This window comes from Pezoporus occidentalis, unplaced genomic scaffold (assembly GCF_034315485.1).
Source record: "Pezoporus occidentalis ecotype Australia unplaced genomic scaffold, CSIRO_AGI_Poc_V1 ctg309, whole genome shotgun sequence".
In the NCBI taxonomy this organism is placed as follows: domain Eukaryota; kingdom Metazoa; phylum Chordata; class Aves; order Psittaciformes; family Psittacidae; genus Pezoporus; species Pezoporus occidentalis.
Genome location: NW_026915041.1, coordinates 590659 through 734837, shown reverse-complemented (window position 1 = coordinate 734837; position 144179 = coordinate 590659). Strand labels below are relative to the sequence as shown.

The 144179-nt window shown below is 39.9% G+C and overlaps 1 protein-coding gene across 3 annotated transcripts; it reads left to right on the top strand.

Annotated features, from left to right (window-relative positions):
• Window positions 1-42276: 42276 nt before the first annotated feature.
• On the top strand, window positions 42277-104934 carry KCNN2 (potassium calcium-activated channel subfamily N member 2). Of its 3 annotated transcripts, XM_062627850.1 has the most exons (10): window positions 42277-42321; window positions 42757-42837; window positions 43076-44181; window positions 44393-44488; window positions 64667-65085; window positions 87767-87908; window positions 93016-93126; window positions 95607-95734; window positions 100343-100412; window positions 102310-104934. In XM_062627850.1, the coding sequence occupies exons 2-10, from the start codon at window positions 42816-42818 to the stop codon at window positions 102595-102597; spliced, it is 2382 nt and encodes a 793-aa protein (XP_062483834.1). In that variant the 5' UTR covers window positions 42277-42321; window positions 42757-42815; the 3' UTR covers window positions 102598-104934. The 3 variants fall into 3 exon arrangements, with proteins under 3 accessions (XP_062483834.1, XP_062483835.1, XP_062483836.1); XM_062627851.1 differs by lacking the exons at window positions 42277-42321; window positions 102310-104934 and adding an exon at window positions 96806-96912 and having other exon boundaries at window positions 42603-42837; XM_062627852.1 differs by lacking the exons at window positions 42277-42321; window positions 100343-100412 and having other exon boundaries at window positions 42606-42837; window positions 102310-102481.
• The last annotated feature ends 39245 nt before the right edge of the window (window positions 104935-144179 follow it).

Genomic DNA, 144179 nt, shown 5'->3' with positions numbered 1-144179 from the left:
GCACGGAGACTGGGAGTGCAGTAGGAGCTGGGAATTTGCATTGTAATACATAACCCTACATAACTAAGCTCCACCAAAGATATAAATTACATCATTCATTTCTCTTTTTTACTTGCTGCTCCCACGTCCAACTGTGATTGTCCCAGCAAAACTGTATCAAGCTATTAATTCTTTAAGAACAGCAGGCCATCATCTCACTTGATATAATGATGTGCGCTGAGACATGAAATTGAACATGTTCTGAATGTCCAGTATACTTTCAAATGATACAATACTTTCAATTGGATACAATTAAGGAAGAAGCAAAGGAACATGCAAAGCCAGATGAGACTGCTCCAAAATCATCAGAGGCTGATTCTCTCTGGAATCACTACCCAGAGGGAACAAATGCAGTTTGCTTTTCTAAGATACAAAAAAAGGGATGGGAGTCAAAGACTAATGAATCTATGAATTGCTGTGGAAAATAAAACCCTTTATATTTAAAAGAAAAAAAAGGAAAAAAAAGCACTTGTGACTTACTGAAATACGCAGTCTTTAAGCAGTATTTTGTTAACAATTTTCTCTAGAAAGTTGACTGTTATCTTACCTGAAAAGTAATGGCTGTTGAACCTTACACAACATTGACAGGACTTGACGATTTTACTTCGTAGAGACCAGTTTCAAGTGAAAAGGGAAATTACAAAACTCAGTGAAAACTCAGTGAAATCAGAACAATCTCTATTTACTTGTTGAGGAAATCAAGAACTGATTTTTTAAAATTAATTAAGAAAAAATTAATTTATTTTCCTTGTCAATCCTGCCTACTTTTTAGCTGAGGATAATTAAAGCATCAGTTGAATTTTAGCTCTATGGCAGACTGGTCTTTGGACCTTAAGATAACATTTTCCTCTAGCTTTAAATAACTGCTTATGGCCAGACACTGCATAGCTCACAGGATCTGTCCACAGAGGATTTTCATCGATTAAAAATCCCCACTAAAATCATTGAGGACACAACAGAGGAAGAGTGACAATGAAAGATAAAACCCATCCCCTACTAAATGTCATTGATACTTCTGGTCACTAGTCAACCTTTTTCCAATGAAACAGAAATGCAGGCTTGCTCAAAGGCAACTATTTTTTTTTTTTAAAGAAAGAGGAAAAGTTTTGTAGTTAAATGAGGCGTTATTTTGTAAAACTGAAACAATTAAAACTCAGTATGCTTCATGACATGCAAAATACTAAACAGCAGGGAGAACAGCAAAACTACACCTAGAAATGCCTGCTTCTTGGAGCAAAGGCAAATAGCCTTAATCTTTTGAAGGCATCATTTCTGTACCCAGGTGTCCCTCTCATTGTTCAGAAGAAAGAAAAAGGATCAAAAGGAAAATGGCACTCCAGGCTGCCAATCATACTCTTTCCGTATCCAATCCTCACCTCTTAAATAAGCTGCTCTCCTGTCAGCTGCTCATCTCTCCAATAAGCACAGAAGTTCCTTTTTTTTTTTTTTTATTTGGAGGTTTTTTAGGGGTGTGGGAGGCTTGTTTTGTTTTGTTTTTTTTTTCCCCAGTTCCTCTCAGTAGAAGAAACTGAAGTGTTTACTCTCCTGAAAGTGGTCGTTTTATGTGTTGGAAAACTCCGCTAGGATTTATTTGTACAGATGACAATTTTCTCCTTCACTTGGTGCTTTATCCACCTTGAAGATTCACGACTTGACAGGACACTGCATCAACTAGAAACAGAAAGTAAGTGAAATAACTTCTCAGCTCTGGTCCCACTCACACAAGCAAGGAAGACTGTGAGTAGTAGTGGCGGTCACAGCCTACAGTTAGCACATCCTAGGACCAAAAGACCTTTGGGGACAGTCTCCAGCAGCTGGTGTCAGCAAAAGACTAAGTGACAGAACTGGACTCCTCTGAGCTGACAGAAACAGGTAAGCTGAGGAATGATTTTGTGGGAAACATGCTGTTTGCTAGTTAGGTGCTTTTAAGAGCCAGAATAATTTTCCAAGGCAAAAATATCAAACAAGTGAGAAATTTTATTGCGATTATATAATACGAGAACCAGATTATATAATTCTTTCTTTACTCTTTTTAGTATTGAGCAATATTCTTTTCTTTAAGCTTCTCCAGCTGTTCAGTTACCTGATAGTCATTTAATTTGAGCATGCAAGTTTTTCCATTTCCAGTTCTAAGTTTCTGCTCCACACTGACGTGGACAGGGCTACCTATATTGTGGGGTGTTATTCAATACAAATAAAAAAGGTTTTCTGGATCTTTACTTTTGATCAAATCACCTCTCAAACCTTAGAAATGTATGGCTTGACTTTAAATAATGAACATTGCATTTGTATTATATCTATATGCTGGCCTAACGTGACATCTGATTTGACAATATAATTTTATGAAATAAAAGTGGCAGAAGGAAAATGTCCTTTATATTGTATTTCCGCATGAGACTTCTGTTTTACTCAAAAGAGCAAAGACAGGAACTTCCAAAGCTCTCTGCAGTTTCTCTTGTGAAAAGCAACAAGGAAGTGTCACCTGTTACGAACTGTTATGAATAAAAAGAGCAACACGCATTTTCTTGCTAGAGATGTTTGGACAAGGAACACTGTTTCAAAATCAAAACCAGATGAAATTGTCATCCCTGGATTACTTGCAAAGTTCAATGTCTCTGCTTTTCCTGCCACTTCTACTGTGAAATCTTGATCAGTATTTCTTGGATATTTCCAGTTCATTAGCACGTATTCCAGGATTATCACCTCTAACTCTAAGCTATACACTCTGTCTTGTAGACTCAGCACAATCATGACCAAACATAACCAAATTTATTTTGATTGTGTTGCCACTTTTCCATGGCCTGATCTAATTCCAAGCTTTACATATGGATATAAAATCAACAACTTTCTGTACTGCGTTACTAACAATGTCAAACATTTTTTTTGTAAGCAGCCTTGAAAATATTGAAATACAGCTAAAGTTGCATGAGGCAAAAGTAGTTCATCGCTTTGCCTTTGTTTCATAAATATGCAGCCATTTGTGTACCTTGACAAAATCTGTGGAAATATAGGGCACAACACACATGCTAAAACAAAGAGATCCTGAAATTATGGGGCATTCATAATAAATGCCTGATAGCAGAATAACTGGGTTTGCCTGTGCTTGCGGGGATGCGTACACCATGACAAGATAATTGACATAGTGGCCATTTGCAGCTACATGCCAGCGTACATTCACACTTGCTCTGTTCTAATGAGTAGCTCATACAGATCAAAAAGCCCAGAATAATTCTACCCTGTAATTCCTGTCCATGCCAACGTGATTTTTATTCAGGTTTGTTTTTTTCTTTTTTTTTTTTGAAGCCCTGTGTGTGTACTTATTTTATCTAGCCTGTTGACTGAATCGAGTGTGAGACTTTGCGAAAAACTTGAAAGATACCTATGATACTTAAAAATCAGGTGTGAGTTTGCGGCTGTCGAAAGTGACACAATCTGGAGGCTTCTTGTCACACAAACACTGTGTTAACATTTTTACCTTAAGAACATTCTCCTTCTTAAAAAAAAGAGAATTCAAGGAAACAAAATATAGGGTGAACCCAAGTTACAGCTTTCATGGCTGGGGTTTACAGAATGAAAATGACAGAATGGTACAAGACGATCTTAACCATATTTTTTTAGGAGCTCTGTTCTGCTGTGGCAAATTTTTCCTATTGATCATAAGCTTGCAGCCTTTCATTCATGCAGCTGCAGCTCGTGTCCTCAACAACACAGGCCAAGCTGAGTTCCTGACACTGCTAAAGAAAACCTGTGATAAAGACTTGGTTTCAGGGAAACCAATTGCCATCTGCAGAGTAAAACACCACTAATCCTGTATTAAGTATGAAGCAGTATGTTCTTCTGATTTGACTCTGCATGGAAGAGTGTACAGTTTCCTTTTTGTGAAGTGTTTTTGAGCTCTCTGAATAAAGTGGGAAATTGTGAAATACCAAATAGCTTCATTCATCTTTGTAATCCTTCACCATTGACAGGTATATCTCTACATGCACAGGCTCAGCAATTAAATCCACATGTAATCCTGGATCTAATTCCATTAATTTAATTCCATTAAAGCATGGAAATAGTGTACACTTTCCTTTTTGTGAAGCGTTTTTGAACTCTCTGAATAAAGCGGGAAATTGTGAAATCCCAAATAGCTTCATTCATCTTTGTAATCCTTCAGCATTGACAGGTATATCTCTACATGCACAGGTTCAGAAGTTAAATCCAGATGTAATCCAATCACCACTCTGCAAATGTAGTCCTGATTATTGTTAGAAAAAAAAGATGTTTAAACTGGTGTTGCACTTTGCTGAGAACTACGTTTGATGTGTCAGGTGTATACCTCTTCAAAGGACTGGGGTTTGAAGGTGATTTGTTTATTTGCTTCCTTTTATGTTTAATGTGGAAGGCATGTGGGGAATTGGGGAAGTTTTGTTCCACTTTTCTCCTCTCCCACTTTTCTTTCCTCCACAGCGTCCATATCACCTCAGTTAACAACTTTCCTATACATTAAGATCTGTAAGCCTGGGATCTGGCTCTGAGGCAGCTTCACATCTCACTGTCAGGACTATGGATTTTGATCTGCAAGCCTGTTGCTCAGCTGACTCAGCTGGGAAGTCCTCTCCCACTTCATTGCTTTTACACTGTGACCTGATCAAACTCTCCATACTATTAATTACAGCTGAAAAAATGATCTAGCCAGGGTCCATATATCTCTTTCCTCCTGCAGGTAGTAAGTTCTCCTGAAGAACTAGCATCAGCTTTGGTGCCTATGCAAAGCCCACGCTTCCTGAGTCTCAGTCAGATTTTGCTGCAGCGTAAGTACAGTGCACTGGTACAATTGGAAGAATAAATTAAACTAGTCTAGACAAACATCAAAAAGTGCATAATCCCAAAAACAGAACTAACACCTCATTCTTCCCATCACTGAATCCGCTTCTCCGCAGTTATAATTTATAGGTATCTGAAACCTTAAAACCCAAACACAATCTGGAACATCACAAAACTAAATTACACTAGAAACAATTGAAACTTTAACTACATAAATTTTTATACCTCATACTTCAGAGAACAATGGCAGTTTATTTTTTTTACTGTTTACTGTAGAAGTCATGCTTGCTTTCTTTCAAATTTTCTTTCTTAATTTTTCAGGAATATACCATGTAAATTGCCAGTCTTAGTGTATGTATACATACTTAAAAGCACAGTAAGGGAAAGAAGATCTTTTGGACATGCTTTAGGAATAAAAATCTATTCTAGAGGCTTGTGTGAATCAGCATTTCAGAAACTATTTCCATGATGCATTAAAATATTCGACAAACCATCTGTTATCGCTGACAAGCTTTCATTAGTCAATTTCTGTTTCAAAGAGTTGCTGTAAATTTTTCAGCTTCCTCTTAACCTATCCTTTCTTCCTGAGCAGAAAAAATCAAGGGCATTTATTTTGAAACAAAAGATAATGTGACCCAGTGCCTCTTTTAGTAATTCACTTTATGATAATGTACCTCAGCATGGATACTCTTTCTTTTGAAAGACCATGATTTCACCCCATATCTCCCATGCTGCTTTACCTCTTAAGTTACAAAATATTCTCTTGAGGAGCTGTTATTACTCAATCCTATTGAAGCTGTTCCTTTCAATGCTGTCCTGGGTTCAGCAGTAGCTGCCTGCAAAAGAAGTTCCATGTGCTTTAGAATATCTTTGGCACAACTGTGGTGCAAGCAGTGTTGTGAAAGCGAATGCACACAGACTCACTGGGTTTGTACAGATCTCTGAGGTCCTTCTAAAGGGTGTGTTCAGCTTTTGTCTAATCGTTAGTATTCCTGCTTGCATTGTACATTATATTCCTTCTGTTTAGATCACTGCCATTTCAGCCTCTTCTACTCAAAATAGCATTTGTGACTTATTCTATATATTTTATCTTGGCTGGCTTTTACCTAGTGTAGTTATTTAGCAATAAAGTCCTTTCTTACTGCTGTTGTTGCTGTCAGACATGTCTGTAGACAATTGAGTGTGGAGCTCTTATGGTGGCTCTCAACAATAAGCAGTCTTCAAAAACTGAGAAGAGACAGCTTGCAATTGGTTTTTCTGTTGGCTGGTGGCAGTTTGGGTAACTTTTTTTGCGGTTTCTCTTGTATGGCTTTGCCATCTGGCATCTCCCTGCATTTCCTCTCCCCTGAGGTAGTCTGGGTGCTTGGACACTTGTGCCAGAAGGTATCATGTAATCTTGCTCTGACTGGGAGGGAGACCCATGCAGATATGTACTGTAGCTTACAACAGTGACCTTTAACATGTTCCTTCCAGGGCAGCTGTTGCTACTTCACCTGGTTCTCATTTCTCAACCACCAGACTGTAATGCTACTGCTTCACAAAAGGATGCACATTTATGCTTGAACATAGAAACATAAAATCAAAATGGTTTTGGGTTAGAAGGGACCTTAAAGCTCACGCAGTTCCAATCCCCCTGCTTTAGGAACACCATTCACTAAACCAGGTGGCTCAAAGCCCCAGCCAACCTGGGCTTGAACATTGCAAAGGGATGGGGCAGCCACAGATTCTTTGGGAAACCTATGCCAATACCTCACCACCCTCACAGTGAAGAGTCTTTCTAATATCTAAATCTCGTCTCAAAACCACAGAAAGTACCTAAGCAAACACAGTTCAAGTCGGCTTAACACACTCAGCTGATTTGATCAGCAATTTACAGAGAGTTTCCATTTTAAATAACTCAGAAATGTTTATTTTCTTTACTTAAAATGCACAAATGGAACAGGTGAAGCTTACAACAGCAATATATTATGATGCTGGGATGTATTTGCATACAGAGGTAGTTGCATACATAGGCTGTGTAGCAGAAAATGAGTACAGATTGAACTCTCCAGTGGTGAGTGTAGTGCAAATGCCGATCAAAGATGACATATTGGTGGTTTTTTGTTTGTGTGCTTTTAAGTAAATGAAGACTAATCAAGAGGAAGCAGCTGCTCTTCATTTCTGTATCACATCTTCAATGGCTTTGAAAAGTAGCAGTAAAAGAGAGATGAATAATAAACCAGTGACGCTTTAAAAAGTCATGGTTTGTTTTTTTCAGAATAATTTGCTTCAGGAAAATTTTTTAAAACAGAAAAGATGGATTTGTTTCTGCTGGTTGGAAACTGAACTATAGTGCTGTTGCCTGTTACTCATACCCTGCTTTCTGCGTAGAAAAAGGTTTGGGTTGCCTACAGTTAGGTAGTTAACAGCTTTCAGAGCAAGTCAGCATTAGTGACTTGAGAATTAGTGGACCTCTGTTACTTCTCAGAATACATCTGTGGTTCCTCAGTTCCTACCTGTTGCTTGTAGCACTGACAGGACTGTCAACAGTTTTCCTTGCTTTGCCCATGACCTTTCATTTTTATTTTTTCTTCTGAGGAAGGCTAAGTGGACAATCTATTTCTGCTGCTTCTTAGATACTTTCCTGAAATCCACCAAGTGAAGTGCACTTTTCTGTCTAGTGGGTGTTTTAACTGGGCAAATATTACAGTAATGAAACACTTGAAGTTACATCTCAAGTAACTGGAAATAGCACATCGCACTAAAAATTGATTAGTGTATAACTTCTGCTACCAGAAGACTTGAGTAGGGGCAGAGCCATTCTATGTTAGGCACCATCCACACACAACACAGAAACTATCCTTACATAGGAGAATTACTAAATACTAACCTGAAAAAAATGAGCAGATACAACAAAGCAGGAAAGAGGATACAAAACAAAAGTGAAATAAAATTGGCTGGTAAAATAACTGATGGTCAAAGCACACCATTTCCTCTTTTGCAGAGCCTACAAATCATTGAACTGGAGTCTGGAGTGAGTTTAAAAGCACCTAAGGAAATATAATTATTGTTGCTGTGGTTTCTGAGCATTTGGGAAAGAATGAATTCCACTTGTATCTGCATCTTTTTCCAGTAACTCACAAGGTACTAAAGTCCAAGCCTATTTTATTCAGCAGGGTTTATATTTTAAACCAAATTTCTGATGGCCAAAACAGCTGCTATGTTTACAATTCAGAGTCACAGGCTCTACTGTCAAAGCTCCAGGAAAACCATCTGCGTTGGAAACCTTTCTATGAGCCAATGGAAACTTTTTTCTTTTCTGAAGAAGCATGATTCAAAACTGCTGACTTGTGATTTTGTTTTTCTTTCTCAAAACACATGGAATAATTGCTGCCTTCAATCAGGGTGTCATACGTTGAATGGAAATAATGTCACCTAAACCCATAATAAAAATAAAAGTGAAAGGACATGGGCAAAGTAATAATGTCACTTAAAAACATATAATTGGAAATTTACCTACGAGAGAATAATGTGCCTCTGGTTCTTTGGGCAGCTTTGGAGGAAGTGGGATTTGAACCAGATAACGAATCAATGCTGCCCTTTGCTAATGGGAAAATGACGATTTTTTCACAAGAAGAGGTATGTGGCATATGAGGACACTTCCTGAATGTGTTAATGGTCCAGAATTTGGATTCGAAATAACACTCTATAATTCCTTGTCAGACTTCAGTGAAATTGTCACTGTGGTGACATCATCAGTTTGACACCAAAAGCTACTGCACATTCTATGTATTTGATATAATGTCTCTGAACTGTGAGCTTAATGGCAGGTAAAATTCTTTCCACTCCCTGATTTTTCTACCATAAAGAACAGAAAATTGCAGTTCGTCACTGTCACTTGAAGGCAAGGCATTTGTACAGGTCTTATGTTCTTAAGATTGTTTCTGATCACTAGTAAAATGCTTTTGTTGCATATGGCTCTAAGTTACAAACAGAAAAAATTAGAACTCGAAGTATGATTTCCTGTTCTTTCCTTCTGACACTCCATTTATAGGTACTGCTGAGCTTAACTGATTTTGTTCTTTTTCTAAACCCCTTCCCTCAAGCCTTCTTTGTATGAGCATTTCTCCAGTTATCAGGAAAAAAACACCCCTCATTTCTTTATGTTCTTGGCTTTTTTAAAATTAAAGATTACAATAATCGAATTACTTGCAAGTTCCAATATATTCTATGGAACATAATAACGCCAAAGGATCATTTTAATTCAGAGCAGGGGCTCAGGAAATATTTGGGTATTCAGCAAAGTTTTTTGGGTTTTCTTGATAATTTCATAGGTATTACTGTTGAATGAGATCCCAAGGGATCATTCTCTCACCACTTTCTCAGTAGTTATAAGGTGTAGTCTGCTGATGGTCTGCTGTTACGCCATGACCGTCATAAGAACCTCATATTTTGTTACTTCTGATGTAGTCTAATGAGACACAAGACACTTTGCTGTAAAAATGACTTATTACTCTTCAGACCGTGCTGTTTAAACAATTTTCTTACACACATATGCATCATAAGGGCCACATTACCACCCTTTACTAGCATCTTTACTGCAGTATACCTCAGATGATGATTTGAGAATGCAAGGGTAGTTAAATAGGTAATTTATATAGAAGATGTTACAGGCACTATGTTTTATAAATATTTTAAGCAACAAAAGGTGAGTAAAATTTCTAGAGTGTTTGTTTTCTTCTAAAACCAATCTCTGATATCTAAAACAAATCTATGACGTGTAAACATTGTAAATGTTGTTCTTGCTTTATATACAGGGAGTCTGAAACACTGGCTTGTATACATATATATGTAATATACATAGCCTTTGAGTGAGGAAAAGTGCGGAGGTGAAAAGGATGGCTTCTCGAAAAATATTGAACACTGGCAATCTCAGTGAATTGGAAAAATTAAAAAAATGCTGATGGAGTGGTAGCTCATCTTTTGCCTTGGTTCAACAGAGATTTAATGGAGTTATAAAAGAAGACTAAAACAGTTTTCTAAGTGAGCATTTTTTTTTTTTGTTCTCCAAAAGTGTGTAACAATTTATTCAATGAGCTCTTTGGAGAACCAAAATATTTTGTGCAGAGGAGTTTAGCTAGGGAAAAATTAAAGCCCTTTCATCACACACCCCTGTTCTACCCCAGTTAGGTGGCATGAATCAATAACTTAGATAGCATGACAGGAGAACTTATGAGAGAAACTCATAAATGTAACCCTGGTTCAAGTGTAGTCTCTCCAACTAGCAATAAATCCTGTACCTTTTTTACCATGTTGCATACAAATGCCAAAACTTCTTCAGATGAATATATATGTATTCTGAGATAAAATTCATCCTGGACTTGACAGAATTTCCACTGTTATTTTCTGACATAATTTGTGAAATTATTTTATTTTACTATGGAAAGGAAATCATGAGAGTTCTTGGTCAGCAAGGAAAAAAAACCTCTGTCATTTCTATAGGAAGTAATAGCCATAGGGAATTCTTTACACAGTTAGGCATCAGTCCAAGCACTATAGTTTCTGCAACTTTTGCAGGGACTGTCAGCATGTGGAAGTTTAAAAGCTTGGCCACTCCTTAAGCCTGTTGGAAGTGCCAATGCATCTAACTTTCATTAGAAATTATTGCAGCCTATATTAGCTTTCCAACCCAAACCATTTCCATAAGCAAATTTCTGAAAGCACTGCAGTCTAGGTGGTACTCTAGCTTCCTGTCATGGGTTCAGCAGTAGCAGTCATTTTTCTCCTTCTTGGTAGCTGGTGTAGTGCAGTGTTTTGACTTTCAGCTCGGGAACAGAGCTGATAACAAGCGATGTTTTGGTTTGGCCAAGGACTCTGTGAGGCTCATGCTCTGCCAGGGAGGAGGGGGAGCCAGGGGGAAGCAGAGACAGGACACCTGACCCAAACTGACCAAAGAGGTATTCCATACCACAGCACGTCATGCCCAGGATGTAACTGGGAGTTAGCCGGAAGGGCTGGGAGACTGCAGGGTTGGAGGAGGTATCGGTCGGAGCTTGGTCGGGCTGGGGGGGGCGAGTTATCGGTCGGCTGGTGGTGAGATGATGTATTCTCTTCCCTTGTTATTTCCTTTATCATTATTATCATTGGTGGTAGCAGTAGTGATTTGTGTTATACCTTAGTTACTAAACTGTTCTTATCTCAACCCGTGGGAGTTGCATTCTTTTCGATTCTCCTCTCCATCCCTCCGAGAGCAGGGGGAGGGCAAGAAAAGGGGGGGGGAAGTGAGCGAACGAGTTACCTGACTGGGTTTAAACCACGACAGTTCTTTTTGGCGCCCAGCGTGGGGCACGAAGGGTTGAGATAACGACAGATCTGACTGGATTAATAGTCACTCATCACAATGCTGATTTATTGGCTCTCAGAGTTGTTCTTGTTGATCTCACAGCTTCAGAATGTTGTAACTTACGTAGAGCCGGTATTTGCTGTGATAGTGTTTATCAAGTATGGGGCTTGGGCTAAGGTTCTTGTCTCACTGTGCTTTATGGCAATGGCTTGTAATACGGGTGGGCTCCAGCAGCAGGGCGGGACGGACGTGGCCTTGGACTTGTACCTGGCCGTCCGGCTGCTCTTCACCGTCCTGGCCCTCACCCTACTCTCCATCTTCGTGAGGCTGCGGGGACCCGAGGGGGGGCGGCCCCGGGAGCCGGCGGCAGCCGAAGCGGCCCGGGAGAGCGGCCCCGGGGACCAAGCGGCGGCGGGAGCGGGGCCGGAGGCCGCGAGGGGACGGCTGCCGGTGGAGGAGGTCGGGGCGGTCGACGAGCAGAAGGAAGCGGCTGCCGAGCAGCGGGAGAAGGCGGCGGAGGAGCCGAGCCCCGCGGCCGAGCCGAGCCCCGCGGAGGAGCCGAGCCCCGCGGCCGAGCCGAGCCCCGCGACGGCAGAGAGCGTTTCCCGGAAGCCGCCCGCCGAACCCCAGGAGGATGCAGGAGACCACGCAGCATTTCCCAGCAAGGCAGAGGAGGAAGAGCTGGACTCAGGACAAGAGAAGCTGGCGGTGGGAGAGCCGGCAAGCACAGCGGCTACACCAGCCCCAGTGACAAGTACAGCAGCTACACCAGCCCCAGTGACAAGTACAGCAGCTACACCAGCCCCAGTGACAAGCACAGCAGCATCAACTGAGAGTTCTGAAGGTTTTGAATGGCCTTTGGGTATCCTTGGGACCTGCCTGCTGATTGTGATGGGGATCAGCACGTTGGCACACACACAGGCTGTGTTCTACCCACAACCATTTTGTCTGATCTCAAAAGTTAAGCAGAGTCAGGTTTGGGTCTTGTCTGGGGTTAGACGAGGATATGGGGGGACCAAGAGGTTTTCCCCAAGGCTGGACAGCCAGGAGTGGCAGGGTGTGTGGGACAGTGTGGGCAAGTATCTAGTCCACTGGGCCCCTCCAGTGCTTTGGAAGCATCGGAGATGGAAGGCAGCTGTATGGAGTCCCCAGCAACAAGCTGCAGAAACTGCTTAAGGGGACAGTGAATTATTTTGAGCCTGGTGGGCCCATGGCACTTCAGGCCATCAGAGCAGAGATGCAACACAGACATGGACTCATGATCGAGGGGTGGACTTAACAATGGACACTATTGCCCAGGTTATTCACGAGTGTGAACACTGCACACAGTCTCTCCTGCTCTGGAAGACTGGTACAAGAGATGGAGACTAACACCATGGACCAGATGGACGCAGCAGCTTTATAGGGACTGGTCCATGCACTGAGATAAGAGTGATGGTATATTGAAAATGTGGGATCTGAGCATGACGTGAATGGTATGGAATAAGGGGTGGATAATGTCATGGGTTCAGCAGTAGCAGTCATTTTTCTCCTTCTTGGTAGCTGGTGTAGTGCAGTGTTTTGACTTTCAGCTCGGGAACAGAGCTGATAACAAGCGATGTTTTGGTTTGGCCAAGGACTCTGTGAGGCTCATGCTCTGCCAGGGAGGAGGGGGAGCCAGGGGGAAGCAGAGACAGGACACCTGACCCAAACTGACCAAAGAGGTATTCCATACCACAGCACGTCATGCCCAGGATGTAACTGGGAGTTAGCCGGAAGGGCTGGGAGACTGCAGGGTTGGAGGAGGTATCGGTCGGAGCTTGGTCGGGCTGGGGGGGGCGAGTTATCGGTCGGCTGGTGGTGAGATGATGTATTCTCTTCCCTTGTTATTTCCTTTATCATTATTATCATTGGTGGTAGCAGTAGTGATTTGTGTTATACCTTAGTTACTAAACTGTTCTTATCTCAACCCGTGGGAGTTGCATTCTTTTCGATTCTCCTCTCCGTCCCTCCGAGAGCAGGGGGAGGGCAAGAAAAGGGGGGGGGAAGTGAGCGAATGAGTTACCTGACTGGGTTTAAACCACGACACTTCCGTCATGCATACCTTTTTCTTTTCCCCTTCCGTGGTTATGGTCAGAAGAACTTCTACAGGCAAAATTCTGCAATGCAGGAAGAGTTATCTGCTCAAGAAATTCAACACCTGAGGGTCTTAAAGAGAAGTATTTTTTAATTTGTTTCTTGCTTCCTTCACCTGTGGGCGTTGCCTTGTTTCAGAAGAATGCTGTAGTCTTAAGAGGACTCCTGAAAAGGAATGTATAGCTGTAGTACCCAGATCTTAAAAAACCTGAATCAAACACAAACTAGAGCTTCACATGGAAAAACTGAGACATATTTTGCATATCACACAATAACCAAACTATTCTTACATTTTTATTCTTTGGTTTGTGCACTTTTCAGATGCAAAGTTTAACACAGCTCTGCATGGAGAAGGCATGTAGCAAGATCTCTGCAAACAGGTTCTCTTTGGAGAGTTTCTAGTGAGCTGGGTATATAAAGGCACAGTTTTGCCATTAGAACCACCCCATCATCTTGATTTAGTGATATGTTAAGTTTCATTCCTCTTTGGTAAATTAAGACAATCTGGGACATTAATGTCAGATAATGTTCCAGTCAGGATTTTGAGGTAATCTGCCATCTCCAGACATCTACATGCTGAAAACTAATTTTAAGATGCCTGCATTTAGTTTTCATTGAATCACAGAATTATAGAATCAATTAGATTGGAAAGACCTCTGGGGTCATCAAGTCCAACTATTATCACAGGACTGCCAAGACCACCACCAAATCATGTAAATGTTTTTCTGAAGTGAGGTAGAAGATTCAGCAGTAATTGGAGAAATTTCTGTATCTAGTATTGGTATGAAAATCAGAGAGGATGACAAGCTTGAGATTTGAGTAAAGTTTGCCAGCAATGGACATCGTCATTCCCTCAGCCAAAGTAAGGATCACTCTTGTAAATTAGGACACGAGCTTGTTCTTAGCAATGTTATGCAAATTGCTATGGAGGTCAGAAAGTGTTATTGAAGATAATTCTGTGAGGATAGCAGGAATAGCGGAGAATTAAATTTGGTTGTTTTTTTTTTATCAGACAGATTTCCTTTGCCATCTGAAGGGGGTTTTTCTGCAGCAATAACAGAGGAAAAGGTGAACCCACAACATTGTTTTAATTGTTTTCTGTGGTTATAAGTCGAACTCTATTACCAGCACTAACTATAGCTGAAATAAATAAAAATCATTTGTTCCTCTAAACTGGAAATAGGAAAAAAATAACCACACAATCCACTGTTCCGATACATTGATGCATTAAATTCAAGGGGTTATTTCCATCAATTATACCAGCACACAAAAGCTGATACATGGCATTGTGGTGCACCAAACGTTGCACTCCAGTAGGCATGCAAAGACAATGTTGCTCTGGCTTGCATCACATGGCATTGGCATAACACCAGAGTACTGAAACGCTGAGCAAGGAGAACCCTCTGTATTTGTGTGCCAGTAGGTGGAATTTCAATTGTGTCACCACTGCAGCGCTGGAGCTGAAGAAAACCCCAGAGGTCTACCTGTGGGGTTTGAGTGAAGGTTTTTAAAAACTAATCTTGATTAAAAAAACTAATCTTGATTAAAAAACATCTAGGAATGGATTTGGAAAAGGCATCTGCCCTCCAGAAATGTGTCAGGGATACAAATACGAGGTTGGTCAGGAAACAATAGTCTTTTGAGGGTGGTGCTGGAGAGGTCAGTGAGAGACAGCTGTACTGACTGTGGTAAGTACAGCATGAATTGTACTCATTGTTTCTGCAGTAGGGAAACATGATCTAAGCTGGTTAGTCATTATATACATTGGACCAAGAATGTATCACGAGCTTCTCTAAAACCAGCTAAGAGCAGGAGGTGAATTCTTAACACTTACAGACAGAATAAAGATTATCTAGTTCATTCTGCACCTCAGGAATTCTGCCTGAAAATTTCCAAATACATTTTTTTTTCTAGAAGATTCTATAATCTTTTCTAGATGGTGCATTCTTGCCCTTAACTGTCCACGCAATTAAAGACACCTAATATATATGCATGCAGCGCAGTATTATTGCCTCTTCTTCTACGTCCAGGATAAAGGAAAATATTTATTAATTTGCTCATTGCAGTGTAGTCCCTAGACCAAATGAATAGCCCTGCCATCTCCAGCTCACCCACCCACCCTGCCCTTTATGTTTCCATCTGTTAATCTCCTCTGGAAGCTTTCCACTAATACAACAGTTTTTAAACTGTGGTACTTAGAACAAAGGATTCTCATTAGTAAGGCTTTTACTCATGTGGGTTCCATAGTCTTGGCTGTGTCAGATGATGCCATATTGTGCAAGCATGAGCTGGTGAAACCTCTTTGGTCTGTGACTCATTCCATCTCCAGCTCTCTTCCTGTAAAGCTGGTGCTTTGATGTTCTTCAAGTTGAACTTCTACAGTTAGTTATTCCCACAGAAACTTAATATCATGCACAGGTTATTTCCTTGACTTGTCAAGATAATTTTAAATACTCTCTGCCAAAAGTGAGTGCAATCTTTTCTCTTTCATACCCACACAAAATGTCTTAAATGCACTGTCTAATCAAGGATTTGTATCTCTAATGTGAAAACACATTTGATATTTTTTTACAGTTTGATGGTGAAACATTAAGAACCACGCCTATGTTTGTTAGATCGTAGATCCCACCTGGACTGTATTTTTGCAGAATGCTTATGGAAAGAATATGAGAGATGGTTAACACCCTCCCTAAAGTAAGAGATTGCACCTATTGTCTTTTGTCTCTCTACAAAGCTTGCTAAGTTCTTTTTAGCCTTTGAGGAGATTGTCTGGGAGTGAAATGTATTTTCCCTTCTACATGGCTTTTAGATAAGACAAACTAATGTCAGGAATGGCAGAAGGAAACTGGCTAAGGGAATTGAATGTGTGACAACTCGAGGTCAATTTCACCCCAGCGTTGGTTAGATTGTTCTTTGGCACTCTGTTAGCTTTATATAAGCTTGATGAATACAGTCTGTGGAAACCTACCACACAAAATTCAATTACATGTGCTGCAGTAAAGTGCTGGAAAAAAGAGATATACTGGGTTGTTTGTGAAAAAAAGAAAAAATTGGGCATGTTATTCAGGAATACATCTCATCCTTAATTAAGATTTGATCCCATAGTTAAATCTTAGTAGAGTCTTTGCTTTCATATATTCTCCTCAGTTGTATATTTTAGGCTCTACCAATATAAATAACTTTTCCATTTGCACTGGACCCCCTTATTTTCTCTGTGCTCTGCTCTGCCACTAAAATTCAAGGGCTTTGACATTGATGTTTGCAAACCAACACAGTTTAAAGCTGGCCTTATGGAGCTAGAGGGGTCACTTGCACATCCTTGGCTCAGGCTTAGGTTTTGTGTCTACCTCTTTGCAGAGCTGGGGTGTGATGTAATCCTGCTTGTCATTTCTGAACGAACAATGGGTTCAAAGAGAGAGCTGTAGGCCATGTTTAAAGACAAGTGCTTCCAGATGTGTTTAAAAGGGATATAACTGCTGTTTCTGTTAATGGCTGTCAGGGTGAAGAAATGCTGGGAAAGGAGTATAGAGGGCATAAACAGGATTTTTTTTCCATTTTGTCAGATTTCTCTCCAGCCTCAGTCATGGTTTATACCCATCTAGCCCTATTGCAATTACTAACCTTTTTTCCATTTGGCAATGATGATAAGGTTCAATTCCTTTACCAATAGGAAAGCAGTTATTTCACCAGCTGATACTATACATCATATATATATGTATATGTATACATATATATGTATATGTATAGTCAATTTCAGTAGTTGCTAACTTGTGTATTCAAGCTGGTATTCTTAATTTATTGAAAATTTTAAATGCATTTACTGTAATTAATTGTAAAAGAAAAAACAAAGAAATATTAATTAATTCTGTTTCAGTGACTTTTGCTTTCTTTGCAAATAAGAGGAGGTTTGATTAAGACAGAAACCTCAGAAAGCAGTGAGACTTAAGGCATTTTTACACTAATGGGGTCAGAGAGACTTGGGCTTGTTTCTTTCTACTGCTTACCTTGAGACCATAAGTGCAGGGAACAAGTCTGTAGGATGCATCTGAGCTGGCTGGCTAAGTAATTCGTGCTTCCTATGTGAAGGTATTACCTTTTCAACAATTTTGTTTGTTCAATCTGTATCTATTGCATTAACAGATCTAAAACACTCATGAGAGAAAAAAAAAAAAGTGGTTAGAAGAATGAATATAGTCAAATACACATAATGACTGCTACTGCTGAACCCAGGACAACACTGAAAATGCAACCTTGAGTGTATTACACCAGCAAAGACAGAATTGATCTTGCTCAACATCTTTGTTAGCAACATGGCCAATGGTATTGAGCGCACCCTCAGCAAGTTTGCAGACAACACTAAGCTGTGTGGCTCGGTTGATACGCTGAAGGGAAGGCATGACTTTCAGAGGAACCTTGACATGCTTGAAAGGTGGGCCAATGCCAACCTCATGAAATTCAATAAAACAAAATGAAAGGTCCTGCGCCTGAGTGGGGCAATCACAGGAACAGCTACAGGTTGGGCAGAGGAGGGATTCAGAACAGCCCTGCAGAGAAGGGGTGTTGGTTGATGAGAAGCTCAACGTGAGCTGGCTTCAGTGTGTGCTTGCCACCCAGAAAGCCTACTGGATCCTGGGCTGCATCAATAGGAGTGTGACCAGCAGGTTCAAGGAAGTGATCCTGCCCTTCTGTTCTTGTAACATCACCCCTGGAGGACTGTGTACATCTCTGGTGTCCACAACATAAGGACATGGAGCTGTTCGAGTAAGTCCAGAAGAGGGCTACAAGGATGATCAGGGAGATGGAGCACCTCCCATACAAGGACAGGACTGCACAGAACCACAGAATTTGCTTTCTCCAGAACACAGCTGGAAGCAGACCTCAGGAATCCCTGCTTCACTGAATATTGGAGCCCATAAACTGTGTAATCCTGCCCCTTCTCTCTTTTTCTGCGTCAAAGAATTTATTAAATGATTTGGCAGGAGAGAGGTACACATAGTAAACTACTAGTCTTTGAGGGTTTCCAAAAGAAGGATTAGTTTCTAATCCCAAGACTATGATGTAGGGTGGAAGATGCTGTTCCTGTTTCTGGCTTGCTTTTATACTGATGTGTTGAGGAGAGGTTTCAGGCTCTGAATTTGAAGTGGAGAAAGGTATTCACCTTTGATTTGGACTAACCTGGGGAACAGGCCCTATATAAAGCACATTTTTTTACACTTGTGCTTACCTATTAGCCAATTCTTGTGGATCACGTTTGGAAACCCCTCCTTCCTCTGCACACGGAGTCTAGGAGCATAAGGCACCTGAAAGTCAGGTTTTTGCAGTGCTCAGCAATCCAGATACACAAAACCCTTTCTATGTACCAGAGTCGCTTCATGTAGCAAGCTAAATGTGATAGATACAGAGAAGGTAGAGGAAGATACAGATTCTTCAGCAAAGCCCTTGTCAGGAAGCAGACCAATGAATTAAGCAAATTAACATAAGGTATGCTTACAAATACGGGATAAAAACCTTGTGGTTTAAACTCAGCCACGCAGTCTTGCTCGCTCACTCCCCCCCCCCCTTTTTCCTCCCCCCCACTCCCGGAGGTATGGGAGGAGAATCGGAACGATGTAACTCCCGCAGGTTGAGATAAGAACAGTCCAGTAACTAAGCTATAACACAAACCACTGCTGCTACCACCAATAATAATGAGAAGGGAAATAACAAGGGAAGAGAATACAATACCACCCGCCGACCATTACCTATCTTGACCCAGCAAATAACTAGCCCAGGTAACTGTTTACATCCTGGGCATGACGTGTTGTGGTATGGAGTCGTTTTGGCTAGTTTGGGTGAGGTGTCCTGTCTCTGCTTCCTCCCGGCTTCCCCTCCTCCCTGGCAGAGCATGAGGCTCAGAAAGTCCTTGGTCAGACTAAATATTTGAGCAGTAACAAAAAACATCAGTGTTATCAGAGCTGTTCCCAGGTGGAAAGTAAAAAACACAGCACTGCACCAGCTACTAAGAAGGAGAAAAAATGACTGCTGCTTCTGAATCCAGGACAAACCTGTATTGTGTCATCAATACCTCAACTCAGTTTATGAAGAGACCTGTAAGGATTATCCAGTTCTCTGATGCCTCAGTAATTTTCAATTCCTCTTCCCCATATTGAAATCAAAGCATATGTAACTCATCTGCAAATTACAAATGTTATTGGAAGCAGTTTTGTAGCAGAAAGCAGTCTTTTTTTTTGCAATACTGAGTGCTTCAAAAGCTGTAACAAAATCTAAAATAGGTCCTTTATTGTCTTTGGCTTAGCGACATGAGGCAGTACAATAAAACAGAGGGAGTACAAAACAATGTCCTACATATTTATAGAATGGATATTAATAGTCCAGCTGCAAATGCTGAGGTTCAAAGTCTTCATTTCTCCTTTATTTTTCTTACATTTAGAAGGTTACCAGCTAAGCGTGACTATTTTTGTGTATTAACTACTTGTGTTAGATGAAAGAGAATTCAAAGAAGTTTGTACACAAAGAGGATTTAGCTTATCTTTCATTAGCTGAATATCTCCGTTACAGTGGTACTTCTCTATTGGTAAGACTAGGATTTCTCAACATTGTTCCTCTTTTCCTCTTTCTAACAATCCTTCTGTATCTCCCCTCTCCATATAATAATACTGTCAGCTAAAAATGCTTCAAAAATCTAGTTTACTGAAGGAGATAGGTAAAGTGCAATGGAAAAGGAAAAAAGTACTAAAATCTGAAGCTTCATTTGTTTTTTTCTCTCCATGACAAAATGTCAGGTACATGATTCCTTTTGGGAAAGTGCAGAAAAATATTGCATGGAAAGTATTGACCTTGAGTCAGTTAAGAAATGACTCAAGGACTCTAATCCCCCACACCTCCAAACCATTATTTATAAATTAAATTAATCTGTGATTGCATATAGTTATATATAAAACTCAAGCTATTACTATTACAGGCACACAGGGTGGCTGGAAAAGAGATTAAAAAATACACTGTACAAAAGAGGAAAAGAAACCTTTCCGTGTATTATCCTAGATGAAATCAATCTTTTGATAAAAGGCTATTTATGTTTCACTTTAAAATCTGATGGCTCTGGTTATCCAGCTAAATCAGTCATGGGAAAAATCTTCCCCCAGTGTCAAAGCAAAAAAGGTTTTTCAGGATGTAGCTCCCTGAATGGTTTACTGGAGGAGTCTCTCTCTTTGCCCCTTGACTAGTCACCTCTTAGCAGAGGTATTACTGCCACATGATTTGCACCCTCATAACAAGCAAAATAAAGGTATGCTGTATTTTAATGCAAATTTTGTTCCTATTCAGCTGCCATTTTCCTTTGTTTTATTAATTTGTTGTAAGACCTTGGTGGAAGAGCAGTAAGATTATCGGGGCTGCTAAGACTTAGTACTTAGTACTACACTTAGCCGCCTAGTACTTGCAAATATAATCTTGAAGTGTATATACATAGAGACACACCCCCCACATACACTGTTAGATTTAATGGGTTTGAAATGTTTAGTTAAATTGAGTTACTATTCTGCATCAGTAAACAAAACAATTTAGTAAATTTCAGTGTTGTGACCTTGCCATATAGCCATCGTTTTTAACACTTAAGAAAAATCAGTGGGGCACAAGTTATTATTTACTGCAGAGCTAATTTGATGTCAGGGTCCCTTTTGAAAATACAGGTTTGTTATACTGCTCTACTTTCTTAAAAAAAAAATGATAAAATTTTTAGATAGATATCCCTCTTAAACTGGAAGAAAAAAAGTTCTTTCCCCAAATCATATCAATCCAAGTGTGTATTACTTCTGCCTTTTATTATAGTTCTTACTCAGTTTTGCAATTCTGAGATCAGATTTACTGGTAGGTAAAATTACTTATCTTCCCAGGAACCTTGGCATCATACTATTTGCCAACTGTTTCATGTCGATATGTAGTCTTGAGCATGAAGCTGTATATACTGCAGTTAGCAATTCAGCTGTTTTATCTTGGTGACTCATTTAGTGATTCAAATGCATAGGTAAATACTGGCTGATAATCCTCTATTTATTTTCCTCATACCCTTTTTTACTGAGAAATCAATAGGGGATAAGGATTCAAAATGTCCATAGATTCATAGAATCAACCAAGTTGGAAATGACCTTTAAGATCATCAAGTCCAACCATTCCCCAGGACTACAAAGGCCACCCACTAACCCATGTCACTGAGGGATTGGTCTACATGGTTTATGAATGTTATCATCTGCTGTGCTGACGCTGCAGGTGCCACTGATGAAATATTGTAATATTAAGGCAACACACTGTAAGGCTGGGAATTAGAGCACAACCAAGCAAATGGAAATACTTCTCTTCCCCTTCCTTTCCAACAGGGCAGCCAAGCTGAGTTCTGTTCCTTCCTTTACCTAGGACAAGTTAGAAATGGCTAACAGACACATGAGTTGTTCTAAAATTCCACTCAAATGTTAACTCAAATTTGCAGACACATGACAAGAACTGCAGATCAGGTCCCTCTATCTGAGCAAGCATCACAAACTAGTAGCATATAGTAGCAAAATCACTATTTTCTCAAATATAACTTTATCCATCATCATGTTGAAACTACCCAAAACCTGCAAGTTTGTGCTATGTAACATTAAGCTTTTTATCTTATCAGGTTTGAAACAGCTTATGGAAGTACCAGTGCTTTACAAAGGTAAAGACAATTTGGGTGAGCCTGTACTTTACCCTTTTATATTACCACCACTGAACTTTAATTCCATCTGGATATCTTCTTTATGCGATGTACACAAAGGATCATAACTCAAGGCTTTGAGGCCTCTATCACATCTGCTCCTTGACTGTACAGATACTTTCCCTTCTATTAGTCAAATTCTCAAGTCACTTGGTTTTGAAGATGCCCAGGAGTAAATCTTACATATACACCCAACAAATTCATTTATTAAATAATCTTAAAGTCCAGGATTGTCTCCTAGCATGGAAGAGATCATGCTGTAGATTTCTCCTGTCTGTAAAAATACTTAAAACCCTCTGGAATCTCTAATTCCCAGAATGTAGGGTAAGGTTTTCTCAATTACTCTTACTGTTGAAGAGAGTAATAAACCAGTTGTTGCAAAATTTTACAGACTAATGTCTGAGGAAGTCATTTGGGACTTAGAAGCTTGGATTCCAGTCACTGTACTAATGAGTGTTTAAAGTGTATTCTACTAAGAGTCCCACTTTGGAAAACCCTCTAGATTACTTCCTAAAGCGCTGAGCTAATAGATGCACATAATCAAGCAATCAAAGATATTGATCCTATTTATTCTGCATCCTGGGGGCATGCTGATCAGGTAAAACGTGACACAGACACCACCAGATCCTCTTTATCTTTTTTTTTAACACCCCTCATTTTTCAGGGAGCAGTGATGGATACTCTGCCCTAAAAAACAGTTTGGATCTGGGAGTCTATGTTCTGTACTGTACAGTAGCATCTTATTTGGAAGATGTGCCATTGTCCCTCAGATGGCAGCTGTCTACTGGATAGATCAGGTTCATGTGTTGCTTCTGAATTTCACTGTTAGATGGCTAACTCTTCCAGTGTAATATGTAAAAGTTCCAAGCTGTAATCAGCAAGTGAAGGTTCTGGATCATATTAGTGGCTAGGTACCCAAGGACTGCTATAGTGTTGAGAAATAGAGCATTTATTCTTACTTCTGTTGTGGCGCACAGCATTTGAACCTTTATTTTTTGTCACAGAGGTTAAATGATGCTCTGTGGAGGTGAATGGGTGTTTAGTAGTGAGCAGTATCACTGGTTAAATGCATTAGCGTTATATAATTGATGTTCTAGTGTAAAAGAGTTCATCACTTTTTGCAATTATTGTAAAGATATACTCAGGCAATAGTTAATGTAAACCATGATCAAGAAATCTATTTTCTAGGAAATTTTCTGGAACCAGTAGCTACAGAGCAGCTATGCAAAACATGGCATTTTTCTACCTTAAGTGAGCACTTTTTCTAATTTACTTCTAAAATTGAGAAAATACTGTTTCAAAGGTAAGATTGTGAGCTATTGTCAGCCTCCACGTGTGGATTCTCTTCTAGTGATTTCTTCTTTTGCCCCTGGTCACGGTGCTTTACTAATCCTTTATAATTTCCCAAGTATCAAGATTATGATACATCTTCATCCCAGTTTGGTCATGTACTTTGTGCTCAACTGTATCACTGGAAAAAGCTGACTGGAGATGAGCAATTTAGGGGCAAAAATTGCCCCCTAGAAAGTTCACTCTTGAGATCCCATGGGAATGCAGGTAATTCCAAGAAAATTAAGACAATGCAAAAGGATTTTTTAACGTAAGTTATAAAAATGCTCATATTTCTCTTGGCAAAGAAGCATAAATTTACTTAATTCATTGTAAAAATTGGACATTAATATCAAAGATGGACTAGAAATGACATTACCATAAATATTATTCCTATATGCAGAGCTTGTGGGGAAAAAATGCTAGTAGTCAATTAAGGTTTATTCATTATTACTATTTATTCAGAGCTAAATGCCTATTGCTGTTAAACATCTTAAAATTAATCAGTGATGTTATTCCTTCAGTTAGTCAAAATGATAGGGATTCTCTTTAGCAAAACAGATGCAAAGGGATGGCTGCTTAGCATAAGAAATCTCTAGAATTGTACAAAAATGTTATCAAGTAATTAATTTCTTGAGATTCCTAAGAGGCTATATTTTGCAAGGCAATTATATGAACCTATACAAAGGATTTGTTTTTTTGTAAGAAGTAGGGATAATCTGGTTTGAATCTCCTTATCTGTTTCATTCATTCATTTATATATAAATCAGGAACATATACAAGAACATGTTATGCAATAAACTTATTTATATAATCTCTTTACACAGAAATATTAGTGCTGCTGCTTCTGAACAAAATGAAAAATGTGTACTGCTCTTAAAATTTCAAATGCCTATTTTTTGGGCTTCTCAGTTAAAGTCCTCTTCCAGTATTTCTTATTTGTGTCTACTGTCATACTATTACTGAAGACGTACTATACAGTTTTCCAGTATGTCTGATTTCAATATTAAATGCCTCTTTTCAAATATTTCCCTCCTCCCTGAATTAGCATAATTCCAGTAATATATGATATCGATATTTATATGATATTGATATTTACTTAATACTGTAATGCTACAAGAGAATGAACGCCACCACAAAAAATAGCCATCCTGTATCAAAACTACTGATTAGCCTAGTACTTTCTTCTTGAATTGTTCACTAAGCACATATTCATTTTGTCCATATCCTTATGAAAGACACTGTCTTGTTCATATCATTTTAGAAAAAGTGTTTACATCAAGGGAAATCACTTGTCTTTGCTTGTAGAGGCACAGTGTCACTATTTTCTGTAGGCCTGGTATACTTTCACCCTTCTGCCTAGTACTGAAAAATAAAAGCTCATATTAGAATTAAGAAGGACCACTAAATCCATTAATATCATAGTAATTGGCTTAATTTTCAGAATTGCTAAGTGCCTGATTTGTCAGTTTGGCACAATACATCAGCTAAAGATCTGGCCCACCACCTCCAAGACATGACTTGCTGGGTGCCTGAGCCTTATTCTTCACAGGTATAGCAGAAAACAGATCTGTCCCCTTGACTGCGTTGTTCTACATATGTTTAGAAAAACTTGAACATTCGTAATTCTCCTGAAAAGTAAACTGGGTTAATCTTTGCATGTGCCTTAAGAGGATAACAGATGTTATGATGTGCTGGTCATTACTAATTATGAGGGTTTTTTTCCTTGGGCTTTGCAAATGAGCTTGGTTTCAACAAATGTTACCAAGTTGGGAGGCTACTGCTTTAATGTTGCAATAAATAAACAATTTCTCACCTTTTACTAAGTCACCTGGGGTATTTTGTGCAGTCACAGCCAAAGATGCATATATAAGTAATAGGATGAAGAATAACAAGAATAGCGTAATAACTTTGAAGGCAATATGGTAGCCTTCTCTGAAATGCTTGCATTGGACATTCTCCTTCAAAAAGAGCACTTCAGTGCTAAAGGAGGCTGAGAAAGGCATAATTTCCATTGCCAGGCATAGAAGACATTGTGAAAATAAGTACTACATACTACCCTCACTTCTTAGGCTTTTTGAGTGGTCTTCTAAATACCTGTGCTCCACAAAGTTATAAAAATAGTATTTTAAATAAAAGGGCCTAAAAATAAAATGCGTGTTACAGAAAACCAGAATATGACCTGCTCTCTCTCCTACCAGAAATGTTAGCAGCAAGCAAACAAAATGAGAATATTAAATGGGATTCTTTTTTCATAAAATGTAAACCTTTGCAAATTACTGTATTGGTAAACCTGAGCTTTAAGTTCAGAGAGATTAGAAGGTGTCTGAGGTATCAATTTAGATTTATATCTGGTATTTCAAATAAGAGACTTTGGAAGAGAGATTCAAAAGAGAGATTCACCCTATTAATCTCACAGCCATTACTGCCAAAAATGCTATGGGACAGAGGTGAGACCAAATTGGCATAGCTGCCCTGATGACCCACTGCATGGTGGAGATGCACTCAAAAGGGGCTCCTACAAGCAGCAGAGCTATGTCTGTCCCTCTCTCCACATGGACTGATCTTGCCACAGTGGTCACCAGGCTTTTGTCACACATGTCACAGAGACACAGAATAAACTAAGCTGGAAAAGACAAAGATCTTCAAGTCCAACCTTTACCCCAGCAAGGCCAAGATCACCAGTAAATGGTGTCACAAAGGGCCTCATCTACACAGTTTTTGAACACTGATTCCACCACTGCCCTAGGCAGCCTGTTCCAATGCTTGACCACCCTTCTGGTAAATACTTTTCCCCTAATGTCCCACCTGAACTTTCCCTGGTGCAGCTTGCAGCCGTTACCTCTTGTCCTAGGGAGACTTGTTACTTGGGAGACCAGCCACCTCCTCACTCCATCCTCCTCTCAGTTGCAGAGAGCAATAAGGTCTCCCCTGAGCGTTCTCTTCTTCAGAAAACGTTTCCAGTTCCCTCAGCCATTCCTCATCACATTTGTGCTCCAGACCCTTCACAAGCTCCACTGCCCTTCTCTGGACCCACTCCAGCAGCTCAATGTCTCTCTTGCAGTGAGAGGCCCAGAACTGAAAGCAGGATTCAAGGTGCAGCCTCACCAGTGCTGAGTACAGAGGAATGATCACTGCCCTGGCCCTGCTGGTCACACCATTGCTGATAGAGGCCAGCCTTTGTGGCTGCCTTGGCACAAGCTGGATCACGTTTGGCTCTGTCAATCAGCACACCCAGGTCCTTTTCCACTGAGCAGATTTCCAGCCACTCTTCCCAGAGCCTGTAGTATTGCTACAGGCTTGGGGTTTGTTGTGGCACTGGCAGAGCTCTCTGAGGCAACCAGACATGCAATAAGGAAAAAGAAAATGCAAATAACTTACTGCTCATCAAGAGGACTAGTGAGGAGAAGCAGCTATGGCAGAGGGCTGCTCTTATCACGAGTCACTCTGAAGAGGAAAGTGATACTTGTCTGTAAAGGCAGCAATGCAGGAGGTTTACACTTCTGAGCACTTGCTTCACACAACTGCTCCCACAGCACCAGAAAAAACACATAGCTGCAGAATCAGGCTCTTAAGCAAGAACAATAAGGGTAGCATCAGAGCAAACAAATAAAGGTAGCACCAGAGCATCCCTTCATACTCATTGCCTCTCTTCCTCCTCCAGACCTTACTGATTTCTCTAGAGTCTCTCTGCTTTGTTCAACTGGTGTCTCTGCTAAACCACTTGTGATATTGCAGGGAGAGTAGAGTCTACATCATCAGGATGTCTTCAGGCAACCTTGTTTGGCCTGATACTCTGTAAAATGATAAATATACTGAAGGTCCTTCAAAATAGTTGTGCACTTCATTCATAGCCAAGACTGTATAGCTTTAATAAATTCTGCTTTGGAGTGTGCCCTGGGTTCAGCTGTAGCAGTTATTTTTCTCCTTCTTAGTAGCTGGTGCAGTGCTGTGTTTTTGACTTTAAGAACAGTGCTGATAACACACTGATGTTTTTAGCTGTTGCTAAGTAATGCTTACTACAATCAAGGACTTTTCAGACTCATGCACTGCCAGTAGGGATGGGCATAGGAAGCCAGAAGGAAGCAGAGACAGGACACCTGACCCAGAGCGATATTACATACAGATGGGTGCACCCTGTCAGAGACAGCAGAAAGTTTTTCATGACAGCCACACTTAAACACTATCAAGTTCACCTGGATACCCTGGACACAGAAGAGGGCTTCACAGTCTGGAAAACTTGAGGGATACCCTGGACACAGAAGAGGGCTTCACAGTCTGGAAAACTTGAGGCCATAAGAAGCCAGAAGAGCAAATGAGTAGAATCTAGTAGCTTATAAATAAGCCCACAAAACTATGTTAGTTTCTTTGAAGTTTTAAAGCTTAACACCAAGTAAGTGTTCAACAGTGTTGTGGGTATTAGAATACTCTACTTTGTGGTCACTTGTTTTTTTAACATTTTGGTCAGTGTCCAAGCTTACTTATATAAATTCTGCTTGAACCTAATTTTCTACTCAGTGCAACTGACATATGAAGAGAGGCTACCACTACTTTGACCAATTCCTGAAAATCTATGCTTTCAAGTAAGAGGTAGAAAAACATTTACTGAGTTTCTTCAAAATCCTGTAAAAGTGCTTTAAACTGGTTTAGTCTTCCCAACACGAATCAGATTTTACCACCTCCTCCTTTTTGACCGCACATGTTTTCTAAGGTGTGGTGGAGCTCAGAGGGAAAGTTGAGAGGTGACAGTTTTAGATCCCATCACCCATTTTAATGGACATAACTGCAGTTCATCAAACCTCAAAGGCCTTCCTCAGAAGGATGCTCGACTGAGGGGCACAGGGCAGGGCTGCACATGGGGGCCCATCACCTCCATGTCACAGTGCCACCACCTGACAACAAAGCAGTTACAAAACCTGCCAAAGTACGAGTCCTTCTGACAGGGATGTCTCAGGGCAGTCTGAAGACATCCAAGAGGAAATCCTTGAGGAGTCAGTGGAGTTACTTAGGGGGGTGCTGAGGGAGGAAGACCAGAGGCTGGACGAAGCTGCTGGAGGTTCTTCGCTGCAAGGCCAGCTCCTGGCAGCACAACCTTCAAAACTCATCTGAAGGATAGCAATCCTTTTCAGCTGGACAGCCATGGCCAGATCACAGGAATGCCTTCTTGAGGAGCAACTGCAGAGCTAACCATCCTCATCTCCAGGGAGCCAGAAATTGGATACAGAGATGTTTCCAGGGGTTCCTGTGCTTGGAGCACCACTGGTACCCCACCAGGCATGGGAAGGATTTTTGCTCTAAAGGTTGATCAGGACAGGGGCTTTTTGCCACCCTTGAAAGACCCTAAGGTGGCTCCAGGTTGAGAGAGAAGGGGGCTTGGGCATCTCCTGGGAGGCATGACCAGCCTGTGGACCAGGAGCAGGTCTTGCTCACATGCTGAGGGGTAGCTGATTGCCAGTGCTGAGGTCAGGAAGGAATTTTCCGCCAGAACAGATTGGCACAGGTCCCTAGGGGTTTTTCACCTCCCTCCACAGCACCAAGCAAGACCACTTGTGAGGGCTCCTCCTCTTCGTTCTGGCTGGGTTACTGCCTCATGCTCATGCACCATGGAGATTGCCCCTCATGCCCTGCAACTGGGGGGAGGAAGGCTTTTTCCACCCCCAGAGGGCCTGTGAGTATCCCTAGGGGCTTTTTGCCTTCCTCCACAGGCAAGCACAGCCCCTTGATATGGCTGCTTTGGCTATTTTGGCCCAAAGTCTGCTGCTTCTGCTCTACGCAGGTAGCCCTCATGGCCTCATCTGCAGAGAGGAAGCTTTCTAGACTCCCAGAGTGACCCCTGGATGGCCCTCAGGGGCCTGCTTGTCCTGCATAGCATTGAGCACAGCCCCTTGTCAGTCCTCCCCGGGGCCCTTTGGCCTCAGTTCTTCACTTGTGCCCTGGCTGTCTCTGGCTCCATTGCTCAGTGCAAGCTCAGAGTGGGAGTGAGCTCTGCTCTTCCCTTGGCTCCGTTTCCTCTGGGGTTCTTGCTTGTGCACAGCAGCCTGCGCTCGGACAGGCTCTCTTGCTGCCCTGTCAGCAGCTGCGACTTTCCAGCTCACCCTGCGTGCAACACCAGTGCTGGGCAGTCACAAGAGCACTTTCCATGCATCACTGGCCAAGTTTGTCTAGTTTGCAATGCGGCCAAGCAAATTTTGGAAGACAAAAGTGTGCTCGTCATCGATAGGTGTTATGCTTTGGGAAATATGCCACAGTACCATATCTTCTCCTCCTCCTTTCACTTTCATGTGTGGTCAATACTAAATGGTCGTTCTTCATATTCACTCTTCAGTAGACGGAAGCTGCTTGGCCTGTCTTCCTGATGCTGCTTTCCATGGCTCAGTGGCTTTCTTTTGCCAGACTGCAATGGATGTTTCTTCAAGCTGACCTGAAGTATGCATCAGCCTACTTCTGGCTACACATGTGCATTGTGTGGTGCTTGTGAGCATCAGCTCTGAAACAGATTAGAAAAAGCAACCAACTCAAACCAGAAAAACAAACAAAACCCCACAACATAAAGTAACATAAAATAATGTAAAGTAACATAAAATAAAATATCATAGAATAATAGAAACCAAACCAAATAAAATCAAATCATAAAATAAATCCTGTTTCAACTTGTAAGCCTTGTGATTTGTGTTCTTGAAAGTGGTTTTGGAGCTGAAACTCCCTGGGCATTACCAGGAAATTACAATTTCATTCATCCTCAGCTCAGGATGAGCATAGGGAATGGAATGGAATGGAATGGAATGGAATGGAATGGAATGGAATGGCATGTAGCAGATTAGAATAGACCAGACTAGACTAGACTAGGTTATGACTACAATTTTGCCTGACAAGCAATGCCCTAGGTCTAAGGGTCCATCCAGGAAAGCAGCTCTCTGCAGTGCAGGTCCCAGGCCCATCCAGGAGACAGGGAAAGGGACAGGCACAACTACAGCATGGCTCAGGCAGGGACTGAAGGCCCCAGGCTGAGCTGAGACATGTCCCCTGGGCCTTTGGCCCTTGACCTTTATCCTCTTGGTAAAGAAATGTTTCTTCATATCAAGTCTAAATCTTCCCCTTATGGATGAAACTTTGAGCCATCTCCACATGTTCTGGCACTGGGTACCAGGAAGAAGAACTCAGCACCTCCCTTTCTACTTCCCTTCCTCAAGAGGCTGCAGACAGCAAGGGGGTCATCCCTCAGCCTCCTTTTCTCCAAAGTAGACAAACCCAGAGTCCTCAGCCACTGCACACAGGACATGCCTTCCAGCACCTTCACCAGTTTTGGTGCTCTTTTCTGAATGCATTCAAGTACCTTAACATCCATTCTAAATCGTGGAGCTCAGTCCCCAACAGTATATGAATCAGTACAGCTATAGCTAATTATTTTGGGATGAGCTACTTTAGCATTCATTTGCTTTGCATGATTCTTTGCAAAGAGGAAAACATGGTCTTTAAATGCACTGGCTACCAATCCATTTTCAAGCATAATTCAAAGCATAGATTTTAGGTCCTAAGTCCTATGTCATTTGAAATTCCTGCTACATTGTCACCAACAGCCTTCCTTTTCCCTAAATGCTTGTAGAACTAATTTAGAAAGTCACCAGCAACTTTCATTCACACTCCTGGAGAGTAAAGCTTATGCCCACTGACAGCAGTTCTGCCATCACAGTGAACCACCAGTGTTTTAGCTTTTGTGGCTTTTTCAGCATCTGGACTGATTTGGCATGAAACTTCCAAAATGGAAGCTCAGTTAATGTATATTTTCTTCCCTAAGAGGAAGACATCTTATTTTGACAAGGACTGGCCTGACACCACTGGGTTCATGTTCAGACCCCACACAAACATTGTGTCTGTTGCCCAGCTGGCCAGTGGAGGGCTGGATCTGGATGCATGGAACTGGACTCCAGCAGGCTACAGATCTCTCAGGCCTTACCCTTCATGCATTCATGTTATCAGATGTAGGAAACAATAAGATTCATCTAAAAGCACCTTGCCCCCTCTCCTTCTTCCCAGGCTCAGCTTCACTCCCAGCTTCTCTACCTCCTCCCCCAAACAGCACAAAGGATGGGAAATGGGCATTGTGGTCAGTTCATCACATGTTCCTTCCTCCTCACACACTCCTTCCTCCTCACACTATTCCCCTGCTCTAGCACGGTGTCTCTCCCAGTCTTTCATGATTTTCTCCAGTGGGGGTCCTTCCCACAGCTGCAGTTCTTGAAGAACTGCTACAACGTGGATCCTTTCCACAGTGTACAGTCCTTCACGAACAGCATGGGCTCCTCTAAACAGGGCTGCAGCTCCTTCCAGGACCCTGCTCCAGCACAGGGTCTCTACAGGATCACAACTTCCTCTAAACCACATCCACCTGCTCCAGCATGAGGTTGTCCACAGGCTGCAGGCGTAATCTGCTCCACCAAGGACCTCCCTGGGCTGCAGGGGCAGAGCTGCCTCACCATGGGCTGCACCATGGGCTGCAAGGGAACATCTGCTCCGGTACCTGGAGTACCTTCTCCTCTCTTTCTTCACTCTCCTCCTTCTTTTGTGTCTGCAGACTTTCTCTGACATATTCTCTGTCCTCTAATCCAGCTGCTGTTGCGCAGCATTTTTTCACCCTTTCTCAAGTATGTTATTATATAGAGGCACTGGCAACATTGCTGGTGGGCTCAGTTTTGGCTAGCAGCAGGTCTGCTTTGGAGCCAGCTGGTACTAGCTCTGTCCAACATGGGGGCAGCTTCTGGCATCTGCTCACAGAAGCTACTCCGTGCAGTCACCCCCATTACCAAAACTTTGCCATGTAAACCCAATACATCAAGCTCCCACTCAATGCCACTATTGCCAGCTGCCACTTATTTTGACCCTCACTGCAGCAAGCTGGTTAGTGAGTGGTATCCAGCAGTGGGGACCAAGGTAGCTCATGAGGTCCTAGGAGTGTCTAAAACACTTTTGCTAATTCTCACACTTGTGTTCTGTTTCACAATCTGCATCTCTTTATAGCAACAGAGGTACTCCCCATCTACTTGCAACTGCTTTACTCAATAGAACTTTATACCCAAATATAGCAAATGATAAATGACACCCACATTATTTCTGCAAAAATTTTCACTTCCTTTCACATTCCATGTGGCTGGAAGAGCTTCAACCTCTGTAGAAATCTGTCCACCTGTGAACAGCTTCTCTAGATCCCGAAACCAAAAAAACATTCCCGTATGAATGCTGAGTTGAGCACTGTTACATGCTCTCAGTCCAACTGTTTTTAGCTGCTTTATTAGAACATTGGCTTTAGTTATTTGGGCTGTTTTTTAAATGTCCACAGACCCCCACGTACTGTATTCCAACACACTAAAATGTATTATATTACTGTGACATTTATAGTAACACTTCTTAAAACTGTGTTCAGGCAGTTGGGATCATAAATCCTGGTCTGCATCTATACCTGAGTTGGAGTATGTTCCTGTTTACTAGATGGGCTATAAAATGAAGGCACATTCTTGCATGTGAAGTGTGAATAGTTTTTGACTGCAGCTGATGTTATCTGGGGCCTGAGACTGATCCTGTATTCCAGATACAACAAACAGAAGGGGAAATAATGGTGAAAACAAAGTGCGTTGTCAGAGCAGTCCCTGTCTTCTGAAGAGTGAGAACACAAAGAATGACCATCAGTACTGATCACTCACAAGCATGCAAGAAGAAGTAACTTAAAATCACCCCAGCCTGAACGTATCCTCCATCCTCCTGCCCTTCTAAGCAACAGCAAGGGAGTGGATTATTCCCGTATCTACTGCCAGGTCCACAGCACGCTCCATCTTCTGAATCTGATTAGATCCTGTCAGGGATATGAAATGTGCCAAAACTTGTAGCCTGGGCACTGCCTTCTCTCCACAGATTACAAAGAAAGGCAGTCCTAGTGCTCAGAGGCCTTATTTGCTGAGCATGAGGAGAAGAACATGTCAACCACATCCTCTGCCTGCTGAGAGATCAAGTCTGTAAAGGTGACAAGATCTTCTCACTGGTAGAACTGTTCTTCAAAGATCACAGATCTTATATCAGCAAGCCAACTTCTGTTGTTCAGGACTTAGGCCAAAATGATACTTGTGTTCCATATGGATAAAATCCCAGAATTCATCACTGTCATTTAATTACTAACATTCTTGCATTTAAAGAAATTCAGTGCTGGTGATACATCGAATTTAGACAATTTCTTTTGTGTGTATATTGTATTTCTGCCAAAACGTCACCTCTTGTTCTTGAAATTACACTTTTCAATCCCCATGTCTAATTTTTTTTTTTTTTAAACATCTGCTGTCACACCTATTTTGGAATTGCATCTTTTTTTTATCATAGAATCACAGAATAGTTAGGTTTGGAAACCCTCATTACCATTCTTTCCACCTCATGTAGATCATCTCTACAGTTCCAGTTTTCCTCCATAGTAACTGCTGTCTTGTTTTCATTTCTAGCTCCGCTGTCATGTATTACTTTGATTTTACAGATCACAGACCAGTAACCAACATTGATCCACTTGAATGGCTTTTAGCTAATTACAAAGAAATTGTTTATGGGCAAATTACAGGACATTTTTATGCAGGTTCATGTTTTGCCTCATAAGAGGCAGAAGGGCCGCTCTCCCCTCCAGCGTGGGAACTGTGCATCCACTTCCCACACTTTAGCACTTAACTTCTCTGTCTGCTTGCAGCCCTGAAGTTACACAGGTACACATGTAGAAGAAAGCATACAGGCATAATTTGTGCCTACCATACAGCAGACACGTTTCTGCAAATGTAAGCCATTACATTCCATTAGAAGATTACACCTATGCCTTTTTAGTAACGCTTCCTGTATTTCACTTGCTGTGGATTTCTCATCCTGACCTAGATTCTGCAATTATATCTGTCACTGTATTTTAGGACAGTTTTCAAAAGCAAACATTCAGACTATGTCTACAAGATATACATTTACATCTGGAAAGACATACTTTTGTAGAAAGACTTGAGCAGATGTTCATTGCTGCACACATTTGGTCTGTGTAAATACTTGCCTGTAGAAATGAAAGCATGACACTTGAAGTTGAGCGAAGTTAGGAGTAAACCTGTGAATAATTCATTTTTCAGCAGGGTAATTAGAAAGTTTAGGTTAACATCGAACCAGATTTAGGAGTTCTTTTTCCTCCCTGATGATACCAGAAACTCTCAACCCACAGTATCATACAATTAAAAAATAATTTGAAAAAAGGTAGTTTCATTGTCACAATAAAAGGAAAATAGATTAAAAAACATGTATTTTCATAGTAGGTGACAGTATTCTCTCTCTGACTCAGCAGTCCTATTGTTAAACTAAGTCACCAAGGACATTGCAAACTTTCAATCCCATTCTGGCTTTACCTGGGGGACAAGCACCACAGGACAGCACAAGATGTTCTGAGCAAAGACATTCTTGTGCTACCCTTTTGGTATTTTTCTACATTGGACAGACAGCTTTTCATTGCTGCAGAGGCAGAAATTATGGTGTTTACCTTCAAGTTCAATATGACCTGGCAGTGTGTGCTCACAGCCCAGAAAGCCACCTGCCCAGGCTGCTAGGCTGCATAAAAAGGAACGCGACCAGCAGGTTGAGGGAGGTGATTCTCCCCCTCTACTCTGCTGTTGTGAGACCTCACCTGCAGTGCTGCATTCAGCTCTGGGGCCCCGAATATAAGAGGGATGTGGACCGATTTGAGTGAGTCCAGAGGAGACCACAAAGATGACGAGAGGGCTGGAGCACCTCTGCTTTGAAGACAGGCTGAGAGAGTTGGGCTTGTTCACCCTGCAGAACAAAAGGCTCAGGTGAGACTTTAGAGCAGCTTCCAGTACCTAAAGGGGGCCAACAAGAAGTCTGGAGAGGGACTTTATACAAGCGTATGTAGTGACAGGACAAGGGGGAATGGCTTTAAACTGACCGAGGGGAGACTGAGATTAGACATTAGGTAGAAATTCTTCACTGTGGGGGTGGTGAGACACTGGCAGAGGTTGCCCAGAGAAATTGTGGCTGCCCCATCTCTGGCAGTGTTCAAGGCCAGGTTGGACAGGGCTTTGAGCAACGTGGTCTAGTGGAAGGTGTCCCTGCCCATTACATGGTGCAGGAACTAGATGAGCTTTAAGGTCTCTTCCAACTCAGACCATTCTGTGATTCTATGAAGTCTTAGCTGTCAGACTCCAAAGGCATGACTGCATTTTGTGACTTTTTTTGTTTAACATTAAATGTAACTGCCTCAGAAGCAGAAATACAAAAACTTCAGTCCTCATGCACAGAAAAAAGCATTTATAAGGGCGTGAACTGGGGTCACTGAAAAATAGCTGATTATTTGAGAAAGCAAAGATGAGCTTTATTGATTATTCTGTGAATTGCTGAATTCCACATGCAAGATTAATGGTGATGTCAGTTTGGGGTATTGTAAAGTATAAGTGATTCTTGAAGGTCAGAATAAACACTTACAAATTGTTGGAAATTTTTATCAAATGCCGTTTTAAGCTTCAAGACAATTATGAAATAAGCTTTAAAATCTGGGGTTCAAAGGGCTACATGCTCGCCAGAGCATTCAAACACTGTTACTGCACTGAAGCAGCCATAGAAGCCTGAACATGAGAAAGCCTGGAGATGGCCAGCTGGCTCCTGTGGGTCCCCCAAAGAGGACAGCAGTAGATGTTGGGGTTTGGTGGGTATTTGCACACTGGTCTTGGAGAGGGGCCCTTGAAAGGGTCTCTCTTAATCTCCTAGGGGTGTATCCCTGTTCCTACTCCAAAGAGTATGACTGCTTTTTGGCTAGATCAATGCATGTGTCTTGTGTACTGTCATTGTGCCTGACCCAATGAATCATCTCACATTTCATGGGTGGACAACTGTTAGGGGAAGGATTGGTTGTTTCTTCCACCAGCTAAGATACAGTTGGTTTTTAGGACCTGCTCTCTGAGACGGAGTATGTGTGTGAGTCCATCCAGGCTGGCAGAAAGGAAAATCACTTTTCCTTCCCTACTGTGTTTATGTGGACAAGAAATACCCAGACCCATCCATCTTACATTTAAGAGAACAAAATGGCTAATAATTTTTTTAAAATAAAATGCTTCTTAGATTCCTACCCCATCAGGAGAGCATTTTTCTGAACAGGAAAGGCATCAGTAAAGTGTTGGTCTTGAGTTCATGTGCCTACCCACAATTCACACTCCTGACTAGCTCAAGCTCTGCACAGTGGTTTGCTAATCCCTCTCCTCCATGTGCTTGAGCTCTGCAGTGTGGATCAGATGCCTAGGAATATGGTGCGTGGAGGTGCAGGTGCATGCTGCATCATCTTGCTTCAGAGAATATGGCTGGCTGAATACTTGATTTCTGCTCTTAAAAAGAAATTGCATTACTGAGAAATATGTAGCAATTAGATAATTTGTTGCTCTCAACACTGTCCAACATCTATGGGATGCATTGCTATTTCCCAAGACAATATGGGAAGATCTCTTACCTATGTGCCTTGCTAGTTCTGCAGTAATGTTCACAAAGGGGAAAAAGGATTCCTACCATGCCCTGGCTTTCTTCTCCAGAGGATAGGCTTCTGTGAGATGTAAAATCTAGTTATATTCAGACCAGCTTGAACACTGATGCATTTTTAGTATTATGAAAATTAGCCTGAGAAAGAGCTCCTAGGACATACCTTATAATAGTTACAACAGAGATTTCATAATTAAAGCTGGAAGATCTTTTCCATTTCAAATTTGGTTTTGATCTTCCAAAAAGATAAAGAATCTAAAATGCTGATCAGGAAGATACCATACCGTCCATATATTTCCCATTTATGCTTCAGACCACTGTAACGTAGAAAATGTTTTGAATGTGTGAAGTTGCAGACAGAATATTAGGTTGCAGGGGTGGCTTTTAGACAGATGGAAGGAAGTACGTTTAATTCTATAGAAATGTGTTCTGAATGGGATAATTTTATGGGCTGTGTGAAAGTCTTAAGCCCTTTCTCCTTAAAATTAGTTTTGGTAATTAAAACTGCCTAGCCCTTTCCTCAAAAACACAGCTATTTTTTTGTTGAGTAGTATGAAAATGTAAGGGATAAAGGAGAGAATTTGAAAAAATATACTTCAGAGAATGAAAAATTCATAAAACTTCCCAGAACTTTTTGAAATACCATTTCAAATAGTTGCTCATTGAGCTTATGAGGCCAGGGCCAGCTTGAAGCACAGATAGCTTGAATAACTTGCTATTTTTCCACCACCTGACCCAGAGGTGCTGTCAGGTACTATGCACTGTCTCCTTTACAACAGGGAAGGGCAAGAAGGAGGGGTTATGCGGAGTGAAGAAAAGAAGGTGCTGCTTCCTTCCTACCTAGGAAGGAAGGAGTGAGATGTGCTTCCCTTAGCAACTGCCCCATTCCTCTGTCCCAAATTAATTTCTTGACCTAGCCACCTCATAAATTAGAAAAACAACACACAAAGACGATTAAGTTTATATTGAGTAGAAAGTGGGACTGCAGGTAACATAAAACTGGACATTGGCTTTCATCTTTTCCCTGCTTCCGTTTGTTCTGCAAGTGTATAAATTTTTCAGACTTAGAGATACAATTTCTGCAAACAGGACCATGACATACATTGATGTTTTGTGTGTGTTAGGAATGTATGCAAAAGGTTTCAGGTATGGCTATGACAGCAACAAACAGACAGACTTCCAGATATGAGATTTGAATGTGCTGTGGAAGTTATAGAGTCTTTCATGGTATCAGGACTGCAGAAAAAAAAAAAAAAAGCCCAATAAACACAACTTAAAAGGCAACCTTACATTTTATACCTTTTGAACTGGGAGGGCTACTGACTGGAACAACCTACAGTAGTTTTAAGCTTTGAAAGCAGTCATACACACCACATATTTCCACCTGATAAAAGCAAAGTTCACCTTTCATGTTTTACAGACTAATAAGAGATCATGTTATTCAGTAACCAAGAATGCATTTTTTAAATACAACACTGCCAGTGCAAATCTATAGTAACTATATTCTCATGGTAAAATAGAAGCACAGAAGGTAAGTACCAACGGAAAAAAATACTTATTATCAAACACGGGCAAATGAAATGTAATTATTTAGAATCAGTTGCTACCTGAATCATAAATTACACGTTTTATGGAGAGGAACAGCACTGCTAACATCTTCATCTTTTGTACTATCAACTTTCAAAGGTATGATCTTATATTTAGATGTAAACAATGGCTCACTGGACTCAATAGATCAAAATTCTTCAAATACCAGATTCTACAAAATTAAAAATGAGCCCTCATTCTTGATAACCCCACCACACACTCAAAGTCACTCTTTGCTTTCACACAGGCTGAAATCAAAATACTGCATGATGCTGTAATTTCAGTAATTGCACCGAGTTAAAGTTCTGTTACAATACTGCACCAGTTTGTGAGAATAATAAAAGGTAGCCTGATTAAACACAATATAGTAGTCACCTGCTGAGCATCTGTACTGGCTGGGCAAAATAGTATTAATGCTGATGCAATTAGCTAGCTAAGAAATTTTTTGTAGGTGGCAGTATCCTTTGAAAATGAGAAAAAAGTAGTGGTCAGAAAGGAATCATTAGGTTTGTGTGATCTCCAAGTACTATAAAAATATCCAGAAAGGATGGAAAAGTGAATTAAAGGGAGAAATACTTTCCCCAGGTGTTTTGTGGACCAAACCCAACACTTTTAACATGTTTAATATTTAAAAAAGTCTTGCTAGCAAAAAAATGTTGAAAAAACTCCATCTCTTGAGGAAAGCACACTGAATAGAGGAAATGCATGCAGCAATCCTAGATACCTCTTAAGCTGCACTCCCATTAATTAAGGTATCACCACTTTTGAAAACTTTGGTTACTATTTTAGAGCTGTCAATCCAGTGTCCTTATCTTTTGTATCTTACGTGTTCCAGATAATAGACAAAGGTTTTGAACTGGAGTGAATCTTCATTTTTATTAGTGATATGCTGGAGAAGCAGAAGTGCAGATTATTGAATAGTATAAAATCAAAAGCAGAAAGAGTAAAACATGCCTCCTTCTAATATGTAGCTATACTATTTGCATGGAGTCATTATTTGGTATTAATTCTCCTTCCCCCACTACCGTGGAGCATTATAAAAAACTCTTTGAAGTGCAGGTCCAGCAGGTGTGGGAGTCCAGCTAGTGCATAAAACTATGTGAACAGAAGCTGCTGGGGTGAACGTCAGAGACATCTGGTGGTTAAAAGCCCTGCCAGATGCTATGCAAAAGGTAAATTTACACAGGTGGCTCATATGGGTAGTTTCCATGCCATTGTCTTGGCAGCTGTATGGCTGTCATTTTTATTGTGGCATGGATACCCTTGAATGATCTTGCTTTCATACTCCTGAATGATCTCTACTGCTGCCAGTGTCACCTCCACCTTTATTAATGTGACCCTGCTTTCAAGGAGTGACATCCTTCTATATACACACTGAGCTCTGTACTTACTTGCCTTTTTTTTTTTTTTAACCGGACAAGGCTGTTTGCTGTACGGCTTTCTAGAAACTTCTAGGCCTTGTGCAGAATATACTTTGAGTTCAAACTACCATCACAGAACGGAATTTCCTACACTTTTATCCTCCTCCCCTTTGCTTCCTTTTTGTTTCCTTCTTTCTACATTTTTTTAACATTTTTGTGAGTGCAGAAATATCAGTGATTTTAACCAGAGTCTGGGTCTGGCAATAAGTTAACAGTTCAAGCAGCTTTCTAATACCTTTTATTGAAGCCAGATTTTAGCTGGACTAGGGCAATAAGTAAGTGTTGCATCTTCAGTGTATGTCGTTCAGTGGGTTTTTCAAATGACTTCTCATTAGCTGTAACTTCAAATATTTTGTAATTTTTTTTTTTTCCTTTCAGAAATCTATTTTTTCCTGTGTCTGTTGAGCTTCCTGTCCTGCTGTTGGCATAGTTTTGCTCAACAGTATTTATCTTGTTCTTTCACTTTGTGGGTTTAGAAAACAAATCCGCTTCCCAAACATCTCCAATAATCATCATTATCAAATTAGTTCTACAGCAACTGTCTCTGTTACTTTATACAAAGGTACACATGCACATATGTGTACATACACACACGCATACATGTGTAAAAACAGTCTCTTTGATAAACCAACAGCAGGACCTATAATAATCAGCAAGAGCAGTTCCATCCAGTATATAATGAAAATGTAGGAAAACACCAAAGCCCCCAGTCCCAAACTGATAATGTTTGTTTTACAGGGGTTGTTACCAGTTTAGTACAATTTAACAATTCTGAGCTAACAATGCTAATGTGTGATTAAAAAAGGAATATAACAATTCAGTTTTCATGAAGAATATACTTTATTTCTGAAAACAAATACATTAATTTTTAAAAGTAAACTTCAAAATTATTTTACAAGGGAAGATGTTAAACCACATTTTTCTATTCTGGTTCAGTAATCAGTTTCATAGAGAGGAAAATTTACCTCCTTAGCTGCGAAAATGCAAACTCTCAATCATTCATATTTTAGTCCTTGAAACTGTGGGGAGATACTCCAGGTTGCACAATGGAACTGAAATAAATCCCTAGCTGATCGATTTTATAACATGCTGTGTGATCAGTATGACCTCTTGTGTTAAACACAGAAATAATAATTTTTTACTTGCATAATGCAAGTACATGAAAAGTCTGAAAGCTGGTAACAGCTCTCCTCTTGCCATTTCTATAAATCAACAGGTTAGCAGCAGTAGAGGGGCTTGTAAGTTTTATATATGAATTAGAAAAATAAATGCCATCATTTCCCCATATAGAATACAGCTACCATATATTTTGGTCAACTGACACTTTTTTTTTCAAAATTAAGATTAAATTGCAGGACAAAGCCCCAGTGACTTCTAAATAAAATATGAAGATTTACGATTTTCTTAATAAGCCCCTCATGGTAAACTAGGTCCTGAGGACTTCTGTTAAGGAGAACACTTAAAAGGTTTAAGCAAACATTAAGGACATGGCATGAACAGAAAAGGGATGATGAAACCTTGTCTTATCTAAATCTTTAACTAGTCCACAAAACATCTATTTTAACAGCACTCTTGTGCAGGACTTTTATTTACAGAGTGATAAAAGCCCAGGTTCCTTGAGATTCTCATTTTTGAAGATCCGTTTGATTTGTATGTGTTTGAAAACACAGGCAAGTTAAACAGTGAGATGGAATTATAGCAACTATTTTTTTTTTTTTCAAACAAACAATGGAATATCTGAAGCTGTGTCAAACAGCCTGTTTATTATTAAAAATGTCTTTTTTCTTTGTCTTTGATGCTCAGGGGAACTGAGTGCAATGGAGAGCATCCAAATACACTTCAACGTAATTTAAAAACAGACTGAAGCACTTGGAAAGTGCTTTATCATTCACTCAAGAATGTGTGTGTGGATTTTCATTCACAACTTGGCTGTATTGGTCAGTCTCTAAATAATCTATATTATCTATGTGATCTATCAACCATGACACTATACTAGTGAGGGTTGTTTGCGTGTGTGCTGTATGTGCTTTATTTAAAGGTACACTTTTGAATAAAAGTGGAATTTTATAACTGAGTATATTTTAAAACTGTTAATGCTTCACCCATATTTCTAATCTGCAAGCCATTGAAGGGTGTAGAGTTTTAGAGGAAACTGGATGTTGTGTTCGACATAGGAATTTTAAGGGCGTAAACTGTTATCCTAGAAGGGCTTGGTGAGTTTTGTCTTTAACGTTAGCAAGAAGCTGAAGATGTAAAGAAACTTTCCACATTATCAAATTTCCCAGTGGATTTTTCAAGCTGCTTGAACAGTGCTGGAGAACTGGAGGAAAAAAAACAACAAACCCAAAACAAAGCCAAGAAAACCGAAACCTTCCAACAAAACAAAACCTCTTATAATATCATCTAGGGGACAGGAATGGCACACCTTTAACAAGGTAAGTTCACGACTGCTCCCGTAAAGAGCCTTTCTTTAAGTAAATGCAGAGACTCTGCCTGGTGGCAGACATTATTCTGCCACAGGGAGCTGCGGGAATGAATTATATGGTGACAGCTGGGAGCAGAAGGGGAAGAGACAGAACGGTAGCGGGCGACCAGCGCACTGTTGCGGGGGGGGGGGGGGCGGCAGCCACTCAGGGACACCCACCCTGTTCCACGGTGAAGCTCCAGCCGGAGCAGGGTTCCCGGGTGGCGGCCGGCAGGCAGGGGCAGTCCCCGGCCCTCCCGATCCTGGTGACAGGCGGAGTTGTGCTGGGATGGGCTCTCCGCTATCCGGCCTCACGGCAGCCCGCGGCGACACTGCCTCTCCCGGCTTGCTCCGGCAGCCAGCGGCAGGCGGCGGAGCGGAGCGAGTGCGGCTCTGTGTTTTGCAGGGCGGCGGAGGCGGAAACAGACGGAAGGCGCTGCTGGACAGCTCCGGAGCGGGGCGCCCATGTTCCGAAGACGGTGCAGATGTGAGGAGCGGGGAGCTGGGGAGCCCCGCCGCGGAGGCCTCTTCCCGGCGGGGGGACCCCCGGGAGGTCCAGGGCTTCCGCGGCGGGCGGGGCGGGAGCAAGGGCCAAAAGTAGCCCTTACCTGCAGCGCGAAGCGCGCAAGGAGGCGGGCTCCCTGCGCGGTGCGGGGCAGCGCGGCGGGGGGGAGACCCTGTAGGGCCCCCACCGCCTTACGCTGTGGCCGGTCCACCCCTATCAGGTGACGTGATGCCCATTATTTTGGTTCGCCCAACCAATGGAACGCAGCGGCTGGATCCTACGGGTGCCGGGATGGGCCTTTCTTGGCGGCAGCAGGACTCTCCCTTGCCGACCATAACGCATTGCGCAGCATGCACCACCGCCCGGTCCTCCTGCGGCTTTAACGGCGCCGGCATGGACGCGCCGCACCAGTTTCCGGCGGGCTTCGGCCCAGAGCAGCAGCGCCCGCCGCACTGTCAGCAGCAGCACGGCCAGGACAAGCAGAGCCTCCAGCAGCAGCAGCAGCAGCAGCAGCAGCAGCAGCAGAGCCCATGCCTCCAGTGCAACAACTGCGCCTACTATGGGGCTGCTGCGGCCGCCGCGGGGGATAACCTGCCCCTGCTGCTCCGCACCATCTCGCCCCACTCGGGCACGTTCCGAACTCATTCCTCACCCCTGTCTTCCTCTGCCTCCTCCCGGCAGGGCAGCCAGCTGAACGTCAGTGAGTTCACCCCCTCCAGCCATGCCGGCGCGTCCAGGCAGCACCACCAGTACGCCCAGTACCACCAGTGCCACAGCCTGCAGCAGCAGCAGCAGGCAGCGAGCCCCAGCAGCAGTATCAGCAGCGGCAGCACCCACCACTACCATCACCACCATCATCTCCACCACCACCACCAGCGCCGGGAGAGCAACCCATTCACCGAAATAGCCATGAGTAGCTGCAGGTACAACGGCGGCGTCATGCGGCCGCTCAGCAACCTGAGCTCGTCCCGTCGGAACCTACAAGAGCTGAATTCCGAGTCGCAGCCGCTCGCCAGCCCCGCTGCCGCCGCCACCGCGGGCACCCCCACTGCTCCGGAGATCGTGGTCTCCAAGCCCGAGCACAACAACTCCAACAACCTGGCGCTCTACGGCCCTGCCGGCCCTGGCCCCGGGCCGAGCAGCGCCAACAACGGCGGGGGCAAGTCCAGCAAGAAGAAGAACCAGAACATCGGGTACAAGCTGGGGCACCGCCGGGCGCTCTTTGAGAAGCGCAAGCGCCTCAGCGACTACGCGCTCATTTTCGGCATGTTCGGCATCGTCGTCATGGTCATTGAGACTGAGCTCTCCTGGGGCGCCTACACCAAGGTACCGGCAGCCGCTCCGACGGCCCAGCGGAGAGGCCGCCCTGGCCCCTTACAGAGCCCAGCGCGGCGGGGCTGCTTGTTCCCCGCCCCAGCCCCGTCCCGAGGCGCTCTACCCCCGGCATTGATGGGGTGCCCCGGGCCCCGTCATCGGGGTGGCGTCGGGCGGGAGCGGCCCCTTGTCGCTGAGGGATGGTGGTGTCTTTCTATTGCAGGAGTCGCTGTATTCCCTTGCTCTGAAATGCCTTATTAGCCTCTCCACGATTATCCTGCTCGGGCTCATCATCGTGTACCATGCAAGGGAAATACAGGTAATGTTTCCTTCTGTGGGTCAGTGACCGTTGTTGGCGTAGCTCGAGGGAGGGGGGTGAGTCGGTTTCTCGAAGGACATAGTGGTGGTAAGTACTTGGCACTTCCTGACAATTCAGAAAGCAAAAATTTATCTCTGTGTGCCTCTTGGTGCACAGACCTCCGGCCCCAGGGAGGAACACGGTAGGCATGTTACGTGCTAGGAAGCTCTGCTTGCTAGGGACTGTTGCTAGTGGTTATGCTATAGGATTGCTTAGCTCTGAGGTTATAACACTCTTGGTGACATGCCTGATGTCTTCTGTACGGCAACAGTCTTTTATTTCCCAATGACTAAATTTCATGCTATGCATTTTCTCTTGATGGCAAGGTTAATTGTTTTTCCTGTGCAAGGTATGTAATCTTAACTGGATTGTCTCAGACCCGAGTGTACTCTAGGAGAATGTTTAAGAGGAGGGGGAAGAGATAAAAAATCACAGAATCATAGAATTGTTTAGGTTGAAGAAGTTACTATTAACCTAGTATTGCCAAGTGCACTACTAAACTGTGTCCTTAAGTGCCACATCTACATGTGTTTTAAATACCTCCAGGACTGTGTTTTATATAGTGCTGCGTAGCTGCTAAGAATGTGACGGAAGAAAACTGCCAAGAAACGTAGGGCTAAAGGTAGAAGGAATGCAGTGATCGAAGATGTAATAAGTCTCACAAATACTGTCACCGGATCTCTTCAAGGGACTTAGCTCTGACTTTAGTTGTTGGTGTTTTTTTGTTTTTTTACCAAGAAATAAATACTTGGCATTTCAGCTAAACTGAAACATACAACAGATTTCAGAGTTTTGAGGGGGGAAAATGCCTTCCTTGTAGACATATCAGTGCTTTTACTTTTTCAGCTTCTTTAACTGAAAAATATGTTGAGCTTCAAGGGAAAGCGACAGCTTTCAAGGGCATAGAAGACTTTTCCTTTCCACTGGTACCAATCAGTTAAAAAAAAGGATAAAATAAGAATTGCATAGTACCCTGCTTCTGTGCAAATGAATGCTGTAGTTTCAATGTGAAGTGGTACCATAGCCACCTACTTAGGGTAATGTTAGAGAAGTATTATGTTACTGAAGACTCTTTGCAAAATTGGATCCTGTTGTGCAGTCCTTGCACATGCAAAACTTCTATTTCTGGCTCAGAACCCAGTTTCTCTGCAGTATAAAAGATACTGAATGCTGTTTAATGATATTGTACTCAATAAACAAGTGTTCTGGTGAAAGAGCTTCTCTATAAACTCATGGATTATTATAAAGAGTTTTTTTTAATCTGTATAAAAATAAGTAAGTGGCTCTGCTGCAGTGTGGGAACTGCCTTCTCTGGTGTATCTTCCCATAAGTGGTGCTTGAGGCATGAAGAGCAAAGCTGGGAAAAAACCTCTCTGTAAACATTTGAATTACTCTATTAATTTTCCAAAAACTTTAAATGGAAAATTTTATGCAAGATAACCAAGTAGTTGTAGGTCCCTGTATGCATCAGCTTATAATGGTTACTCCAAGATTTGTGTTTTTTTTTGTGTTTTTTTTTTTTTTCAGGTAAAGAGTTACAAATTTTTAATTCCCTTAGGAGTGTATTACAAATCAGAAAAAAAAAAGAAGTTGTAATTCCATTTTGGTTGGTTTTTTTATTGATTGCTTTAAAGAACTTTCTCATGTATGTGACTACATGGAGAGACAATTATGCAATGACGTGACTTAATCAAGGTTAATGTAGCTTTCATTGCTGCCTGGCAGCACTGCCTGTAAGACATCAATACTCTGGTTTAGTCTGAGAGACATTGAAAATTGCAGTAGTCGTGGCAGGGCTAGGAGTGAGCTGCAGTTTTAAGGAGCTTTATCATTCATGTTGAAAAGGAAGTTCTCTTTTTCAAGGACCTTGCTAGATGGAGAGGGCATAGTACCATCCTTAGCTGCTGGATATCTGATAGCTTTTTAATTTAGGTGTAGTCTGGTTTTGTTCAGATGCTTTACTTTTAAAAATAAGATGAAGAATGTGCATAGCAAAAATTACATCTGTCTGAGGTGGTAAATTCATGTTACACTTGACATCTGAAAACAAGAAGTACCTTAAAAATACTTTGGTTTAGGAATATATGGTGTCTTCCCCAGGCACAAGAAAATACTGTGTAACCCTGATAATGTAATGGTTTTGAAATAATCTTTAAAGCTGACAGTTTTCTGAAGGCACACATGCCTTTAATTCAAGCAAGTATCCTGCTGTGTGTAGCAGAATGAATCACCTCTGTAGAATCATGCCCACAGATGTTTGGTTGTGTCCTGTGTTTGCACCAGCTATTTGTCAACCCTGTTCAAGTTTGAACATCCCTTTCTAATTCTTGTCTGAAGCATACTTAAACAGTGGATGCAATTAAGCAGGAATTCACTGAGAGAGAAAAAATGCTTTGTAGAATAGAAGGTCAATGTAATCTGCTTGCAGTGTGGTATTTTTCATACTGTAGTAGAAGCAAACCAACCTAAACATAAGTAAATTTTTTAACAAAGCATGAGACAAAACATGTTGAGAAATAAAAAGCTGACAGTTTAGTAATTATCAGCAATTGCAGGCTTAATACTTAGCAACTTCTGATGACCTAAAATGCTGGCAAATGGAAATCATCTTTCTCATGCTTTTCAGTAGTCTGTGACCTTGTTTTATTGGTAGGAAATCCGAACAGTCATGCTGCAAGCAAGTCAGTGGGGCATTGCATGGCAGCATAGCAGGTGACTCTAGTCAGTAATACATCGAGGTGAGAGGAGTGAGTTTTCATTCTCAGCTTCTTTCCCCAGTTGGGCTGTGGTTGATATGTGGTGACAGAGCTGGAGCACGTTCAGTTTCTCCGGGGTAGCGGTGGTTTCTGCCGTCGTATTTGCAGCACCGCAGACAGCGCCGTGCGCGGCGCCCCGGGGCGGACTGACGGGACCCGGACTGAATTGGACCGGTTGTATTTCACTGGACTGGACTGGATTAGACCGGCCCGGCACAGGCTAGCCGCCCTGTCACACCCGCATCCCTCTGGCCGTGCTTTCAGTCTTGCTTGCAAAGCCATGTGGATTTTTGTTTTGAGTTCCCTGGAACTTGCCCAGAGCTTTGCATCTGATACACCAGGGTCCCCAGAAGGGTGTAGCTGCAGTATTTAGACAAGGACAGCTGTATGGATGCTGTGATACTGGAAACTTTGAAGTATTTCTATCAAATATGGTTTCAGTGATCACACTGTATTAGTTATTCTGTTTAATATTTTGCATAATGTAGACCTGCTTGAGTGAGTCCAGAGGAGGACCATGAAGATAATCAAAGGGCTGGAGCACCTCTCCTATGAAGGCAGGCTGAGAGAGTTGGGCTCATTCAGCCTGGAGAAAAGAAGGCTCTAGGGAGACCTTAGAGCAGCTTCCAGAGCTTAAAGGGCCTGACAAGAAGTCTGGGGAGGGACTTTTTACAAGAGCATGTAGTGACAGGACAAGGGGGCTTTAAACTGAGGGGAAATTTATGTTAAATATAAGGAAGAAGTTCTTCACAATGAGGGTGGTGAGGCACTGACACAGGTTGCCCAGAGAAGCTGTGGCTGCCCCGTCCCTGGCAGTGTTGAAGGCCAGAGCTTTGAGCAACCTGGTCTAGTGTGAGGTGTTCCTTGCCCATGGCGGGGGGTTGGAACTACATGATCTTTAAGGTCTGTCTCTTCCAACCCAAAGATGTTATATGATTCTATAAGAATAAAGTGTGAGCTGCAATTTAAGTTAGTAGATGTGAGTTAGTGTTAAGACTGTAATAAAAGTCAGGTGAAACCAACTGGGTTTAAATGATAATTTATATTACATTACCATTTTCATAAAAGAAGATAAAGATTACAAGCAGATTTTCTTCATATCCCTCCCTCTTCTTGAAAAAAACCTCCTAATGAACAACAGTAATGATGTTGGAGCTGAGAACAGCACAACCCCAAATCTGTGTGCTCTTTTTGGTCCATTGTTATCATGCCTCTAATGCTATTAAAGTCATCACTCTAGGCAGATAATGAAATACGCATTGCTCTGTCTCCAGGCTTGTGTGGTTGTTGATTCAGTTCTTTAGAGTAAGTGCCCTGTGTTTGGAAGATCAATGGGAAAAATATGATTCATCGTTATCCCAGCCCAGAACAGGTATTTCTCTGACTGTTACTCCAGTTGAGAGTTTGAAGAGATGGAGGATAGAAAGCTAAGAGGATGGTGTGATCCAATTATCATAATATTTTTTTATGTATAAATTATCCACTTCATGCATAAACAGTTTGTTACTTAATACTGTATTACATAATTAAATTAACAGTGTGGAATTTGGTTAAAATGGTAGTTCCTAGAGAATTTGTTGTCCATTCCACATGTGTTTAGTGGAATTTGCTGTTAGATTAATGAATACAGTGGTATTTAAGAAAGTTTTGGGTGGCAGTTCACATGGTAAAGCTGCAGTCCTACTTTTATTGAAAAATAGACCTCTCTGTCTCTCTCTAGCACTGCTGGAGCTAGAAATGCTTTTTAAGTACAAATTGTACTGGCACTTTTGTGTGTTACTCAGAGCAAAAAGTTGAAATTCTTTGAGATTCCCAGTAGGAGGTCTTTAATGTCTTTTGTTGAGCATTCCACTGCAGTCTGGTAGTTCTTGAGAGACGTGGTTACTGAAGAAATATACCCATTGGAACACTTTTCCTTTGATGCTGGACCACTTAGTATATCCCTTCTGTAAATAAACATTGCTCTTCTGTTGCCTTTCCTGAATAATAGTAATTTAAATCCTGAGTAATGCTAACCTGTGCTCTCTGGGACAGAATCTGAACCTCTTTTTCTTCTCCCTGATAGGATGCTTGCACTCATGGAGAAACATGAAAGCAGTTGGTATTTGGTAGAAGTTAATAGTATTTTTTCTTCTCTATGTCAGTTGAGATTTCTAACCATTTCAAAACTGTATTGCTAGTTCATACTAGAACTAGCATGTGGAAAGTCTTGCAATCTCCAGAGTTAAGGTTAAGCCATTGCTTTCACAGCAGAGCCTATCAGGGCTCCAAGGAGAAAGCACCTTCAGTCCCTAGATGGTTCTGAAGTGGTGGGAAAATAATATGCTACTGATGGATGTGGAGTGACACACTTTGAGTCTTCATTAACTTTATAGAAAGTGATCACAGTTGAGAGCAAGAATCATGAATCTTCTTTTCCCTGTTCCTGAAAACTTAAAGAAATGGAACAGGCAGTATCAAGAAACAGAAAAGAATGATAATAAATACATATCTTGACCTGCAAATAAATTCCATAAAGCGTGGTAGCAATAAACACCATTTATGCGAGTTCCATTATCTTACTGGCATCAGTGGAAAGTTCTGCAGTAAGAATTATGCACTCATGAGCAAATAGGAAGTTAAACTGCCTTACAGTTTCTTGACTTATGAAGTAATGGGTACCCTGCAGGCCAGATTATTTGTTTTGCTTTCACTGGTGTGGTACATGTGCATCTCATTAGCATTAGCATCTTATTAGCTGTCTTGTTGGCAGTCTTAACTTTGCAGTCTTGTTGCTGAGTCTTAACTTGGCTTGAAATGTCAAGGCTTGCTCACACAGACTGTAAAACTGCTGCAGAAACAAATGAGTTAGATTAAGAGCACAGAGAACAAGTATGCTGAATAACGGGTGGAAATCATTTAATAAACTTTGAATGGGTAATTTATTCTGACCTGAAGCCTGTTGAGATTTAGTGATTTCTTTCCTGTTTATTTTAATAGGCCTTGGATCAGGTAACAACAACTCACTGTGTAGCAGTTTTGATTCAGGGCACAATAACAATGTACAGACTCAAAAATTCCCTTCTACTAATCAAGTTTAACACACATTCCGTATTTGTATTGAACAGCAGGAAATCAGGTTGGAATTCAAGGATACCGTATATGTCAAATTAAAACCACTTCAGAATATTTTTGTGAAAATACTTAGATTTAGTTCCATTCAATAAATTTTTGAAAGACTGCATCTGCAGAACCTGTGGATGTAGGAAGGTGCCCAGTGTCGCTGAAATGCAGCACTGTAATGCATATGGTACAGAAGGCAGGCTAGAAAATCCTTTAATGTTGGTCAGCCTCCAAAAGGATCTGAGGCCTTTTGCACTGAAGTTCCATGTAAAAGATTTTCTCTGTTTCCAAGAGGCTCCATTAGAATGTAGGAGGTTGAACCTGATGCTCAGAACACTGAGCGATTGGCCTTGCCGTTCCTAGGACTATGTATTCATATACACCATTGTTATGGCCATTTTTTTATGAGGCTGTTAGAAGTTTATCAAGATATATTAGTGCATAATGAAGTGTGAGAAGGTATGTTGTTGCCCATGTTGGAGGAGAACATTTGTAATCAGAGGTCAGATGCTGGATTTGTATTAATTGTGCAGTTTAGCTGAAATCAACAGGGGTACTGTGGTCTATGATCTTAGAGCCATTCTACATTCTCATCTTAATATGAAAGTATTGTATATTAGATCCTTCAACTCTGGGGACTTCATAAAATTCTGCCAGGTACTGCAGCTCGGGTTTGCCAGAGTTTCAATGAGTATGTGCCAAGTGTAGCTGAAGGCTCTTGTGTTTCTGTCTGTTTTGAGCAGAGATCATAACAGGAATGACTGCTGCTTCGGACTTGGGAGAATTAAAAAATGGTGCAGAAGCTTCTATGTGATTTCAGTCAGCCATTTTCCCATGTGATTTTGATGGTGAAAGTTGTTGTAAATCCCCTTACTAGAGGATAAGTTACTTCTCTGTGCCTGTGAAGCTCCTCTTAAGATGTAAATTATGCCTAAGAGAAGAGGCTGTAACTGATCTTGTAATTACTTTTTCGGTAAGATGGATATATTAAAGTTTCTTCTATTAACTGAAAATAAACTGTAAAGTATGCAGAAAAACAAGTAGTTTTGTGAGGAAGTTTCCACTGCTCTGTTCTGTAGAAAAGAGAAAAGTTACATATCAGGACAACACACTCACACAAAAATAATTTTATATCACTTTTTTTCATGTCTCTTTTTTTTTTTTTTTTCCCCACTAACATAAAATATATTAAATTGAATGGAAAACCTCCCATTCAAAAAAGTGATATAGAATCATAGAATAGTTAGGGTTGAAAAGGATCTTAAGATCATCTAGTTCCAACCCCCCTGCCATGGGCAGGGACACCTTACGCTAAATCATATCACCCAAGGCCTCATCCAACCTGGTCTTGAACGCTGCCGGGGATGGAGCCTTCACAGCCTCCCTGGGCAACCTCTTCCAGTGCCTCACCACCCAAACAGGAAAGAATTTCCTTCTTATATCCAACCTAAGCTTCCCCTGTTTCAGTTTTAACCCTTTACCCCTTGTCCTGTCACTACAGTCCCTAATGAAGAGTCCCTCCCCAGCATCCCTATAGGCCCCCTTCAGATACTGGGAGGCGGCTATGAGGTCTCCACACAGCCTTCTCTTCTCCAGGCTGAACAGCCCCAACTTTCTCAGCCTGTCTTCATACGGGAGGTGCTCCAGTCCCCTGATCATCCTCATGGCCCTTCTCTGGACTTGTTCCAACAGTTCCATGTCCTTTTTATGTTGAGGACACCGGAACTGCACACAATACTCCAGGTGAGGTCTTCTGAGGGCAGAGTAGAGGGGCAGGATCACCTCCTTCGACCTGCTGGTCACGCTCCTTTTCATGCAGCCCAGGATACGGTTAGCTTTCTGGGCTGCAAGTGCACACTGCTGGCCCATATTCGTTTTCTCATCAACCAACAGCCCCAAATCCTTCTCTGTAGGGCTGCTCTGAATCTCTTCTCTGTCCAACCTGTAGCTGTGCCTGGGATTGCTCTGACCTAGGTGTAGGACCTTGTACTTGGCATGGTCAAACTTCATGAGTTTGGCATCAGCCCACCTCACAAGCGTGTCGAGGTCGCTCTGGATGGCATTCCTTCCCTCCAGCATATCCACCGAACTACACAGCTTTGTGTCATCGGCAAACTTGCTGAGGGCACGCTCAGTCCCACTGTCCATGTCAGCGATGAAGATGTTAAACAAGACCAGTGAAATACCTGTCTATCATAGTGTATTTTTAATGAAGTTGTGTAACTTCTATTATGTAAAATAGTGGAACTTTGTTCCATTATTTTACTGAAAAGTACATTAAGTAATTTCCTCTTACAGCTGTCAGAAGATCAGAAGGGATTATCATGAGCACATGTTTTACAGCTTATAAAGAATTCTTGTGTAAAGGGAGTCATAAACCATGAACCTTTTATACTTGAAAATGGTGTATCTGAACCCAGACCTTTGCAACTAAAAATGTTCAGTTAATATCATGCATAAATACTGTGTATAATACTGTTTTAATACAGTTGCTGGGAATCATAAGTCTGTACATTACTGATTCATTCATCTATTCCCTCTTGAATGGTCCCTGCAATTTTTCTCCTTTGTCCGTGTGAAAACTGCCCTTAAGTAACATAGTTTTATATTGACATTTTAAATTGACATTTTAAAATTGGTGTTTTAAAAACAAAAGGATGTGAGTGTTAGATACACCATGAAGGAGTGAAGAGGCATGATTTCTGAAGAGGGATGTGTGCATGTTCTAAGGTTTTTCTTTATCTCATTCATTTTGGTGGGGACTGATGGACCTTTCAGAATTAAGTTCTGTTTGAGGAAATACTAGACCTTTTTATGGCAGATGGAAATACCACTGTGAATTCCATAGAAAGTGAAAACAAAGGGGAGACCTTAATTATCTTTATATTTTAAAATTGTGACTCTTGGTCTTTTGAAGAGTAATTAGGTCTGTGTTGTTTGATTTTTGGTTGTTTTGTTGTTTTTTTTTTTCCATACAGAAACAATCTTTTATATATAAAGAATTTTTTTTTATATATATATTTTTTATATAAAGAAACATAAAGAAAATATTTATTAAAAGAAAAAACACACTCTGTCAAAGTGGCACCTTCTGAACTTTTTGCATATTAATACTGTAGAGCTATCCTGATGAGTAGGGGAGATCTGGGTTCTGTGATTGTGGGATAGACCAGCAGAATTGTTTATTTAGTTCTAGTTGAAGAGATATCACAAAGTGAGTGAAGACTGTAGGAGCCATGAGGGTCGTATGTAAAGAGTTACAAGGCTGTACATGTGTAACTCTTAAATACAGTTTGTCTTGCAAAACCACTTCTGTTGGTAAGGATGTATCCGTAGGAAGGGACCTAACTTCAGTATTCAGAAGAAGGTTTCAGAGGCAAAAAGGAAGAGGTTTTGCTTGTAAAAGAGCATATTTGAAATAAAAAATTACTGAGAAATAAATATATATGATTTCAGATCCATAGATTTTGTTGTCACCTGTGGGTAGAGAACTTCCTGAGCTTTCTTACCTGTAGTCTGCAATAAATACTGTTGCTGTGTAGCTGTGTCTTCCATAAACTAGATAGCTATCAGTTCAGTGGTTTGACGAGTAGGTGTAACATAGCCTGAAAAGAAGGAAATGCATGTATAACAAGCGTTTCTATTGTAGTTTTTGTTGTCAAAGGGAATTACCTGGACAAATCCTCACCTTTTTTTTCTGTCACTTAAATGATGCTTTTACTAAATGGACTGCTGAGACTGAGAGTTCAAGTGCTGTGGAAGTAATCTGGGAAAGACTTTGTAGCTACATTTAAAGCTCAGGTTTGCATATCTCGTAGTGTTATGCTGAGATCTGTCCTTTGTCATCTAAATAAGACACTTGTCATCCTGTTATGTCTATAATTTTCAACAATTATCCGCCTGCTTTAGCAGGTATCACAAAACTGCAATGTAAAATGAGTGCAGTGCTCCACAGTATGTCCTGATCAGATACTGTTGGGAATCTTTATGAAACATTTTATTCTTATTACAGTTGTTTATTCCAGCTGTCATACCACTGCAACATCTGTAGCATCACTAGAAGTGTATGCAGACGCACCTGCCTTACCCCTGACCTCTGACAGTAGTGTCTTTCCTTAGAATAATGCATTATGAAGTAATGCTTTATCTTCAGTCTCTTAACAAAACAAAGATTCATCCCAGGTGGTGAATGGGCATTTCTTGTTTTTGGACAGTCATTGTGCTTTTAAGAATAAGAGCTGTTGCAGCCAGGGAATGAGGCATCTCTTTAATTAAAAATAAAAATTGCGTAGTAGCTTTGATTCAGTCTATACCATTGCATCCATAAAAATCACATGCACAGAACTCTGATTTCAGCCTTGGAAAGGGGAGAAAGACTGAATGTTCAGGTGTGGATAGGCAGCAAAAATAAATTATTTTTTTACCTGAAACAGATAATAAATGCAACTAAGCAATAATGGTTAGTGAGCATTCACTCATAGCACCTAGGTTTAATGAAGTTTTTGTCAAAAGTATTCTCACTTAATTTCTAATTAGTTACCATTTTTACACCAGTCATGCACATTTGAGGTGAGCTTCAACTTTAGAGGAGGATCTGTATTTGTGAGTATCTAAATTAGTGGGATCTTTAGAGCCTTTCAGTTTAGAGCATCATCCTTGTATGATAAGGATTCAATCCTTAACATCTTTGTAATTAAAATACCTTTTCAAGAAGATTTGGAAACTTTTAAACAGACACTGAATTATGAATAAGCTAAGGATGCTTTTGTCCTGGTTTTGCTGCGATAGAGTTAATTTTCTTCATAGCAGCTGGTACAGTGCAGTGTTTTGGTTCTAGTCTGAAAATAATGCTGATAACACATGGATGTTTTAGTTGCTACTAAATAGTACTTACCCTGATCAAGGACTTTTCAGTCTCTCATGCTCTGCCAGTAAGGAGGGGCATGAGAAGCCAAGGACACCTGACCCAAACTCACCAAAGGGTTATTCCATACCACAGCATGTCATGCCCAGTATATGAACTGTGGGGAGTTACCTGGACAGGACTGTTAGCCGCTCAGGTCAGGCTGGGTATCAGTCAGTGGGTGGTGAGCAACTGTACTGTGCATAACTGCTGGTTTGTTGTTGGGTTTTTTTTTCCTTTCCCCTTTTTAGTTTTATATTCTCTCCCCTTGTTATTTCCCTTATCATTATTATCAGTAGTATTAGTACTTTATTTTAGTTATTAAACTGTTCTTACCTCAACCCATGGCTTTTATATTCTTTCCGTCTCACTCAAGATAGGGGAGAAAGGAGGGATGTGAGCAAATGACTGCGTGGTACTTAGTTTCTGGCTGGGTTTAAACCAAGACTGTGCTTTACCTATTTTTCCTTTGCCCATGGAAGGGCTCTCTGCGACAGCTGTAAAATTCACTTTTGGCTGTGCAGGTACTGCATCTGGATTGTAGCGGGTTCGTTTAATTGTAGATTCTTTCATAGAATGCTGCCCAAGAGTCATTTTTGGGCTCTGCATAAGGAATGGACTGATATATTCTTGTATTCTTGAGAAATTCTTGTCCATCCACATTCCAGTATAGAAGAAAAGGTATCCGATGACAGCTCATCTTAATGGTGTCATGGGTAAAGTGGCTTCACACTAAGCCCACCTCCTTTTCTTCTCATTCAGGTTTGGGCTTCATGGTAAAAGCCAATATTTTGCATTCTGTCATGATGTGTGCATTGTTGCAGTTTTGAATAACTAGATCAGTGCTGTAGGATAGACGTGTGCTGGGCCTGATGTATTCCTAGTTCAGCTTCCATATGGTTTTAAGACAGTTTAATGGCAAAATGTATAAAAAAAACCATAAAATAAATAGAATCGATGGATTATGCATGGCCAGTCTGCTTTCCATATGTGGTTATCAGATAGGAAAATGTTTGGTTCTCCATCTTTATGTGCAGACATATAAGAATAGATATTTGTCTACATCCCAGTACGAAAACGGGATGCAGCAGAGCATCTTAAGTGTGGCTGTAAGCTGGCAGACCATTCTTTTCCCCTGCCATTTGGCACTTGGAAAGAAAATAAAACAGGTAAACAAGTGTTTTATATCCAGCCTGTGATCAGAGATGTCAGCTCATTCAAAGTTAATAATTCCTGCATTTCACCGGTGACTTTTGCATGTATATTGTGGCTGGTATCATCCTATGTTAACTGATAGACACCAGACTTTTTGTTGCTGTCTTGTTGAGTGTAATGTTTGTGAATATAAAGTTCTCTAAAACATTTTGAACAGAAATTTTATGTTGAAACTGTGGACAATAAGGGGATTGGCAGCACTTACTGCAAACTTGTTTCATGTATTTAGTCTGCAAACTTCTTAGAAAAAGAAGTGGCTTTAAGGACAGAGCTTTAAGGACCTGAGAGTGCTGCTGTAAATTAGACAGATTTGCTGAAGCTGTAACATTCATGTAAGTAGTGAGACAGCAACAAGTACAGTTCATGGTAGGAGGTGTTTTATAGAATCATAGAATGGTTAGGACTGGGAGGGACCTTAGACATCATACAGTTCCAAATCCCCTGCCACAGGCGGGCACTCCTTACACGAGAACATGTTGCCCAAGACTCTGTCCAACCTGGCCTTGAACACTGCCAGGGATGAGGCAGCCACAGCTTTTTTGAGCAACCTGTTTCAGTGCCTCACCACCCTCGCAGTAAATAATTTCTTCTTTATATCCAGCCTGTATTGCCCCTGTTTGAACCCATTATCCCTTGTCCTGTTGCTGCAATGCCTGATTAAGAGTCCTTCTTCAGTCGGCATCCTTGTATGCCCCCTCCAGATACTGGAAGGCTGCTATGAGGTCATCATGTAGCCTTCTCAGCCATGCTGAACAGTTTTCTCAGCCTGTTTGACAGGATATACTTGGATCTGATTTTCTCTGGGGAGTTCGTTTTGTTTTGTTTTGCTTTTTGTTTTGTTTTGATTTTCTTCTGGGGAAGTAGCTGCAGTCGTAATTAGTAGTGATCAAGTAAACCAGTATTTTACTTATAGAGAAATACAGGTATATAAATGCCTGTAAAGAAACTCATGCCTGTGTTTATTTAAGCTGATACTGAAAATTGCCCTTCTTAAAGATATTTTAACTTAATCTTTGAAGCAGTGTAAAGACTTTATCTGCTATGTGGTTTAGTCAGAAGCCCACTATAGGCCTTCAGCAGTAACAGATACTGACTAAATAGCTGCTTTATTACTGTTCCCTCCCAGTTTTACTTACCAAGGTGAATTACAGAGGCAGTTCTTGCAGGAATGTCTCTATACACTTAGGATTAGTGTGTTGACTGCATTTCTTAGGATTTTAAATACACAAGTATGTCTAATTCCACTCTGCTTCTGCTGCTGCCCAATTCTTAGTTTCCCTTACTTAAGTGGTTTTGTTTTAGGACAACGCTTAAATGCTTGGATATTGCATGTCTGTATTTGATACTATTTTCAACATATCCCTAAATGAAGTTCCCACTTTAACTGTGTTTCTGAGAAAGTAAGAAAACTATAGGGACTGTACAATTCCAGTGGTGCCGATGTGTATTCACCCATTGTCAGTTAAATAAAACTTTATCCAGTTTAAAAACAAACACAGAAACTTCCCAAAATTCCTGAAGTATTATGTCATAAGTGAACACTAAAGGAGGAGCTGAGAAGACAGATTCTTGTGTATATGATGTGTTGCTACCAGTCAGCCCTTAAAAAAGGTTTCTAAGTTTAATGTCACTGGTGAACTCCTTTGGCAGGATGAATGAGTTAGCTCATTTGATCTAGCATCGGAATTAGTGTTTCTTCCCTCAACTTTTGTTTCCCCTATTCACTTGCAAAGCATTGCAAATTTCTTCAGAAAATGCTGCCTTTTTTTAATTGGTTCCAGTTTTCCTAGGAGTAATGAAGCTGATCATCCTGAAGAAGGTGTGGCCTCTCTCATTGTGGGAACAGTGACAGATGGCAGATGTTTTGGGATACTGCATTTCTTCTTGCAGTGATCTGTAGAACAAATTATTTTTAGTACTGAATGAAGGAAAAAAAAACCCTAACTGAAGAATTGTAAATTAATTTAAAATTAAAACATAAAAATATTGGAATGTGGCTAGTTCTCCCCAGGTAGTTTTTGTTCTGCAAGAAGGTTGCAGAATCACAGTTACTTTATTTCAGAGGAGCTCGAAATGGTGAAAAATATGACACAGACCATTAAGTTTCTTTGAAAATGCATTCTGAAAATTAGTTCTGTAAAATAGCTTAGTTAGTTTGTGCTAAGATGTTCTGTGTTCTTCCTATATGAAGTTTTGAAATTGCTGCATCAATGCAAAATTAAATTAATCCCTAATTTTGAAATCATTGTTTCCATCCCCATATTGCCAAGATCATTGTAATAGTTGTAGGAGACTTGAAAGACCAGAAGTTTTTTAAGAGATTTTTTTAGTTGTTGTTTTAGGATTATTTTATTAGCATGAAAATTTGTTCAGTGAGGTAATTTTTTTATAGTTGGGGAAGTGCATAGGGAACCTGAGCATTTCATTGTATCTTTCTATTTTAGATACAATGAAGTTGGCATAGCTCATGTCCTCCTGCGCTCTCTGCTAGGAGAGTGAGCCAGAGCAGCCAGAGCAGAAGGTTGGGTGGTGGCTGATGGAAGCTGAGTTCTGAAAATGTTGTGGTTAGGTTAGGTTGGGTTAGTGCTGGAATGTTTCCTTAGGGCTGGCTACAGCCAAATAACCTTGCTTAGTTCTTAGTTTCTGGTGGGAAAAAAGCTATATTTGAAAACTGTATCTTTTTAATTACATTTCTGCCAATTTATAAAGCTGCTGTTCTGGGTTGCTCAGGTTACCCAGCAAATACATTTGTTACATAGTAATGTAAATATTCTGTTTATTTTCTATAAAGACCTCGCAGATCAATTTCTAATGACCTACTGGAAAGTTTGTTTTTAACTCTGGATGTGGGAAACATTCTGGAAAATGTAAGATCACCAAGTGCTCATGTAGTTTTGAGAAAAACATTAGTTGCCTTCTCTGCTTTGCAGGCAGAAGGTGTTTGATGTCTTAATGACTTCTTATATGATTAATGTCTCTGTTCTGTTGTGTTGTAATTAGGATGAGGAGTACAGCAGCCGTCAGGAACTTAAGCAGGCTCTCCAAGGTTAAGGACTGGCCTTTAGATAACCTATAGACCATTTGGTTACATGTCTTCTGATGATGGAAAAGGTCTTTTTCATCCCCTGGTTAGGGGGAACTGTGTTAAAGGCTTGAGATGTCTATCTCCTGTCTCCAGGTGGTTTTTAAGAGTTCATACTTGATGGGGTGCTGAGGGACAGTAACTTGGCTGTTTGGAGTAGTAAGGCAAAAGCAGTATCTTCGTCCTCTCTGAGTACCATAATGTTGTGGTTTTTTTTGTTGTATAGATGATATTTTGGGGAATAGAAACTGTAGGAAAGTGTCTGGTCAAAAATTTTGGCAAATCAACAGCCCCAGAGATTATATTTTGCTACTCTTGAATCATAGCCCTATCAGTTTTAGTAAGGTTTAAGTGACTCAGATATTTAACCATATTAAATTTGGATTTTTAAATTATGCAATTGCAGAGATTTGTTAAGTCACTTCCAGTACAGCTGAAGCTATTTTATCACTGTTTAATGCTTCCTGATTATCTCTGTGTTAACATATCCAAACAGTATTACAGCAAGGTAGTAATACAATTTTCAGATTGACTCTTTTAGCTGAATTGTAAAGTCATTTATAGAAAATGGTTAGTTTCCTTGTTCTTTGCATTCACCAACATCCTTTGATAATCTGGTATAAATTTGTTTTGATATACTATTTATTTATGAAAATAACTGCTCTCCTTTTGTTTTATGTAGCTTTGAGGAGTCTCTGATCTCAGCTGTCATGTGCAGTCTGTCTACTTTGAATGTGTATCTCTTTTTCTCATCTGGTGTTACATCAATTTAACAAAAAGTTATGTAAAATTACACATACCTATATAAATATCTATGATATTTTTATTTTCATGTTTGGTTTGTTTTTTTTCTTTCTGTGTGGCACTACAAATACCAAGTGTGTTTGAAGTTAAAGATTCATTAATGTCTTAGATTTATATACGTGTTGAAAAATACATGACAATTTCAGGTGAAAACAATTTTTCTTATGTTTTTCTTATGGAGTGTGGACTTAATAAAGGTATATGAGAGTTCTCCATTTGGAGAGCCTTGCAGAACACTGATGAAGTACTTGCGTTAGATTTCAGTGCTGAATAATTATAAGACATTTGAAAGCTATGAACAGGCATAACATCTTTGACCTTGACTGGACTTTGGCCTTCTCTATGGGGTGCAAAGACTCAGTTCTATAGGAACAGTTTGCTTACTCTTTTGTTACGTTCTAGTTTTATTGCTACCATCATTCTCCATTCAAACAGGGAGTTGTATCTTGAAATTAATGAATGGTTATAACGGGATTGACTGAAAGCAGCTAGAAGGGTGTATGCATACCATTAAAATTGTGCTATTCAGCTGTTCTTTCTCTTCTTCTTCAGTTACCTTCCTCAGTTTCTGAATAGAGAATGAACTTAGTCAAGCACGTAGAAATGCACAAATACATCTGCATCTTCCAAATGAAAAGTGAAACTTGCATTTAGTGGGTTGCATAATTACGAGGATATAAAATGTACATGAAAACCTGTACTAATTTCTCTGTCATCTTAGTATGTCCCAGTTTAATTATTACTTACAGCCTGTTTCAGAGGCTCATATTTGTTCCAGAGTGTTTGAGAACCAGCACAATTTTATTTTAGAGACACGGTATTGTAAGGAATTCTTCCTTATGAATATTATTTTGAAATGTTAATGTTTTTATAAGATAGAAATGTTTGTACTGGGTCTGCAGTCTATGGTGGCTTTTGGTGTTTTGTACCTTCCGTGTTTTCACCCCTTAAATCTCATTATATGACAGCTGAAGATAGTATCACCTTAAAATACTATTTTCCTTAGAAAAAACTGTCACAGCTGAGGTCAAGGGAAGTTGATAGGAATATTTTGTATCTGCAAACATAACCTGTTCTAGTAAGCACTACTAAGAAACTGCTTTCTTTCTAGCACATTAGGATTTCCTCTGCTGACAGGTGAATATGTTATCAAGTATCTATTCCATAATGACATCTCAAAGTTTTTTAAAAACTCCATTATTAAATAAAATTATCTCCTATGAAAATTCTAAGATCAAATTTTAATTCCTAACTTGGTGTTCTTCCATTCTCATCTTTAAATTGAACTGTTTAAATGCCTTTCTGCATATAAAATTCTTTCTGAAATGTGTGAAGATGATAGGTAAAAAGGGAGGACAAAAGACCACTGCTTTTTTTCAGCAGATTTTGAAATTTTCTTTTTAAATGAAATTTTCATACACTGACAGTTTGACGTGTATTTGAGATATATCTGAGAATTAAAATACTAGCTCTTTTTTTTTTGATTTATTCTTTTCTTTGGAAATCCACACAGCATTTGAGAGATATTATTTTATATATATATATTATTTGAGAGGTTTATTATAATTTGATATTATCTCTTATCTCAGTCAAGCTGGCTACTATTCATCTGTGTTCTGGGTGTTCTAAATATGTGGGCTTCTTCATAAACTGATGTAGCACTTCTGTGATAGGACTGATACCAGTTACAGGCTAATCACAAGAATCAAATGCACTTGAGCCTTCCTGTACACTAAAAGTTTGACCCTTCATACCAAATAGTACATTTGCTAAATGCAAACCAGCACTCTTTTGGTAATACATACCTACATACATGTATAATATGGCTTTCCAGTATCAATTCATGTATCTAGTAATTGAAGTTTGTAGAATGACAAAAGGTAAAAGAAAGTGTATGTGCTCATGTTACATTGAATTCACTGAGTGTTTCTTTAGCTTAATTCAACACTGTGTTTTGTCTTTAATAGTATGCCATTGCAGGAAGGTAAGTATGGTGGCTTCACCTAGGCCAGCTACCAGACCCTCACCCAGCTGCTCTCTCACTTTTCCTCCTCAGTAAGACAAGGAGAGAATATAAGATGAAAATATTCATGAGTTAATATAAAGACAGGCAGATCCCTTACCAATTACCAGCACTGGCAGGCTTAACTGGGGAAAAATAATTCATGGCTAGGTAAAAGCAGAGTAGGATGGCAAGAAACAAAAACCTTGCCCTGTTCCCCTCTTCCCATGCTCAACATCTCTCCTTAAGTCCCAGCTCCTCTATTTGCTCCCCCATGAATGGCACAGCGGATATGGGGAATAGGAGTCTGTCCATGACAGTTCCTCTCTGCTGCTCCTTCCTCCTCACACTTTTCCCTAGCTCTAGTGTGGGTCATCTCCTTGGTCTGTAGCCCTTCAGGATAAACCTGCTTCAGCATGGGTCCTCCTCAGGCATTTGTTTTTGGAAGGAGAATCTGCTCCAGCATGGGCTCTCTGTAGGTGTCAGTTACTTCAGGAAATATTCACCTTGCTCTGGTGTGGGGTACTCCATGGTCTACAGTGTAGGTATCTGCTCCAGCATGGTCCTCTCCATGAGCTTCAGAGAGGTACCTTCTTCACTGTGGTCTTCTCCATGGGCTGCAGGGAAATCTCTGTACTGGTGCCTGAACCACCTCCTCCCCCTTCTTCTCTGACCTTCGTATTTCCTCACACATCTTTTCCCTCAGTTCTCACTGCCTAGGCAGCATTTTGCACTTTCTTAAATATGCTTTTGCAGAAGCACCACCAGCTTCTCTGATGAGCTCAGTTATCTCCTGGAGTGGGACAGCCCTGTCCTCTTCTTGCAGACACTACCGCTGCAGCTTCTCCAGTACCAAAGCCTTGTCACTGACAGTACAGTCAGATGGAGGGGAATAATGTAAAGAAATGAAAAACAGGTCCACAAATGCAGGAATCAGTTTTGTTTCTTACCATGGTTAACTTCCTTATTTCTTTTAGTATCAGCTCAACTACAGTAAATTTTATTTGTGGTTATCACTTCTAGACAAATGACTAGAGCAGTTTTCTGAAAGACATGCTGAATATATTGGAAGGACAGTGTAGAGGGTGGTTTTGATCTCTAAAAATATATATACAGAGAGATCAGGCTTATATATTTAAACTCTTGCAAGATGGAAAGGGACAAAGAGCAGTGCAGATGAGTAATTTTTTTTTTGGCTGTGTATATGTTGAAAATACTTCCGTTACTTTGAAAAGCGCATTGTTTGTGTACTATTCCTTCTCACCCATTAGTTTTGAATAATCTAATTTTAAACATTCTGACAGAGTATTATTTTCCTCTTGCCTTTTTACTGAATGGCCTTGTTGAGATTCGAACTATAGTTAAAGTGATAAGAAAGTATTCTCCTGTCACTGAAATTGTATGTTCTTTGTCAGTATGGGTTGTGTTCCTTTTTGTTTAGTATTTGCAACTTCTTGCGTACCACTATACTCTACTAGTGACAAATACTGTTTTATTTATTTAGTAAGTCATAAGGAACATCATTTACTGAACAGTGTGAAATGTTTCAGTACTTTTGTTCCTGCGTGGCAAATCGAAGGCCTTTGTGAAAGAACCAACATGTGTATTTAATTTTCAAATACAGCCAGAGTAGATGTTCTCTGGCTGCCTGGGCTGCTTGGATGTTTACTGGCCTTTGTTTTTCAGTTTTTCACCATGAGATACCTTTTTTAGGCTTTGTGCAGTTTCTCATGTAGTTTGGCATCCTACATTGATCTGTATTGGTGCCTGAAGCTTGAAAAAACCTGGCATTATGCTACACAAGCTGATGCATGGGTGTGCGCAAGGGCAGGCTTAATGTTGCATCATAGAAAGTATTTTCAGTTTGTAATTTAGATATCCATTCTACAAACACTTTCACACTTTCTTAAATTTTTCTCAATTTTATGAACGTAGAGTAAGTAATTGATTTTGAAGGGACAAAGCTTAATTGATCCAGAGTTTTGTTTTATCAAAAATGACAATTAAAGAAAATATGAAGAATTCTCAGTAAATAATATGTGAACATTCAGTTTCATGTTTAGTTTTCAAAATAGTGCCTGAAAAATTCTTTTTGTCTTAACCAACATTATATTTCCCTTCATCGTGATGTAGTAATGTCGTTTTCTGAAATGGCATATTTATTTTTATTTTTAGTGGTCATTGGCAGCTCTGAAAATTACGAGATTTTAAAATAGCATTATAACAAGTTTTTTTAATGACCTACTAAAGTTAACTTTATATTTTATTATTTCAGTTGTTCATGGTGGACAATGGAGCAGATGACTGGAGAATAGCCATGACTTATGAGCGTATTTTCTTTATCTGCTTGGAAATACTGGTGTGTGCTATACATCCCATACCTGGGAACTATACATTTACATGGACAGCCCGGCTCGCCTTTTCTTACGCTCCATCCACAACAACAGCTGATGTGGATATTATTTTGTCTATACCAATGTTCTTAAGACTTTATCTTATTGCCAGAGTTATGCTTTTGCACAGCAAACTTTTCACTGATGCCTCATCTAGAAGCATTGGAGCATTAAATAAGATAAACTTCAATACCCGTTTTGTTATGAAGACTCTCATGACGATATGTCCAGGAACTGTACTGTTGGTTTTTAGTATCTCATTATGGATAATTGCTGCATGGACTGTCCGAGCTTGTGAAAGGTAAGGTTGCTTTGTTTGTTTAGTTCTTTCTGTCTCTTTTCTCTCTTTTTTTTTACTCTTCAGTTTTGTTGGAGTCAGGGGACCTGAATACTTAATGGAATAGAACTTTTAGGTCCTTGATATTACAAATGTTGATTCTGTCACATATTGTCAGGAATGCTTTGCCTGTTGATCTGAAGGACTTCAGCAGTGAGGTTTTTGCCATGCCGTTTACTGTAGCATTGCAATTTGATATCAGTGTTTTGGTATAACTTTAGGCATGTTTGCTAAAACACAGTGGATGGATAGCATAAAATTTCTTTAAAAGTAGTTGTTGATATTCTGCTTTAATTTATTTTGTTTGTAAGTTAAATTTATTGAGGATAAGGTAGGTAAAATAGCCATGTAAAACTCCAGTGGAATATGAGGGATTTTTTGGTTGTAGGTTTTTGTTTGTTTGTTTGCTTGTTTGCTTTTTCTAATTCGAGTTTGTCAAAAAAAAAAAAGGGAATGCAAAATACTCTTGGGGAGTCGGCAAGATCAAAAAAAGAGAACATGCAGAACAATTGCAGTAACACAACTTTTTTCGTCCACTAAAAATCAGAACAAGTGCATTTGAGAGACAGATTTTCATTAATTTCAGGTAGTTTTCTACCCTCTCTCCTACAGACTTCAGTGGAGGTGAAGTGCTGACAGTTGCTAACAGCGTGAAATTTCATTTCTCAAACATAGCTTTAACAAAAAAGAAATGAGCTTCTGATTGGATGGGATTGCTTAGGAACATGAGATAGGACAATTAGAATAATTTTTTATGAAAGATTTAGCGCCTGGGACAACTGTTAGATCTGGAGTGAATTTCTTCTTACTTCAGGTGGAACATCTTCAACTTACTGCAGGGTGTCCTGGGAATAGGAAGGGAGATTTGGAAGCACCCCAATTCATAGTGAGGAGGGTAACATGAAAGAGCATCATTATCCATGCCTCTATTTAAAATCTTACAGAGACAGCTTATGGGTTGAGGCAGGCGAGTTGACCATTTGAATAAAGACTTCACTGTTTTAATGGTCATCTGACTGATCACTTGAGAGGCATTGAGCTGAGGCAGGACATGTGTCTTTCTCAGTGCCTTAGTGGCTGTACTGTTAGCTCTCAGAATGCTAATTATAGCAAGTGGGTTGGTGAGCAAGGTATTTTCCAGGATTGCAGTTTAAGGTCATCCATGAGGGCAGAATGTAATTCAGATAACGATGGTGGACAGCCAGATGAGTATAAACGGGTTGGAAGGGCTTCAGAGTAATCTGGCTGAGGGAGTTTGGGAGTAAAAGGTGGGAAAGTACGAGTTGTTGCTGTGCGCACAATGCCAGAAACTGTTCCTGTTTTACTGCTCAAGTTTCTATGTTTTGAGGGGAAGATTAATTTACATAGGTTTTAATACCTGCCTTTTCATTGCTGGTATCAGTGTATTGCTGTCTGTCTTATGTGGGCTTCATAATGAAAATCAGAGTTTTTATTGGATCTAACTCCATAGGTGTTTGTGTTTATAACATTTTCAAGGCACGCTATCTAGAGCACTTATGAATATGTTACTTTCATGTATGAATTACGAGCCCTGTAAGCAGATTACTTTTTGCAGTTTCCCATACTGATCCTGTTACTGAGATAGCTCTGTGCAATGTCGTCAGTTGTTTATAGCTGTTAAAATACAAATATTTTGCTTATAAAAAAGAAAAAAGTAGAGCATTATATCATTGAAAATTGGTAAATTTGCTTTGCTCTTCTGGAGAAGACCTGTCTCTCCTGTGAGAAGCATGCTGCTTTTCTAGGTTATGTAGAAGATAGTCTCTCTTGCTTATCTTTTTTTTTTTTCTGTGCGAAGGAAGAAAGTACTTTGCCTTCTGAATGCACAACATGGCTTTAACGTGCTCATGTCGTGTGCTTGGAGTTACTGTGGATTTCCAGCAGCAGAACTGGGAACAGAAATTGATTTTCTGCTTCCTCAGCACATTTTTAGCACCCTTTTTGGTTCTGTTTGTACCACTAACTTTTGACAATGAAGTCAGTTTAGACTGAGCAGTTCATTTAGGCATCCTTTCTTCTGCCCATCAGCTTGTGATATGTATTCTTTCCTTGCTTTAACAAAACCAAAAACAACCAACCAAAGAAACAAAACACATATACACAAATCCATCTGTGTGTGAACGTGAAATTCTTTTCTGCTCTCTGCGCATTCTTGTTTTCCACAAATAAGTAAACACCTGTCTTAATTCTTGGAAATACCATTTCCTGACAAAACTTTCAGTAAGCAGGTCACGCATGAAAACTGCTAGGCAAATGTTAAGTATTTATTTGATACAAGAAGGTGGATGCATCTGCTTGTAATTCAGTTGTAATTCATGCAGGAGAAAAAAAGTTCTTAGCTAATCTGGTTTCCTTGCAGTATGTGTTTAAATTCTTTGCTTGGCTTGAGGACCTTATTTTAAGACTGTAGACTGTATGCATAATCCCAAGGCTACACTTCACTACATTGGAAATTGCCTTTAACAGTTTCTGCAGTGCCAGTGTGCATATTTTTACTGGTAGTTAAAAAAAACACCAACCAAAACCAAGACAAAACAAAAAAAAAAACCAAACCCAAAACCAACCAACCAAACCAAGTCTGAGTATTTAGTTTAAATCCATTTTTAGCCCCCAAATGCTGAAGCAATGGCGTATCTTTTTTTTTCTAGCCAGTATGTCTAATTGCTGTCAACAAATCAAAAATTGTTTATGTGTTAATAATGCTGGCTGTTTATCACAGTTTCTTACCTTCTTTTGGCTCACTGGATCTAAAATGTACTACTGGTAGTCGTGTTTCTCCAGTGGCAGCAGACGTTAACTGTTACATATTCAATACAGGAGTGATCAAAGATGACCCATCATCATCTTGACTTGAAGCTGTGCTATGAATGAATGCTTCTCTGCCTTCTAGCCTTAATTCCTGGTTTTGCAGACTGAGTATAGATTAACAGTAAATGTTAAGATGTTCTTTTATAATACTTATCTCTCAAAGCAACTCATAACTAAAAACCGATATAACCGGTTGTATTTTCATTGCAAATGCTACTGACAGACAACAGATCTATTGTTTTATCAAACAATGAAGGCAATAAGGCAGTCTGTTACTGTACAACAGAGAATGTCTTATATACATAAACCAAATCCAAAAAAAGAACTATTGATCCAAATAAGAAATTGGTTTCCTAAGTGTATCTGGAAACACTAATAGTTAAATGATGGGTTTTTCAGCTGTTTGATAGCTGAAGTTTAATAGAGGAAGCAGAGGCACTTATTCTAATGTGTGTAGAGCTTGATTTGTATTCTTCTAAATTCAGATCTTCCTTCTCTTTGGAGCAATGTTGTTTGTGTATTCTCAGCAAAAGAATTTTGGGAATACAAGTAAGAACATATTTTTCAGTTTGTTTGGATTTATAGAATTAGCCTTATAGATATGGAAAATAATAATAACTGGTGCAATAATGGGTGTAGTCACCCCCTCACAAAAAATTATAAAGCGAAGATAGAGTGGTTTCTAGTCCAAAAATACTAGACCCAACTGGGGGAAGGGAGTGCAAAAGACAAAAAGTTGAAAACAAGCACAAAAAACTCTCCTTGCTTATTTAAAAAATATATTCTTTTCTAGGGTCATCTAACTAGAGCAGGAAAAGTTTTGTTTAGGTTAAATTCCCTTTTATTTACAGAGGATTTATACATACAACACTTGTATGAGAACACAGTGGAATGGAAAAGCTCATGTGTAGTTCCGATGTCTCATAAGAATGGTGAGCAAAGTGAAGACTGTTTCTCTAAATTCAAAAGTCTGAAGAGAATAAGAACCACCTACAAAGGAGGACTTATCTGCATTCAGAGACAAAATGCCTTTTTTTCATTCTCTTTCATATTAATCTTGAATCTGTAAAACTTAATTCAGGCAACAGTCTTTTTACTGTTCAGCAGAAATGGTTGTACACAGTCCAAATTCTTTCAGATCAGAGAGCAATTTATGGATTTTTTTATTATTCTTTCATTACTGGATACAAAGACATATCTTATGGTCTTTGCATTTTTTAATGCAGTAGTTCATTTTTTTCCTCCCCATTTTAACCAACACCTTAAACTATTCAGAATATTTTGCTGCTAGAGGAATCAAAACTATTTGCCATAATTTCTTAAAAACGGTCCATAGAAAATATGATCATACTGAAGCAGAAATCAATTTCTTGTCACTTCAAAATAAAATTTCTTGCTCCAGTAGCTTAACACCCTTGAAAAATGCACCTTGAAATGGGGATTTAGGCTATACTATTGGTTTTCTTTTGCTTCTTGATCTGGGTATCAGGCCACAGTGAGGAGTTTGGGTTATGGTTGCCGCCTCAGTGCTAATGAATGGACGATATACTGACTGAATTCTGACCTTATACATTAAAGAATTTCTTTTATTGAGAATTTATAATTCAGTCCTAAAAATTCAAGTCTTCAAGGTCAATTATACGGGATAGTGTGAGGGGAATTGCACAGTTTAAAGAAGTGGTTATATGGACGGAAAAATTAGAAGGTTCTTTTTAAATATTTTGCATGTTCTTTATTTTCCTTTTCTGTGCTCCTTCCCTTTGCTGTCACAATACATGTAGGTTTTGGTTTTGGTTTTGTTTTTTCCTTGGATAGTTTTTTGCCTTAAGAGGTTCAAAATCAGCTATAGTTTTCGTTACAGTTATTCTTTAGATGGTACGTTTTGTAGCAAATTGGCTGTAAGTATTGTAGAGACATCACAGTAGTGGCCAGCGTATGCTTACAACTTCTGTTTAATGATGTAACTATGCTCTTCAACTTCTGCTTAGTGATGTAACTGTGCGATGTCCCAATATAGTTACCACGTACGTGGGTTGCCCAGCTTGCCAGACAAATCTTTACTGTTGGTAGTTCCTGTAGGTTTACATGCTTGCAACTGTAGTTCTTACTGGGTAATTTGGAACTGTTTTGTTTATGCACAGTTGAAAAAGCCTTACAGTAAAACTACTTAATTCAAAAGATCCCCAGGAATGTTTCCTTCAGTACAGCTTGGGTACGTACACAAACTGATAATCCCTATGGAAACATATGAAATTTAAACCTGCCACAAAGTTTACTGGCAATTACAGAGAGCACTAATTTTCTGCCATGCTGCAGTCCAGTGCCCAGTGAGTGGAAAGGTCCCATCACCAGCCCTTGTGGAATATTATTAAGATACCATATCAGTATTGAGTTTAGAAATGGCAGCTTCCTTCTCTTAGTGGGAATAGAAGAGGGCATAGTTCTGCCTGCATGACTCATTCTGCACTGCTGACTGTAAGAAATAGGCACTCTCAAACTGGAGTCATGTGCATGGCAGAGTTTAGGGAGACTTACCTTGATGTGACACCCTGGTGTCAGGCTGTGAGATGGTCTGCTGTACACAGTGCTCCCTGACGAATCAGACCAAAAGCTGCATCTGTTCACTTCTGTTCCAAGGAACTCAACCTTAGAATTTATTTTTAAACGGTTTTATAGATTAAAAAAGATGGTTAGGTAAAGGAAAAGTGACAAAATGGTAGAGGGAAGAACATTCAGCTTTCTAAATTCATGCAAATGAGAAGGCTGTTCCCCATTTTGGCCCAAAACACAGAAATTCTCATACCCTGATACTAGTATTTCTGTAAAGTTTCAATGATATTTCTGGACTGAAACCCAGAAACCCTTTTCACTTTTATTTGTACTGATTGTCGTGGTTTCACCCCAGCTGCCAGCTCAGCCCCACACAGCCTCTTGCTCGCTTTCCCCTGGTAGGATGGGGGAAGACAATCAGAAGGTAAAAGTGAGAAAAGTCAGGGTTTGAGGTAAAGACAGTTTAATAGGTAAAAAAAAAAGCTGCGCACACACAAGCAAAGGCAGCCAAGAATCCATTCACCACTTCCCATGGGCAGATGTTCAACATTCTCCAGGAAGGCACAGCTCCGTCATCTGTAGCGGTTACTTGGGAAGGCAAAAAACATAACTCTAAACATCTCCCTGTCCTTGTTAAACCAGCTTAACATGCTGCTGCTGACACCATATGGTGTGGGATATCCCTTGGGTCAGTTGGGATCAGCTGTCCTGGCTGTGTCACCCAATTCCTCATGCTCCCCCAGCCTGCTCGCTGGTGTGGTGAGTTGAGGAGCAGAAAAGGCTTTGGTTCTGTTTAAGCACTGCTCAGCAACAACAAAAACATCTCTATGTTATAAATACTGTTTTCAGCACAAATCCAGAACACAGCCCCATACCAGCTGATATGAAGAAAATTAGCTGTAGCCCAGCCAAAACCAGCACACTGATATATTTTAAATATTTTAATAAAAATACATTACACTCTAACATTTGTAATGTGCTTTAGACGTTTTTGTTTGGGAAACAATCAGAAGGAGTGCATTATGATTTGTTTTTACAAAACCCTTGTTCTCCTTTTTCCTCCCTCATTAGCGGTGGGGCATGTATGGGTTCCTGAGTTCTCAGTGTTCTCAGACACATAGTGCTCCCTAACAGGGAATTTGGAATTAGGGCCATGATACGTGACTTTCGTTCTTAATCTTTATACTGTACAAGTGTTGGTGTGTGTTAATCACCTACACTCATACTTCCAAAATCAGTGATGTTATACTAGTTCAGAGCTTGTAGGCTGATCAGTCATGAACATTCCTGAATTACAAAATAGAACATGAATCTACCTTCCTTTTTTTTTTCTTTTCTTTTCCCTAAAATAGATTGATAGGCAATATTTCTTTTTAAAGCCTTGTTCTATGTTAAATGAAATCCATTGGTAAAATTTCTATGAGTTTCCACAAGTGTGGTTCATTGAATGTTACAGAAAACTGAAGCTATCAGTGCAGTGTGAATTGGACAAGTATCTGAGATTATTTAAATTGCAAGACTCTGGGTCAGGGGCTGTCTTTTGTTCTGTGTTTGCACACTGCTTAGCAAAGCGTTATCCAAGAATAACACACATATGACATTGCAGTAACAGTAAATGTGATAATTTCTAGTGAGGAGGAAGCTATCACTTGTGAAAACTGCTGCGGTTAGATGAAGACAAATGCCTTTAGCTTTGATACAGTGGTTTAAGACAAATTGTTCAGTTTTGATCAATACCAATCAGGCTGACAGCTTGTGCTGAGAACACTGCCCAGGCAGGCATAACACCCTACTAGCTGGTTTGTTTTCTCTGCAGACTTCACAGTCCAAATTGGAGAAGGCTGGGTGAGAGGCTCTGTAGTCTCTCTTGCGGAGGGGAAGCTGTGTGCATGCCAGTCTGAAGTGGGACCTTAAAACCCACTAGATAGTAGGGTCAGTTAATTATACTCCTATTAGGTGTGTGCAAACACTGTGCACAGCACCATGCTGTGAACATACATCAGTTTGAGTTGGAAAGACCTGGCACTAAATTAAGGTCTCTGTGCTATACTTGATTGCTAAGCTTGGCAGCAAAAGAGACCCATCATTACAAAGGTGCAATGAGAGTAAAAATTACTCCAAATCTCCCAGCGTAGCAGCTGCCTCAGTTGGTAAGAGCAGAAACAGTAAGAGATGGTGTCCTTGCCATGGGGTTTACTGTCTGTTTTGGAACTTGATGCAAAATCTGGAAAAGCCACTGGAATTGCATTGACTTCAAAATCTTTGATGACAGAGCTTGAATGATTGCATCCTGACTGTTATCACGCAAATCATGCCAAGTTGCTGAGATAAACCTCTGGTAAAAACGTAAGTATCAGTTGTAAGGAATTACATGCAGGTCTGAAAACAGCTTTTGCAATGCTAGGAAGTAGGGATGCATGGCAGAAAAATCTGCAACCATTGTTACTGTCATCAGCGTGCATGAAAATTGATGTGTTTTCATCACCTTGGAATATCTGTCTCTGTCAATATGCATTTATATGAGAAACAGGGAGAAGGATGTCTAGCAATAACTATGAATAAGACAGATATTTATTTTAGGGGTTTTGTGTTGTCTTGTTTTCAAAAGACTTATTTATTCCATTAATTCATTAAATATTCACAAATAACTTTGACTTGTAGAAGACTACTTCCAGGGTGAAAACAGCAGTAAAAAACAGTGTATGCTGTCTTTGAAACAATGAAACATACCGTTATGCATAAAAAACAAATGACAGAATGATTAAAGATGTAACTACAGGATGGATTTTTATTCATATTAATGTTAATATATTCTTCTGTCATAATCATGATCCCCTAGAAGTGTAAATAAATTATTCATTTATTATAAACTGAATTCCTACTGTGGGTATGCCAGGATTGCAGGATCGTGTCCCAGGCTTAGGAGTGCAATAATATTAATCATTGCCTATTTTGTTGTAATGATATAATAAAGCAGGGTGTGATCATCTTAAAGAGTGTTCTTAATAATCATAAACTTGAGCAGATATACATGTAGTTACATTGTATTTGTTGTGTCTGTTGCACAGGCTACGTTAAAAATATTTTGACTTGTAGGAAACTTTGGAGTACAAAGCAGAAAGGTTGTAAAAACATAGGAGTTGAGAGTTGTGTGGGCTTAACAAATGAACGTGTTCTTTCAAAGATCAGGATTTTGTGTAAGATGATTAAGAAACTAAAACCTAGTATCTCTGCAGTCCAGGGGTTTTCACTTACTACAGCTATTCTTTTATTTCCTTGCCTCTAATTCTGTGATCCCTCTTTTGGGGTAGGTTATTGGGCATCTTCAGCAGATGCAAAGAGACTTTGCAAGCAGGGTTTGCAGAACTTGAAAGCATGCAAGTAAGTTATTACTTACTAACACACCTGAAATCTAGCTGGAGTTTAGTGATGTACTAGATTTAATGTAAGGACACTCATCACCCCTGTTAGACAGTAGGTGGTGAATGTCTGATGTCCACAGCAACCAGGGACAGTCTTTTGCTCTGCTGCATTGCCACCTCCTGCTGCACTGCTGACATTGACAGATAGGTGATCCTCCCTGGCCCCAGCCAGACCAGCCAGCCTGACTGGCCTTCTGTTGTTTGGTTTTTGTTTTTGTTTTTGTTTGGGGGGGGGGGGAGTGGGGGGTGGTTTTTGGCTTTTGGGGTTTTTTTTTCCCTTTAGGACTTCATACTTTTCCATTATAGGGTGAAGTTCCTTCTAGTTACAGTAAAATTTAGTAATTATGACCCAAGGCACTGCTAGCTTATACATACCCATTTTGGAGCATGTTCTTCATTTGCAGAAAATTGAACATTTGCACCATGATGCTCAAGCAGAGCAGCTGATCTTCCATTTTATTTTGTCCTTGTATCTTTGGTTGGCTGTTTCTTTCATAGTATCAATAGCAGACCAACAAAGATATAAAGGACACAGTTTCAAAGAAATATAATTCTGGTCAGCTGAGCAAACAGTTACGTAGAGATGTGACTAAAAATCTTTAAAAAAATGGGGCTCAGCTGTTAAAATGATACAGGTTGAAGCCGCGACCAAGTGATCTCATGCTATCATAAGCTAAGTCAACTGAGCCATGAAAGTCTAGTTCAGACCCATATAAAAGAGTAGACAGTACAATGGGTCTATAGACACTGATATTTGTACTTCTCTTCAGGTGTTTATTGCGCCAGACTCTTTTACGGAGTTTTCCAAAGGCTCTATATGCCTTTGCTATTCTGTTGTCTATCTCTTTGTTGATTGTGGCATCTGAGGAAATAATGCTTCCCAGGTAGCTGAACTGCTGAACTGACTTAAGCTCTGACTTGCCAATGGTAATGTGGGGACGATGGTAATCTTCTTGTGGTGCAGGTTGGTAGAGAACTACTGTCTTCTTCAAGCTGACTTCCAGCCCAAAAAGCTCAGCTGCCTCCGCAAAGCAAGATGTTAAATGCTGCAGAGCTTCTTCTGTGTGGGCAACAAGGACGGCATCATCAGCAAAAAGCAGTTCATGGACAAGGTGATTTAGGGTCTTAGTGTGGGCCTTCAGTCGCCTTAGATTGAATAGGCTACCATCAGTACGATATCAAATATAAATGCCGTTTTGTTCATCAAGGTCTACTGTAGCCCTTTGGAACACCATGCTGAAGAAGATTGTGAATAAAGTTGGTGTGAGAACACAACCTTGTTTCACACCATTGGTTATTGGGAAGGGCTCAGAGAGTGCATTGCCATATCTGACTTGGCCTTATTGATCCTCATGTAACAGAATAATCATTTTGAGGAACTTGGGGGGACAACCTAATTGTTCCAAGATCAGCCATAGGCCTTTTCTGCTCACAGTGTCAAAAGCTTTGGTGAGGTCAACGGAAGTTACATAGAGCTCCATATTCTGTTCTCTACACTTTTCTTGCAGTTGTCTGAAAACAAACACCATGTCTGTGGTACTTCTATTAGCTCTGAAACCACACTGACTTTCAGGTAGAAGTTCTTCTGCGAGAGCAGGTACTAATCTGTTCAATAGTATTCTTGCAAGAATTTTTCCAGCAACAGAGAGCAGAGTTATACCTCAGTAGCTTGAGCAGTCTGACCTTACACCTTTTTTCTTATATAGAGCGATGATGATTGCATCATGAAAATCTGATGGTAACTTACCTTGTTCCCAACAGTGCACAACTAGCTCGTGAAATTTAGCATGAAGTGCTAGGCCTCTGTGCGTCCAGATTTCAGGTGGGATTCCATGAACCCCAGCTGCCTTGCCAGTTTTCACCTGCTGTATAGCCTTAAGAGTCTCTTCCATGGTAGGGGCTAAATCCGATTCATTTTTCACCGGATGTTGTAGAATGTGCTGGATTCCTTCACCTTGGACTACACGGTTAGCACTAAAGAGTGTTTGAAAATGTTCAGACCAACCATTCAGGATGGAGATTTTATCTGTAAGAAGCGTTTGGCCATCTGCACTAAGTAAGGGGCTTTGACCCTGAAACGTGGGTCCATACACTGCCTTCAGAGCCTCATAGAATCCTCTGTGGTCACCCAGATCTGCACATAATTGAGTCTTTTCTGCTAGGTTGAGCCACCACTTGTTCTGGATGTCTTGAAGTTTCTGTTGGAGTTTGCTACATGCAAGACGAAAAGCTGCTTTTCTTACATGGCAGAGTGGCTGAGTGAGTTGTGGTTGATGAGCAGATCTCCTCTTTGTCAGCAATTCCTGGACCTCCTGGTTGCTGTCATCAAACCAGTCTTTGTTTTTCTTTAAGGAGAACCCAATGGATTCTATGGAGGACTGCAGGATGCTATTTTTAATATGTTGCCAAAGCGCTTCAGGAGAAGAATCTATAAGCTGGTCTTCAAGGCTAGTTTGAAGGTTAGCCTGAAAGCTGTCCCTCTCTGCAGCTATTTGGAGATTATTAACATTGAGCCTCTTCCTGGGAATGCCACCCCTCTTAGGTTTGAGGTTGAAGTGGAAATTAAGCTTGCAACGCACAAGACGGTGGTCTGTTTGACATTCTGCACTAGGCATCACTCGGGTGTGACAGACATCATGAATATTTCTCTGGCGCACTAAGACATAATCAATAAGGTGCCAATATTTAGATCGAGGATGCATCCAGGTTTTCTTCCGGCTCTCTTTCTGCTGGAAAATAGTGTTGTTGGTGGTAAGCTGTTGCTCTACACAGAACTCTAGTAAGAGGTGACTGTTATCATTGCAGCTGCCAACACCGTGCTTGCCTAGTCCTTTCCAGGCTTCAAAGTTCTTACCTACTCAGGCGTTGAAGTCACCAAGGATTATGATCTTATCTTCTATAGGAACTTTTTGAGTGAGGTGACGCAGGTCAGAGTAGAATTTTTCTGCAGGGTCAGCTTGCAGAGTTGGAGCATATATGCTGAAAAGAGCAACATGTTGCTTACTGTGTAGTGGAAGATGTAAAGAGATAATACGATCAGAATGACCTATCAGCAAATTTTCAAGTTTAGAGATGATGGAGTTTTTAATCATGAAGCCAACTCCAGAAAGATGACTTTCAATTTTGGATTTGCCTGACCAGTAGAGTGTATAGCCGGCACCATGTTCTTTAAGGCTGCCTTCCTCATGAAGCCAAACTTCACTGAGAGCAGCAACACTGATGTTAAGTCATGACAATTTGTGGGCAATTAGCACAGAACGGTGCTCAGGACGCCCGCTGTTTGCTGTATCAGGCATGGTTCTGATGTTCCAACATGCAAGTGTCAATCTGGACACACCTTTGGAGGCAGGTATATGCCTTTGTCTCTTTGTCTTTAATGGACAGCAACAGAAGATGCTAGCCAAGCAGTGGAGGGGGAGATGAGCTTTGGTTAGGCCACCTTTTCTAGGCCTCTCTCCATATGGAGCAAGCAGTGCTCTCCTTGAAAAAACGGCTGCTTGGTCATTCAGGATGTTGCCAAACAAGACTGTCATCTCCTGGATCAGTCTTGAGAGACCATTGTCCTGAACCACCTGCATACAGGGTTGGGTCTGTGACTTCCAGTGCACCTTATCACCTGCCGTTTTGTCCCTCGCCTGTCTCTACAGGGCTTTGCAAGTGTGGGTAAACCCTTCAGGCGTGCGCAGTGGATTTTTTAGGTGAGGCACAGCGTCCACAGAACTGGCCCCACCCTTTACACCTGCGGTTTAGCTGCCAGGGCCTAGCGAGCTTGGCCAGTGACAGCAAAGTCCTTGGGTTGTAGGTTTGATTCGAGTGACCTTCTCTTAGATGGATTGCCTTACAGGGCTATACGAGCTCCATCTGCCCAGGTTTGAAGTTAGAGTTGTCCTTCTCCTAGGATGGTTGCCTGAAGGCTAGTGAACCCATCCTGCCCATGGACACGCTTTTTCTGACCCTTCAGTTGAGACCTGTCTGGTATGGGAGACCCTACCGGAGGCATGTGCCACGTGGCATAGCTCCCAACCTCACAAAGGCGTGCAGGCTCTTTCCCCATGACAAGGGGGTGTCCATGAAAGAGAATGAAACAAAATAACCAGGAGTCAAAAGGCACTGTTTGCTAAGCAGCTGTGTAATGTTAAAAGTATTTGATGTAAACTGAGGAAAAAAAAAATATTTTAGTTCCATTGCAGCTTGATGCTGATTGAAGGGAGAGGAGAATATTGGTTGAATATGTTTTGACTTGTTTTCTACTGATGCCATTTCTCTATCCATAGTATAGTATGGATATAGGACATGAAATCTAAAGGGGAGGAGCTTTTCCCTCAGTCCAGCTCTGTACTGAGAAAGATGGTATGGAAGGATGGTATGAGAAGGCATGGAAGGTATTTTGGTTAATAATCAGTCATGTCAGACAAGTCAGTGGCTTTATAGGTATTTGGCTACATTTGGCAGTTTGTTGTGCTCCGGCATGCAATCCTTGTCGCTAAACTGGAGACATAAATTTGATGGATAGGCCACACATCCATCAAAAGAATGGAATAAGGAATTGGCTGGATGGCCGGCTGCACTCAGAGAGTTATGGTCAATGGCTCAATGTCCAACTGGAGATGGATGACGAGTGGTGTTCCTCGGGTCAGTGTTAGATCTGATCCTATTCAACATCCTTGTTGGTGACATGGACAGTGGGATTTTTGCACCTTCAGCAAGTTTGCCGATGACACTAAGCTATGTGGTTCAGTTGATACACTGGAATTGATCTACGAGGATGATCAGGGGGCTGGAACAACTCCTGTTTGAAGACAGACTGAGAAAGCTGGGGCTGTTCATCCTGGAGAAGGCCCCATAAGGTAGAGACCCTATAGCAACCTTCCAGTATCTGAAGGGGGCCTAGAAGGATGCTGTAGAGGGAATCTTCATCAGGGACTGTAGCAAGAGGACAAGGGGGAATGGGTTCTGACTTAAACAGGGAAAGTTTAGGTTAGATATAAGGAAGAAGTTCTTTACTGTGAGGGTGATGAGGCACTGGATCAGGTTGCTCAGAGAAGAAGCGGTAAACACTCCATCCCTGGCGGTGTTCAAGGCCAGGTTGGGCAGAGTCTTGGGTGACATGGTCTAGTGGGAGGCATCCCTTACCATGGCAGGGAGTTGGAACTAGATGATCTTATGGTCAAATCATTCTCTGATTCTCTGATTCTGTTGTACATCTGAGGGGGAAACTTAAACATGGGTTTATAAAACATTGTACACCAACTGCTGGGTTTGCAGTGGGGTAGTGGTTGGAGAATGAGGAGTTTACTCTGATAAGGGTTCTGTTTCAGGCTTGCTTTTGGTAGTTACAGAGGAATGATGTTAATCTTTGTCCCGCCTCTTTCAACCACTGCATAGTTTTTCCTGAATAAACTAAATTCATCGGTTGTGTAGACACATGGTGTAATTGGCTTCACCTGAGAGTTACCCAGAATGTTTTCCTTTTTGACCTTAGTGTCAGTCCAGGGGCTGAACTGCATTATTTCTGGGCATGCAACAGCATATGTGGGAAACGACCTTGCAAAAATGATGTGCATTAAGTAATAGTCTTCTAATAAAAATGATTTATCACTTCACTGAGTTTCAGAAAGAAGATACTTTATGTTCTAATTCCTTGCATTAAAGGTGATCTCTTATGTTACTCTGCGCTTTAAAGAATGCAGCAGATGTGACCTGCAAAGCTTCCCACAACCTGAAATCACAGAGGTACAACATTGCCTGAAATTAAGTAGTGAGATTTCAGACCAAGTATTCATGCCCAAATATCTTTTCCTTTTGACTTTGTTTTTAATCATCCTATTTTCAGAAAATTATCATACACCTTCTGACTAATGAGTTTCTAAAATTGTAATCGTGACTGTTTAAACTTTGGTGTTAAATTGAAGCCTTTCGCAGTAGATTCTTTCCAAGGTATTCAAAAGCAAATTATATGTTACGTTTAGTTAATATACCAGAGATGCTTGTCAGCTTTCAGTCATACCTGCAGCATTCATTTTCTTCCTTTCCCAAGCAAAACAGCATTTAACAAAAGTTGTGCTTGATAATTCTTGATAATACTGCTTTTAGAGTAGTATTTGCACCAATAGTTGAATATCCTTGTTAGCAGATCACATTGGTTGCCTTCCTTGTTCTCTGTGCTGGGAGGCAGACCTGCTGACACAATCGGTATGCCATAGCAGGACACTGTTGTCCTTCCATGATTGTATTTCTGATATCAAGGAGTATGATTTCTCTTGAATTTTTTTTTGAAAATGAGATCTAGTTGGCCAAGAAGCAGATGCAATGGCCTCTGGTGTCTGCTGGAGATGCAGCAAGCTGCACTAGAGACTACACATTTGATCAGTCCAGTTTTACTTTCCTTCAAAGGGAAATAAAAAATCAGACTAAAATAATGTTAGCATGGTCTTAATAGGGTCAACCCTAATGCTTTGCTGTTATTCAGGTAACCACAGTAGTTTTGCTTGTAGTATATAGCACATAGAAGTGAAGGTTTTAGTATACCAACAGAAGTATGTGAAACGTATACAAACAATTTATAAATTTATAAAAGTATTAAAAAGTGGAAATTTTTTGGTAGAAAAAAGCATTATTTAATGATATAGAGGATGTTCTGTTTATTAAAGCATGACAGAGAAAATCTATCCTACAGTTCTGTTGTGACCTTGGGCAAAGTCATTTAAATTCAGTGTCCATTCCATGCAGCTGTTGTTGCTTGCTGTGGTGTCCTTATACTGAAAAACAAAATGTTTTGAATTTTCCTATTAAATTATAATTAATTCCTATTAAATTATAATAATTCCTATTAAATTATAATGCTTTTATATTGTTTAAAATTATTGTACCGGTAGAGATACCTCACTATGCCCATTCTGAGGAGCAAACGGAGGGGTGTGAAAATACAGGAAATGCTATTAATTCTGTATGCTCACATTTTGCTTTCTCATGCTTTGGGGAAGATACTCAGAAAACAGACTATCTCCTGCAGAAGGCTGTGTAGCTCTGCTGCAGCTCTACAGTCACAACTCCTGAACCTAAAGGAGAAATTGACTGAAGCTGGGTGGCATGGGAAAGCAAGACTGTAGATCTCATGTATTTTCAAGGGATTTTTAATCCATATAAATGGAAGTCTCTGTCCTCTTTGCCTTTGGGGTCTCATAACTAAATTTCTTAAACTCAAAAGTTGCAATCTAGAGAAACCTGATTTTTTTTTCTTTTAAAGATGGAAAATAATTTTACTTTCAGTCACATCTTTTCTTGAGTTCTATGAAAGGTAGCACTCAGGTGTAGTTGAACTCTTATAATTCAGTCTGTGTTAAATATGCCTTGTTTATAAGTTTTTATAATGAATGTTTTGTAGCTGCAGAAATAACACTTAGGAATAAAGTGGTTTGAACTCTACAAGAGTAACACACATCTACAGTTCACTGTCTGCTCCTGTTTTTCCTCTCCCAAACTGAACATCTTTCTGCTGAGTATCTCTGACTTGTTTATTCTTTAATGTCATGGGCTTTTGCTGTAAGAACAAGATGTCTTTGACCTGTAACCTGGTAGTCATTACTCATAGGATTAGCATTAGGTTTAGGTTAGGGTTAGGAGTTAAAGTTAGGGTTAGTGTTGGGGTTTAGGGTTAGAGGTTAGGGTTGGGGGGGAAGTCTCTTTCTGTTACCTTCTTTGATGCTTTCAAATCATAATCTCAGTTACTTTTTATGAAGCACAGCAGCTGAAACAGTTAAGATAACCAGAAAAGTTGTAGCTCTGCAGTCACATTTGAAATTCTACAAATGCCTATGATTTTTGTTTGTTCGGTTGGATTCAGTTTCTGTTGTATATGTATAGTCTTGCAGAAGGCCGGTTCTGCTAAGCGAGTGAAAGGACAATTAATAGCTCCCTAAGGGCAGCATTCTTCTCAGTAGAGCTAGATCTGCTTCTGTACACTTCCCCATGTTTCTCCCGTTAGTTAGCTTGTCTCATTTCTAGGGCCAATAGAGCACTGCAAATTAGATTTCAAGTTTGTTTACCATTTCATCTTCCACCTCATACTCTTTGTTGCAAATTAATACTAATTATGTTGATAGCCTTTATGAACGACTTCACAGTCTGAGAAAAGAATAATTAGTAAGAGTTGGATTTAAATCTAGTTTTCATATCAGGCTAGCAGTCCCAAATTCACATGGTCCCATCCTGTACATCCTTAGTTAAACATGATTATGCGCTTGCCTGCCTCAATCATGACCAAAGAGTTAAGTATGAAAGTCAAATAGATGTGTCACACATCTATGGTATGATTTGCGTCGAAATTACCAATAGGGCAATCAATAGGCATCAGATAATATCTGTTTCTTTAAAGGATTTTCCAACATGTTCAATAATTAGGCCTAAAACAAAGGAAAGAAAACCATTAACTGCATCTGGTATTTTTAACATACTATGGTGGAGGTGTCTTAAGCATTTTCTTTTTGGGAGAAAAAATGGGCAATACTTCTGTCTTCTAATCTGTCACTGCAAAGGTCGATGTGTGCAAATGAGGATGATATGCCTTTACCATTATTACAGGAGTTAAGCACTATGTACAGCTGTATTACATTTCTGATGGAATTATGGTATCCTGTTGAGTTTACCTTGGAGAGACTTGTGGCAGAAGTTCATCCCTTAGTTTATCGTGTATGTACTCACTCCAGAGTAAGGCATACAGCACCAGAGACACAGAAATTTGTCCTCTATGTTTTTAACCTTTCTCAATCAATTTACGGAATAAAGGAACATTTCTAGATTAACCACAAAAATTCATCCTGAAGGATTTTCCTAGCCTTCTGACTGGATTGATGAAAAGAATAAAATTTAAAAATGAGAACACTTTCTTTTTTAAGTATTGACAGCCTCATGCTGAACTTTCATACATAAAAATTGAAGTGGAAAATATTCAGGTTACAAGTGCTTTCCTTGTTTCATTTGCTATACAGCAATATATAGTTATATTTTTGTACTTCATGTTTCATAATATTAAATGTACTGACTGTCCCTAGTACATTACAAATAAACTCATAACTTTCAGATGACTCTCAGAAGGACACAAAGTATGGTTTTGAAATGATCTTTATGAATATTCAGTAAACTCTGTCCAGTTTCAAGCAGTGTGACGTAACAGAAACTAAACTCAATATGGCTTTTCCTTTTCATAAAGTAAACTAAAATATATTCAAGGAATAAGTATACTTTAGCTTGATTTAAGTTAAGCATATGGCTCCAGCAGTGTTCGTAATAGACGGTGTGAGCCTAGTCCAAAATCTGAAGCAGTCAATGGAAATTTTTTGCACTGACCACATGCTTATGCTCTGATCCAGAGTTTGTTCAGAAAAAAAACTCAGGTTTTATGGCCATGAGCTTTTACTTCCTTCCTTTTTATGGAAGGCAATACATCAGCTTCTGCTGTAGAAAACCAAGATATTAAAAAATAGTAATTTGCATTTGATAAACGAAATTAGTTCCATGAAAGAAGAATACCTTCAGAGTACTCAATTTGACAGAAAGTAGTCTCTGAGATTCGGCATCATCTTTGCTGTATAATTTCCCCTCCTTATTTTTTATCCCCGCTTTTTCGACATACAAGAAAAAAGAAAGGCTAACATTTACCTAGTTCTGCCATTTTATGTCAGAAAAAAGATGGGCTTAATTTTAAGTTCATTATGAGTAATTCTATTTCCAATTTCTAAAACTTCTATTTCTGAAGGGTTTTTTTTCAGTGAACTACATGTAGCTTGAAACTGATACTGAGAGCTCTTATCTTTGCTGCTGTTCCTCTTAGTAGAGTGCTGTATCACAAATTTAAAGGTTTTCCAATTCCTAGTTTCCTAATACTTGTAGAATTGATTCAACAGATTCTCTTTAAGTTTCTTACACAATTATTGAATGCAGGTTAAAAAAAAAAATAAAAAACTAAAAGAAAAGGTCAGATAACTCTTTCAAGGAGTTTCAGCAACTTTGCTATCTTTAGATTATGTTTATAGATGAATGGCTTCTCTTGGAAAGATGGAAAATCTTTCCATCTACCATGACTGCAGACAACTGTACTGATTTAGCAGAGCGTCAGCTCTTCACAGCACCAGGAAAACAAGAGAAGACCTTTACCAGTGGAGGTCAAATGAAAGTTTGGTACCCTTTGAAAAAATGGCAGTTCGTCCATAAACCTTCTCTGCTGGCAGGTTAGTCATTGCCCAGGCATTGAGAAGTAGATGCCTGACAGCAGCTAGGAGCCTAAATAGTTTTATGCCTACAAACTTATATTTAGCTGCAGTTTATATTAAAGAATATAAGTATAAAATTTCTTAAAACATGCCATCTCACCTTTTTATGTGTGTGTGTTGATTTCTCTTTCCTCTGTCCTCTTGTTTTCTTTTAGATTATTTTTCCATCCATCTTAGCTAACAGAATAACACAAGCTGCTTATGTAAAGATACTGAACATTTCTCTGTTAGATTTATTAGTTTTCCATAAATAGTCCACAAATGTGCTTAATAGAAAAATCATTAACATTTTGATCGCGAAGAAGCAATTCAGACAGATTACTCGCATCCATTACTTTTGGTTGGGTTCTGAACTGCTGCTGATGTGAGTCTGTATGATATCCAGTGGCCATAGTGTGTTGCACTTTCCTAGTGCTTTTTTATGGCGACAACATTTGTGCTGCTGTTCATAAATATTTGGGGGATGTCAACAGGCATGTCAAAAAAAAAAGACAAGGAATGGCATACACTTTTCAAGCTTCCTTTCTGATCCTTAACTCATCAAGGCAGCCAAAATTTATTCCCTTGTCTTTATTAGGAGTCAGCCCCGCCATTCCTTCTATATTCCTTCTTTTGAATAAGTGAGAAGGGATAAAGGAAGAGAGACGGAATAAAAAGACCTGTCTATTATCATCACCTGTCTATTATTTTTATCTGTGTTAAGAGATGAAAAGCTGCCAGTACCTACCATGTAACTAAGAGTAAAAAGGCACATAGTAACAGAATGGCCTGATACTGTGGGAGAGCTCTAATGGCTGGTTAGATCTATCAGTGTCTCAACAGTCTTGGCAAGTTTCTGATTTAATGGCCTGAGCCTGTTTCCAGCTGTTATTAGTCTAAAAGTTTTAAGGTTTGACAAAACTAAACTCAGCCTGGATTGCCACTGAAGTGCAGACTAGGAATTTCTTGATGATTATGGTAAAAGCATTTTCTTCCCTACAAAAAGAGGTTTTTTAGTTCTTTCCTTGAATTGTTCAAGAAAGCCAAAACAAAGATGGCAGTTACCAGAGGCTGTCCATGGAGTGAGATTAACTGAAATCAAACTCCTAAGTGTGAATTAATGTGAATATGATCAAGTTTCATGTTATACTGGATTTTGTCTTAGTCATCTAAGATGAACGTGTCTTAGGTGTCAAGATGTCAATGTGTGGTAACTGTGTGCAGCTAGAAGGATGATTTACCAATTAAATAAAATGTCATCAAATATGAACATATTTCTGAAGGAAAGTGGGACTGAAAATCACGGTACTGATAGAGAAGAAAAGGACTGCTGTTTGATAAAGAATCTGGAATAGTGCTTTGACAACCCAAGCCACTGCAGTATTGTCAGCTGAGGAATATTTATGTCTTCCTGAGATGAATGGTAAAACTCCCACTAAATTTGCCTTGGGATGGAATCAAGCCATGCTATTTTTGCACAAATGTAATAGTTCAGCTATTTTTGGTTTTAATTGGAGTAGTGGCAGGACTTACATATGCTTGTTAGAGAGCAGTGAATAAGGGTGTTTCACAGGATGACTATTGCCTAGTGAGTAGTAAGTTCCACTCCCTGCCTGCTAGCACATTTCTTCAAAGGAGAGAAGTCATAGATCACACTTATGCCTGCGTGACTTCAGGCAAGGAGTTTTCTACCCTGGGGGAAGAAACAGCTTTTCTAAATAATCCTACATTCTGCTGCAGTGTGAGGCTGGATATAATCCAGAAATTCAGCCTGTTTATAGCTGCCATTTTAATGCAGTGAAATACTAGATTTTATTGACATATGGCTGTTTCTAGTGTTTGTTTTACAGTGTTTCTAGTGCATGTTTTAATTGACTAAGAGTAGTGGCTTTAAATATTTAAATAAATGTTTTTGTAGTGATTTGAAATAAAAAAACCAAGTAGCTATAAAAAATAAAAACCTTTTTCAAACTGATGTTTAATAACAAAATGCTTATATTCTGAAATCTGTTTGGTAGTGACTGTATTTTGTTTTGTGTCGAACTTGCTGCAGAAATTGTTTCTCTTTCTTTACTTATTGAGCTTTTGTGTTTCTGAGCTGCTCATAGTATGTTATTTTCCAGTCAGAGTTCAGTGCTCTCAGATACAGAATGAATGGTAGTTTAGGAGAACAGCAGTTGAATTGTGAAGTGTGTCACATTCGAGCTGTCTTTCACTGTCTGGCTGAATGAGATGTTGTGGATGCAGGGTAGCCTCATTCAGGCTTGAATCCCAGGTGGTGGTGGTGCCTAATGACATAGTAAAGCACTTGAAAGTGTGTGCTGGCACAACTGTAATCTTACAAAAATCAGAAGGGTGTAGGCATGCACCAGAATTACCAGTAACAGAGATTCAAAAATCATGAATGAGGTTGCAAAAAACCCAAGGCAAAACCAATCCACCTCCCTATAAATCTGGCATAGAAATGATGGGATTATCATGACAGTGACACCCCTCCTCCCATCCCTCTTTTAGGTTGTCTCTATTTTACTTACAGATTTTTAACTTAAGAAATCACTCCTTCAACACGGATTTAGGGACTGGCTAAAATAATACCATTAGGGATCCAACAGCATAGCTAGCTAATCTAAGGCTTCACAGCAGCTGCAGGGGTTATTGCCACCTTGAGCTAGCACAGATAGTCTCTGTTGCAGAGCTACTCTGTGTGGGGAGCAAAATTCCACCTACTTTAGGCATAATAATAAGGCCTAATAAGGCATTCTTCCCCGCACAGAATGAGTCTTGGTAACAGTTTTAAGCCTAAAATATGTCCTTATGGCTTCCCTGTTGATTAAGTATATAAATTATGTGAAGACTAGATTATTTATCTGAAGTTCTTTTCTTTGAAGGAGAAAATTAATATATTCCACTGGAATATTAAAACTAAGACAACAAATGGCACATCAGGAAATTAGACCTAATAGTTGTCAATACAAAAAGAAGGTTTTGCTGTACAAAGATCTGTACAAAGATTTTGCTGGTAAAGATCTTTTGATGAAAAATACAAAGCCATACTTTTCTATTTATCTCGGGCACGTAGAAGGAGAGGGAAGATCTTAGGTTGTCTAAGTAAGCATTTACAGGATAGTTCTTGATCAGATTTCGTGTTACAGACTTGTGTTTGGGCCAAGGCGATGGAGATATGCTCCACTGTCTGCTTGCTCACACATCCTTTTTTGACTTTCATATTTGCCTCAGACTGCAGCAACTATAGTAGACTGGTGTCTTACACTGCTGCAGAGGATTAGCAGGACTTGTACCCCTGATGAAGAGATTTTATTAAATTATTGAGGCTTCTGCTATTTTAATAACAGCAACATTTTAATAATAATAATATACTAAATTATGAACCATCTGAGTAGCTCTACTACTGGTGCTGTGGTACCTCCTGTTTCTTTATTGCTGATGTAATTGTATTTGATTTTTATTTATTTCCTTATAGCTGCTCTCAAAAAGGTAATAAGAAGAATGGTTGTATGACCAGTTAATACGATTTCTTTCTGACAGCGCAAAAGTTTAATAAAAGTTTTCACAATAACAAAACCATTTTCTTTTCAGGTACCACGATCAACAGGATGTTACTAGCAACTTTCTTGGAGCAATGTGGTTGATTTCAATAACTTTTTTGTCTATTGGATATGGTGACATGGTACCTAATACCTACTGTGGGAAAGGAGTCTGTTTACTCACTGGAATAATGGTGAGTGTTTCTGAATTTATTCACTAGATACAAGATTAAGTTTGCTGCAATTAATTGCAAAATTTATGTTCATCATAAAGAAATATTTATTTGCTGGCTTGTAGACTATATATCCTTGCACCATTGCCATGGTCTTTCATTCCTGGTAATGGAATGGAGAGTTTTCTTTACGTAAAATATGGCTGCAAAGTGGACCTTTTCACTCCCTCAGTGGATCCCAAGGGAAGTGAGAAAGAAAAACGGGAAATGCCTTCTTTCACTTACAGGCAAGTACAGCCACATTTCTGTGGCAGTTGCAGCACTAAAGACCACACTTCATTTCCAGTCCACTAAACCAAAACTGCCAGGGGATTTTCAGCTGAGACACTGGCATGGAGTGTTGTTTTCTTTCACACCAGTAGCACCCTCCAGGCATATATATGACCTCCAGGCAGCTGCAGAAATTCATCGCTGCCTTGTAAAGTTATTTTGGAACCTTAGCAAAGAAGGAACCAAGTGGAAATGCCAGAGGCATTTACTTAGAGTACCAGGTTTCTCTGCTGACCAAATGCTGTTTTCAGTGCAGCTTATCAGCCAGTGCTAACTATTCTTTACCTTAGATAACCCTTCAGTTGAAAAGTTGCAAGCACCTCATTTTGTTTATCACTAAAACTTGGCCTTTACCTGGAAGTTAGATATAAATACTAGACTTTATAGGAGCCTGAAGCTGCAGTTTTGCAATCACTGTGTATTGCACCAGTGTGAACCCTCAGTCCTGGCACTTGTGAACAGTACAAAAGTCATGGCCTTGATTTAAACTCCGTAGACTCACCCTCATTGCATGCTTTAGGCAACACCTGCTTTTTCCCTCTAGCTGTCATGGCTTTATCTGTTTGGGTTTACCGTAATGTAAAATTCTATGTGGTAGTTTTTAAGTTAGTCAACTTTGGTCTGGTGGTTCTGATGATAGCAGCAAAAAGTTCAGGCAGGGCTGCATCAGCGAAGAGGACAAGGGACTGTGATAAGACTGCTGAAGGCATCTCAGCTGGTATAGTATGTAGTAAGTACATTGATACGTTATGTCAGCAAAGCGCATCAGGATCTGAAGGAGGAAAAAAAAAAAGACAAAGTCAGGTCTGCTGTTACGATGTGTACTGTGTAATTGGTTAATCCAGACCTACCTTAATTATTTATTGTTATTTATGTTCAGGACTCTTAACACCTGATTCTGTTGATACCAGTACTGTATAAAGATAGTACCAACATGTAGTCCAAGTTCCTGAACAGTTTACCATCCCCATATAGCAAAGAGAGTGGGGAACAAGGGGGCATTATGCAGGATCAGAACAAATGATCTTGGCATACCAGACTCTTAAGTACCTTCACTGGTTTTGCTAGGCTTTGCTATCCTAAAAAGAGGGGGAAGAATTTGAAAGAAAACTATGCATTAGCTTTGCACATGTTTCCAGGAAGTTTTTCCTAAGTCAAGAGACGATGCAAAAGATTGTGTCTCAAGCGGCTTACTAGAGTCATGAGAAGGAGGAGCCAGGAGTTACAAAATACTGCAACTGAGGGCAAATGTTCTGTATGTGATGCCATAGAGAAAGGAATAATAGAACCAACTATGGCTGTAGCAGACACATTATAGATTAGAAGTTTAAATGTTGCAATAAAATTCTAGCTGTGGTGCAAACTCCACTGTAGACAATAGTAGCCAGGGAGGCATTATGAATATATGCAGTACAAATAATACAAAACTATTTTAGGTCACCTCTTTTGGCTGAGATGGCATAGTTGTAGTCCTATTACTCATTCTTAAATGGACTGTTCAGTGAGGTGGAAGTTGGTGGCTTTCACATATATATATCTAGCTGAAATTGCGATGGGCTTATGAGGGAATGTTATGAATATTCTTTCATTCTCTTTTCCCTCAACTTTTGACACACTGCAAGTCCTTAGTGCCCTTAAAATCAGTGTGCTTACCAAGTCAAAATACACTACAATCTCTAATGCAAGAGGTGGACAGGAGGCTGACTGAAGAGAGCAAATTCCAAGTAGAAATAATTGCTGCCTTGTTACTTGAAAATATATACTGGCCTTTTAATTTTTTTTTAATTATGTATAATTCCCCTGAAAGTTAAGCAAGAGCTTGAAGCAGTGGTTTACTATACTCATAACAGGAAAAATAGAATTATGTTGGAAATTATAAAATATAGTAATCAAATATGACTTTTTTGAATTCTATTTTCAAAATAGCCCTCCTTGCAGTTGAAATTAATGCCATAGTGCTTTTGCTTAGCCTAAGTGATTTTAATAAAAAAGTAGATGCTGCATTATAGTCTTGATATAAGAAAAAAAAAAAACCTGAGCACATGAGCATGAATTAAATTAATTCATGCTACTGATTTTCATCTGAATCAGGATATTCCAAAACATGGAAAGTTTGATGCTTGTGGTTCTGCCATTTAAAGTAACTGTATTGCCTCTACTTCATTTCTGCAGTTTGGAATAATTCTCACTCTATTAGTATCTTTAAGGATGCTGAGATCTTTACAGAGCCCTAAAATAGCACAGACCTTTGTAATAAAAAATATTATATAGCATTATGTACTTTAAGTGGAATTTCAATCTTATTTCTGTAAGCTGTTAGTTGTTTAAATAATGGGTGTAGATTGTTTTCCTTCAAGGTACTGTGAAACATAAACATGCAAACAGTATAACACTTCATTCTTTTGCAGAAATGCTAAAATGAGCTCATTTTCATGTATTGAGATCCTTCATACCCCACAAAGCCAAGAGGGGTAACCTGAATGTTGGAATACCTTGCTGGTGCAGTAAGCTGTTCTAGAGCCAAGGAATACATATATGCACTGCTGTGCATATACACCACAGATGTGGTTGTCATAGCTTGCTGGTGACAGTATTCTGCTGCTGCAGGCAGAGTCTTTAATATGAAATAAAAAGCTACTGGTTTTAACAGTGTTTGGCCCTTGTAACAGCTGGGTCACTCTGAAAAGCATTCATCGCAAAGGCTGGAATAATTTCAATTCAGACCAAATTGCTTTGGTCTGTCACCATTCCTCTGGCTTTTTGGGGGGCTGTGGGAAGTGGCATCTAATATTTCTCTGCCCTGGTAACTTGGCATAAACAGCCGTATTGTGCCACTTTGCCAGGGGTGTTGCTATGAATACTTTCATTCTGTTTTAGCATTCATGCTATCAGCAGGTAGAACTCAAATTAGGTCATTAATTTGATCCTGGTTATCCTGACATACTGGACCAAAAGATGTCTGCTTTTCTCTTCATGTATGGGGTAACTCATTTATTTATTTGCCCACAAAGGTCTTCAACACTTCCCTTCTGCCATTTTTCACAGAAAGGAGACTGAAGGAGAGCTGTGTATTTTCTGGGAAGTAGGGCATATGGTAGAGCATCTTCTGACTTCTCAGAGGGCTTGGTGGATTTCTGAAGTGCTCAGCCTTAAATTGCATTGTCCATCATCCACCTTTTTAACTCTTAATGATCTTACTGGGAAGCCAAGGAACTTACAGACCCATTTTGAGTCACCTCATGGGGGGAGCAAAACTTCAAGTAAATGTCCACCAACAGAAAGAACAGAAACTAGAAAGCTTGGTACTTAACACTGAAGGGGAAAAGGAAGTGCAGCAAAATTACAAAGGACTCATTCAAAGAAATGTGGAGAGCTCCTTGGGGATATGCTTTGCTAGGTGAGAATTAATTGCAGAGAATTAGGTGTTTGTGAGGGAGCAGGTGGATTTGTTGGAACAATATACCAGGGAATGAAGAATTAATTGCTTGGAGTCTTTTACAAAATTCATTGTGTGCCTCAGTAAGTAAGCAAAGAAAGCAGGTTTTTTGTTGGTTTTTTTTTTTTTTTTTCTCTTGAGAACACTATGTGAATAAGGGTTTCCAATGAGTTAATTTATTTTGCAATCTCTATGTGTTTATTACTGGAATTTTATTGTGAAGCTGGATTCAGGTATTTCTTCTGGATTTTCTGGAGAGAGTAAGGCACTCATAGAGGTGGAGAATGGAGAAATAGAGAAAGAATGGAAGAAAGCTCTGCGAATGAAAATGCGGTAAACTTCAGTGTACAACAAGAGATTGCTTTATACTGGACAGTAGCTGACGCAGGCGCAGTAATAACTAGATTGGGGTGAAACTGCAAGTTAAACACAGCCTGGCATATTTCATGTTCTTTTTGTACTTTTTAAAAAAAGAACTTGTAAAGAGTTGTTCAAAACAAAACAAAAATAAAACTAAGGCAGCAGAATTTATTCATAGTGTAAAGTAAATGACACCTTTAGATGTCTGTAATGTTGCTTCTCATTACCTAGTTCATTTGGCATCCTTTGCTTTCCTCCCTGAAAAAAAAACACCACATTTAAATTTGTGATGGTGATAAAGGTGCTGTCATTTCAAAGGGAGAGGTACGTACTGGCTTTAGCTCTTCTTGCATACATATACACAACACAAATTAGAAAATTAATTGACACTTTTCCCATCCAAGTTTTGAAGAAATGGTCTTGTGTATGTGTGCTATTTTAAATTGTAATAAGATAAGCAGCAATACTGTAAGAAAAGATAATTGAAGGACTCGGAGAACAACAAGGAAGTATACTAAGTAAGTAAATACTAAATTTATGATTATTTTTACACCCTCAGAAAATCATAAAAAGCTTTTTTTTGTATGCTCAATACTAATCTAATCTTATTTCTTCTTGGCAATTGCTGTAACCTTTAGACAATTGTTAAAACCAGGGCATTTATTTACTAACTGTTCTGGGGTTTAAAAGTGTTTTTGTCAAAACAAAAGTATTGTTTATGGACTACAAATGGGATGTGTTCAGATTTTCAACTCATGCAGGAAGAAAAAATAAACTTTTAAATGATACTGCTCACGAATATTTTGATGCCTTGACAGACCAGCCAGTAGTTACAGACTTTTCCTATTACTCTGAACTGAAATAGCTTTAGCATGTTCACTATATTTACCAGGGATAAACCACCTGGTGCCTGCCATACTTCTACAGCAAAGAAAAAACTGAAACAAAAAAGTGTGCAAAATGTAATAGTAACATCTTGGGGATTTGTTTTATTATTTTCAGGGTGCTGGGTGTACTGCACTGGTGGTAGCTGTGGTGGCAAGGAAGTTAGAACTTACCAAAGCAGAAAAACATGTGCATAATTTCATGATGGACACCCAGCTAACTAAAAGAGTAAGTCACAATTTATATTCACAACTGAAAAGGAAATGTGTGTTAATTTATTTCTGCTTTTGTTTTAAATAGTCTCCTGCTCCATTATACTGAAATTTTTCAAGGGTGTGATTTTGCAAGGAGAAGGAATTGAATGCCTAAAGATTTTCTCTAAATTGAGAGAAACTGTCAGATATTGAAAATTTGAATATGCTGTATAGAATATATTCTCTTGCATCTGCAATATAATAGGTATAATCAACAGCTAAATGCTGTAAAACTAAAGACATGTTAAGCTAAAAAAACTTCATGCCACATATGAGAAGAATAGGCATTTTTTTTTCTAGCTAAAATAGGTGAAACGACTGATACAGGAATTACAAGCTATGAACGGTGTTCTTAAGAAAAAGACATATTCATAGATTGTGAGCGAGACAGTCTTTCCAACTGCCTTTTGCACTCAACAAAGGGTTCACTTAGCAGCACATAATTATTGAAGTACCTTGAGCAACATTTGTGGATAATATTATTAGAAGGGAATATTTTTAAAAATCCTCTAGAAATCATTAAATTAATAAAAAATATTGTAATTTTTTTCTTTTGAAATGTAACTTAAAGTATTTGAATATAAATGAAGTATCATTTGAAATACAGTAACATTTGGGAAAATGAGAGAATGTGGCAAACAGTCAATAGAAGTCCTTTATTGAAATAAAACAGGTCACTGTTGAGGATACAAAAAAATTAGTGGGATCTACACAGTCCTCTCAATTTATTTGATCTTCATTGTTGAGAAGAGCCAATATGGAAAGGAAGGTCCTTGCAACAGAACTCAGCAGAACTTATCCCTGCTGATGGGTGGAGAGATGGATGCCTGAGCAGGAAACTGTGTCTCTGGTCCATGTGGGAAGGAGGTTGGCTGCCTAGCACAGCGCCGTGCATCAGTGCAGTGCTGTGCTGCTGCAGGTCCTCTGCTGCAGAGAGCTGTGTCATGTCTCCACAAGCTGTTTCCAGGTTATGCTGGCAGGCTGTTCTGGTTTTGCTGGTTCCCTCATTTCTGTGCCCATCAGCACTGACAGCCTGTATCTCCCCTAAGCAGTCATGTCAAGGAAAGTCTAAGGATGAGTGGGATGACAGTTCTTATATAGGTACAAAAGTCTTTGACTTTAGTTCTCTGTCTGAGCATGTTGGTTTGCACTCCTGTTACAGTTAGTTAAGTTGATACTAAACCACAAACTTGTTCATTCCTAATAAGGGCACTTTTCTAGGGTAATCTGACAGCTGAGTTCAAACTGTCTTTCAGGGAAGAAAAGGGTTTTGTAAAGATTGACCAGATTTTGAGTCTGGTGTTCATTTGTGCCTTTTAAGGTTTATTGTATTTATATTGTATTTATATGTTCTTCATAATACAAATTCTTCATATACAATATGAATACATAATACAAATTCTTCAAATACAATTCTTCATATAAATATTGGTCTGATATTGTATCCAAGTGGTGCTTGGGTAGCTTCAAACTCCTGAAACTCAGAGAACATGAATAACAAACCTAGGAAACAAATCTGAGATGCACGTCAGGTCACAAGCTGACTGTGCTTTGACCAAAGGCAGGACAAAGTTTCTCCAACACTTCTCCAGGGACAAGGTGGGAATCTCTTGCTCGGGAGAGCTTCTGCATGGCATTCTTGTGATGGCTTTCATTCAACATTGACTTAGCTCTGATGTTGCAGTGACTGGCATGATATAAAGTTGAAGGGAGAGAAAATACAGATGAATAATAAGGACAGTTTTTCTTTGCAAGTAGCTAGCTATTCTGACTTTAACCAACATTGCATTGAAGTTCTGTGATGTTCTTAAGCATTCTTGAAAGTTTTGGAGGGCCTGAAGAACTGTAGGTTCTTACATTTAACATTCTATGGAAAGCTTCATTAAAAAAATAATCAAAGGACTTATGAAACAGAACACTGGCCATATTAATTCACAAGATCTTTTAAATCTCCTGGGAAAATAGTAAAAAAGAAACAAGAATAAAAATATAAACAAAAAAAAAAAGGAAAAAAGTGTATTCAAATCACTCTGGATATTTTAAGAGACTGTTAAATTGCTAAGAGATTGAAGAGGTACTAACCATAAATAAGAAAGTGAGAAATTTTATGATACTATTAAACACATTTTAATTTATTTACCATATAGATAAAGCATTAGTATTTCCTTACTGTAATTTATATTGTCAAAACCACCAAACAGTGCTCCCTCTTTAAAGAGAGAAATTATTCTTCAATGCAAAGAGACCTGGTCCCAAGTTTATAAGTAACATGGAAATTGCTCAGCAGTCCCCTTGGTCCAATTATTCTTTCTGCCCTCGGTGTTTCATTTCTTGTGTATCCATTTCCCACGGTTAGGCAGGGTCTTAAGTGCTTTAGAAGGAGTTTATTCCAGAACAGAGAAAACATGACATAATGCTACTTTTGACAGCCTGGTGTTTTTCTTTATCAAACAGGTGAAAAATGCAGCGGCCAATGTACTCAGGGAAACATGGTTAATTTATAAAAACACAAAGTTGGTTAAAAAGATAGACCATGCAAAAGTAAGGAAACATCAACGCAAATTCTTGCAAGCTATTCATCAGTAAGTACTATTTTGCTCTGGCTTTTCTCTCCAGGTTTCTCTTAGTTTCTCTTTCCCTCATAGTCACTCTCAGTCTCCATGTCCCATCCTGCTCCCTCCCGCCCTCCTTTTTCTCTCCACTTTATACTTGAAATTGCTCTTGAGGTTGTTTTTTCGCTTGGGTAAACAATTATAAGTTTTTACTATGTTACCTGTTTACAAAAAAATTAAAAAGTATGCTGGTTGTATATGTCCACAGTAAATAGAACTTGTTTATGTTGTTTTAGAAGTTTCCTATGCTTCTTGAATTATCTAAGACTTTGTCTTTTGTTGCTGAGATGATCCTTTGCTGTTGCACATTTGCTTACAGGTAGTAAGATACAAGCTACAACAGACAGAAGAAAATGAAGAAAGTTTCATTAGTAGTAGATGTTTTAATAATTAATAATCAGAATGATGTGATAGAAGAGAGCCTAGAAGTAGGTATGTTGTTTTTAATGAAAAGAATATGCATCAAGTGTTGTTGGACATACCCCGCAGTTGTCTCTCTCCATCATATATTCTCAGTGCCTAAAATCAAATGTTGGTATGTCAGCTATGACCCCTGACATGGGGAAAATGGGAGTACGTGCCAACAGTCATTACGTTAGCACCTTTGAGCACCTCTGACAAGATTCAGATGAGTTCTTCCCCTCCACTGAAATCTTCTAGGGTTGAAAACCCGAGAATTGTAACCAGTAGCATGATTAAGCTGAATTATAGTATTGAGAGATTATAAGTATTCATCTAAAATTCATAATACATATCTGTCATGAAGCACATCAAAACCAGCAGAATTGTACAATGATTCAGTTACTTTTCCTTGGACTACATAGGGGAGAAAAAAAGAGACTTTTGTCCCCAGGAACCATAGATACTTTTTGAAGAATGGTCAAGACCCATGACACAATAGAGTCTGCTCTATTCAGTGGCCCCATCCAGCCTGAGGCAGCCATTTGTACAGCCCATGCAATTAGTTCCCATGAAACACAGGGGGGATGTAGATAAATCAAGTAAGTTTAATTTCAAACTGACGTTTTGATAACTTTTCAGTGTGGGTCTGTGTCTGAGCCATCCTGTGAGGAGATACAAGGAAAGGATCCATCATGAAAAGAACACCTTTATGTCATCTTGCAGGAAAAACAGGAAGGAAAGGCCAGGTTATCATATTTCCTGTTAATAAATTTAGGCTAACAGTATCTCCATTTCATAGCAATGTTTTAAAATAATAGGTTGCTAAGCTTAAGGTGTGAAGTATCCTATAAACCTTGGTTAGTATATTATATTTAGCAAACTTACAGGATTAAATTTTACTGTGCTATTGCAGAAATACTTGGAAGGAATAAAAAGATGACAAAAGTCAAGGCATTTTTGTGTGGATATAAAAAAGTATATTTTCCCAGTTTGGTCATCCTTCTTAGCTTAAAGGGTTGGGAGGCAGAGAAGAGTAGCAGGGGGTCTGGAATAGAGCATGCCCTGTGCATCCTTTGCTGGACTTAAATCCTTGATTGCAAAGGTTATTTCTTCATATTTTAACTTTGCTATTTATTTTGTGTGTCTGTGTGTGTGTCTGTATGTATGCATGTTCAGAGAAGAGTATGCATATTCAGAGAAGAATCTAAAAAGCACAGCAGGCTCTATCTGCAACATTATATATCATTCAAGCCCAGAAGAGCTTCACAGGATGTAAAGTGTTGTTCTACATCTTCCTTAAAAATTCATTAATCAGATGGGGTGAAGAAGGTGACAGCAGTAGTTTTTTTTTTAGCTGTGCCAGCCAAACTTTGAACAGCTATTTTAATAATGAATTTCCCTTTATCCTTTAGTTCTGTGCATCCCATTTCTAAAAAATTTTTATTTAAACAAAAACCAAACAAAAAATAAATAACAAAATGAAACCCAACAAACAAAAAAAACACCAACCAACCAACCAAAAACAAAACCAGGATAATTTTCTAAAAATGCTGAAGAAAATGCCATGGATTAAAACATTGCTCTAGCACTTTTGCACTTTTCTCAAGTGGCTCATGATGTGTATGTCTCTTTTCCATCTTTCTGGATTATTTTTTTTTTTTGTTTGTCACCCTCCTTCACCTTTTCAACCATTTCTCTGGAGACAGAACTAAAAGGAATGAAGTTTCAGGGCCAGTTTTATACAAGAAACCACAGCAGATCATGGAAGCAGTATCAAACTCATGGTCACAGCTCTAAAACTGCCTTCAGCTATTCTGGATCTTTTTTTTGCTTCTCATGTACTCTAAATGAGATGATGGTGAAATCATCATTCTAAATTATAGTATCAAAAAGCACTCTGTGTACTGTATGAATAGAAAAATCTACAGATGATAGTTAATTGGGAGGTTTGAAGCTGTTGCAGGTTGCAGGTTTTTGCATCATAAATGGAAGTGAATTAGACTCCACCTCAGGCAGTTACTGACTGAAAGAAGTAGCAGCTCCTTAGGACTCCCACCTGATGAATCGAGCTCACTGTGCTCATTTGGTTGTTTTAGTATATTTTACAGTTTGTTTTCTTTTGTTTTGTCTTTTTATTTCAACAAAATGAAAATAGAGCTCGGAAGTAAGTTGTATAAGCTCTTCCTTTCTAAATTTGCAGAATTTACCACTGTCTGCATGCAAAAAATAGAGTCTTTATCTGTGAACTTCAGTGGTCTGATTGCTGCCATGGAAATGTGATCCAGAATCATGATCTTTTGCTGTGATAAGTGAAGTTTCGTATTAAGATGTTTCATATTTTCTCTTAATGTATTTAGGAACAAAATTCCGATAGTTTTCTTTAAATCCAGCTGCTGAAGCTAAAGACTTGCCAAAGAGACATTTTTTTTAGTCTGTGATAGGTATTGGGTTGGTTATCATGAGGAATTACCATGTTGGTGTCAGCTTGTACTTGTATCGCTACAATAACAATGGATTTCTTGGTATTTTAAAATTAAAGTACTAATGAGCAAACAGATGAGTCAGTGAATGCTGAGAAATGCAGATAACATATATTCTGTGAATTATTTGAGAGATGCTCACCAAAACACTAGGGTTACCATTCTACAGTCAAATCATTCATGCTTACCTTTGAGTAATTCTTCAGGTGTGAGATTGTAATGATGTAACTGCATTCCTTGGAGACTCCTCCATATTTTTTACTTTATGATAGCTCCAGCCTCTGAAAGCACCATTCCCACAATCTGCATTTATGGTGTGCTCTGAAGGATACCTCCAGGGGAAGCAGTAAAAAGCTGCTGGAATGTCAATTTTATGTGAACAATTGATTTCTACCTTAACAGTGTTATTTCCATGTGTTTAAAAAGATATTTCACTCTTCACAACTAATTTTCTGATGGTGGTTAGCTTAGATAAGAAAGGAAATGCCCTGTAACTAAAGATGTGAAAAGAAACTTCCTGATTTTGGGGTATCTTCAAAAAGGCTTTCTTTAAACTAGCTTTCAAAGTCACACCATCCCTGAGAAATAGGCAGATTATGCATTCGCAAACCACCTGCCACAAAATGCTGCCAAAATTATTTTCACTTGACAGCTAAACAAATGGTTAGCTTGCTTGGCCCTTGAGGTACTAGTAGACTAGTATTTTAACACACATCATTGTTTAAATATTTTTTTATGTTGTTTTTGAAAACTGCTATTTCCTGCTTAGAACAGCCACCAGAAAACACATTGAAAGTCCAAGTGTTTCTGTGCTGGGAAATGGGGAACAATAAACTTGTATTTAAGGAAGGAATTTCTTATCTGTGAAAATCACATCTACAAACCACTCCTCTGGAAGTTAATCTGAAAAACATGAACTTTGTTTAAGAGAACAGAAAAGAAAGGCCATATAATATGTCTTTCAAAGAATGTGCATGAATAATTATAATGCACAGAGGTAGGCAAAAAAAATATAAAAATACACCTTTGCTGCTTTTTTCATAATTTTTCAATGCTGTAGCTTAAATAATGCATTGAAAAGGAATGTGTAAGTTTAAAATGTAATCATATTTAGATTCACAAATTGTGGGAGAAAATCAAATGTATTGGCAAGTATGTTGGTTATTTAGCTGCTGGTCAGATAGAAGTTCTGTTTAAAGTAATGAGAAACTCACTTATCACTGTGTTTCCATCAGGTTCAAACACCTGCTAACCCAATCCATTTCCGACAGAACAGGGCTAATACCTGTATCTAGTCATGTAGGCATGGGAAGATGCTTGTTTGCTACAACATAAATGACAAAAAATAGTTTTCTATGTTTCTTCCTATATCTACTTGTCATGATACTGAAGCTTCGAGGAATGTTATGGCTTTCTTTCATATAGCCTGGATAAACTGTTATCTCACTTTTTGAATTCAACTTTGACTATGGCAAATGGTATTCTCAAGAACATCACATTTCCTTGCTCTTTCCTTATTTGCGGTGTTGAAGAAGCATGCTTCCCATTATAGCAGGCACATGACCAATTCTGATTTTACACAAAGTACTCAAGGCATTGTCCATGCACTTATTTGCTCCTGTAAGTTTTGTGCATGCCTTTTAGAAATACTAATATGACCACTTGCACAAAACTGACTTAAAATTCCACTTTTTAGATTAAGAAGTGTAAAAATGGAACAAAGAAAACTGAATGATCAAGCCAACACTTTGGTGGACCTGGCAAAGGTTAGTGGGCAATTTCTGTTGTTTCAACATTAATTCTTTCAAACTGGAGAGTCTGTAAGTGAAAATGTTATGCATAATACATGCAAATATTGTTAACAAATCTGCTATTTGTAGAAAATGAAAATATGTGTGTGTTTTCGTGGTAATACCAACTGAATAAAACATCTTGTTTATGGCTCTGACCAGATTTTGAATGCACCTTTTTTATATATATATATATATTTTTAGTTTTATTTTTTTACATTTGAGAAGGATTTTAGTGCTGAGAAACTGATCTTGAGAGCTCCTGAAGTGACTGCAGTGGTCATGGTGAATGCTGAACTGTGAGTGGGCTGTAGTAGTGTAGTGCTGCATAGTAAAGAGATTTCCCACCCAGTGATAGTGACTACTGTGAGAGACCATAGTACACAGGCTTTTACACAGACTGAAATTAGACATTCTGGTTTTGTATTCTGCTTGTCTTATGCAGCAGTGCCTTTAGACAAGTAAATTCAGGTCTGCATTTGTATAAGTTTTTGTAATGAGTAATAGCTGCCAAAAAAAAGAGACTATTCAGTTGCAAACTGTTTGTCTACTGTTGCTGGTATTTTTCATTAATATAGAATAGTGACTACAGAGTTAGAGGGCTGAGGTGATAGCATTCCAGGTTTCACATTAGACCTCAGTATTTAACAGTTACTTTGATCACAGTTTGAGGCTACATTAGAGGCCTTAATGGTCCTTTCCTAAGGGCTTCTTGTACACCTCTTCATGTACCTTAAACCCCTCCTCAATTTAAAATGCATCAAAACAAAGATTAAATTCTTCAGTATTCATTCCCCTTTTGCTTTAGAGAACCACCTGACAACTTCAATTACTGAAAATACATTTCACTCTAGTGCTTCTGGCAACTGATAAGGACTTTTCAGATACTATTTAAGGTAGACTGTTTTGCTTTCAGGGGTTGTGCTAGTATCTTGAAATAGGGGGCAGAGAAATGGGTTATCAACACTCATCTGATGCTGAAGTGCTTTATACTTCAGGCTGAGTCATTCAATTAATTTTCATTCCCTTAGGCTGGTTTATAAACTTCAACCAGTTTTTCTACTGAATTACATCCAGGTTTTGACTATAGTTTAAGTCTAATCTGAAGTCTCAGTCTATCAGGAAAAAATTCAGTAATTATTTTTAACGCATTTCAAGTCTCTATGAAATAACAGATTTCATCAGAACAGATCACATTTTTACTGACCACTATAGCATTTTAAATTACACCCTATATACTTGCTAAAACCAAACAGTTTTGTAAAGCGTGGATGGATTGGTGAATGTGGAAGCCGGGAAGCATGAAGTTGAAGTTTGCCTCCTTAACACTACATTTCAAAAACAATCCACCCAACTACTATTGCTACAGCCAGTTCAGGAGTACCTGTTCAGTTTAAGGAGCAATCAAATAAACATTTGTGTACGGCTTAGAAGAATGAGGATGTTGAAAATCAGAGGAAATACAGAAGAGACAAGGATGGATCACAACTTTGGAGCCTTCAGTCTTCTGGTGGCTTACACAATTGACTGTTAACAAAGAATTTGTTTGCAAACAAATACATGGTGCTTTTCTAAGCACCTGACCTTCCAAAAAACGCCTGGTCTTTTGACTGATTCATTTATATCGTAACAACTAAAGTGCTACTCAAAGCACATTGTGTTCCTGCTCAATAAATTTAGTAGGAAGTTTATCAGGAATCTACAAGGAAGATTTTTTCACAATACTGGATATTGTTATAATGTTTGTATCCTTCTTTTTTTTTTTTGTCTGTGAAGTGCAGAAATATTTACAAATCCTTTTAGAGTCGTGCTGCTTGTTAAAATTTTTATTTGCAAGGTCTCTAAACCTTTGCTTATATCCTTCTACTTTCAGACTCAAAACATCATGTATGACATGATTTCTGACTTAAATGAAAGAAGTGAAGATTTTGAGAAGAGAATTGTTACACTGGAAACTAAACTGGAAACTTTAATTGGTAACATTCAAGCTCTCCCTGGACTGATTAGCCAGACTATCAGCCAGCAACAGAGGGATTTCCTTGAGGCTCAGATACAAAATTATGATAAGCATGTTGCCTACAGTGCTGAACGATCACGATCTTTGTCAAGAAGAAGGAGATCATCCTCTACAGCACCACCAACTTCATCAGAGAGTAGCTAGAAGAGAATAAGTTAACCACAAAATAAAGATTTTTTGCCATCATATGGTCAATATTTTAGCTTTTATTGTAAAGCCCTATGGTTCTAACCAGTGTTATCTGGGTTCTGATGTCAGAATCCTGGAAACCTGAATATGCTTTAGGCCAAAATGAGTTGAAAAGTCTTCTTTTTTCCCCCCTCCTCCTCTCAGATGCACAGTGAATGCACCTATTACTGCTATATTACATTGTTCCTTCTGTAATTTCACTAACTTTTTAATCATGCACTTCAAACAAATTTTACTACTACAGTATATAATACAATAAAAAGGTTAATTTCTGCACATAGTTGCTTGGTTACTTGGACTTAACAATTAAAAAAAAAGCTCACAATCAAAAGGCCTAATTATCAGCTTTCAAGAAGCAAAATTGAAGCTTGATAAGTGTTTCTCAGTATGAAACTAACTCTCTAAACTTTGCTTGCAATGGAGGGGGAAAAAAATCAATATTAATCTGACAATGTCCTGTATACATATAGTCATTTTAAAAGGTCACTAATAGCTTCGATTTCTGAAGTAAAAATATAGTTTATCCTAAAAAATAAGTTATGAAGTATGCTATGGGTTTTTTAAATCATCATAGGGGTTTTGTTTAACATGTGTTTGTACACACACAGATAATATATATACATTTATATACTTATGTATATAAAATTATTTATGCAATGCCCATGACAAAGATCTTTTAAACTGGCTGTTTCTAAAGATAGTGGCATGCAAAAATGACAGATGAAGTCCTTTTCATTTATTCAGTCTTATAATTATGCCAGGTAAGTATGCCCAGACAAAATCATCACTTTCAAAATAGAAGGCTCCCATTCATGCTGTCTGGAAAGTGTTAGGTTGCACCTTTCTCCACTCCATTTTTTGTGTGTAGTATTTCTGGAATGAATGACTGACACAAAGAGTTACAGTATACACAGCTGTGTGATAGCAGCACAGTGTTTTGTGTACATTACATTTGGATAGTCGCCATGGTTTCTGCTATGCAGTCGAGTTTAGCAAGACGCTTCTAGCAATATTTCCATTAGCTGTTATAAAAAGAACTGCTGTAGATGATTGAATTTAAACAGTGGGATTTAAACAGTGGATTTAAACCTGTGGGATTTTATTTCCATGCACAAATAATAATTTCTCCTGTTTTTTAAAAAAAAAACTCACAAAGAATAGTGCACACATTTGTGAAAAAGTCCTGGCTGACATTTCACCTAGTTTATATTCTGGAGTAGCGAAACTAAGCAAGCTTAAATGTTCAGCATATGCAACTTGCCTTCACAATTCCTAATTATGAACAGGAAATTACTTGACTTTATGATGTATTTTATAGTACTTGCTACTTATGAAATACACTAGTCCCATCCTTCCTCCAGTTTACAGGCAAGAGTGATAAGGGCTTTTCAGATACAATTTAATATAGACTATTTTGCTTTCAAGGGTAATGCTAGCATGTTAGCTATACTAAGTAAAACAAGTAGACATGGCTGACTGCCTCCAAGGAATACTGCATCTGCATAGAAGTAACTAACATGGATGTTGAAGGAATGCTGATTTCTCCATGAGATATTGTGAGTTCTGGTCTGTAGCAACAGGCAGGGAAGACAATGATGCAGAAAGTGAGGGCTGAGCCATGCTGGAGAAGAGAGAAGAGCGGTTCTCCACAACACCCAAAATTCTCGAAACCCAACATATAATCTGAAAAACAGCAGACACTCTTGGCCTATTTAAAATAAAGGATCTGCCCTTTTTTGGAGTAAAAGTTATAACAGATGAATAGACGTCATATCCAGAGGCATTGCTTGCTTATGAAGAGTTACCCCAACACTTTTTATGTCCTTGAGAAAAATGATGACTTTGCAGTACTTTTCCCACTAGGTAAGCAGGACAATTGCATGCCCTTGGAGTGCCTTGTTTGCAGTGTGTGGTATTTTGTGACAGGAAATAATAAGCAGTATGCAGAGTGTTTGAAGTTCTGCTTTTGTTTTTATGAAGTTCATTTCCAAAGAAAAAGATGGGTATTATATAGTACTAATACTGTGCTAGCCCAGTCCTAAACTACATGAGATTTTGACTGGTCATGAGGCCACCTGCCTTACACTGTTGGCAGGATTAGAAGTAATGGTTAATAATATAGGAATTTTATAGCCACATTTCAGAATTCTTTTTCTGAAGACTTTTTGGGGAGTTTTGTTCATGCTTCCATTGTTTGTTTTTTATTTAGAATATTTTTTCCTGTCATTGAATGTGAAATGCACTTCTTGTAGCTTCAATACATGCCTTTTTGTCCTGTCAGCTTGAAGTAGCTCTTTCACTGTTTACATCTTTTCTGTATTTCTAAGACCTATTTTTTAACTGTGTTTTTAAATAACTGTAGCTCTACCTTGAAAATTCTTGCCGATCTGTCACAGTTAAGGTTGAAGATGTGAAGGAGAAATGGTCGTCTTTGACCTCTTGATTTCTTTTACACAGTAGGATGGGAGCCTGAACTCACGAAACCCTGCAGCATCTTTATGCAAGCAGGGCTGTGAGATGAGATTCAGGGGAGCACAAAGCATGTGGGTGTGATTTTCTTACTCCTGATACAAAAGTCACTTTAATCTTTCCTTGTTTGAGTTTTGTAATACCACAAATTCCATTACTGGTTTTTATTTTCAAAGCTTGAGCTCCTTCACTATGTTCAGTATATGAGCTCACCAAAAGGAAAAGGTAGCATTATGACAGATCTCTGAAACTGCTTGTGTAGTTGAATGTAGATTTTTCTTTGAAAGATTGTTTAAAAATATCAAGGAATATTTCCTAAAGCGTGTGCCATGTTTACCATATTACAGTTGAAAAGCTTCACGTGTCTCTTGCTTTAGTTTCGCTTACAGGAAAATTCAGCTTTTGGTTGCTAGTGAGCTGCTTTACACTGCGTTCCAGACATCAATTCCATTTTCCAGTTACTTTGAGTCTTGTTGCTAATCACTGCATTTTTAATAACACCTAGCCAAGATACCTTGTGTGAAAGGACTGAAATCTAAGATTGCCAACAGGCCTATTCACCACACTTAAATCTAAGTACATTGATTTAAACAGTAGGTTTTAGTTACATTTAAGTTTTTGCAGGATTGGAATAATATATTCACAGATATACTTGCAAATGTTTATTTGCAGTTCTTTATTCTGTAAATCATTATCTACTGAAAGGCTGCAGATCTTCCCAGACATACTTGTGAGACTCAGCCTTTCTTTGCCTGCTGCTTCCCCATAAAGATGGATCTGATACAGAAAGAGCTTCAATATATAAAAGCTAAGCATCCTGCTTAGAAACTTTAAATGCCTTTTGGAAGTCCATACCTTTCATTGTGAGCTATTTAAAATTGTGGCTCTCCCAGACTGGATCATCACTAGAGGTCAAAGTTAGGTAATAGGCATACTGCCTCTCAGTTTGTAAGACTCTTTCCATGTCAGATCATATGTGAACATTTAAATTATATGCCACACACTAAAAGCATATCTAAGCATAAAAGAATAAATGGTTAAATATGAATGTCTAATATTCAGAATAAAATCTATTACCATGTCAGTACTACAGATGTAAATGTTCTGAAAGCTCTTTTCCCCTAACTAAAAGTTATTAAAAATTCTTAGTAAGTTTCATCTATGGAAGGTTTTCTGATTAGTAAGTCTGTTCTCACCGTCTGCCAAATATTTTGTTGCTCGTATTGTTTCCTTTTCTAGAATAAGGTCCTTAAAGTCCTTTTGCCCTTTTAGTCCCCCCCTCACAAAACAATATTAAGTGGTAAAAAGAAGCCAGATAAAGAGGGGAAAGGAGGAAAGAGCTAGCACTGCTGTATCTCACTTTCAGAAACCTACCCTGCATCAGCCTGTCTAAATGCTCAGGTAGAAAGGGCCACAAATTTTCTCTAACAGCACTCCTAGCTACCTAGATAGAAGCCAGCTGTAGCGCAGGAAGAGTGCTGCTGTATCAGTACAGTCCTGAGGTGAAGCTTACACACATTCAGACCCAACCATTTCTGTTTGTGGAACTTTATTGATGCATAATAAGATTAACCTGCATCTGTCAATCAGGGTTTATTAATCTCATCCTATACCTGTTATCAAAAGTGCAGAGAAGACTGAGCTGTAAAGCCTGGTAGCCTTTTTTCTCCAAACCTTGTAGTGAGTATCTGTGAGGTTTTTTGCCATCTCCATGAGCGAGAGCATAAAGAAAAAGATATGGTTAAGAGATACTTTGCAGTCAACTGCATACAGGCATGACTCTGACCCACCTGGGTACGTTACCATCTGCATATCATCTCTGGTGCACAAGTTTCATTCACTGTGTTAGCACAGCACTGAGAAAATAACCACCTCTAAAGAACAGCCTGATGTGCAAGATGATTGCAATATACAAGAGAGTTGTGTTAATTGATGGAACTCTTGCTTAAGACTCATGGCTTAGCATAGCACCAAGCCCAATGCAGACACTTGAGTCCCTGCCATATTGCTTGCATATGGGTAGTACGGTATATGGATGGAGCAGGTGCAGCATAGTCTGGACTATGGTGTGTAGATGTGCTCTGAGAAAACTAAAATGGGGGCAGTTGTCAGAATTAGCACAAACATATACTAGACTATAGTGATAGTGAAACTCCATTAAGCCAATAATTTTAGGCATTTATATAAAGAAGATTCTCCTACAGAGGACTTCAAAGTCTTTCTGCATAATGCATAACACAGCTGCAATGTGAGAAAAACTGTAAGCTGCAAACATCAACCTGCTGCAAGGCAAGTAACCACATCAGGTAGCAAATTGAAGTATAAAATGCTTTATGCTAACTTCCCTTACCTTCAGATTCACTTAAATCAATTATATCTTCAAATATTTAGGAGAATCTAGACTTTTCAATTATACATGAAGCAAGCAAGCAACAAGCATTTAGTTAGATTAAAAGGTTTTACTTTAAAATTACACCTATTCTGATCTCTTGTTGCCTTCCAAACCTGCACTTCCAAGTAAGTCTAAAGAGGAGTTGCGTGTTCTACTACATATCTAGAACAAAGCAGGTCTTTTGAGTGGAAGAACGTTTCCAGTCCAGATAAATGATCAAAACATCATGTAGCACCAGGAATAGTAACTTAAAAGAAAACATTAAAGTAGGTGAAGCTACAGGCTTCAGAGCCTTAAGAGGTTAAAGAGGTTTAAGTGAAGCCTCACTCCAGATCTGAAAGTCATGGGTATCAGTGAGAAGTAAAAGACTCTACAATTACATTTTCTGACAATGAGTAATAGGGACACACTGTGTTTAATACTAGGACACACTGTGTTTAATACTATCACATTATATGGAGAAGTTGTCAAGCAGTTACAGAAATATGAGAGCTGTTCATCACACAGAAATAAAGTAGGATTTTTTTTAACAAAGAACAAACTCCATTATTTTGCAATAGACGTTAGGAGAAACCTGAAAGAGCTTCTGCTAGATTAGTGTTTCAAAAGACCTGCACCTACCCTCCAGAAAAATTGCAAGAAATGAGATTTCAAGTGGTCTCAAGCAAAAATCAATCAAACAAACAAAAAATACTTCAGGAGCAGTTTTGCAGACTCGTTATTTCCCTTAAAAACAAAACAACCAAACAAACCCTACCAAAAAAAAAAACCAAACAAAAATACAACTATACAATGTACTGAGCGGCACAAATCTGTGCAAAATGACATGTGGCAGTGCTCTTCAAAGTGACTGAGCCCAGATACTTGCTGGAGAAGTTAGAGATGTCCAGGGGGCAGCAGATGAACCTGCGGTGTGTAAGAGAACAAGAAATCTGCCTTAAGAATCACTGAAAAACAAAAGCTGCCTGCAGTTTCAAATAGTTGTGGCACACTGGGTAGTATTGCAGTAATGATCAGAGTTCTGAGTTTTTATTTTTGCAAACGTCACTTACCACACCCACATGTGTTTTGGTTAGAAGGTCTTTCAACAGTGCATGCCACCATCACTCCCTCCATTGCTGCAATCCACCTGCAGCCCTTTGGTCTATGCGTTTTCCTCCAGCGGCTGCTGATCAATGGCTTTCTCTGTCAGCAGCAATGGTACAAAGCCACCAATACTAATCAGAAGATGAAGGTGTCCACGGAGCATTTGACAGACCACTGGTCCGGGGCATTTAACTGGAGAGAGCAGATAGCCAGAAGCAATATGAAGGGGATCATGGCTCTTGTAGCAGATCATTGGCATGTAACCACTCTTCTTCTCTGTCACTGTATGAACTATGTTCTTCTCAAATGGTCTTACAGACTAAAAAAGTGTGTTTCCAACCCATCTCCTTAGAGCAACCTTCCAGTCCCTAAAGGGGGCCTACAAGAAATCTAGAGAGGGACTTTTTATAAGACAGACAGTAACAGGACAAAGGGGGATGGCTTCAAACTGAAAGAGGGGAGATCTAGATAAGACATTAGGAAGAAATTCTTCACATGAGAATGGAGAGATACCAGCAGAGGTTGCCCAGAGAAGCTGTGGCTGCCCCATCCCTGGCAGTGTTGAAAGCCAGGTTGGATAGGGCTTTGAGTGACCTGGTCTACTGGGAGGTGTCCCTGCCCATGGCAGGAGGTTGGAACTAAATGATCTTTAAGGTCCCTTCCAACCCAAAGCATTCTGTGATTCTATAATCTCAAGTGTGATAAGACCTCTCTCGTTTTGACAGGCTGTGCCCCTGCTACGAGGAAAGCACGAAGTCTGCTGCTCCGCTGTGAGCGCAGGACAACACTGTGCCATTCAGAAGGACCCTTTTTGATAAATGCCTACTTTTGAGATCCACCAGCCCAAGTTCTCCAGATTCAAGGGGGATAAAACTTAGTAAGGTGTTTTGGCTAAGCAATGGGGTTTAGGAGCTAAGCTTCTAAGTGGTTAAACATTACAGTCTACTTAAAAAAAAAAAAAAAAAAAAAGGGGGCGGAGTGTGGTGGAAATTGATGCAAGGTGAGGCATCAATCAGCCCTTCTAGATATCTATGTTGGATGGAGTCTCCCTTGTGCTGTGTGACAGTGAGAAATGCAGATCAGCTCCTGAGCATGTGAGTTCAGAAGACAGCCCCGAGACTGTGAGCAAGCCACCTAGCTTAGCTTGCTTAGAAGCACAGTTTGGCTAATGATCTTAAACAAGTGCATTACATTACCTGTGGTTTCACCACAGCGTGAAATCGCCTCCTTCTGCTGGGCGGAGAGCCCACACTTGGAGATCTGCAGTTATTTTGGGTAGCTATCTGTGGCTGCTCCCATGGATGTGCCAAAAAATGTCTGTGCCCATCGAATGTGGCACAGGTTGTGCCCTGCTGGCTATTAACCTGGTCAGCAGGTGCTCTAACACCTTTTACTGTCTGCTCAGCAAATTATCCCGTCAGATATGGAGAGAAGCAGCTTTCCCATTATTTCCCAAGGTACTTTTGAAGATGCAAGAATAGCTGGAAGTTTTCCTGTTCCTGCAGACTTTTTAGTTACAGTCTACACACAGAGGAAGCTAAACAAATATCAAATGTGCAGTGGTAGGAAATGAGGCCATACTTAATTTCTATTATCAAGTGCATGAAACGAAACATAAAGATTGTATGTAAGAAATAGACTTTTAGTGCTCTCAGTTATATTCACTGCCTTGCTCTACTGTTTTCACCAGCCTATAAAATGTATTCAGTGATTCAGCTATATTTATTTTCAATTTGAAGCAATTGCTATAACACAGCAGTATGAAATAAATGCATTTCCATCATTACAGATATTCTTTGCTGCTGAAGGGAAGCAGAAGAGAGAGGGGCAAGTAGCAGATAGGCTTTCCAAATAAGTATTGCCACAGATTTCAGAGAGCTATAATTAGGACAGAGAGTGGGCTTGATCCTCAGCTGGCATAGCCTGTGGACTCTCTGTCAGTGGTCAATGGGTACATCTGAATTGTCCATTGAAAGCCATGTCCACATCTGCCATGGAGAAGACGTGGGTCATCTCTGCAGTGTGTGGTCTGGTGTTAGGTGGCAGGCACCTGTCCTACACTTCACCCATGTGAACGTCTACTTCCCCTTTGAAGTAGATGGGCAGAACAGCTTGCTGCTCAAAGATCTGCAACAAATGCATACAATATTCAAAGAGGACTGGGGGGGGAAAGAAAGAAAAGAAAAAAAATGCATATAGCTAGACTGCCACAATAGGAAATACTTGCTTTTAACTGTATAACATTTGCCTTCTTTATCCTCTGCATTGAAAAGATAAAGAAAAAAAAAAAAACAACACAGTGCTGCTTTTATTCAGAAAGAATAGCTTGTTTCCATTACATTTATACATTAAGCTTTTTCTAAATTACAAGCATATTGGCAAAGTCTCTTCTTTTTAAAGCTGTTTTCACAGTCGTCCCCCCCCCCTTTTGATCTTTGCTTAGTGGATGCAAAAAAGACATTGTCAGATGCAGAGGCCTTTTGTAACTTTTTATGCTGGTGGAGTGAATGCCTCTTACATGTGTATGAAATGACCAGCTACTTGCTGGTGGCATTTGAATGCATAATTCAAGAGATAAAGTTACACCTGCCTTGACTCATGCTATTTGCCCTGCAAGGAGCTACAGAATAGCATACCCGTTTTTGCTCCACAAATTGTTTTACATTGGTTTGAGCAGTTGTGGCTCAGTTCAGCTGAATGTATGATAAATAGGCAGAGCACCAAGGCACCTTGTACTTAGGTACAGGGCAATTGTGAAAAGGAGCCCATTAAAGGATGTGGTGATTTTGGTCTTGTGAATGAGCACTATCTGCTTCGTTGCTCTAATTGTCTTGAACAGAACCACAACCTTTGCTGAAGCTGCGTATGTGTTACTGCTCCAAGTAATTTCCAAGATGACACTCAGAAAATCTTGATGGCAAAAATATTCATTTCTGTTGCAAGTATTTCTGCTAGATTAATCTTCCATGGAAGGGAAGTCATTGTGAAAAATAAAGTTATCTATCCAAATTAATAAATTTCCTAATTATAGGAAATATCATTCTTTTCCCTAAGGCTTGATTTCAAGCCCTGAGGGATGAATGTACATTATCTACACCTAGAGTGGTGTGGAGGAACTTTTTAGGAAAAATATTTGAATTAATCCAAAACGAAGGTAACAAGAACACTAATAGGAAAAAAAAAAAAAGGTTGTCATTTCTGCATGATGATTTAGTTCAGCTGTCTAGTTTTGTGTACGTGCTCAGATGACTCAAATCTAAAAGATACTTAGAGCAAGAATTGGCATGCAGATTTATTCTCCTCTTTTCTGGCTGCAAACTGTAATGACTAAGCATCCATCGGCTTCCTTCTCCCTGTGACAGCGTGCATGACCCTTGAAAGCGGAAAGGCCAGGCTCAGATCCCCACAGAAAGTACATATTTCCCTGCAGCCTCTTCCTGGTCTTACTGGCTGGAATGTAGTCCTGGCAACTTAGTATTTTGCTCTTTCCTCTTTGGAGTCAGAAAAAGCCTGAACTTCTGCAGCAGGCAACACTGTGAAAGTGTAATATTAAAAAAAAAAAAATGGAACTGTTTCCTGCAGGATTTGGAAGCAAATCAGACAGAAACTAACTCAATCATGCAAGTTCCAGAAACACTTTGAGAATTAGTGCTGTTGTTAAATGCCTCTTGTGTAGTAAAACCTGGGCTTTTTTATCCCCCACCTTGGTTTTGCAGGAAAAAAAAAAAGAAAAGGACTTTAACGTTTGTAAAGAGAAAGGAAATTGCTTTGAAAGTTCTATAAGAGAAAGAATAAACAAATATTGGTGTGGGTTTTCTGCCCCAGAAATAATGGAATGATTCTGTGCCTTAGCAAGTAATTCCGTAGGAAGCCGGCAGTGAAATAGAAATGATGGAGAAAGGCAGATCAACTTATGTCATCTATTTGGACTTGTGCAAAATGTTTACACTGTCATGCACGACCCACTTGTCTCTAACATGGAAAGACATAAATCTGATGGATGGACCACGCAATGGATAAAGGATTGGCTGGACGGCAACACGCAGAAAGCTGCAGTCATCGGTTCAATGTCAAGTTGGAGATTGCTGACAAGTGGGGTCTCTCAGGGGTCAGTATCGGGACTGATCATATTCAACATCATTGTCAGCGACATGAAGAGTGGGATTGAGTGCACCCTTAGCAAGTTTGCTGATGACACCAAGCTGTGTGGTGCAGTTGACACGCTGAAAGGAAGGAAAGCCATCCAGAGGGACCTTGACACTCTTGAGAGGTGGGCCAATGCCAGCCTCATGAAGTTCAAGAAACCCAAGTGCAAGGTCCTATAGCTGGGTTAGGGCAATACCAGGCACAGCTTCGGATTGGGCAGAGAAGCGATACAGAGCAGCCCTGCAGAGAGGGACTTGGGGGTATAGATTGATGAGAAACTAAATATGACTGGGCTTCAGGGTGCGCTAAGAGCCCAGAAATCCACCGTATCCTGGGCTGCATCGAAAGGAGCATGACCCGCAGGTCGAAGCAGGTGATCCTGCCCTTCTGCTTTGCTCTTGTGAGGCCAAACTTGGAGTAGAGGGGCAGTTCTGGTGTCCTGAACATGCAAAGGATATGGAGCTGTCCAAAAGAAGGCCACGAGGAGGATAAGGGGGCTGGAGCACCTCTCCTAGGAAGACAGGCTGAGAAAGTTGGGGCTGTTCATCCTGGAGAAGAGAAGCTGCATGGAGACCTCATAGCAGCCTTCCAGTATCTGAAGGGGGCCTAAAAGGATGCCAGAGAGGGACTCTTCATCAGGAACTGCGGCAAAAGGACAAGGGGAACTGGTTCAGATTTAAAGAGGGAGATAAATGGTTAGATATAAAGAATTTTTCACTGTGAGGGTGGTGAGACAGGTTGCCCAGCGAATCTGTGGCTGCTCCATCCCTGGCAGTGTTCAAGGCCAGTTTGGAGGGGGCCTTTAAAAATTGGTCTAGTGTGAGGCATCTGTGTCCATGGCAGGGGGTTTGGAACGGAGTGATCTTTAAGATGCTTTCAAACCCTTATCAGTCTTTGATTCTATGATTCTGTCATCTTTTTACAATGAGTTAGTTCTCTCTGTTATTTTCCAAGATGCTTTGGATCCCAAAGCGAGGTCTGAGTATTCCACTGGTCACCTTGACTATTTTGGGAGGAGGTAAAATACCCTAACTCTTTTGAGAGCCCTGGTTCTAAAATATTATGAATTTTTTTTTTTAAACTTCATTTCCCATCAGTTGAATTGTGTCTTTTTAAACTCCCAAAGCATAACATAGAAATTTCTGCATTAGACACACACACCAAAAAAAAAAAAAGCCAGTAGAATACTTGGTTACATGTTAAATAAAGCTAAAGAGCTAAACCAGCACTGTCAAGGCTGTTCACTTGTTACTTTAAACAGGACAAGAATTTAATGATATGTAAAATGCCATGATTTCTTTTTCAATATATTCAACAATTTCAGATGTAATTTGTTAAGACGCAACCATTTGGGTGTTAACCAGGAGCTTAACAAGAATTGCATGATGATTTCCTTCTCAAATATTTATGCAACATCGCTGTTCTCATCTATACTAGACTCTGAAAGAAGTACATGGAATAACCTGAATGTTATGCTTCTCCCTTCATTCATATTTGCATTATTTCAATATTCCTTGAATTACTGGCAAGGGGTGAGACCTGTGGTTTGAAGAAAAAAGTTGATGCTGAAGTATAAAATTTGTTTTAAAATATGGATATTTGTTTCAAATCTTGTGCAAAAAATGGATCCTGCTTCACTGTTGATGATCAGCTTTTTTCTGGAATTTCACATGCTTATCATTAGTATTGTCTTTGAGTAGACAAATAGGTATAAGTCTAATATGGGCACTAGTGGCACATGAACTGATCTGGAGTCATGTTTTTGTTACTCAACACCTCAGTCATCTACCCAGCCAAGAAAATTCAATGCAATGGGTTCCAGAAAATTCACATTCATCTAACTTTGGCCAATTCCTATCAGTTCTGTAACAAAGACAGCTATATGAAAAATATCCAGTATGTCAAAACAATGGACAAGTTATAGATTTACAGAAAGGTTAAAAAGATTATAATTAAAACCAAAGCAACAAAAAACCCCACAGCAGTATTTTGAAATCAAAATTAGTCTAGATTAATGATAGACTTTTAAAAAGATTTCAAAATGTTTTAAGCAAAGATCTTTAGTGGTTTACTGGGATTGGAAGGAAGGAATACTACAGTCATCTGCTGGTTGGGGGCTGAGGCCCAGTGCTGTTTCATCTGTTGTAGCAGCTGCAGCCTCCCAGCTCTGAAAAAATTTACTGGTTTCTGTAAAATAGCCTATTTCATTCATAATGAATAAGAGTGTCCATTCTCAGCTGTGCTGGGAGTTTAGTTAACTACTGACAGCCATCCACCAGTGAATGCCTTTACTACTCTCTCAAAGGGACTGTCTTGTTTCCACAAGTTGCAAAGGGTTAACTTTAGCAGCAGCTTCCCATTCGCTAACTAGAAATCAAACAGTTTTTATCGACTTTTGAGAAAGTCATGTAATGTTGGGAGAGAATGCCGAAACATCAAACACCTGGCACCCTATGTAGGCATGATTAATTGATGGGCTGGTCGTGTTATAAGCAAAGAGAAAGCAGCTGTGCCCTGACACTCATGGAGAGAAAATTAATAAAAATTAATGGAGAATGCTACACCCAAAGTCAATTTTTACATATATAAACACACACATATAAATCAGTCAAGGAATAGTTTCAAGATTTAACTGTCTGAAGCACTTATTGTTGTAAGATTAGGACAATTCCCTTAGTATATAAATTCTGGGCTAGCATTAACCATTTCTTATATCCTAGACCTTCATGACCTGTTACAACTTCCAAAGCAAAGAATGTATTTGGCTGCATAATTTGTTCCCCAGGAGAACAGAAGGGAATTCCACTACTGTAGCAGCTTCTAGCAAATAACAGCCATCAAGGAAAAGAAATCAAAGCAGTGGCTTTTTTGTGGGGATGCAGTAGGGGATGGCACATATGTCCTGCCACCTTGCTGCTGCTATCTTGGCAGCTGTGAAATCATCAACTACAGGAATCTTAAACACAAGTGAGATTGTTCCGCACCACATCAGCTTTTAACACTTAATTTGGTTCTGTATGGGAACAAATATAAAAAATAAATGAAGCCTTTCAAATGTATTCATAATAAAGTGATTCCACAGTATACTGGTAAGCACCTGGGTGTTCCTGGAGATGCTGGCTCAATCCCTGCTTTTCAGCACACATAAGGCTAGCATTTTCCTACAAATCAAATAGTGATAGTTTATAGTTTTGTCGTGGTTTAAGCCCAGCCAGTAACTCAGAATCATGCAGCTGCTTACTCATTCTCCCCTTTCTTCCCTCTCCCCCCTGCTCCAAGAGGGATGTGGAGGAGAATCAAAAGAATGTAAACCCTACTGGTCGAGATAGGAGCAGTCCAGTAACTAAGGTATAATACGAAACTACTACTGCTACCAGCAATAATAATGATAAGGGAAATAACAAGGGAAGAGACTAGAGTTGCTCACGACTGGCCGACTGATACCTAGCCCAACCCAAGCAACGACCTGGGCCTTCCGGGTAACAACTTATGTGCTGTGATATGGAATACCCCTTTAGGTAGTTTGGGTCAGGTGTCCTGCTCTGCTTCTTCCCTGCTTCATGTGCCGCTCTTCACTGGCAGAGCATGAAACTGAAAAATCCTTGATCGGGTTGTTATTTAACAACTAAAAGCATTGGTGCTATCAGCGTTGTTCCCAGGCTGAAAGTCAAACAGCACTGCACTGGCTACGAGGAAGAAGAAAAATGACTGCTACCGATGAACCCAGGACAGGTTGTTTTAGATACATTTTAGCCACGTACTCATTTGCAATTCAGCATAAGTTTTCTTCAGTGTTTCCAAGTCATGAAGAGAATAATACTTCTTCAATTAAACAATCTGTCCTAAATGAGAAAACTAATTTCCCTTAAAACACATTTGGCCAAGTTCCCCCTACAGAATATGGACCCCTTCCAATGCCACAGCTTGGTAAACAGACACAGTGTTAGTATTTACTTTCAGGTGGAAAGGCAGGGTAGCAGCTGTAGCATCTGTAAGTAAAATCAGCATATCAATTTTATTAGTAACACTTTTACCTCCTATCTTGGCCTTTGGCCCAAGATATCTTTTTCCCAAAGTAACCTCTTTTAACCTAGCAAGTGATAGTACAAAAATTGTAAACTGTTTTACTAAGGCTTTGGATTTTTGTCCTGCTCTTGCTGAGGTTTCCCTTTCAGTTTTCATTTTATGTTGCCTTTGAAGTTTTTTTGTTGGGTTTGGAGTTTGACTACAAATCCACTGCAACTTCCTTGGCCATGACAACTAACTTGGAAGGGTACGAAATAACATAATCATTTGAAGAATGCTATCTAAAATAAAAAAAGCTAAATAAAAAGTCAAGATTGTAGAAAACCAGTTTGCAAGAATTAAGATTAAAAACCCAGATATTTCTAAAATCAATTTACCTGAATATTTCATCTTCAGATTATTGCAAGAAAGTGTAGAGCTGTAGACCAGAGGTCTCATTAAAAAAAATCCAAAACCACAAACCACTACCACCATCAACAGTAAAAAGACACTCAAAGACACATCACCTTTCTTCAAGCACAACACAGCACTCTTTCTGTGATTCATAAAGACTCACAGTTAAACAGTTCTGTGAGTGGAGAAAGTACAAAACTGGCTGTCCAACAGACCCTAGCAAAGTATCCAGGTTTTGTGGCATGGGTGCTGCCTTACCACAGCCCTGCCACCAGCAGTATTTTAATGTATCCTCTGTGTCCCAGGCTAGAGGTTTTGTAAAAAATTCTGGTTTACTCTTTGTTTTGTTTTCTTCATCGTTAAATTTTTCTGAAATTAGCCTACTCTTTCAAGAGGAAAGAAGGCACTGATTTATTACATAACCCTGCATGCATCAGTGCTTTATGAAGCAGTGTTTTAGGTCAAAGCACTTTATATACTCACAGAGGTAGTAATCTCTACAAAAACTAGCTACCTAGCTCACTACTGCACAGTTATTGCTAACGCGTAACTAACAGGGAATCACTTCCTCAGCCACAAAACCTGGTAATCCTATAACTGCAGAGAATCCTAAAATGGATGTCTAGATCTGATGTCTCCACAAGGCTTCTTTCCTGGGCAGGTATTTGTTAATTAAAGCTCCTGGCTCACCTACGTTCATGATGTGCATGCCACCTTTGAGAGGCAGCTAGTGTGTGGAGGTGTGGAAGAAATAGATTTTTTTGCCTGTAGGTTCCTAACATATGCTTCATGCATAAACTGCAAAACTACTCAGAAAGCATTGGCAGTTCATTCAGAGTTGGAGCCCACAACATCTGGGACACCTCAGACTCCCTCTGGCATATCGCAGCTTTTCAAGCCAGAGCAATACTTACTATGTAAGTATTAAAAAAGCACCATCATTTGCTTAGGTACACAGATGGAGTCTACCTTCTGCTCTCAGCCCACATTTGCCAGTGATATTTTTATTTCTACTCAACATAAGGTGACCTTAGCTGTCAATGCTGGTTTTCAATGTTTGTTGGTTCACCGTACGGTACACCACCTCAATCCTAGTAGACTAGTAGAATACCAAGTAGAATTGCAACCCTGGACTTTAGCAGGGCAAACTTTGGCCTTTTCAAGCAATTGCTAGGGGAAATCCCATGGGCAAGGCTGCTTGAAAGTAAAGGGACCCAAGATAGTTGGTTGACATTCAAGGATTGCTTTTTCCGAGCTCAGAATCGGAGCATCCCGACACGCAGGAAGTCAAGGAAGAGGGCCAGGAGACCTGCGTGGCTAAATAGGGAATTACTGGGTATGCTCAAGTGGAAGAGGAGAGTTTACAGGTCATGGAAGGAGGGGCTGGCCACTTGGGAGGAATATAGGGCTGCTGCTAGAGATGTAGGAAGGCAGCTAGGAGGACTAAGGCCTCTGTAGAATTAAACCTGGCGAGAAGGGTCAAGGACAGCAAAAAGAGCTTTTTCTAATACATGGCAGACAAAACTAACACCAGAGGCAATGTAGGCCCACTGATGAACGGGATGGGTGCCCTGGTGACAGAAGATACAGAGATGGCAGAGTTACTGAATGCCTTCTTTGTCTCTGTCTACTCTGCTGCAGGCAGTCCTGAAGAGCCCTGTACCCCTGAGACCTTAGATGAAGTCAGGTCAACGGAGCAGTTTGCCTTAGTTGATGGGGAATGGGTTAGAGACCAGCTGAGCAATCTGGACATCCATAAATCCATGGGTCCAGATGGGATGCACCCGTGGGTGCTGAGGGAACTGGCGGAAGTCATTGCTAGACCACTCTCCATCATCTTTACCAAGTCTTGGGAAACAGGAGAGGTGCCTGAGGACTGGAGGAAAGCAAATGTCACTCCGGTCTTCAAAAAGAGCAAGAAGGAGGACCCGGGTAACTATAGACTGGTCAGCCTCACCTCCATCCCTGGGAAAGTGATGGAACACCTTATCCTTGGTGCCATCTTAAGGCGTATCAAGGATAAGAGGGTTATGAGGGATGATGGCAGAGCGGTGGATGTGGTCTACCTTGACTTCAGCAAAGCATTTGACACAGCCTCCCACAGCATCCTCACAGCTAAATTGAGGAAGTGTGGACTGGATGATCAGGTAGTGAGGTGGACTGTGAACTGGCTGAAGGAGAGAAGCCAGAGAGTTGTAGTCTATGGGGCTGAGTCTAGTTGGAGGCCTGTAACTAGTGGAGTGCCTCAAGGGTCAGTACTGGGACCGGTATTAGTTAATATATTCATCAACGATTTAGATGAGGGAATTGAGGGTACTATCAGCAAGTTTGCTGATGACACTAAGCTGGGAGGAGTGGCTGACACGCCAGAAGGCTGTGCTGCCATCCAGCGAGACCTGGACAGGCTGGAGAGTTGGGCAGGGAATAACGGGATGAAATATAACAAGGGAAAGTGTAGAGTCCTGTATCTGGGCAGGAACAACCCCAGGTTCCAGTATAGGTTGGGAAACGACCTGTTAGAGAGCAGTGCAGGGGAGAGGGACCTCGGGGTCCTAGTGGACGACAGGATGACCATGAGCCAACACTGTGCCCTTGTGGCCAAGAAGGCCAATGGCATCCTGGGGTGTATTAGAAGGGGGGTGGTTAGTAGGTCGAGAGAGGTCCTCCTTCCCCTCTACTCTGCCCTGGTGAGACCCCATCTGGAATATTGTGTCCAGTTCTGGGCCCCTCAGTTCAAGAAGGAGAGGGACCTGCTGGAGAGAGTCCAGCGCAGGGCAACAAAGATGATTAAGGAAGTGGAGCATCTCCCTTAGAAGGAAAGACTGAGGGAGCTGGGTCTCTATAGTTTGGAGGAGACCGAGAGGTGACCTTATTAGTGTCTATAAATATATAAAGGGGGAGTGTCACGAGGATGGAGCCAGGCTCTACTCAGTGGCAAACAATGATAGGACAAGGGGTAATGGGTACAAACTGGAACACAAGAGGTTCCACTTAAACTTGAGAAGAAACTTCTTCTCAGTGAGGGTGACGGAACACTGGAACAGGCTGCCCAGGGAGGTTGTGGAGTCTCCTTCCCTGGAGACATTCAAAACCCGCCTGGACACATTCCTGTGTAACATTATCTAGGTGTTCCTGCTCCGGCAGGTGGATTGGACTAGATGATCTTTTGAGGTCCCTTCCAATCTCTAGCATACTGTGATACTGTAATCCACCCTGCCTTAAAACAAAGACTATCATTAAACCATTGACTATGGCCATTTCACTCTCCTTTGTTAATATGGAAGCATTAAAGAAAATGGAATAAAAAAGCATGACTGGTGCCTTAGAACGGATAGTACTGAAAAGTTTGCCCTGGGATAGAGTTAATATTTTTCCTAGTAGCAGGCTCAGTACTGTATTTGAGCTTCAGTCTGAGAACAATGATGATAACGTTGTTGATCTGTAGCACTTACCCTGATCGAGGACTTTTCAATCTCTCATGCTCTGCCAGTAAGGAGAGGCACAAGAAGCCGGGAAGAAGCAGAGACAGGACACCAGACCCAAACTAGACTAAGGTTTATTCCATATCACAGCATATCTTGCCCAGGATATAAACTTGATGGAGTTACCCAGAAGGCACAGATCCCTGCTCAGGTCTGACTGGGTATCCATCATTGGGTGCTGAGCACTGTGCTGTGCATCATTTGTGCCTATTCTGTTTATCTTTCCCCTTTTTAGTTTTATATACTGTCCCCTTGTTTTTCCTTTGTCACTATGACTATTATTATTAATACTACTATGTTATATTTTAGTTACTGTACTAAAATATAAAAGCCATGGGATATGCATTCTTTCCGTTCTCCTCCCCATCCCTCCCTGGGAAGGGAGAACAGAAGGAGATGAAAAAGCAGCTGTGTGGAGTTGAGTTACCAGCTGGGCTTAAATCACAACACCGCTGAAAAGATGTTTAAATAAAAATCTTTCTGCATTCATTCTGGAATTATTCTGGAACATTCTGGAATTATTTTGTTTTTTCACTTCAAATGTTGTTCTGTAAATTTGTGAAGACTCTGTAAAAATCTCCTGGTTTAGACTGAAAATATCAAATGTCAACAAGACTTACTTTTCTGAAACAGCTGAAAGTTTACCAGTAGTTGAAGAGAGAAGGTGACAAGGCGCCTAAAACTTTTATTTAACTTCACAGACCTCTAGCCGTACAGCACATATTCATTTCAGCCAAGAGACTGAAATGTCAGAGCAGTTTAGAACAAGCAAATTATTTAAGAAAAGAGAAAAGCAAACACCAACTGAACTGTTCAGAGCACAAACCAGTCTTCCAGCAGCATACATTAGCCTTCTAGACCAGAAAACTGAGTCTGCTGGGAGTTTCATGAACTTCTCTAAACCTATGAGTGAATCCATTTGGGTAAGAGAAAAGTAAAATTAGGTTGCTATAAATACCACTGTTGTACCAGGGAAGTTCAATTAGCTCAGACTGGTTTCAAAAATCATATCTTTATTTAGGAGGTTTTTTGGTTTTGTTTTTTTTGTTTAGTTGGTTGTTTCTTTTTAATTAGCTGTCTGTCTTACCTCAGAAACAAGGAGTCCTTTTTATTAAAATGTAGCAGCTGTTTATAAAGGCTTCTTGAAGTCACCATGAAACTTGAACTGTACAGAGGCAAGAATGTGAAATAAAATAGCCTGTAAAACAGCAGCTGTGCCCAAGGAGTTCAGCTTCAGTTCTTTCAAACTGTGAGCAATTTGCAGAGAACTTCTTCCAGCCTCACGAATGAATTTTCTTGATACCATTGTCAGAGGAATTTTTAAAGCATCCCTGGGTCAGAAAACTTATGTACCCCTTTTGATTTCTTGTTCATATTAACCCCTCCAAACTTTCCAGAATTGACAGTGGTTTTCTTCACCTGTAAGTAACTGAAGCAGCGAACTTGCTGCCTACCAGGGTTGCAGCACTTGACTTTGTATATTTAAAAATAAAAATTAATATAGATAGGATTACTTACACGCAAGTTGAAGTACCTTATATTTCATCTCCACTGCTACAGAGGACAGAGTGTAGGAGAGTTTTGTCTTTCTTGTACTGAGGAGGCAGAAGTGAACACGGTACTCCAGATGTGTCCTAACCAGGGTCGAGCAGATTGAAGATTTGGAGTTGTGTAAGACAAGACCCAGTACAGATCCTTGAGGAACAGCACTGACTACAGTCCTTCAGGTGGACTCTACTCTTCTGATTACATCCATCTGCCATTTAGCCAGTTTCTTATTCATCTCACTGTCCATTCATCTAACCCACATTTCATAAGCTTACCTACAAGAATGTTATGGAAACAGTGTCAAAAGCGTTTCTGATGTCAAGATAGATAACATCAACTGCTCTCCCCTTCATTGACCCATCTAGCCTTGTCATCATAAAAGGCTACTAGACTGGTCAAGCAAGATTTACTCATAGTGCTGACTACTCCTGATGATCTTTTCTTCTATGTGCTTGGTAATGACCTCCAGAATGATTGTTCCAGCACCTTTCCAGGGATGAAAGCAAGGTTGTCTTGCTGGTAATTTCATTGGTCCTCCTTCCTGCCTTTTTGTAGATGGGAGTGACGTTGGCTTTTCTCCAACCATAAGGCACCTCTCCCATTCTCACGTGATTTTTTTCCAAGATGACGGAGAGCGCAAAGCAATAACATCTAACCAGCTCCCTCAGTATCCTTGGGTAAATCCTATCTGAAGCAAACAAGAACTTAAAAAAAAGGGCTTTTCTCTTTCATTCCTCACCCTGTTCTTAAGAAATAAATAAAATCAGAAAAATTAGAGGCAGATATTTTTTGCTCCAGTGTTGCATGCTGAATGTGGCTGCAGAGAGCAAACTACTTCTTGGGGCAAGAGTGTTTGTTTGTTTTTCTTTATTTCAGAAGTTTCTCCAGTTTCCCTGAAATATGCAGAATCTCAGAACCACAGAGAGTCTGCTTTCCTGGTCAGACCCCTGGTGGGTTACTTGGAAGCTTACATTTGGGAATGGATTTATGCCTGCAAATTAACGAGGACATCCCTACTTTAGCAATTTAGCTGAAATTGCAGCTTTAGAAGTGAGAGCTGCCACCATCAAATTTCTTCCCCAGAGAAAAATCAGAAAAAAAAAGAAACAGAAGCACTTCTACCTACAGCTATATAGCCTCTACTTGTGTTTGAGACGCTTGCTACCGTTCTCTGTAATCGTACTGTACTACTAGAAATTTTAATCAGAACCTATTATTGCTTTTTGAGAACAGACTTCCCAACAAAATGGAATGGGAAAAGGGAAAAACAATCAACTGTTGTGGTCACAAAATTTAGTACTAACAACAGAAGGCTGGTTTTATTTTTCAGGAGATGAAAATAACTTGCAACAATGACTTACTTAGGCACTACTTCTCTCCACTATATCTCTAGTTCCAATACATACTAAGTACATTTTTCCTGACCTTATCATTTATTGTTGAAGAAAGGAACATCTGATTACAATAGCTGTGTGTGGAAACAAATAAAGACATTGTAATCCTGAAGGTACCAGGAATTTGGGTTACATCCACGTTAATTTTCTGGTTTGGTTAGGTTACTAGTGTGTTCTGTCTCCTTTCAGCAGTGCCAAAATAAAAACAGAGTAGATATAAGAAGGATGACAAGGACACTAAGGGAAGCAAAAGTAAGGGAGGCAAGTAAGGGAGGCAAAATAACAATTAGCTGATGACTTTCAATTGGCAATTTTGTGATAGGTATGTCTGCACTCCTCCATTAAAATTAAAAGGAAGGGACCCAGTGGAATGGAAAGGACCAGGTAAGTTCCTTAAACACATTAGACAAGGAAAGAATGGACTGTTTTTATATTTTTTGAGCAACTTCCTTACTCTACCTATGAGAAATTTCAACCAAGGCAATTTCCTTCATACCTTTGATAGTAAGGACCTTCTTACTTTATTTTTACTCACTGGTTTAATTTCTGTTTGCATTTACCTTGAATTACCTTGCTGTGCAACAAATCTCTTTCTATACTTCAAAACATCACACCAGTAAAACATAGAAGTAGCAGTTGTACGCTGAATTTGACACAAGAGTAAACCACTGATCAGAAGTTAGCTCAGAAGCATGAAGACCTAAGTCTGTGCATGTACATGGAGCTCCCTTCAGTTCTCTGCTTTTTGCAGAGAAGCAGAGGCTTATGATACAAAGACGCAGTTCTTCCTTAACTCTTTGTAATAGCAACCCCACGCTGAGTTTCATCAACTCAACTGGGAAAAAAACTATGTCTTGGTTCCTTACAATACCAGTTCTTGGTAGGCACTGCCTAATACAGATTCAGCCTTTGCAGAGGTTAGCACTGATTTTTCCCCCCCACTTCAGTATCTAATCTGCACTGAAAAACTGTTTAGAATTTCTTATAGCCCTCCCAGATATTAAAACTGAGGTACCTTGATCCTGAAATCTTTTTCGTGCCCTTGCATACCTCCACAATTAGGGTTTGAAATCTACATGCCAATACAGAAGGACTCAGCATTTCAGGAGATTTTGAGGCTCCATGCCTTTAGAGGTATAAATATTAATAGTACTTTTCTGGGCCTAGGCTTCTGCTAGTTTTTGAGCACAGCTTTCCACCACACTCTGAATGGCGTCTTTGGTGTTGCATTCGGCACTGCTTGTAGCATACATAAAATGTACGAGTAGCTGAAATAAAACATATTTCTTACACTGGAATGCAGCCATCATGGTAGTGACCACACATGATGTGTTAGGTTCGTGGTTTCCAAGATATCATCTTGCAACATCCTTTAAGATTAAAGGTTTGCAAAAGGTTTGAAGTCTTACACTTAATTAAGAGAAACTTTTAAAAACTAAAAATAATAATAATTAAGAAAACCCAACCAAAACTAGAAAACTGAAAAAAAAACCCAGAAAACTGAAAAAAAAGAAAAATATGAATGAAAAGAATGCATTCTTGAAAAAATAAGTTAATACTAATGAAATACAGGCACTTAACATCAGGCTTAAATAAGAAAACCTACCTGTGATTCTGGTGGCATCAAATCCGTGGTTAACAAAGGAGTTAATGCTGACTTGCTAGGAAGATGGTTCCTTCATCACTCAGACTCTCTGTGCCAGACCAGAGGATACTGGAGTTGTGTAGTATGTGGCCCAATAGAACACATTCTTGCAGATTTTGCATAAGTAGGCTTAAAGCTAGTTTTATTTTGCCTGAAAGAAAATGAAAGAAATATTTTGTCATTTTTTTTTTACCACATTCTTTTCAAATTCTACAAAAGTGCAATCACTGATTCATGTCAGGTTTTTATCACTGAGTGACTTGGTACTCTGTTGATCCAGTTTTATGATTGTGGAAATATCACCTTAGAAGAACAAAGAGGTTTATAAGACAACAAACTTACACTTCTGAATAAATTCCATGTGTAGCATGTTAAAAGTTACTGGGAGATAAACAATTCCATCACCTTCATTAAGTAAAACCTTTGGGTTTTCAGTTTTGTAACTGTACCAGTTCTTTTGTCTTGGATCTTCTGCATTAATGTTAGAAAACACAAGACTGTACTATTTATAGGTAGAGAAAATTGACAACAGCTTCATGTCCTGAAATTTTTAAAGCCATTATATGTCAGGCACTCAAGCACACCAACAGGCTCAGATGTTTTCTCCCTAAGCCACGGGAGTTTAGTTGCTTTACATTCAAGCTCAGCACTGCCAAGGAGAAGCCTTGGATGAGACTGCTGGAAAAACAGCTGTGTGGCAAGAAAAATCTGCTTCATCCGTGGGGTGGTGTAGCGGCCTCAGATCCCTTGGCCAGTCCAGTCATTGTCCCAGCCCTGCACCGCTCTCCTTATTGCAGTGCAGTTTGTCCACAGTGGATCTGTACCTTGGCAGTCATAGCCCTGCTGGCCTCCCCACCACCCTCAGCTCCCATCTCCTGCAGAATGTTAGCTCCCTGATCATACCCCAGACTTGTCAATTTCCTTTTCTACCCCAGAGTTAACTAGTGCTTCTGCTTTTATTTCAACTATTTTCAGCTTTTAAATTGTGTCCTTCTTTTGCCCTTTTTAATTTATGTTCCAGGAGTCTTAGGTGAGGTTGTGATTTTTATTAGAACTTCTCACTAAACTTTTCAAGGTATTTTTTTAGATAGGGACTTAAAGTAACAAATAATAGTTGCATGAAAACTTTTCTAATTGGACACTGGCAGTCGGCTAGAGACACGTAAAAAGTACATGCTTCACAGTTAATTTAGTTCATTAAGGACACTGGATTCTTGGAGTTCCCTTGCACCACACTGAAACACTTCTGACAGTGTTTAACCTCACTGGTGTCAATTTGCTTTTGGATGTTACGACTTTCATCATATCTCATAAATTCAGGTATCATGAAGGCAAATACTAGTGCCAAATTCTGAGATGTCTGTTTTTCCAATGTTGCGGTCTGGCAATAAGCAACATTTTCTAATCCCATTGCATATCATAGAATCATAGAATCACAGAATCGTTAGGGTTGGAAAGAACCTTAAGATCATCTAGTTCCAACCCCCCTGCCATGGGCAGGGACACCTTACGCTAAATCATATCACCCAAGTCCTTGTCCAACCTGGCCTTAAACACTGCCAGGGATGGAGCATTCACAACCTTCCTGGGCAACCTATTCCAGTGCCTCACCATGCAAACAGGAAAGAATTTCCTTCTTATATCCAATCTAAATTTCCCCTGTGTAAGTTTTAACCCGTTACCCCTTGTCTTGTCACTACAGTCCCTAATGAAAAGTACCTCTCCAGCATCCCTATAAGCCCCCTTCAGATACTGGAAGGCTGCTATGAGGTCTCCACGCAGCCTTCTCTTCTCAAGGCTGAACAGCTCCAACTTCCTCAGCCTGTCTTCATACAGGAGGTGTTCCAGTCCCCTCATCATCCTCATGGCCTTTCTCTGGACTTGTTCCAACAGTTCCATGTCCTTTTCATGCTGAGGATGCCAGAACTGCACACAATACTCCGGGTGAGGTCTCCCAAGAGCAGAGTAGAGGGGCAGGATCACCTCCTTCGACCTGCTGGTCATGCTTCTTTTCATGCAGCCCAGGATACGGTTGGCTTTCTGGGCTGCGAGCGCACACTGCCAGCTCATGTTCATTTTCTCATCAACCAACAGCCCCAAATCCTTCTCCGCAGGGCTGCTCTGAATCTCTTATCTGCCCAACCTGTAGCTGTGCCTGGATTGCTCCGACCCAGGTGTAGGACCTTGCATGTGGCATGGTTAAACCTCATGAGGTTGGCATCAGCCCACCTCACAAGCGTGTCAAGGTCCCTCTGGATGGCATTCCTTCCCTCCAGCGTATCAACTGAACCACACAGCTTGGTGTCATCGGCAAACTTGCTGAGGGCACACTCAATCCCACTGTCCATGTCACCGACGAAGATGTTAAACAAGACTGGTCTCAACACCGATCCCTGAGGGACACCACTCGTTACTGGTCTCCAGCCAGACATTGACCCATTGACCACAACTCTTTGCGTGCGGCCATCCAGCCAGTTCTTTATCCACCGAGTGCTCCATCCATCAAATTGATGTCGCTCCAATTTAGAGACAAGGATGTCATGTGGGACAGTGTCAAACGCTTTGCACAAGTCCAGGTAGATGACATCAACTGTTCTACCCCTGTCCATCAGTTCTGTAGTCCCATCATAGAAAGTCACCACATTGGTCAGGCAGGATTTCCCCTCAGTGAAGCCATGCTGGCTGTCACCAAGCACCTTGTTGATTTTCATGTGCCTTAGCATGCCTTCCAGGAGAGTCTGCTCCAAGATTTTGCCAGGCACAGAGGTGAGACTGACTGGTCTGTAATTCCCCGGGGCATCCATTTTCCCCTTCTTGAAAATGGGGGTTATATTTCCCTTTTTCCAGTCATCGGGAGCTTCACCTGACTGCCGTGATTTCTCAAATATGATGGCCAGTGGCTTCGCAACTTCATTTGCCAGCTCCTTCAGGACCCACGGATGGATTTCATCAGGACCCATGGACTTGTGCACGTTCAGATTTTTAAGATGGTCTCAAACCGGTTCCTCTCCTACAGTGGGCCCAAGGTCTTCATTCTCACAGTCCCTGCATCTGCCTTCCAAGACTTGGGTGGTGCAGTCAGAGCCTTTGGCAGTGAAGACTGAAGCAAAGAAGTCATTTAGAACCTCAGCCTTCTCCAAATCCTGTGTAGCCAGTTCTCCTGAGAGCTTCCTGAGGGGGCCTACATTCTCCCTAGTCTGTTTTTTATTTGCTATTGTTGTGGTTTAAACCCAGTCAGGTAACTTGTTCACTCACTCCCAGTGAGTGGTGCAGAGCTGACAACAATCGAGGTCCGTTCCCCCCCCCCCCCCACCGGGGCTCTCCCCTTCCCCGCTCCCAGAGGAACGGGGAGGAGGATCGAAAGAGTGCAACTCCTACGGGTCGAGACAAGAACAGTCCAGCAACCAATGTACAACACAAATCACCACCACTACTATCAACTACAACAATGATAAGGGAAATTAACAAGGGAAGAGAATACGATACCACCGGCCAAGAAAACGAGTTCCACCCGGAAGCCCGTGTCCTTCTGGGTAACTCCCAGTTACCCCTCACCCCGGCCATGATGTTCTGTGGTATGGAATACCTCCCTGGCTAGCCCGGGTCAGGCGCCCCGTCCCTGCTTCCTCACAGCTTCCCCTCCTCCCTGGCAGAGCATGAGCCTCACAAAGTCCTTGGTCAGGGTAAACATCACTTAGCAACAACTGAAAACATCGGCTTCACCAACACTGTTCTCAGGCTGGAAGTCAAAACACAGCACTGCACCAGCTAACACAAAGGAAAAAACATGACTGCTACTGCTGAACCCAGGACATTATCCACCCCTTATTCCATACCATTCACGTCGTGCTCAGATCCCACATTTTCAATACACCATCGCTCTCCCACATATATACACCCATATACATACAGACCAAGAGGAAAAGATCATTTTCTTAGTGCATGGACCAATCCCTATAATGCTGCCGAGTCCATTCGGTCCATGATGTTCAAAGTTCATTCTCTGTTGGGATGATGGCTGGAGGGAAGTCAGGGCCAGTCGCTGGTGACCTGGAGACATCTAGTTGATGGGCTATAAAAGCGTTACACAGCAGGCAACAGCATACAATTGAGTTCACTGGCTGTTTTCCCCTAAAATCAAATCCCCTTGAGGTAAACATCAGACTTCCCCATCTTCCCGCATTACCCACCAAGTATATCCAGGTCCCTGAGCAAAAGCAATCCCACGAGTGGGTTTGCCTTTACCTGAAGCAGGAATAACCCAGACTGTCTTCCCCAGCAAATTCTTCATATGCACCACGGGAACTTTGTCCCCCTCTACAATATGTAAAAGTTCTGACTGGGCTGGGCCAGCCCTGTTGGCAGATCCTCTGGTGTTGACCACCCAGGTGGCCTTTGGTAAGTGTGTATCCCAATGCTTGAAAGTTCCCCCACCCATTGCTCTCAGTGTAGTTTTTAACAGCCCATTGTACCGTTCGATTTTCCCAGAGGCTGGTGCATGGTAGGGGATGTGATATACCCATTCAATGCCATGCTCTTTGGCCCAAATATCTATAAGGTTATTCCAGAAATGAGTCCCATTGTCTGACTCAATTCTCTCTGGGGTGCCGTGTCGCCACAAAATCTGTTTCTCAAGGCCCAGGATAGTGTTCCGGGCAGTGGCATGGGGCACAGAGTATGTTTCCAGCCACCCGGTGGCTGCTTCCACCATGGTAAGCACATGGCGCTTGCCTTGGCGGGTTGGTGGCAGTGTGATATAGTCAATCTGCCAGGCCTCCCCATATTTATACTTCAACCATCGTCCTCCATACCAAAGAGGCTTTAACCGCTTGGCTTGTTTAATTGCAGAACATGTTTCACACTCATGAATAACCTGGGCAATAGTGTCCATTGTTAAGTCCACCCCTCGATCACGGGCCCATCTATATGTTGCATCTCTGCCCTGATGGCCTGAAGTGTCATGGGCCCACCGGGCCAAAAATAATTCACCTTTATGTTGCCAATCTAAGTCCATCTGAGCCACTTCAATCTTAGCTGCTTTATCCACTTGTTGGTTGTTCTGGTGTTCCTCAGTGGCCCGACTCTTGGGTACCTGGGCATCTACATGACGTACCTTCACCACCAGGTTCTGCACCCTGGCAGCAATATCTTTCCACAGTGCAGCAGCCCAGATGGGTTCACCTCTGCATTGCCAGTTGCTCTGCTTCCATTGCTTCAACCACCCCCACAGGGCATTTGCCACCATCCATGAGTCAGTATAGAGATAAGGTACTGGCCACTTTTCTCGTTCAGCAATGTCCAGGGCCAGCTGGATGGCTTTCACCTCAGCAAATTGACTGGATTCACCCTCTCCTTCAGCAGTTTCTGCAACTTGTCGTCCAGGACTCCATACAGCTGCCTTCCATCTCCGATGCTTTCCCACAATACGGCAGGACCCATCAGTAAACAAGGCATACTGCTTTTCACTTTCTGACAGTTTATTATATGGTGGGGCCTCTTCAGCACGCACCACCTCCTCCTTTGGTAACATTCCAAAATCTTTGCCCTCTGGCCAGTCCATGATGACTTCTAGAATGCCTGGACGACTGAGATTTCCTATTCGAGCTCGTTGTGTAATTAGTGCAGCCCATTTACTCCATGTAGCATCAGTTTCATGATGTGTAGAGGAGACCCTGCCTTTGAACATCCAGCCCAGCACGGGCAACCGGGGTGCCAGGAGGAGCTGTGCTTCAGTGCCAATCACTTCCGAAGCAGCTCAAACCCCTTCATAGGCTGCCAGTATCTCTTTCTCAGTTGGGGTATAGCTGGCCTCAGATCCTTTGTATCTCCGACTCCAAAAGCCGAGGGGTCGACCTCGAGTCTCCCCTGGAGCTTTCCGCCAGAGGCTCCAGGTAGGACCGTTCTCCCCAGCTGCAGTGTACAGCACATTTTTTACATCTGGCCCGGTCCGGACTGGTCCAAGGGCTACTGCATGAACTATCTCGCATTTAATTTGCTCAAAGGCTTGTTGCTGCTCAGGGCCCCATTTAAAATCATTCTTCTTCCGGGTCACATGTTATCATATCTACAGGATTTTCTGGATGTGAATGGTGAAAAAAATCTAGACTTATTTTAGAGATCAAATAGGAATAATATTTCATCTTATGCAGAAATAATTTATCTACATTTATCTGCAGGATATAGTTATCTTTTTTTAAAAGTGCATCATAAAGAATAGAACATTTAATGTGCTCTGTATGTTTGTTCCTTATTAATTCAAAGGAAACATTGTATGAGTCACTGCTGAATCAAAGCGTAAGATATTATTATAACATACCATATATAATTGTTATTATCAATATTGTTAATTCTTACAGAAAAAAATATAGATGTAATCAAGCAGTTCACATCTAGGATAACCTCTTACGGATTACAACCATTACATCTCTCTGAAAGACAGTACATGAAAACAGTGATCTTATGAGTAAATTATAGGTATTATCAAAGAACTGGATAAGAGATTTGGTTTAACATAGAACTCTTAATGTTTTATAATGTAAGATTAGAACTTTGCTAATCTCCCACGCCCACTTTTTTGCTTCAGCAGTCAAACATCACTGGGTAGGATTTTGTGCACTTCAGTTGAACATTCAGGATAATAACAAAGTGTCCTGGGTTCAGCAGTAGCAGTCATTTTTCTCCTTCTTGGTAGCTGGTGCAGTGCTGTGTTTTGACTTTTGGCCTGGGAACAGAGCTGATAACAATGATGTTTTGGTTTGGCCAAGGACTTTGTGAGCCTCATGCTCTGCCAGGGAGGAGGGGAAGCCAGGAGGAAGCAGAGACAGGACACCTGACCCAAACTGACCAAAGAGGTATTCCATACCACAGCATGTCATGCCCAGGATGTAAATGGGAGTTAGCTGGAAGGGCTGGGAGACTGCAGGGTTGGAGGAGGTATGGGTCAGTGCTTGGTTGGGCTGGGGGGGGTGAGTTATCAGTCAGCTGGTGGTGAGGTGACGTATTCTCTTCCCTTGTTATTTCCTTTATCATTGTTATTATTGGTAGTAGCAGCAGTGATTTGTGTTACACCTTATTTACTAAACTGTTCTTATCTCAACCCATGGGAGTTGCATTCTTCTTGACTCTCCTCTCTGTCCCTCCAGGAGTAGGGGGAGGGCAAGAAGGGAGGGAAGTGAGTGAAGAAGTTGTCTGGTTTGGTTTAAACCACGACACAAAGACAGACAAAATCTCTGCGATATACACTGTAGACTGAGTATTACTCACTAATGTCAAACTTTGTCAGAGAAATGTAAAAAACATTTCAGTGGAAAATTCCTGTTTGTGTTACACACCTATCCACTTTGAAAGTCATTACTACTGTTATGTTTATTAGGTAACCAGTTTGCACTGCAGCATTACGTAGGAACTCACCTACTGTCTAATCTCACCATGTTTGCCACTGAAAGAACAAATGCCAAAAATACCTTTCCCCCAAAGAATTTTAAAAATAAGCACTTTTTCACTATTTTGATGGGCAAAGTTGCCTATAATCCTCATATCTACTTGTCTGAGAATGGCTTAGATTGCAAAAAACAGACATGAAATTAAAATAGTATAGAGGAAAGTAATTCCAAGCTATTAGGTCAGCTGATATGAGGAAAACAGTGTAAGACATACAAGAGATAATTCATGACATTTCATTACCTTGTGTGCAGAACATGCACCCAAGCAAAATGGTAGAATTTCAAACCTAAACAAAACATGATACTGAATAACATACTGTGCAGTCAGGTGTGCTATATGTTCAGAGGCAAAAGGACAGATACTCTAATATTATAGGTAATTTCCATCCTTGGAGTTCTTTGTTGTTTTTTTTTTTAACTGTAAAATATTTAAATTCATCAGCAAATACAGGCAGTGAATATTAGCCAGTAAATACAAAGCTTTACCATTACACACAGTCAGACCATGAGGCATCTGCAGACTCCTTCCAAAGCAGAGGTATCAAGACTGTTGTGAAATATGACTTACTCTACAACTAAAGGATGACATATGGAAAAAAAAGGCTTTAAACTGTGTGTAATGGTGTCATACAAGTAATACGTAAAGATGCAGATTTCAGAGGCATGGCTTGAAGCTCTGAGACTGTACTTAAAAGTCAGAGCATGATTTTTTTTTTTCAAAAACATGCAAAGAAAACCAAACCAGACTAAAACGCCTTTTATTGCGAGTAACTTAAACGTAATTCTCTATGAAATCTCACGTCTTCATTCATTCACGTATTCTTATTATGCATTATCTCTATACGCAAGACTACTTCATGCTTTTCACAATTGCTAAAATCTTCCCTTAAGCAACTAGAGGCAAACTAATTTCATATCGTTTAGCATGTGAAGACATGATGAACAAATAAATTCAGCAAAGTTGAGTTTTGTATGAGGACTGTGTAGCAAAGAACCCAAGAGAATCATGAAACTTTATAATTAATTAAAAAATGCTCTTCAAACTGCATTTTTAAATTTGAATACATATTTATATGGTGAAGTGGTATATTTGGTATATGACAGCTGTCATTTTTGCCAAGGCTGCCATTGACATGCATTGCCATTGACATGCAAAATAGCAATTCCATTAACATTAATAAGAACCATTAATTTGGAAATATCTTAATAGAGAGCAAATTACCTCACTAAGATGCATTTACTGTTGTAAATGAATGCAATATTTATTAGTGTTAGCAGCTGAAATAATTATAAGAGAAATTGAACTATAGATGAGGTCACCTTCCACTAGTCCAAGTCCTTTAGGCCATGTTAAACCTGGCCTTGAACGCTGCCAGGGATGGGGCAGCCACAGCTTCTCTGGGCAACCTGTGCCAGGGCCTCACCACCTTCACAGTAAAAGATTTCTTCCTAGTATCTATTCTAAATCACCTGTTTAAAGCCATCCCGCCTTGTCATGTCATACATGTCCTTGTAAAATGATCCTTCAATGAAGAACCTTCTCTTAGTAATCCATTTAAGGGACCAAAATAAACTGTGCTTTTTGAGCTACAATCCATACCCAGTGCATCTTCTTTCCCTGTCATTGGAAAAAAAGGAATTTATCAAAATGATTTTCACTTACTCCTCATTGGTCACTGTAGCAAAATGCTTTGGATTTGAAGTTTTGACATGACACACATCCAGCATGACCCGTATGATCTCAATAGGCCAGACATCTTAAAAGGATGTGCAAGGGCAGAGGGACATTTCTTGGCAGAGTCTGTTGTAGAGGAACTAAAAAGCAAAATCCGGTACTGGGCTTTTTTTTGGCCACACTCGGACCACCAAGAAGCTCAAGGAAACTGAAAAAAGCAAAAACATAATAATTTCTCAGCCTGTTGCCAAAAGTAGGAAGAATAGGATCAAAATCTAATTTATTTGTGTCATTTTTTTAGTGTACTTGTCCACTGAGAACGATAGTTTATATTGCTATTTCATTATTGCTGATTGTATTTTAAAAAAGTACGTTAATCAAATCTGTAGTGTTCAAATTATTTTAAAGTTATTATTTAACACAAAATAAAATTGTTCACTCTCTATATGCTTCCTTGTCCTGGGTTCAGCTGTAGCAGTCATTTTTCTCCGTCTTAGTAGCTGGGTGCAGTGCTGTTTTTTTGTCTTCAGCCTGAGAACAGTGCTGAATACACACTGATCAGACACCCTTTGTGGAAAGGCAGCTTGTCAGCTGATTCATGAGTATTTTCCCTTGTATGGTAACATACCCCTTAATTACTTTTGCACATAATATGTGCAGCTTAATTCTCTTAATCTTAATTGGAACACTTTTGGGTTTATATGCGCTAGAAAAAAAATCCTTTCTTTCTTTTTCTAGATGATTTACCCTCTGATTCCTTTTTCAGTGAGGAAGAATTAGGATAAAAAGCTGGCAAAATTTAAGGTTAATATGGTGAAGACACTTTAAACTTTTAAGAAACGTGACAACAATAATAATATTCTATGATGAGGACTGACAGCTGATTTTATTGGATGTGATGCACTTGACAGATTTCATCTGGGTTCCTATCAGACTTCTAACATTTCCAGCCTTCCAAGCAGAAGACAGCACAACATAGAGCAGAAGATTGAACCCAGGAGCAACATCTCAGCTTTCGAGTTGGGGTGGGCACGGGCAGATTGACCATTTCTTAGACTGACTCATACAGGTTGTGAAATGTTGGCCCGTGTCTCCATTTGCGCACACATTTCACACTGCTGAAGTTTCACAGAGAATTTAGTAGGCAGGGTCTTGTGACAAAATGTGCCCAGGTGAGGAGACTAGCACTCAAAAATTTTAAGAACATGGAATCAGTAAAACCAGATGTTTCTGGACATTATCTCTCTGGTTTCCAGCCCAAATATACTCCAGAGGAAGTAAGTGGCACTAAATGAATTATGCAGGTGGCTGCGCAGGATGAAACATTTTTGTGACACTATTCTATAGTGGCTGAATACAAATGTAAAGAGTGTGAAACTAAAAAATTGTTCATTTTGTTACTAAAAATTAGTAAATATTAATAACCAATGCTTTTACAGTGGTTGTAGCAAGGCTGTTGTACAAGTGTGGTTATAGTCCGGATAACTTTCTAAATTAAAAAAATAAACAAAAGACAGACTTTTATTCAGCTCAAGAAGCGTACATAAATATCACGCAAGTGGAATAAGCCCACACATTTAAAAAATATTACAATCTTCCATGAATCAGTCACACACCATAGTTCATCCATTTTTACCTTTATATGTCACATAGGGATGCCTTCAGATCTCCTGGGATTTGGGGGGCAAGGGGCCAGTGAAACATTAAAAAAAGGAAAACAAAGCACTCCATGCCAAAAATTGCGCTTCTGAGCAAAGGTAGTGTATGACTTTTATGAATTATTCTGACTGAAGTCCTTGTGAAAGCTGCTTGTTTCTGCAGCTGTACAATGCCCTGCAACAGCATGATAGTTAGGAGGGTAAACCGTAATTATTTTCCTTATTTTGGCAATAATGAGAAGACCTTTCTCAGTCTAAATTACAAGCACATTTAAATAAGTTAATTAAATCCCTTGGAACTTTCTACAGAAAGACAAGTAGTCAGCACTAGTAAGAGGTCCTACACAAAGTAGCATACTGAGTTTATTACACAGAAGGAAAGAAGTTCAGAAACATAATCTGGGCAATTAACTAGCCTTGGCAATTTTAGACTTGTCTTTTGTTTCAGTAAATGCAATAATGGGGAACTCTAGAGCTATTGTTATGTTGATAGATTTGAGTCATATGAGTTAAAAATACGTAACGCACCCAGAAAATCGCTTAAAAGGTGATTAATTTTAATCACATGAACCCTGTCATTGTAGTCTGGAATTACTGAAATCTCACTGACAAGCAGTTCTTAGAGTCCCATGCTGAATCAACGTTTTCTTACTGCTTTTCAGTAGATCACACAGCCCAGGATTTAAAAAAAAACCCACTTCAGCAAAACCCAACTGTATGGTTAAGTTAAGAATGGGAGTTTCAGATGTCAGGAATAGTGATAAGGGAAATAACAAGGGAAGAGAATACAACCGCTCACCACCCGCTGACCGATACTCAGCCTGACTGAGCAGTGATGTCCACCTTCCAGGTAACTGCCCCCAGTTCTACATTTTGTGCCTGATGTGTTGTGGAATGAAACCCCTTTGGCTAGCTTGGGTCAGGTATCTCGTATCTGTTTCCTCCCGGCTTCTTGTGCCCTCCTCACAGAGCATGAGAGAGTGAAAAGTCTTTAGACAGTGTACCACTGAGTAACAGCTAAAACTTTGGTGTATTATATCACTGATATTCGAAAATCAGCTCTCAGGTCATTTTAAGTGTAACAATGAGGTGAAAATCTAGAGCTGTCAAATCTACTAAAATGACAAAGCCTTACCCCTACCAGTGAAAACAGAAATGGAAAGTGTGGTGTAACTCAAAACAAACTCTTGGTTACTCCAGACTATGCTGGCAGTTATTGAGAACACAACTGTTACATGTGCAGGGAAACAGGAAAGGGCTAGATAATTGAATAGTTGCTTTGCCAGGGTTATCTGAAATTTCTGTAACTTTCTGTAACTTTTTCAACAGCATGCTCATGTGTACTTCTAAGTTAATTGACGTTTCAGGTCTCACTGAACTTTAAACTGCCTTCAGAGAGTTTTAGGTCAAAACAGGTTGCCAACAGATGATATGTGAGATTAGCTATATCAGAAGCATAAAAGACACTAAAATGACATTCTCCTGTGAGAGGTTGTCCAAAAGATTGCCAATCACTGCAGAATTCGAACACTACCCAAGGACACCATAAAATCAGTCACCTGAAAAATGCAGGCCTTCGTTCTTGATCTATTAATAAAATCCTGTATATAAAGTAAGTGACACTTCTGTTTTCCACACTCTGTATCAAAACAAATCTTAAAGATCTTTTTAAATTAAGTTTTTAAAAGAAAAACACTGCCATGTTAAAAAAACCTCTTACTCCCGCTTTCTTTCACATAACTTCTTTTTCAAGCCTCTTCCCAGTGATTTAGATTTCTCAGTAATTTATTAGAGAGAGAATATACATCTATCACATATATTTTTGATGTTTTCCCAGCCATTTTTAAATACAGTTGCCTAGAAAAGGACCAATTACTGAAGTAACTACCACTGTTAATTGTAATAAGCAAGATCTGCCACAACCACAAAAATCATTTACTGATCCTATATACTTTCTCATTCATTTTCTAAATCTTGGTGGCTTTTATTTTCCCACAGGAGAAGCAAAGCTTCTGAAAAAATTTCACAACAGAGAGATTTGCCTACCACTTGCACATACTAGTGTTGTGACTTACATGTAACTACAGATTACTTACTATTCATGTTGCTTTGAAAGACTGTATCACCTGAAGACAGTAAGAAAAATCTTGATATAATATTGTGAGTTATATGAATGACATAGATATAGAAATGTTCTATTTATAGCAGTGTTTTCACCATGGCTTTTTTTTTTTTCTAATCCTAAACCAGATTCTAAATCTAAACTAAAATCTAATCTAAAAGTTATTTTTCTAAGCACAAGGAATATTCATTTATTTAAGGTGGGAGTTTCAGATAGGCGTTAGAATTTGGGTCTTGTCTGTTAGTTACAGCTGAACAGCAGTCATTGTTGCTACTCTTTAAAGGCATATAATTTGCCAAAATAAGCCAATAATTATTAGCAGAATGACAGAAATTTTGTAACAGAGGTAGGCAGAAATTGTCAATTGCAATTAATGAGATTGTTAAAAAAAAAAAAAATAATCCATGTGCCGTGGTTTAAACTCAGCCATAAATCAGCCACGCAGTCTCTCTCTCACTTCCTGCCTTCTTCCCTCCCCCCACTCTTGCAAGGGTGGGGAGGAGAATCGGAACGATGTAACTCCCACAGGCTGAGATAAGAACAGTCCAGTAACTAAGGTATAACACAAACCACTGCTGCTACCACCAATAATAATAACAATAAAGGAAATAAAAAGGGAAGAGAAAAAACAATACCACCCGCCAACCGATACCCAGGCAGACCCAGCAGTGAAATCCGCTTCTGGGTCACTGCCCAAAGTTCTACTTCCTGGGCATGACGTAATGTGGAATGGAATACCTGTTTGGCTAATTTGGGTCAGGTGTACTGTCTCTGCTTCCTCGCAGCTTCCCATCCTCCCTGGCAGAGCATGAGATTCACAAAGTCCTCGCTCAGACTAAATATTTGAGCAGTAACTAAAAATATCGGTGGTATCAGAGCTGTTCCCAGGCCGAAAGTCAAAAATACAGTGCTGCACCAGCTACTAAGAAGGAGAAAAAATGACTGCTACTGTTGAACCCAGAACACCGTGAAAAATGTAAGTACTGAAATCTTGATGTGAAACTAGGAAGGAACAAATAACTGGATTACCGTTCAGATTTCAGATCTGGTATGATACAATAATTTAAGTAACAGCTATCAATACTTTTGACTACTGTACACAGTTCAGGACTACTTGAGCATAAAGGCTATGCTGCACTTACTAGAGATATCTTGAATAGACTTCAAAGAATTCAGATTCTGTTGTGAACTGAAATGTTTATATCACTCTCTCTGGTGTTTTAACTTTCCATTTAATCATCAAATCTCTTAAAGAGGGGAAAAGAACTGGTTCTGATAATAGTGTATAAACAGAAAAGGAGAATGATTAATATATTACATTCATTGCCTAGTTAACTTACAAAGATTCCCTTGTTCATAACTTTTTCTCTTAAAACTTCTGAGCAATTTTGAATTTTTACCTTAAGTATTTATCTTTTGAGAAGTCTGGTAGACAAGTGCAAACCTAAGTATTTGAAAAGCCAGGCCATACTGCTATCTTTGGACACCAACAGTCACACAAATTACAAGTAGCTTTTGAAACTCTTGGCCAAATCTTCAAGCAGCATGCACAACCACGTAAGCCTCTTTGCGTCTGGATACCAAATCTTTATCATCATGTAGATGTCTAAATCTCTCCTGCATACAAATGTTAAGACCCAAATAATTTTTGTGTATAAATTCTTTGTACATTATTTTCAGTTGTGATTCAAAATTAGTTTGCAGCCTGTTCCAATGCCTGATTACTCTCTGAGTGGAGAAATTTTTCCTAGAATTTTTTTTCTTCTATTATTGGGTATCTCCCCTTTCATTTCACTTATCTGGTTGATAACTGAAAACTAAAGGATATTTTAGGTTATAAAGTAGGATTATTTGAATCCAAAATGGCAATCACCAGTTTGGTATTTACACATAGTCATATGGCCAGAGAAGTCTGTAATTTAATTTTATGGGACATATAGTTAGTTTCTCACAGTGTTGATATTGAACTATTCTGGTAGGATGAATCATGAAAAATCAAAATAAGTAAGGCACTAACACAAACTACAGAAACACATAGACTAGATACAGACCTTCCAAGTCACTAATCACACCTTCCACTAATGACTTGACTAGATTTCTACTGCATCTAATAAGTAGTAAGTCTGAAAAGATTATCCCGGTTTTACCCTTCATTATCATTCATCTCCTCTCTGAATATGTGCATGCATGCATGGCCCTGATGTATGTCAACTTCTGAGTTGAGTACCTGATTTCAGTTAAGTTTATCCAAACATGTCTGACAAATATTTCTTTTGGTGGCTTAGAATTCCCTTTTTCTCTATTGCCCCTTAATTGGACCCATAAAATTTCTTGTGTTGCTGTGCCACCAGCTAAACCCTCTTTCTTAGTTAAACGTGTACTGGTTCCTTGAGCTTGTTTTCTGTCCCATACTACCCTTGCTAATAGCTGAGCCAGCACAATTGTGTGACTAAGAGGATCTGCTTAAAAGACTGGATAAGTGCTGGTGATTTCTGCACTGTTACTGAAAGTAGGCTTCTGGGCCAAAGATACAGACCCTATTAATGCTCTGAACAAAGGAAACAACTCAGCATACTAACATTTCTCACTGGACATGAAAAAATCCACTTAGTTTCTCAGCATATCTATTCATAAGAGTTTTTACCTATTCTGAGTTTCAGCACCCAGAGTATTGTTGGCCCATAATGAGGTTTGTTCAGGTCTATTGCAACTGGAAAACTGTCCATAGACATAGGAGAACCTGAAATGGCTGGATAGGTGGGATGGGAAAGAGGATCTAGATCTTCTGGAGAACTCAAATATATTATTTTTTTCTTTTTCACTTACTGAGATGTCCCACTGAAGGTCTGCTTAAATACAAAATCACCTGGAGAGTAAGATCCAGGTAAGATTCTCTTTTGTAACCTAAGACAGGAAAAGAAGGGGTAATGTGGGGGTTGGAATGTATCAAGGCTGTCAGAGACCACGGGAAGGAGAAACTACAGCTGGCAATTAAGAGCGACCATGAGAAGGAAGAACGACAGCAGGCGATTAAGAGTGACTTGTCCCTGACTGGTACTTGGAAGATGTTGGAACTGCAAGGAACAAGGACGTCGGAACTGGAAAGAGGATGTCGATAAGAAAATCAGACAGACCTTTCACCTGATGTAACCGCAAGGCAAACACAGATGTGCTTGGCTAATTGCTTGGAAGCATATAAATAACATGTAATCTTTTCAATAAACGATCCAGCTTGCACTCTACCTCTGGGTCCGTGCTTCCATCCTCACAGGGTAAAGGCTGAGAGCCAGAGCAGTCCTCAGAGCTACTACTTCCTTAACACATTTATGCAAACACTAGGGATTTCTATGCATTGGACGCTTTCATGTAAGGAGAAATAACCAACACTGGAGTCGAATCCTGCATTAGCTGACTTTCACTGGTAAGCATAGCCTTGCTTAATCTTCACATTGCCATGGAGCCTTTTCCCCAGACTGTTACACATCCTTTGTCAGGTAAAAAAAGAGTGCATGTGCCTGGCCAAAACATGGATACCAGAGTCTACACTTCAGTGGCAAAATCGCTCTCTGTATTTCTCTTCCTTTTAGATCCTTATGAGAAAGGTCAAAAGGAGTGTTCACAAAATGGGGAAATGACCCTCAAACCTCAGCTAGTGCAAGAGTGTTAAGTTTGCTTCTGAGTTATGCTGGCGAAGTTTTGGAGGCAAAGCTGGAGCTCTGCATTTTTGATTGTTCCTGTTTTCAAGCAGACACAACTGTGTGCACTCTTGTAAGTTTTCGTCTGTTAGGAGTAACGTGCAAGACTATGGGTTTTGCATATTTGTTCCATCCAAAAGAAAGATACCCAAGGACCATGCTGTTTATGGGCAGCCACTGGGTGGCAAATATCAATCAATCGAATCATCAATCAGCCTTGTTACAAGGAAATTAATAGAAGATTCTACATTCCAATCAAAAAATTAGGAAAGAAAGCCATGCTTTTTGGCCAAAAACGTCACATACAAAGAAGCTCTTCTTAAAAGCGGAGTTTTTTTTTTGGGAAAAATAATGCAGTCAGATTGACATTGCTACTGCAAGTATACAGCGATGAGATTTGACAGAGAATATTCAGATCTGCAGAAACCACACAGGCACCTCCTGGCTGAAACTTTCCAAATCACACAAAACTGTATTTACAGGTTCCCTGATGGCAAGGAGTACATTTGCAAATCAACTTTTTGCTTATTAACAAAATCTATTATATCCTGTATTTGTACAATTCTCCCCATTGTTTTTTTTTGTTTGTTTTTTAATTAAGGGATCTTACATAGACTATACAAAACAAGTCATTATATTGCATTATACAAAACATTCCAGACTGACAATGGCTTGGCACACACCCAAGCTGAATATTCAGTAAATGGTTGGCTGCATGTTTGACCACTGTTGCTGCTGAATGGGGTACCTAAGATTAAAAAAAAAGGGAATCCCTTTTTCATAGTATGCCAGTGGTCTGGCTATCAGGTGATGTTTTTGAGAGAAATGTTAATTTTTCTTTCCAAAAGAAAGAAATACAATGTACAGGCACTGAATTAATCACTGTTTAGCAGCTGTTCAATACAGCTGCATGTGTAGTCCCATACAGTGGTAGACACTATTTTCCAATGATACCCCGCAGTGGCAAATAGAAAAAACTGCCATGTTTTTATCAGTAAGGGTCATGCTATATCACAGGGTTTGACAGTACATAAGTTCACATTCTATTTATCACAAAATAATTTGTAATGCTGACAGTAAGTTTGGATGTGGGAACAGTAAAGGCTGGACTTGACAATCTTGAAAGCTCTTTTCCAACCAAATTGATTCTGTGATTCTATGATTCTAGGATTTCACATTTTATGTTAACAGGCGTTAACTTTTTATTTTTCTCCTAATAGCCAGAAATATATCTGAAGTCAAGAGAGATCTTGATTTCTGATAAACAGTTCAGCATGCATCTAAATACTTTCAGCTTTAGTATCAGCTCACAAAAGAACACTGGACTTTCATTTAGCAGAATTTTAGCCAGAATTTGAGTTTTGTAAAATATCATTAGTTATCCTCAGGAGTGCTGTTTCTGTGCTATTCCGAGGTCTGAATATTCAGATGAGTTAGAAGGAGACCTCAAATTGCTAAAAGACTTTGCAGCTGGAGAGAGAGACCTGCTCATCATTGCGAAAAGACAGAGTAGAGCATGGCCCTTTATATAATATGAAATTTTAATGAGATGCAGAGTTCGATGATAAAGTTTTCTAAAACGGATACTATCAGATCAGCTTGTGACTACAGAGCAACAGAGATGGCAACTTCCAGATGCTATCTCAGCATCTCAGCTGTCTTTACTCTGTTGTCATTAGACTTATTGACCCTAAGCATTTTGATTGGAAGCGGTGATGTGCACACAACTGACTCACAATACACTGTGTGTGTTTAAATTTGCATTATGGATTCTGTCTTTGGAATCCAGTCAGGCTTTGACCTTGCTCAATTGAAATTTTCCAGCACCACTAGATATGTATGGCTGGGTAGATGAGTCAGCCAGTCTTCATGACTAAAAGTATTCCTGCAAGACTAAGATCCCAAAGCAGACTGTAACAGCAGATGCAGATGATCAGGCTTCCCAGAAGCTTGTGCACTTTTATTAGTGATACTAACGGACAGGGTTGCTTCTGTCAGTAGTGTCAGGAGACTGACAGTCAGTATAGAATATCCAGTACTTGCTATAGAATCATAGAATAGAACTTGCTATAGTTACTCACATTGGAAAACTATAGACAGTAAAGTAGATAGCTGAAACATTATGGGCAAATGCATCATGTCCTGTTTGCAGAAGTTTTTTCCTTCCAGGGAAATAGCAATTGTGATTATGTGCATAGCACAGTACTGACGCAGAGATCATGTCAGAACATCACCCAAGCCAATATCTGTACTGCAGTCATCAGTCTCTCAGAGATAGTAAGTAAATTGCCAGCCCTAGAATCATGAAACATTCAGCCAACTTAAGTGAAAGGTCAAGGTCTCAGAGGTCTGAAATCACAGGTT

Bases quoted from the DNA above. Each gene is read 5' to 3' on its own strand.
- KCNN2 (XM_062627850.1), top strand. From the start codon at position 42,816: ATGTTCCGAAGACGGTGCAGAT. The intron at 65,086-87,766 runs GTAAGGTTGCTT...TTTTCTTTTCAG, and splicing joins ACTGTCCGAGCTTGTGAAAG to GTACCACGATCAACAGGATG. The intron at 87,909-93,015 runs GTGAGTGTTTCT...TATTATTTTCAG, and splicing joins GTTTACTCACTGGAATAATG to GGTGCTGGGTGTACTGCACT.